At 31.0% G+C, this 127553-nt stretch overlaps 16 protein-coding genes, 1 long non-coding RNA gene and 1 pseudogene across 18 annotated transcripts; 10 read left to right on the forward strand and 8 right to left on the reverse strand.

Moving 5' to 3' along the window:
* Window positions 1–236: 236 nt before the first annotated feature.
* LOC114420669 lies at window positions 237–1531 on the reverse strand (annotated as a pseudogene).
* An 8534-nt stretch (window positions 1532–10065) lies between these two features.
* Window positions 10066–11468, reverse strand: LOC114419567. The gene has a single exon (XM_028385280.1). The coding sequence runs from the start codon at window positions 11185–11187 to the stop codon at window positions 10348–10350; it is 840 nt and encodes a 279-aa protein (XP_028241081.1). The 5' UTR covers window positions 11188–11468; the 3' UTR covers window positions 10066–10347.
* Window positions 11469–17155: 5687 nt separating this feature from the next.
* LOC114419568 (receptor-like protein 4) lies at window positions 17156–22989 on the forward strand. Its single transcript, XM_028385281.1, has 9 exons — window positions 17156–17403; window positions 18364–19419; window positions 19956–20103; window positions 21065–21136; window positions 21519–21590; window positions 21738–21809; window positions 21888–21965; window positions 22106–22287; window positions 22475–22989. Exons 1-9 carry the CDS (start codon window positions 17334–17336, stop codon window positions 22597–22599), a joined length of 1875 nt encoding a protein of 624 aa, XP_028241082.1. The 5' UTR covers window positions 17156–17333; the 3' UTR covers window positions 22600–22989.
* A 655-nt stretch (window positions 22990–23644) lies between these two features.
* LOC114419569 (protein yippee-like At5g53940) lies at window positions 23645–27831 on the reverse strand. Its single transcript, XM_028385282.1, has 5 exons — window positions 27549–27831; window positions 25353–25396; window positions 24900–25008; window positions 24086–24141; window positions 23645–23994 (listed from the first exon to the last, which is right to left on the reverse strand). The coding sequence occupies exons 1-5, from the start codon at window positions 27642–27644 to the stop codon at window positions 23892–23894; spliced, it is 408 nt and encodes a 135-aa protein (XP_028241083.1). The 5' UTR covers window positions 27645–27831; the 3' UTR covers window positions 23645–23891.
* A 14457-nt stretch (window positions 27832–42288) lies between these two features.
* Window positions 42289–43002, reverse strand: LOC114420670 (ethylene-responsive transcription factor 11-like). Its single transcript, XM_028386506.1, has 2 exons — window positions 42765–43002; window positions 42289–42611 (listed from the first exon to the last, which is right to left on the reverse strand). Exons 1-2 carry the CDS (start codon window positions 43000–43002, stop codon window positions 42289–42291), a joined length of 561 nt encoding a protein of 186 aa, XP_028242307.1.
* A 9306-nt stretch (window positions 43003–52308) lies between these two features.
* Window positions 52309–58276, forward strand: LOC114419570 (MACPF domain-containing protein NSL1-like). Its single transcript, XM_028385283.1, has 7 exons — window positions 52309–52895; window positions 53822–54060; window positions 54930–55134; window positions 55836–55916; window positions 56040–56223; window positions 56766–56938; window positions 57356–58276. Exons 1-7 carry the CDS (start codon window positions 52632–52634, stop codon window positions 58043–58045), a joined length of 1836 nt encoding a protein of 611 aa, XP_028241084.1. The 5' UTR covers window positions 52309–52631; the 3' UTR covers window positions 58046–58276.
* A 3008-nt stretch (window positions 58277–61284) lies between these two features.
* Window positions 61285–64028, forward strand: LOC114419571 (polyubiquitin-like). Its single transcript, XM_028385284.1, has 2 exons — window positions 61285–61441; window positions 62167–64028. Exon 2 carries the CDS (start codon window positions 62167–62169, stop codon window positions 63766–63768), a length of 1602 nt encoding a protein of 533 aa, XP_028241085.1. The 5' UTR covers window positions 61285–61441; the 3' UTR covers window positions 63769–64028.
* Window positions 64029–65895: 1867 nt separating this feature from the next.
* On the reverse strand, window positions 65896–66707 carry LOC114419575 (17.5 kDa class I heat shock protein-like). Its single transcript, XM_028385288.1, has one exon. It carries the CDS (start codon window positions 66558–66560, stop codon window positions 66099–66101), a length of 462 nt encoding a protein of 153 aa, XP_028241089.1. The 5' UTR covers window positions 66561–66707; the 3' UTR covers window positions 65896–66098.
* A 9271-nt stretch (window positions 66708–75978) lies between these two features.
* LOC114419577 lies at window positions 75979–77330 on the forward strand. The gene is made up of 2 exons (XR_003668266.1): window positions 75979–76076; window positions 76443–77330. It is a non-coding gene; the product is annotated as an uncharacterized LOC114419577 (long non-coding RNA).
* Window positions 77331–79976: 2646 nt separating this feature from the next.
* Window positions 79977–80943, forward strand: LOC114419576 (ubiquitin-like). Its single transcript, XM_028385289.1, has one exon. It carries the CDS (start codon window positions 80238–80240, stop codon window positions 80622–80624), a length of 387 nt encoding a protein of 128 aa, XP_028241090.1. The 5' UTR covers window positions 79977–80237; the 3' UTR covers window positions 80625–80943.
* A 412-nt stretch (window positions 80944–81355) lies between these two features.
* Window positions 81356–82264, reverse strand: LOC114419573 (18.5 kDa class I heat shock protein). The gene has a single exon (XM_028385285.1). The coding sequence runs from the start codon at window positions 82090–82092 to the stop codon at window positions 81607–81609; it is 486 nt and encodes a 161-aa protein (XP_028241086.1). The 5' UTR covers window positions 82093–82264; the 3' UTR covers window positions 81356–81606.
* A 6968-nt stretch (window positions 82265–89232) lies between these two features.
* Window positions 89233–90218, reverse strand: LOC114419574 (17.5 kDa class I heat shock protein-like). The gene has a single exon (XM_028385286.1). It carries the CDS (start codon window positions 90028–90030, stop codon window positions 89569–89571), a length of 462 nt encoding a protein of 153 aa, XP_028241087.1. The 5' UTR covers window positions 90031–90218; the 3' UTR covers window positions 89233–89568.
* Window positions 90219–92903: 2685 nt separating this feature from the next.
* Window positions 92904–96399, forward strand: LOC114419578. The gene is made up of 5 exons (XM_028385290.1): window positions 92904–93167; window positions 93705–93845; window positions 94415–94499; window positions 94650–94730; window positions 95770–96399. Exons 2-5 carry the CDS (start codon window positions 93714–93716, stop codon window positions 96120–96122), a joined length of 651 nt encoding a protein of 216 aa, XP_028241091.1. The 5' UTR covers window positions 92904–93167; window positions 93705–93713; the 3' UTR covers window positions 96123–96399.
* Window positions 96400–97538: 1139 nt separating this feature from the next.
* Window positions 97539–98553, forward strand: LOC114419579 (17.5 kDa class I heat shock protein). Its single transcript, XM_028385291.1, has one exon. The coding sequence runs from the start codon at window positions 97704–97706 to the stop codon at window positions 98163–98165; it is 462 nt and encodes a 153-aa protein (XP_028241092.1). The 5' UTR covers window positions 97539–97703; the 3' UTR covers window positions 98166–98553.
* Window positions 98554–100823: 2270 nt separating this feature from the next.
* On the forward strand, window positions 100824–101700 carry LOC114417791 (18.1 kDa class I heat shock protein-like). Its single transcript, XM_028382847.1, has one exon. The coding sequence runs from the start codon at window positions 100826–100828 to the stop codon at window positions 101240–101242; it is 417 nt and encodes a 138-aa protein (XP_028238648.1). The 5' UTR covers window positions 100824–100825; the 3' UTR covers window positions 101243–101700.
* Window positions 101701–102696: 996 nt separating this feature from the next.
* Window positions 102697–103524, forward strand: LOC114419580 (17.5 kDa class I heat shock protein-like). The gene has a single exon (XM_028385292.1). The coding sequence runs from the start codon at window positions 102890–102892 to the stop codon at window positions 103349–103351; it is 462 nt and encodes a 153-aa protein (XP_028241093.1). The 5' UTR covers window positions 102697–102889; the 3' UTR covers window positions 103352–103524.
* A 7085-nt stretch (window positions 103525–110609) lies between these two features.
* On the reverse strand, window positions 110610–114106 carry LOC114419581 (protein DEHYDRATION-INDUCED 19-like). Of its 2 annotated transcripts, XM_028385293.1 has the most exons (5): window positions 113624–114105; window positions 113372–113511; window positions 112077–112154; window positions 111675–111964; window positions 110610–111181 (listed from the first exon to the last, which is right to left on the reverse strand). In XM_028385293.1, the coding sequence occupies exons 1-5, from the start codon at window positions 113706–113708 to the stop codon at window positions 111073–111075; spliced, it is 702 nt and encodes a 233-aa protein (XP_028241094.1). In that variant the 5' UTR covers window positions 113709–114105; the 3' UTR covers window positions 110610–111072. The 2 variants fall into 2 exon arrangements, with proteins under 2 accessions (XP_028241094.1, XP_028241096.1); XM_028385295.1 differs by lacking the exon at window positions 112077–112154 and having other exon boundaries at window positions 111675–111958; window positions 113624–114106.
* Window positions 114107–122318: 8212 nt separating this feature from the next.
* On the forward strand, window positions 122319–125293 carry LOC114419582 (uncharacterized protein At4g28440-like). The gene is made up of 2 exons (XM_028385296.1): window positions 122319–122799; window positions 124813–125293. Exons 1-2 carry the CDS (start codon window positions 122424–122426, stop codon window positions 125001–125003), a joined length of 567 nt encoding a protein of 188 aa, XP_028241097.1. The 5' UTR covers window positions 122319–122423; the 3' UTR covers window positions 125004–125293.
* Window positions 125294–127553: the final 2260 nt, after the last annotated feature.

Raw genomic sequence — 127553 nt, forward strand, 5'->3', positions numbered from 1 at the left:
ATGCATGTGAACTTCATATATCCAATGACAATATCATAAAGAAGTTACTGATCTGCAGGAACAAAAGTACACCGATACGTATGTCATGAAATAGATATATATAACACTGTAATATTGCAAATGAAATTCCAATAATTGATTGCAATTAATCTCCTTCGGCTACAATATGATTATTATAAGTTCTGGCAAAAATCAGATACATATGTAAATAAAGACGCTTGTAAGAGTTTCCATCTTCATTTTAACTTAACAAGATGACTGATATCTATCCATTGGGTGCGAGAGTTGGAATGGGAGCATTATACGCACTTCTTGCACTGAGCTGGTTGGTCATCTCAGTTGGATGAAATGCATCAAAAAATACGTGTAGGTTTTTGTTCTTGCATGGCTTCTCATTAGGGATACACTGCCCATTCGGCCCCACTTTGCAGCACACAGCAACTTCTGAAATTCCTACATGGGGCCACCAACGAAAGTTAATATATTTAATAAACAACATATCTATTACTTCAGTTTTTTAAAACCATATGATCATAATTGTATTAACATAATAGTAAAAATTGAAGTGATGCATGTGCATCCTTTTGCTCATAGTTTCAATTATACAAATTCAATTTAGCCAATCTTTTGTGGAAAGTACAAAGATACATTATATATGCATGTTACAAGCTTTCTGCTACGAGGAAATAACAAATACGTCAAAACCATTTTAGATGAATAAGAGTTTGAATATACAGGCACAGAAAATTGTACAAAATCCATACTTGCTGGTATATACATCAATTGAATCTTAGTACTACTATAATTTTGGCTATGAAAAGAAGAAGAAAAAATAATTGTTACCTAGTAACTTTGAGGTATTGAAATCTTGTGAGTCTCGTAATGAGACCACGGCACTGCTAATGAAGATAAATTTGGCATCAGGTAATTCTTTATTGAAACGACCAACTACTGGTTTATGCTTGTCATTAAAAATGAGTGCTGCTCTATTTTCCTCGTCAACACATATTGACCCATTTTTCCCATGAATAGAGATTTCATGTGGAACGCAGCCTATAAGTCCCAGGCCTATCAAGGCAAACCTCCTTGTCCCAAGTGCGTGCAAATCCTGCACATAGAAACAACAAAAGTAGATAACTAACCATTAATTTGGTGCATCATATATATTATAAATGTTATACTACCGCTGATCCTTTTTTTAAGAGACAAATTTTAGTGTATTTTATACTAAAACTTGTTTCTGATATTACCTTTTTCTAGAATTTGAAGAAAAATAATACCTTTAAATTCCTTGCATATTCTTGGACAAGGGCCACATCATACTGTTCAGGAGAATACGTTCGACTTGATGGGTGATGCTCCGGTAAGAAGTAGTTGTTTAAGTAGTCATTGCTGCCTATATTCACATAATATAAGCACTTATTTAGTAGTGTTGTGCTTGGTCAGGGCCTCCAAGTTTCTGAGTGATTTGGGAAACTATGACTTTATGATTTTGCAACTGCAATCCCAAGCTAATATCCTCACCCTTCAATTAAAAATTAAGTAAGGTTTTGGCTCCATTAGCATGAGAGGATGAATTAAGTAATATATCCATTATATATTGTGTATATACACCTAATATCAATAGCTGATTTTCTAATAAAAAAATTGAAATTACTTTACCTTTAAGGTGAGTTTTAGCTAGTGAACTTTATTAATTTATGAATGATGTGAAATGAAATACATTGATAATAAAAAAAATTAATTTGTTTGACTTGAACTTTGAGGACAGGGGAACTATTTTTCGAATGACCAATTAGCCCGCAGATTAAATACCGTTTTGATTGACCTCTTTCTCTCTCATCCATATTGATTCGTATTCTTGTAGATTTTGGTCAATCTTTTTTATTTTTCCTCATGGCTGGATTGACACGCAATTGTGGCCCTTCGTAAGGTGGTCAATAATCAAGATGATGCATGCCTGCTAATGGGACTTTGTATTCACGAATCACAGGTGGTTAGAAGATTGTTCTTCTTTCGACAACCAGACCATGCTAAATATTCTTAAAATTTAATTGAATATGAAATAATAAAATTGAAAAATGACTAAGACGTGTTAAAGGTGTTAGTAGAATCCAACTATTGGAAACGACTTTGTCTAATAGAAATTTTATTTATTTTGAACAAACCAGTAACCGAAATGGAAGAAGACATGTTTCCTGCACAACATCTTTCAGATTATCATTAGTTTTGTCATATTTGTGTTACAATTATATTTTTTAATATGTTTTATTATTCTTGTCTATCATCTTAGTCACCGTACTTTTTAATTTTATCTCTATTATATAAGAAAGATCAATTATTTATTCATTATGTTTTTTAATTTATTTTAATAATTCTAACTAATTTTCTCATTTTTTAATTAACATACATAACAAAAAAACTGTCAACGACACATAAATTTAACTTAAAACTACCTATATCATAACTAAAAAATTATACTATATTTTTCTCCAATTTTATTATTTTCCTTTATATATATATATATATATATATATATATTAAAAAAAATTAAAATAAAAAATGAAAAACCATTTTGAGGATTCGGGTTTCGGGGACCCGAATTCTCAACACCAAATTACAAGTTTTTTTAAAATCACATTGTAAATTTGGGTATAACCTGAATTTACACTATGAATAGTAAAGTTGTATATTGGAATAAATAATAGGGGAGTTGTATATTTTGATAATTTTTTTTTATATTATGAAAAAAAAAATTCAAAAAGCAAAATCGAAAAACTATTTTTTTTAGCATAAATAGTTATTGTGCCAAATATTAGTTATATTATATATTATGCAATAATATTTTAAAAAAACTAAGGAGCAAATTCTAAAAGTGATGCGATACCACGTTATAATAATAATGTAGTGTTTGGAGATGATGCAAAAATGAACGAGAATTGAGATTCAATATTTAACTTGCTTATCTTTCATACACCGAATGCGTATGGTTAGTGGTGGTCATTAAATTCAGGACTTTTCTTAGTGGTCACCATGCTATCACTTCTCAGATATAACTCTGACTCCAAAAGGAAAAAAGAGAAAAGGTGTGAAAAAAGTGTATATTCATATTTCTTGCTCTAACCCACACCATATATTCTATATGACAGAAGACTCATGAGAAAAAATGAAACATGTTGAAGTCCCACATCGAATAAAGATAATTACTTCATGGCTCCTCCGTCTTGTGGGATTCAACACACCCTTCTATCCCTCATTTTTATTTCATGACTCTTCTGTCATGTAGGACTTTCAACAGACCATGTCAGAAGGTGAGTTTTTTATGAGTTTAACTTAACCCTACAAAGACCGACTTGTAAGGTGAAGATTACTCTTTACTTATATAGTTTATCTTGGTATCATCTTTATTTGATGTGGCATGAATGATAATGATGTGGGAAAGGACTTGTCTTCTGGTGATGGGAAGGCAGAAACCAGACCAAAACACGATGGAAAATGAGAAACACAATTTTCACATGAATCTGACACTATTGTTTCATCCATGGTATTTCCTTGACTTATGTTTCTCTTTATTAATAATTGAATTTACTAATATACGTACAATATTAGTGTGAACTAATATTAAATTGTGATTATTGTTTAGGATACTGAGGGACGAAAGAAACGGTTTCCACCTATCAATAGGTCGAAACCCAAAAGTGATCCCATTATTAACTTGGTTGATGCGTCAAAGTCCTTAGTACTTAAGGACCAGACATTCCATGTGGATTGTGATGCAAGTGTCTTCGTCGTGAATAATTTTACATTGTACATTGCAGTCCAAGATATATATGAAATAGTACAACACCGTGCGATGCTTAATATTGCAGTTATACACTTGTGGATGTTGTAAGTACATGCTTATTCTAGGTTCATTAGCTATTTTTTTTAATCAGCGGTTCATTAGCTAATTTACTATCATTTATTTACAATATTTAATATTTATTTTTACATTATAGGTATATGGATAAAATACGTCAACAGTTGGGGCATGGTGACCTAGCTATATGGATTCCTTGAACCTCAAAACATACAAAAGACGGGGAATAAAAGAGTTGAGGCTCAGAACAACATTCATGGATGGATACAATCATCAAAAAAGCGGTTTTACCTAGCTCCTTACATACATGAGTAAGTACAAATTAACAACTACAGTTAAATTATGTATGCATTGTCACTAATTGTTCCCCAATATAATGCAGTTCTCATTGGCAGCTCCTGATTCTTTGTCCTACGAAAAATGTTGCCGTATGATTATGTTCTTTGCACAAGAAGCCTGACGCTGAATTGGAAGGCATAATACAAGGGTAAGCTTTAATTTGTAACACATGAATTTGCTTTCTACTTTTTTTATATTGTTAAGTTTTAATCTTGTAATTTATATTAATGTTTCTTTTAATCCGTGCTTTATCCATAAATAATGTGATGGGTGATAGGTCCACGACAAAATCAAGGAACCTTCATTGGATCCTACCCAAGGTAAGTAGTTTACAATCCTAGAATCCTCAGAAGAATATTTTATTAGTTTCTTTAACAAGCTTGTGATATAATTAAAAGTAATATAATTTTTTATTTTAACAAGTTACATTAATTATTTGTTTTTATTCTTTATGATCTAAAGTTATGTTATTTTATGTTGTAGATATTAGAGGATGCCACACAACCGCCCGATAGTCGCTTGGAAGAAATTCGAGTTCAGTGGGCTAATTTCTTTTTAGAGAAATTTAGAAATAAATCTTAAGTTCTTTTTGGTAGCTTAGAATTGTAAATACCCTAGAATAGTCTACCATGAGTTGTTTAATATTGTTTGGAGAATGTGCAAGAAATTAAATCATTAATGTGGAAAATGCGAGAATGAGAGTATTGTTGAGTAGAGATGCGTGTTAATTAATTTGGTAAAGTTTAATATTGAATAAATTAATATTTAATTTTAATCAGGAAAATAATATTAGTAGTTAATACAAAGTTAATTAGTTTAAAATTAACAACTAATTAAATTTATTAGTAGCTAAAATTCTTAGCAAATTAAATGTTAAAAATTCTTGTGGTGTATGGTAGAAGAATTTTTAGTATTACGTGGATTCTATCTCCCATACTTGATACAAATTAAGACATCCAACTGTAACTTTTGATATGATGTAGTATCTTTGTAACCTTCTGAAAGTGAGAAATACATATTCAACTTCTTCTAGTGCGTAGCGCAGAAGCATTCGACATGTGCCAGTGTTTTCGTTATTTTAGCAAGACATTTATATCTAAACATATAAGACATTTATGAATGTAAAGTATTATATAAATTAAATATAGATATCTTGATGTGCTTTATCTTAATTTGAGGCATGCATTAAAGATAAAGAAGATGGTAGCAAGCCAAAGTGTGTGTTTTTTTCCTTTGATTTCCAATTTTCAATGATTATTAAACATGAACTTATCTCTCACACAACATTAATGTTGGTTGTGATTCATCGACAAATCAAACACACCAAAAATAGTCAGCAATCTTTGATCGTGTTGTGTCTCAATATAAAAATACTTGACATTCATTACATTAAAATCGAACTCATAAAAACCGAGAACCTACAGTAACACTAACATCCAAAGAACAACATTAATGTCTTAATCTTTACTGCTTTGAAATGCAAAAACACCCCATGGCATTTTTTGCTTCATGTGAGCACGTATGTTGAGCTTTTCTCATTTCACACTTTGTCCTTTAATGACGCCTGGCTGAGTAGCTTGGCATTTCCTGCATGGTGAAAGAAAAGACCTAAACACTTTGTGGCCAAACCATGTTTTTGTGATCACACTCCTTTCCTTGCTTTTATGATTTCTTGCTTTGACACGTTGCTCATCATATTTCCTAGCTTGCACACTTGACATCTTGCTGTTGACATGATCAATTGCAAGTAATGATCTTAAGGAAATGGGGTGATCTGTGATGATAGGTCGATTTGGTTGAAATGGTTTGATTTTTCCATTGGAAATGAGCACATCAGCAGGTGCAATCTTGAATGGATTGGCACCAGAATTTAGGTCTTCTTGTATGGTGGAAAATTCAAAATCTAAGTCTCGGTTGCTTACCTTGTAGTAGTGTGTGGTGTGGTTAGGGATAGGGGGCTTTGGATTCTGGTCCTGAATAGAAACTAGGCATGCAAAAGAGAGTGATTCAGCTGAAATGCTATCTTCTGCGGTATGAGATTGAGCGGGAAGTTTGTTTCCTTGACGTGTACCCATTGATTTAAATTTATGTTGTGGTCAAATTGATTATCTAGGTCGAAAACGTATATATATAGGTGAAAGAATGTTTTTATGAGAAAAAATCTTAAATTATATAAATTAATGTGGATTAATTATTGTTAATATAATATTAAATTTAAATGGATGATGATGAGTGGTACAAAAAGTATCCATATATACGATTTTCAATTTTAGTTACTTGGTGCAATTTTAATTTATTGGAAAATAATTTTTATTTTATCTTATGTGCATGTGATTAGTTATGCAAAATTTAATTCAGAGAAAAATTCCTTCTGATGTTTGGTAGAAGAGTTATTTTAAGAATCTTGAGTGGGGAAGAATTTATGCTTGGTATAAATTCTCTTAACATATATTATAGTAAAATAATATTGTTCTAATCATGCATGTTTCTGAACAAATATTTTTATGAGAAGGATTAGGAATTCAATATTCTTATAGAGTGAAATTTTTTTAATCATATTTATGATAATATATTTTGAAGAATCTTTTAAACATATCAAATTAAACCAGTTGCGGCCACTATTTCTTTAAATGAATAGTTTTCGGCTGACTTGACATTTTATCTTGTCTTTTATGTAGGTAAGAATATATTTTAAGGAGAATTCTTCAGGAAGTAAAATCAAATTAATCTATATATTAAATTTGTAAAAGAAATATAAATAATGAAAGTATGTGATTTTTTTTTAAATGGCTTGAATATAAGCTGCCTATTAAGAGTTTGTGTTGTCTGAAGTTAATTTATCAATTATCATCATCCCTGTGGGATTTTCATAACCATTTGGCCCATTGATACACGCAGGAGTCTGCATACGTACTGGTGGATATTACTACAGTGGTGTGGATATTAACTTAGAGCTTAAATTCTTCATGTCATTTCCAAACCTCAATTAGTTTATATATGTGACATGAACGACAATATCTTATAATTTTGTGTTTGTTGTGACTATGTCCCTTATTAAAAATGGTTGCATGATGCATCCCAAACTATGTATATTCCCTCGAGGATGGTGTGTTTGCTTGATAATATAATTTGCTCTCTATTCCAGTTTACTTAATCTTCCTTTTTATGAAAGTTGAACACAAGGACTTGCCTCATTATTAATTTACTTGTGGGTCAGATCCAGGGCCTGCATTAATGTGATTAGTAAAAGGTGTTAGAACAATTTTCTTGTTGCAAGTTTTTACCTCCATGAAGAGCTACAGGCCCTACTATGTGATCTTTGGTGAGCTTTGAAAAATATCCAAATCAATTTCGTACGTATATGCTTATTTCGATCACTGTATTAAATTAATGTGCATATTTTCAAAAGGGTTGGAAATAGACGAAGCGGTCCAATGAGAACCAAGACACGTCACTATTGTTAAATACTGTTGCTCATGTACCAGGAAAAAGCAAAATCTATTAAGAAAAGGACCATCAAACCAAAAGTCATTAAAATATCAAAATCGTCAACTGATCATAATAAATATATTAAAATTTAATTAAGTCAAATTAATACTTTAGAACTGAAACAAGAGGCTATTCAAGTAATGGACTATGGTTTGTTTGCACCTAAAGGTTAAATTCGTATTTAGATATTTGATTAAAAGCCATTAAATCAGACATTTAACTAGTTTAGCCGACTAGTACAACTTGCCGATTTGGTTAACAAATTTTGAAGGAGGATCAAATGGACCGGGGTGTGGAGAACTGGAGATATAATTAATTTAGACTCTCTTACTCAACTGCAGAAATAGATCAGATTAGGTTACGTTTTTTCAAAAAAAAAAAACCTCACATATTTTTAAAAAATGTTTCGCATATTTATTTGACATAAATACTACTTTTTTACAGTGATATAATTATTACTTAAAAGGTTAAGTTTTTTTTTAAAAAAAAAAACTTATTTGACATGAAAGTATTTGAAAAATCATTTTATACAAGTATATATTTTTTTAAATATACCAGCAAGCTTCCTTTTGGATACGCACGCTAAAGGGCCTAAGCATTTATAATATGGATAAAAAAATTTAAATAAACTAATGAGTTTATAGTTTCAAAACATCTAATATTATTATATAAAATAAATTTTCTGCGCGTAAACATTACCTTAATATACTTTTTCCTTCCAAAAGTTAATTTATATTTTCAATATTTCAATATATATATTTAAAATAATCAAGACAAAAGTAATTGATGTTCTCTTGATCATGACCAAACAAAACAAGCACATAAAATTGATCAATTTGGTCTCAGTTTGATGCTAATAGTAAAAATAATAATCAAACATCATAAATGTTTCTTATGGAGCTATTTTTGTTGAGGCCTTATAGAGCTTTATAAACCTTTTTTTTTTTTATCAAAATGGGTTATTTCACAAAATTAATTATCAAAGTGGGTGTTCTATAAAACTATTTATCTATCCTATTTTTGCCACGTATGATGCATGAGACATCACCATAAATGACCTTATGTTTTTTGTTTGACATGCAACAAGAAACGTGTGCTATCTTGGTACACTCCATTCCTAGTATTTTGCATACCGGAGTGATGTCTCCTGTTAGTTACACATAGGGTGTTGTCTCTTACACTGACAAAACACCTGAAAAGAAGGTGTTAATTAAAATAGTATGTCTTCTACTACAAGACAAACAAACGAAAAACACAAGACTTCATTCAAAGCGACAACTCCTAAATTCTAGTTTGATAAAACTCACTCCTACATGTAAATAATTTTTTAAAATATCCATATTGTAGTAAATAGTTTTGCAAAATTACTCATTTTTATTATAAAAAAAAATCAGCTGCGTTTATGATTCCTTCAGTACTACAAGTATCAAAGTAGAAATGATTGATATCCTTCTAATCTTGATGTGGTCCCAGTAATTTAATGACAAGTAGATTATTTTTTTCTAACTCTTCTATTTTCTATTCTCTATTAAAGTAGTATGAAAACTTCAATATTTCATAAATATCCAACCAACGTTAGTTAACAACAGTTAATCTTTATATTAAAAAAACAGTTAAGAAGAAAAAAGAACCTGCTAATTAAGCCCCTGGTTCTTCCCGAGAGAGACAAAGCCAGGGGACAGATGAATACAAAGTTTCATCTTTCTAGTTGCTTTGCATTGCATTTTGCAGGGGGGAGAAAAGGCAAAAAATAGTGTTAAAATTATTAATCTAATTTTTTTATGTACATACATCCTTTATGGGACATAATCATGTTTGAAGTATGGTAGAACGTTAAATATGAATATATTTTTCAAAAGAATTTAAACCTTAGGTTAGTTACATTGTGAAAAATGAACCTTTTCCACTAGACTCGGTTTGGTTGCTTAGAATTTTATGTAATTGCTTAAATTTTCAAAAGAATTAATTCCTGACATGGTACCGAGCATTTTTTTTTTTGTCGAGTCGCAAAGAATTAATTCTTGCTTTCGCTATTTCTTCTCAAAAAAATTGAGGACGAGCTTGAGATTTTACCATAGTTGAATCTTAAAAAGTAGTGCACAAAATTAACTTACTACCTAAAAGCGTAGAACAGGAAATCCGTGTACGAATAAGCGGTAATGCTGTTCGGTTCTGCCATTAATTGTGTCATGCGCATGTGATGGCAATATCTATACCAAGAACACTAGGCATATTTTCTTTATGCACTAAGTTCCTTAGTTCAATACGATTCCATTTAATAATTAAGAAACGTTAAATACCAATGTCAATCAATGGTAATTCGTATCAAATACATATAATCTATCTTGGACATCAGACAAGATGACATAGCTAATCTCTTTCATGAACTGCGCCTCACATAAATAAATTTATGTTTTACATACATAGTCAGAAAGAACAAGCTAGGATGTTATTATTCCGTGTGTATGTACATACAGCAAGAGAAAGATTGAAGGGGTAAATTCAACAAAACAAACCAGACTTGTGTCATTATTAGCCTTACTAAGCATTGTACTTGGATTTGCATAACTAACAAATAGCATAAAAGAAAAACCTTAATTAGTAGATTAGAAAAGGTTTGTTTAGAGTAATTAGGTATTATTATATAATTATAGGCCTAATTAAGCATATGATCTCCTTCCAGGTCCCCCAGCCAGAGCCTCTAGAGCAACCGGTTTCATAACACAATTCCCATTTTTAGAGCAACAACCGTTATTCTTGTTGTGTCTTCTAATGTTATTATTATTATTATTAGTATGATAACCATAACTCTGATGTTGCATCTCCATTGTTAGTAGCTTTCTCTCCAAGTCATGCCTCTCAAATCTCCTCCTTATTAGATTCTGCCTTCTAACAACAGCACTTAACTTCTCTTTATTATTGTCACAGGATCTTCTGCTGCTACCTATGGGCACCGGCATGGCTTCTAAACCCATCAACTTCGCCACAACACCGGGTTTTCGCCACACCACACTCTCCCCAGCCAGTGTTGGAGGCAAACAACACACACCCTTATGATTATTATCTAAATCAAAACTTGTCTCACTACAAACTGATCTTCTTCTTATTCCCTCTATGTTCCCAAAAGAAGACCGGTACATGGCGTCCCTTCCATCGAGCGAAAACCGTGGATACTGATTCAATGCATTCCTTGCAGATCTCAGTATGTCAGAGTTGTTCACACATGACATCCTACCCCTCATTATTCCACTATACTCACTATTAAGTTTGGATTTTCTAGCCATTTCTTCCTCCAACTCTAGTTGTAGTATTAGATCCTCTAGGGTTGGTGAGTTTGATGAGCTTACCTTGCTTGTGAAATCACTGTAGTTGTTGTTGTTGTGGCTATTTTGTTGGTTGAGAGTGGAGGTTGAACCGTTGTTGTTGCAGAAGGTTTTGATGCCTTTCTTCATCTTGGCTCCTAAGGAGTTCTTGAGGAAAAAGAAGGGCATGTCCTTCATCAATGTGTGAGTAGTTCTGATAAGAAAAGGATGATGAGAAGAAGTGCTTATGTGTATGCTTCTGCATGATTTCTGAAAATGGGGTTTTGAGATTTCTTTAGTATAGAACGGAGAGAGCAACACAAACTCATTGAAACGTGAATGGAGTGAATGGGGAGCGGTGTGGTGTGGCACTGAATGGAGGCATATTTTTAGTCAAGTGAAATTAGATGAGACTATTAATAGCTCTCACGTGATGGGTGAGGAAGGGTTTCACTCACAAGTTTTTCATTTCTGTGCTGCAAAAGTTGTTTGGATTATTATGGAAGAGTACGTAAAAAGGCCTTTAAGTTAGCAATTTTCACTTTAAATTGGTTGAGGGAAATAAAGATCATTTATTGAAGTCGCGGTGGTAGTAGAATATGCATAAAAAATATTTTACCATCTTTAGGTCTTTGATATATTTAGTGCATTAGGTAGTACTTACTACTTACTAGTAGTAGTTTTTTTGGTAAATAGAAAGTTCTTGTAGGCTCTGCATATGTGCCAGTCAGCAAATCATAATTTTGCCAAACACGTTTTCTTGGCAGGTCTTAATAACTTTCTAATTGCTAAACAGTAACAATTAAAAAATAAATTGACCGAAGAACTAGATTGTAAGAATTAATACTTGAATTTAAACAAAAAAATTGAAGAATAAAATACTTCATGTCATATATAATTAATGAATAAAAGAAAATACATTTAAATATGTTTCATTAAGGTTTACATGTTTTTAGAGAATTCATTAAGAAAAGAATACATGTCCTTGTCACACCAGGTATGAGGTCCCACTTAGACTAACCACCATATTTACGTGTGTCCTTTAACTACCATACCATCGAAACAGCAAACTCATGCATGATCAACAACCATATTATTACATTCATCGATTACTTGTTTTCATATCCACATCATTTTTCAAACGCTTATCACTGCACTAAACATAACATAATAATGTACCACTATGTAGAGTTTGATTCAACGCTAACTTATCCACAGGAAGTTCTACCGAGAAGCACCTCAAAAACCATATCAATGTTCTTTAAGTCTTTTTTACCCAGTGTTAGTTATAAGAACTGGCTCAAGCCTGTTTGATCGAAATTTGGGCCTATAGCCAATTTGGTGTTAACACCGGCAAATCAGTGTTAAACCATAACTCGCTCCAAGCAGATCGAAGTAGTGCATTAGAAATCCTGATTGTTGATGACTCATCATTACTAAAAAATTGTATTCTACTACACCAAAAGGACGATGATTTTTAAAAACCCTCTTAAAATATAAGGCGATAGTAATTTTATAAATAGAAAGAGTTTAACGATGATGATTTTAAAATTAATCATCATAAAATTTTGTGTTCAATGACGGTTAATTATATAACTATCGTTGAATGTAACATTTCACGCCGTTGATATAAATATTGTATCGTGCGCGATAGAGGATTTTATATTGTATTGTGCACGATAGAAGATTTTATAAATTTACATAAAATATACAATCATATATAGTATATATTTGTACAATATAGATAAAAAAATATATACTTACTCACTCACTCACCCCCATGCCCTCCCTCCCTCACTCAACTTGTGCCCTCACTCACTGGCTGTCGAAAGTGTCTCTTGTGCCATGTTGTGTTGCCATCGTGTGTCATCATCGTCATAGAGGTAAGAACCCTCTATTTTGTTACTTTTCTTTCATAGACATTGGGGGAGTTGGGGACAGGCTTCAAGGACGTTCTACGACAGAACTTGATGAATGAGGATTCGTATGTGGTTAGGAAATTCAATGGACCTTGTTCCAAGGTTTTGAAGCGACCGAGGTTTCTCAACGACTTGCTCCCCGATGATTGTGATACCGTTGTCTTCTTCATTTTCATTCTCGCACTCGCAAGTAAAAATGTTTAGCTCAAATTTATTAGAAATCATAGTAATTATGCAGGTTTTTCACTCTTTATTATTTGACCTCGATGATGATTTTATAGTTTTTTTTAATAAATTTCATCTAATAATAGAATGAGTGTTACTTATTATTACTATTATTACTTTGGAGCAAGTTTTGCTATTGCTTACAAATTATCTTTTTCCTGATGGTATTGACTTTTTTTTTTAGTTTTTGTTTTAGCGATAAGTGTAGATTTTCACTTGTTGATCCAAACTCTTTTCTTTCATTGAGACTAGTAGGTAAAATATAAGTTAGAAATTTTAACTATAAGAAAATCTTATTGAGTACAATCTTTATGAGGAGCACAACTAGAGGTGCAGGTGCAACAATGTTGGCTCCTATGATTAATCCATATGACACACACATGATTAAGGAGGAGACAAAAAGAACTTAGGGGAAGTGGTTGCCAAGACCTTTCTCACTAGGAAAGAAGGTAAATGCGCCATAAGTCATAACTTGAACTATGTAACAAGTATAATTACTTTTAAAGTATGTTGCATTGTTCATCAATATGAACTGGCTTATCCGTATTGCAATAGTATGATTGGAGTGGGTTCGTGTCTGCTTATCCGTATTCATGCTAACATGTTAACTGGAAGCCCAATGTTTTACTTGTTGATGGATGGTTATAAATTGAACTGAATGAACCCTTTGGTATCTTTTTTGCTCTGTAGAGACCAAACTTGCAAAGAAAAGTAATGATGCAATGCTGAAGGATTGATCAAAGGGTCTTCATTTGCAACCTCAAGGTAAGTAACACTGATTGAACCTTTGACCACTCAATTCTAACACTAACAAAAAATTTCACTATTGTGAGGTCAATCTGACAACTACTTATATAATTATAATCACTTAATAATTTATTGATAATTATTTGAGCATAAATTATTACAATTTGTTTGGATCTGGTTTTTGAAATTGTAGGTTGAGTTTGTTGTAAAACAAAATAAACATTAAAAAGCAACATCGGTTTCTAAAAAATCGTTTTAGAAAGTATACATTCTAAGACGGTTTTTTAAAAAAAAAAGTCTTAGAATTTATACTTTCTAATACAATTTTTAGAAAAATTATCTTTAAATCCTCACATTTTTTAAACAAAAAAAATACATTCTAAAATAGTTTCTAAAAAAATCGATGTAAAAATTGAGATTTTAAAACGGTTTAAAAATCGTCGTGAAAATGTTCACTTTCCACGATGATGGATTCAAAGACGTTGAAAATCGTCGTGAAAAGTATTAAAAAAATTATATTTGAGACTTTTTTGTAGTAATGCATGAAGTATTGGCGACAACAATATATAGTGGAAAATGCATATAATTATTTGTGTAAAGTTCTATTTTTTTCCTCCATTCATATGACTATATGGGGTTAATTATGGAAATGGGTAATTTTTTAAAAAATTTATCATGATGAATATTTTTTTAAAAATTACTAAAAAAGGGTAAATCATACTTTGATATATGATTTCATAATGAAGAAATCGTATATCAAAGCATGATTTTACTTTCCATTTGTTTAAATTTTTTTTCTAAAAACTGAAATCATATTTTAAAATACAATTTTAGTTTTTTTTCTAATGAAATTGTATGTTAAAATACAATTTATAAAATAATTAAAAAAACATGTTGAAATCGTATGGTAAAATATAATTTCCAAAATATTAAAAAAATATTAAAATTGTATGTGTAGTATACGATTTCAAATTTTAATAAAAAAATTAAAAAATTAAAATTGTATGTGCATATAGTGTAATAATTTTTTTAAAAACAAAATCGTGCTTTGAAGTATTATTATGGTAATTTTTTTAAAAAAACAATATCTCATTATGGTGCAAGAGTAGACTATATTAGTATCAAGATGGTTAGTTTGGCAATAGAAACTCTCACATGATGAATTAATGCTTGAATATTTTTTTTTCTTATTTGAATCATTGTTAAAAGTTAAAAGAACTGTTTATGTTTAATTTTTTTATAATGTTTTGAACATAATTGCTCTAAGAAAGAATACATGTGGAAGTACTATATAGTTTTATTAAATTCTAAAGGAGTAGTCATATACTTGTGTTAAGATTGATAAAATATCCATATAGTAATATAAAGACATTAGCTCATAAAAACTCATTGTTGATTTTCGACACAAGATTTTGATCACCCAACCTCCCAGGGCGGGGATCTCAATGTGAACTTATATTCTGTACTATCGCCGGTTGCCAAAAAAACAAGAGAGGCTTTTGATATAACTCCCTTTTAGCTAAGTACACTATCATTTATCTTTTCTTATTCTAATTTTGATTATCTTATATACCCTTTACACTCATAACATTTATACATAACCATTAGATCAAAATGTTCAAGAATAATTTTCTGTTTTTAACATTTTAGAGTGTACTTTTTGAAACAGTTTGTAAACATTTTGAAAAGTATTTTATGAAATGTTAAAAAATAAAATGTATTCTAAAAAGTACTTCCTAGAACATTTTTTTTTTTACATTTTGAAAAACACTTTTTGGTATGTTATCTTGTGTTTTGAAAAGTACTTTCCAAAATTTTAAGAAAAAAAACCCATGTAAAGAAAAAAGCATGTACAGTAGTATAACAATTGAAATGGATAAAACATATAATTGATATCGATCATATGTTATTGCATATATAAAATAGGCATTAATGATGTTGTGTGAGGGAATAAAAATAAAACATGGAAGGAAAGTAGTTGATTGCACAAACATATTGCATTATTGGAGTTTGCAGGATGAATAAACCCTAACACGAAGCAAGAGACCAAACAAAGAAGGAACAAAGGGAGCTTGGGGGAAGAGATTAAAGGGGATAAATGGAGTGAAGGATGGGAAGCAATGTAAAGAGAGAGGGAATGTGTTGATACTATGAAAGAGGGAGTGTGTTATGCTGAAAAGGGGAGTGTGCAAGTGCGAGAAGAAGGTTTGAAAAGAAAAAGTTATTTAAGTAATTTAACTTTAAATAAAAAAGGACAAAAGAGTGTACTTAAATAATAAAGGAGTGGATATAGCAACAAAAAAAAAAAAGATGTTGCGGTGGTGAAATAAAAAAACAGAAAATTGAGAGAAAAAATGATAACTCTTGTCAAAATAACGGATATTTAGTCATATTAGTTTTAAAAAGTACAAGAATGCTTATTAAAAAAATAAAAATTACAGAGATTTAACTTAAATTTAATAACCTTAGTTAATTGTAATTTGATGTATTACTATTTTTGAAATACACAAGAGAGATGAAAAGAAAATCCGGTATGTCCTCCGGTGATTGCGCACTAATCCCTCCCCACCACCACCCAGTGTGGGTCAAAAGTCAAAAAGCTCATTGAACCCATCGATGACCATTCTGCACCGTCTGATCTAAAAGTAGTAGCATCATCAACTGCAATTAATTAATCTCTTAACCAAAAAATAAAGCCAGACACAATACTAATAAAAACAGAAGTAACTCTACTTTGAATTTATACGTCCCAATTTAATAAGAATTCTAAATTTTTTTTATACAGTAAAAAAAATCTTATATCATTTTTAATTTATTTATAGATATTTTTATCTATCATTAATATTATAAATAATATAAATAAAAAAATAATTACATTATATTAAAAAAATTAAAATAACAATTATTTTGAAACAAATTTTTTTCTCTTACAATGATTATAACGAGAATGAGCCAAAGTAAATAATATTTTATGAGAGCATTTATCTTCGTTCATAGAAATCTTTAAATTTTCATTGACTTTTTCATTAACTCAATGAATCCCATTAAGTAATTATTTCCACGTCACATTCATTTAGTACACCTAATTTACCTAAACATAAATAAATAAGACTATAATATAGATACGGGTGATGAGTTGGCACATAGGAAAGATCTGCACCGTCCGATTGAAGCTGCATCGGTTATGATGAGGCTCAGCAGCAGCGACACAACTGCGTGTTCCCATGCTTTCCTTGGCGCCAGTAAACTTGAACGAAGAAGATTTTCCAAGCGTGGTGTGCAAAAGTGCGCGCACCCAACCCCACACGCTCTCTCTCTCTCCTCTTTCTCTCTCTAGAAAAAAGCACTCAACAAAAATGGGGACACGGTGAATGAGAGAGAGAGAAAGAGACAAAGAAGAAGAAGAAGTTTTAGAGAGAGATAGAAAAAAGCGAGGAAGGTGAATGCACCGCAATGCTTCTTCGATTTCTTCAGCTATGGATTATGCTCCGCTTTGCTTGTGTTTCATGTGCAGCACGGCAAGGTGAGCTTCAACTCGCTCGTTTTTTTTCTATTTTCTCTATCAGTTATGCGCATTGAAGTGGAACTTAATATTTTTCTTCATCAAATTTGGATTGTTGAGTTTTCTCACTCGTTGAATGCTTTGATCTTGAGAACCTTAAGAGTTGTAAGCTTTTCCAAACGTTGAAACTTGAAACAAATTACGACCTCAATTCTATAATTTGATGCTTTAGCTTTTCCATTTTTTTTCAAAACTATGCTTTACGAATTTAAATTTTATATTCTTATTTAATAATTGCTACAATAGGAATTTATTACAAATGATAAAATAAGAGTATTTTAGTCTAATTATAATAATACAGTATTTTACATTCATGAAATGTTTGTTAATTTTTGTGTATTAATCTTTGAACAGATATGAAAAAGAGATAGGAATTTTAAGTTTTTAACACAATTTTCTCTGAAATATTTCCAGTTAGTGAAAGTTTGTTAAACAGTTAACACTATTATTCTGATGAGTAATAACTGTTACCATATTGGAATTTGTTGGGTATGGTTTGTCTGTTAAGCTTTAAATGAGCACACTTGTTGCAGAAACCATTGCATATAAGAATAGAGAAGAGAGAGAAGAGAAGTGTAGGTATGATAGGTGATATAATTTGATAGGAAGAGAAAAATAAAGAGAAAATAAAGGTGTCAACTAGGTGTATAAGATATATGAGTGTCAAAAAATCAGAACTCAAATATAATTGATCAACATTTAATAGAAGTGATCGAATTTCATTTTTGCAATTTATTTGCAATGAACCAAATTTATATTTGAGATTTACAACTGAAGAAGCAGTTTCTAGTGATTGTAGCTGTTTTCATGGTGAATCGGAGTTTCAAGCTTGCACATACTACAGAGGATTGTGATTTTCAAACGTTGTGTATGAATATTTTGTGTTTTTCCCTATTTTTGATTTGGTTCAAATCACTGCAGACCCATTTGCTATGCACATAAGCTGCGGGGCTCGTCAAAATGTTCAAACAAAACCAACCAACACCCTTTGGCGTGAAGATTTTGGGTTTACAGGAGGGATAGCTGCCAATGCAACTCGTCCAAGTTTCATTACCCCACCACTCAACACTCTTCGCTATTTCCCCTTGTCTGAAGGTCCACAAAATTGCTACAACATTAACAAAGTGCCAAAGGGTCACTACTCAATCAGGATCTTCTTTGGACTTGTTGGTCGGTCTAAAGATACCAGTGAGCCTCTATTTGACATTTCTATTGAAGGCACGCAAATATATTCTCTGAAACCGGGTTGGAACAAGCAGAATGATCAAGTATTTGTTGAGGCGCTAGTGTTTCTTACAAATGATTCAGTATCAATCTGTTTCCACAGCACTGGTCATGGGGATCCAGCAATCCTTTCTATTGAGATTCAGCAAATTGATGACAAGGCTTATTATTTTGGCCCCTGGTGGAGTCAAGGGATAATACTTAGAACAGTTAAAAGACTGAGTTGTGGTTTTGGGCAGTCAAAGTTTGATGTAGATTATGGAGGGGATTCCAGGGGAGGGGACCGATTTTGGCAACGGATTAAAACTTTTGGCGATGAATCTGATCAACCTAGATCAGTTGAAACAAGAATCAAACAAGCTTCACATCCACCAAACTTCTATCCAGAAACCCTTTATCAGTCCGCGCTTGTTAGTACTAATAATGAACCTGATTTAACTTACGCATTGGAGGTGGATCCCAACAGAAACTATTCGGTTTGGTTACATTTTGCAGAGATTGATAATTCAGTGACTGCTGCGGGGCAAAGAGTCTTCAATATTATAATAAATGATGATCATGCTTTCAAAGATGTTGACATTGTAGAATTAAGTGGGGATATCTATACTGCCCTTGTGCTTAATACCACTGTTACTGTTAATGGGAGGATTCTAACAATAACGTTGAAACCAAAGGAAGGTAATCTCGCCATAATCAATGCCATTGAGATATTTGAGGTTATAATGGTCGAGTCAAAAACTATATCAGAGGAAGGTACGTGTGCTGATTCCTACTACTGTTAACAGTTTTTTCAACAAGAATGTTCTTACTAATGATGTATGGTATTTATTGCATTATTAAAGATAACATACATTGAATTTGGTAGAGAACTTGAATGACTTTGAAATATCCACAATCAAGATTTGTGTTGGGTCATTGGATGCAAGTGATAATAACATTATGTGAATGTGCTTAGGAGCTGTATTAGTGATATTGTGTTATGTGATTTCTGGCTTCTTTTTTATTTCTAATCAATTTTTGGGTCTATTGCGTGTCAAAAGTAGACCATGGAATTTATGCCCAATCAAACATGTTAGATCCCTTTGTCTCCTTTTGTTTTTCCTTTATTGAATGCTTTTGGACTTCTTCCTTACCTGCATCAGAGATGATATTTATTGATCATTTGCTCTATAAGACTTGTTCCATTTATTTGTTCTCTGATTCATGAACTATCAATAGTAGCAAATGCTGCTTTTGGTAATTTGAATGCATGTTAACTTTTACAAATTTATGATTGTCTTTTACTCTAGTTAGTGCTTTACAAACATTGAAGAAGGCATTGGGGCTTCCACCCAGGTTTGGGTGGAATGGTGATCCTTGTGTTCCTCAACAACATCCATGGTTTGGAGTGGATTGCCAATTAAACAAAAGTAGTGGCAGCTGGATCATTGATGGACTGTAATTTCTTGTTATCCTTATGTAAAGCTTTTCTTTCTTTTTGTAAATTCGATTGTGTGGTAGACTGGTAGCCTCTAATGCTGTTTACGTCTTAATAATTCTTTTATTCTCTTTCATTTTATCTATCTGTTCTCTCTAGTTATACCAAAACCAAGAATATTTTTATTTCTTCAGCTTCAGATCTTCTAGAGGAAGGAATAGATAACCTTCTATTAGGGAGAAAAAGGGAAGATTTTTGTGTTTAGGCTGTATACATTTATGTCTGTATACATTTATGTCTGAACAATGACAACTTACATATATATTTTTCTAGACATGTTTCTTATTAACGCATTCAGGAAGTGTAAATTTTTACTTTGTTTTGTGATATATATTTACTATGTTTCTCATTTGAGGGAGTAACCCTTGAATTGACCCTCTCCATTCTTAAATTCCTTTGGGTCAGTTTCATTTTTTTAAAAGGTTAAAGTACAATTTTAGTTCATATATATGACACATTTTTAATTTAGACCCTACATGAAAATAATTCTCAATTTAATTTAATCCCTCTACATATAATAGTTTTTAAATTTGATTCTCGTCATTTGTTTGGAGTTACAACATAGTGAAGTATAAGGATTAAACTGAAAATAAGTGTAAGAAATAGAAGTGCTATATTTTTGGATCCTATACATGAGAATTATTTTTAATTTGGCTCCTAGACTCCTAGCTGTACTTCACAGTAATAATATAGATATCAAATTAAAAATGAGTATCACATATAGGGACAAAAAGTATGCTTTAACCCTAAAAAATTGTAGAACTACACCCAGCACTAAGATAAGAGATTGGTTCCACTATGGTACAAAGACCTAGTGGTTTGTGTTGAGAACTGTTGAATATTTAATCGTGTTGAATATTCCATATCAATATCTTGGTTTTTATAACTGGGATAATGAGTGCTTCATGTGTTGATGAACAGTGGTCTTGACAATCAAGGTCTGAAAGGTTTCTTGCCAGATGACATATCCAGACTACTTAATCTACAAATCCTGTGAGTTCCATAAAGATTTTTAAGTATTTTGGAAATGCATGTTGTATGCATAAATATTTATGTCAATGCATGGATGTATCATGTATGTATTATGCTTCATGTATTCGTGGTCATAAAACCTGCTTATGAAGGCCTTAATCAAATAACTAGTGACAAATAATTGAGAGTATGTCTGAACTTGATAGGCCAAGGTCTGAATTAGGCAGTTATAATTCTGTAGTGGAAAGTTATTGAGAAACTATTTTTATATTAATCTTGGGTTAGGTATTTGTATGCTATGATGTGATAGTTATAGTGATATATAGGTTGTATGACAGACTTGTAGAAAACAATTAAGGTGTCAGATTGTTATTCCTTTTGCTTATTAGCTTATGAATTGCAGAAACTTGAGTAAGAACAACATCCATGGAGCAATTCCATCCTTGCTTGGTACAATAACTAGCCTGCAAGTACTGTTAAGTAATCTCTTCCTCTTTTTCTTTTCCATGTGATATTGTTTCCATTGTTTTAAGATTATGAAAGGAGGGAAACGTGTCCCATGAATTGTCTTGGCTTTGGCTATCACGTTATTGTCATTTCTGAGTGCCATGTAATCATGCAGTGACCTATCCTACAACTTATTCAGTGGATCAATTCCAGAAAGCCTTGGACAGTTGACATCATTACAAAGACTGTAAGATTCTCCAGTGTTTAACTAACCCATAAAACACATATGAAGGCAACAAATGTGTATCACAATGTCTTCATGCAGGAATCTTAACAGCAACCTCCTATCTGGAAGGGTCCCATCAACTGTAGGAGGAAGACTACTCTACAGAGCTAGCTTCAAGTAAGTAATCAAACATTAAACTCTAGACAAACTATAGAATGCGTAATTGCAACGACAGGATATTCCACATGTACATGTTTGTTCACTTTGTTCTTGCTAAGTAACAATTATTTCTAAGTTTAACTTGTGGATGCTTGCAGTTTTACTGACAATGCAGGTCTGTGTGGTTTACCTGGATTACCTACATGTGGACCTCATCTTTCTGGCGGTGGTAAAATTGGCATTGGATTAGGGGCTTCTTTTACATTTCTCCTTCTTATTACCTGTTCATTTTGTTGGTGGAAAAGGCGCCAGAATATCCTCCGAGCTCAGCAAATGGCAGGTAAAGGATATTCATAATTTGTGGATTACAATTACGCTAACAAAACATTGTATGTTCCACTTTCACTTCCATCATAACAAAACATTGTATGATGCCTAATAATATAGTATATTCCACGGATGACCTTGTGAGGCAATAAGCATTAAGAAATCATAGAATGAGAATTTATGCTTGTTTTCTCTTGCAGCAAGAGCAGCCCCATATGCGAAGGCAAGGACCCATTTTTCACGTGACATTCAGATGGCAAGGCATCATAATAATTATGGCAAAACCTCAACGGCAGCTGAGAATGGGCCTATTTTACTTTCATGATGACATCTCATTATTCTGATACCTTACGAGCCTGTCTCAGTATTCCTCTGTTCCCTGCCATCAAGTGGTTTTTATTCTTTTAGATTGCAGAATTGCCCTACTAATATCGTAGATGAATGGCACTGTAATCTGATCGATCTTCTAATGGTGCTTGTCCTCCATAATATCGGGTTTACTACAACAAAATACTGAGAGTTTCCTGAGACATTTAACTTCTAAGCTGAGAAGTGAGAACTCCTGAAAATTGTAAATCAGAAAATTTTGTTCATTATCGTGGTACCCCCTCCTGGAGACTACATAGAAATTATGAAGGAAGAAAAAGTTTCTATATACACGTAAGTATGTATGTGCAGTCTCATTAAAGAAACTAGCCACTTATTCCGTTTTTTATACGGATATTTTTTTAATTTAAATATGTATAAATAAAAATAAACCAAGGTATGAAGATTTAAAATTTAGATTAAATTAAATTAAGAATAGATACTTGAAATAAAAAATATATATAAATAAAAAGTAGAATTAAATGTTTAATCTAGGGAAAATGCACATAATTTAAAAGTTTATCAAAAAATTTATCCAAATAGGAAATAAATATTTTATTTCGACCATTTGTGTCAATTTGTGAAAAGTAATCAATATAAAAAATAATTAAAATATTCTTATTTTTTTCTATTTTAAACATATATTATATCAATTTTTTTATATATGAATAAGATATCAAATAATTTTGATTAATAGTATCAAAATTTATAGATATGATATATACGAAGAACTTTTAATCCATATATGACTTTTAAGATAAAACTAATCAACTATGGAAAGTTCTTGACAATGTAATAATTGATATAAGTTATATTAATGTAATTCGATCATCTCCTTTTATATAGAAAGAGAATATACACCAAGTGAGATGGATTTTAATATAAGAGCGTTAGAAGTGAAACTTTACTGCGAAATTGTAATTGCAAACTTATTTCTTGAACAGTAATCTAACTCTCCACATACATCTGAATTATAGAGATCAAGCAAAGTAAAGACTTTCGACTCATAAAATATGATGAATTATATGCCCTCCATAAATATATTGCAAGATTCGGTACGCTATGACAAGATTTAAGATTTATAAATGCTGCAAATGAGCTAAACTTGAGTTGCTCTAAGGAGTTTCTATGTGAAATTGTATCTTGATCTACTAAAGGTATAATATATTTGCAACCTAAAATACTAAGGTACAATACTATAATATAATTGCTAGCTACAATACTTCAAATTCATGAAAAAGAAGCCACTTGCTAGGCGTTTTCTGTGTCACTTGAGCCAGATTGAGAGCCAGTTAGAGAGCCAGCTTGTGCATCAGAATTCAATTCCTCCTCTTCATTGTCAACTATCGTCCACCTGTTACAAGCATCAACAGCAATTAAATTTTACTTAGCTTGACATGAATATGATCAAATTCAAAACCACATTTTAACATTTAACACTATACCTCTCAAGCACAAACTTCCCTTCTTTGTATATTTCATTCTTTTCATGTGTCAGAACCTGAATGAATCCAAACTTGTTGTTATTACTTCAAACTGTTTTGAGCTCATAAAAACGTTATTCTGATATATATGTTGGTAAGAACAAATTCTTGATGCAGGAACAAAGAAAGACTTAATTAACAAGTGCTTGCATGTATGTGTATGATGTTACCATGGGTGCTTTAATAATTAAATAGATAATCCTTCTAAATAAATCCAGAAGCAACATCTTTCCTAATGGAATCAAATGTTTAAATACTTTGGGATTCTCTTTCCATGATATCTAATTTAATTCCAAACAGGAATACATTAAACAAAAACAAAGTTTAATGGGAAAGCATCTATTTCAACCACCTTCTCCTAGGATATAAAACAACACTTTATACAGTTAAAAAGATAAATCATCCCTCTAAATGAAGCTTACTTTTTTCATGGTAGATCATAAATGGATTATATACACAATAGATAGGTAAGATATAAATTTCTCATCTGATTGTTCATTTATTAGCAATAAAATCGTTGGAAGCTTGAAATAGGGTAAATTTAAGTGTTTAATATGTTTTATGGATAAGATTCATTATACATTTGTACTCATGGGGTTATAGACATATAAAAGTATTGGATTTTAAATTTCTAATGTGCTCACATATTTAATCAACTTCATTGCTAGTTTTAACTTTCAAGACTCACCCTACCACAAATTAATGATGTTGCAGAAAACCCTCCTGTATAAAGTATGACAAGAAACGAAACTACAGGTGCAAAGGTAAAACTCACATATTTCCATCCAAGAGGTTGTCCACAGCTGCAACAAAATATGTCTTCAACGGTGTGCAGTCCAGATATCATCATTCTGTCCACCTGAGGCCCAAGCGTTACGTTCACCCTATTAGAGGCCAAAAGTTAACAAACAAGGACGCAGGAAATAGTTAGTAACAAAGGTTCAATGTAAGGTGTTGATAGATGAAAGAAAGGTGCTAATTAAATAATTATGCGAGTCAGAAGAAAATCCTAATTCTTTTCACATCATTAATAAAACCATAGTGCTTCAATCCAATTCCCCAAACCAATAGAGGAATAACCTGAGGGTGGGGGAAGGACCCTGAAGGTGGGGAGGACCACCAAAATCATCCATAACAAAATACTGAAAAATATAGAAGATTGATGTGAAAGTACAATAATAACCTGAAAATTCAAGGAAGGAACAGAAAAACATTTCAAACAACTTACACTTTGCTGAAAAGGTATGCTCTCCCTTGACTGCAGTTGAAGTTCTGATCATCACAGAAAAACAAACTAGAGTCAAATTGCTAGGGAAGATGGAAAGACTCGTACACAAGGAAGTAGGTACATTTTCAACAGTGGAATAAGTAGCAGCAATACATGACAATTATATAGGACAAGACTAAATTTGATTGTAGAACTTATTTTATGAATTTGGATATTTACAACTTGTTCTATAGTATACCATTATAAATGTAGCAAGCAGAAAGTTAGCTTACAACACAAATGTGAAAGAATTAGCAGTAACTAGGATCCTCATTATGCAGTCAAATTATATTACAAGAATTTATGTGGAAGAAGACTAAATGTACCAAAAGTCTCAAGATATGAAATAATTCAATTTCCTTTACAAAGCAACAGCAATCACAGATATTGAACCATTGTCTACTATTTACATTTAAGTTCAGGATAAAAAGCACATTTACAATGCTATGCATCTTCAATTGCAAAACCTTAGCAAAAATTCAATCTATGAATCATGTATAGCCACAATAAAACATCAACAACAAAGTCTTATTCCACTAGGTGAGGTCAGCTACATAGATCACATGATGTCATTTGGCACAGTTAAAGACCAAAGTTTCAGAGATAATATTAAGCCTTAGATCTCCTTTGATGATTTCCACCAATGTCCTTTTTGGTCTCCTTCTTCTTTTCCCCAAACTAAAAATCATACAATCTACTCTTCTAATTGGCGCCTCTTGTGGCCTTCATTGTACATGTCCAAAGTACCTTAACCGATTTTCTATCATCTTTTCCTCAATGATTGTTACACCAATCTTTTCTTGTACATAGTCATTTCATATATTCTATCATTTCTTATATGACCGCACATTCATTTTAATATTCTCATTTCTAGTACCCTAAGGCCTAAACCCTAAGCCACAAGCAAATGCTAGCAAAATAAACTAATTCTAATCAACATTATCTCACTCATAAAAGCTATGTTGATATTAGGAGACCTTCATTTTAAATGAGAGCTCCCAATTTCACACACACTATGGAAGTGGAGTAGTAGAAGTGTGACAAAACAAAATGGCAAGTGACTCAAAAGCAGTCTTACATTTCACACTAGCAACTTTTCTTGTGGATTGAGTGTTTATTTAAAAAAAAAAAAAAAAATCTCCTAATCTAAGTCATTTCTTTGGTCTGTTGCATTGAAATAAGTGAAAAAAACCCTCCTGGTCTCCATGTACATCCTTCAACAGGCCACAGGTTCTAAAAGAAGGGACATTTGTCTTACAGAAAAGCATACAGAGTACACTTGTTCATTCAATCATTTCCAAATCCATGGATTCCCTCTGATCAGAAGAATTTACAGTGGAGCTGTGAGCTGAACATGTTCTACCTCGATATTTAACTTTTTTCCCCTAGAGTAAACTTCTATTGTTCTCTCAATAAAGTTATTCCAGTTTCAAAAATGCAGCACTTCATTAACCCCAATTAGTCCCTAAAAGATTTATGTATTTACCTATGAGAAAAGTTGTCTTTTTCATCATTACCTACGCAATCCAATGTTAGCTAGCATAAGGTTCTTTACAGATTAAAATTAACTCATAAGATTACTGTCCCTGGCTGAATTTTCACCCACAGCTAATCCCTTTGATGACAAAAACCGTTAATTGATTGTACTCATGAAATAAACATTTGCCCCAATTTCCAACCTAGAATCATCCCATATATCATTTAGCCCTTTTCAAACAGCAAATACCAGAACCATGAATACTATGCGCTTGCCTCAATTCATAGACTCAAAATCATCCTTCTCCAATTGTACACATCATCTTAATCTTAATGGAAACAAAGAAAATCAGCTAATTACTAACGCTCTAATTTATCAGAAAGTGGCACTGCACAATGGATTCTGTTTCCAGAAACTGATTGCAACCCAGTTACTTCCAATCAATAATCCACACACACAAAACAAAAAAAATACTAACTTTCCTCACTATCAATTAACGGGCTCCTCCAGGTTCCGATTGATAATTAAAAGTAGTAAAAATTCAATCTCTCACCAATCGAATTCTTCACTTCAGAAAGAGTTCATGCTCATAACAAACATCAATCATCAGAAGAAAAAAACTTTTTTTATAATATTTTTTCACAAGTATTCAAAATTGAATTTGAAGAGAAGAAGCATACCCGAGAGAGAATGTGATCAGCGAGGGCAAGAGGGGTGTTGCAGAATTTGCATCCGTAAGATCTGCCATCCAATTCAAGAACAAAAACCCTCCCCATGTGAAACTCACTCTCTTATAAACCCACACAACACAACACAACCAACGACGACAACCTTTGCACAACAACCTCAAACGCGCAATTCTACAGTGCCCTGTTACCTCCGTATATAAAGTCTCTCCTTCCTCAATCCTCCCTCTTTCGCTTCTTCTCTTTTTGGTTTTTTGTTAAGATTAAAATGGTTTTTAAATGGCATTTATTAAAGACCATATATTTAAAATAAGACTATATCAATTAAATATTTTAGCTGTCAAACAAATCAATTAAACATTTTAATTTAAAGGAGAGACTTGCCATGCATGCTAAAGTGCTAGACAGCTAGAGTGTTATAGACTATAGTATCTGATCATCTTGGAAGCTAGAGCCTATACTATAAGACAAGTACACCCAATCACAAATATCAATCCAATGTTATCTATATATATATATATATATATATATATATATATATGTATATAAATCCAATATTAGGCGAGTAATTGTTGAAATTAAAAAAATATATACCCTTTTTGTGTAAGAAAATTAACTTCACAATAGTAATCAATTAACTTTTCTTTAAGAGAAAATAGTCAATGTATTGGTTTTTTTTTCCCAAATTACACTTTCTCTCTCATCTTTTCTCAAATTACATATATTTTTGGAAAATTTCTGGATACACTCAATTTTCATGCTGTATTGGGAAATTGGGTTTGATCACCTCGACTTTCTTACCGGCTTTTCTTTAATTAATTTGTATGTTTAAATTTTTATTTTTATTTAAATTATTAAAATAATATAAATATTATATTATATAAATAGATTTTTAATTGATTTTAAAGATACTTTTTTATTAAAATAACCTTTTTAATAAGAAAATAATATTATTAAATATAATTACTTATCCTTTTATTGTTTAGGGGAACATTTTTTAAAATCTGAATTTTGTCTAATAATATATTTGTTTTAGTAAAAAAATTAAAACTTTTAATATTATTATGTTACTAAATATAATTTGTTTATTTATGTCATTAGATTTTTTAAAAAATGATAATACTTTTTGTTTAACAATTTATTTATAGAAGAACAATATATTACATTATAAATAAAATATTTAAATAATTACATTTGGGTAAGATAAAACTTAAGATAAAGGCATATTGAGACAATTATTTCTGTTATGATCATGTTGTTGGCAAATTTCATTTTTTTCTATTTTTTTTGTTAATTTTTAATAACAAAATATTATTTTAATAATATTAAATTATTTATTATTTTAATAATATTAAAAGTTTTAATCTTTTTAATAAAGTAAATATATTATTATACAAAATTTAGATTAAAAGAAATATTCACCTACAAAATGTCTTATATAAATTAAATAATACAAGATAAGTAATTATATTTAATAATATTATTTTCTTATTAAAAATTGTTTTTAAAATAAATTAAAAATATATTTATATAATATAATATTTATATTATTTTAATAATTTAAATTAAAATAAAAATTTAAACATACAAATAATTAAAAAAAAACCTGTGGTCGGTATTCCCAATGTAACATGAAAATAGTATATATTGAGAAATTTTCCAAAAATATATGTAATTTGGAAAAAGATAGAAAAAAGAAGGTGTAGTTTGAGAAAAAAAGAACCAATGTATTCATATTTTTAAATAGTTTTATATTATCAAATTATTAACTGAAAATTTGAATAATAATTAAAATTAAATAAATAAATAAAAACATGTAATTAATTAACAATTAAAATTAACTTCACAACAGTAAACAATTAACTTCACAATAATATAAAATTAAATTTTCATAATCTTGAATAAACGCCTAGTTAAATAATCTGGTCAAGCGTGACTATAAGATTTTGATAATAAATAAAATATGTGTATTAACTTTTTTTTATAACTAAAGAATGTAAGATATGTATGATTTATTTTAAATTTTAAATTAATATTAGTAAACAAATATTTAATGGTTATACATTTCCAGTTTACACGGCCAATCAATAATTTTCAGTTAACTTCACAACAGAAGTTTGTATTTTACACTATGATGTGCCACACACACCTCTCTTTCTTTTTACAACAAAATCAATTAATGATATATCTTTTTTTATAAGATTTTTTAATACAATTTTATAATAAAAATATTATAGGAAACATTTAATATTTTTTGTTGGGTTTGGGTAATAAATTTCTTTAATTAATATATGTGTTCTGATGTGAGAAGATTTTTTTTTTTACTGGAATTAAGAAGAAAAAAATATAATGAAAAAGGTAAACAAGAAAAAATAAGTACATCCTAATTTTTTTCATTAACATGTTAATAATTTTAGACAACAGTTAATGCTCTTATATGATTAGTTGAAATTTAACGATAATTACCAATTTTGATGAGTGTTGTAAATTAATGGAAAAAATCGTTAAATGAGAATTGTCACTAACATTTCTTATAATCTAATTTATTAGTAAAAATATTAAATTATTTATAATGCTCATAAAATAATAAATATATATAGTGTGTGTTTATATATCTATATATATAGTATATTCTATTTTTTATTTATTAACTAGCATGATACACGTGTTTCTGCACGGACGACTCAATTGTTTTTGTACATCTTATAAGAAATAAATATAATAATATAATATATATCCAATTTAATTATATAAGGCCGTTCTTATTAAAAGAATCAATATTTATGTGATGAGTATATTATTTACAAAAATCTAAACTATAATTTTTGGGTCATTAAGAACAAAACAATAAGAGGAAAACCTTTGGATGCAAATATGCATACTAAAAAACATGTTCTTTTAGTCCATTGATCCATAACATTTTTCTTTTAATTTAAAAAACAAAATTAAAACCAAAAATATAAAATACTTAAAAGACTAAGTATTTTAATCTTATTAAAATTTATAATTTTTTTAAATCAAAAAATATATAAGTGAGCATTATGAATAAATATGGCAATAGAGTAAGCTGGCTGGGGAAAGGTATGTCGTTCTTGTCCCCATTCTCACTCAATAAAATAAAAAAATAAAAAATAAAATAGTTAAAAGAGTGAAAAGTGTTTTAAACACAGCAAAATCTATAATTATTTAACATAAAAAAAATATAAGTAATGATTGTAAATAAACATAACAAGAGGATAGGACAATGATGCATATGTTCCATCCCGTTCTCATCCCCATCTCATCTTTGATCTCGGTTGGAGATAAAATTTTGTATTCACCCTCATTCCCATTTATTAGGTATATTCATTATGTCTCCATCCTTATCTACTAAAAATTGTTATTACTTTATAACAATATATTTATAGATATTTTAAATTAGATTTAAAATAATTTTTAGTATAAAAGTCTGAACCTTATAATATAAATATTAATCAACAATTTTTTTTATGAAATTATTTTGATTTTTTTATACAATTTCTATTTAAAACACATTTTATAAATTTTTTAAGTAAAAATAGATTTAGCTAATTGATTTATAAAGTAAAAATATTATTGTTTAAGGTTGGATATATCCATTCCATCCTCATCCTTCCACTAAAAATGACTATTACTTTAAAATAATATATTTTTAATCTAAGTATAAACATGAAAGAGGAAAAAAGATAAAAAAAAATAAAAAGAGAAAAAAGTTTTGGAACAAAAAATTAGAAGAGAGTTACATGTACCTTATGTATTTTAAGAAAAAAAATTATATATATATATATATATATATATATATATATATATATATATAATAGATCAATAAAAATATTGATTCATATTATTTAAAAATAAAAAATTATAATATAATATTACAAAAAAATATTTAATATAGTACATAAATAATAGTATGTAATATCATAATAATGCTATAAATTATAAATATATTTTTACATATGTAATAATAATAAGAGATAGGGAAAAAAGTGAAAAGGAGTTGGTAGGAGTTGTGCTTTTTTAGAAAATAGAAGAAAAAAATCTAAAAAAAGAAAAGCAAATGAAAAAAAGTTAGAGAGGAAATAAAAGAAAATTGAGCAGTAAATGTTTTATTAAATTGTGACATGTGTTTTATAAAAGACCATTTTTTTCTATTTGTTTGATATAATAATATATAATAGATAAAAAAAATATTTTTTTCTTTTTTTTTTTACATTTGTTAACTATATAATATTTTTAATGTAATATAAACTATCTTTTAAATATCAACATGATAGCTATTCATCAGAAAAAAATATGAACATATATGTTAAATATAATATTACACAAAACGAAATATTTAATAAAGTACATAAATGATATATAATAATAATAATAATAATAATAATAATAATAATAATAATAGAGATTTTTTGTTAATAGAATGGTAATGATTTTTGTTTTATAATTAAAATTATATATGAAAGAGGAAAAAGATAAACAATATATAAAAAAGAGAAAGAAAGAGAAGTTTTAAAGGAAATTTTTTTAATAAGGTGTCATATGTGTCTCAAGAAAATTTTGTTTTATTAATAAATATATATATATAGATATATAAACATGTATCATATATATATATATATATATATATATATATATATATATATATATATATTTTTTTTTTTTTTGAAGAGATGGAGTAATCATTTGGGATATCCAATATTATAATGTAATATAGTCATACTTTTTTACTTCTATACAGTCAAACTTACTCTTTCATCATTTAATAACCGTGAATAGTTTTATTCCGAAATTAACCACTGTATTAAAAGCTCTTATTTTAAAAAAAAAACAAGTAAAAATTGATTATCTCATTAATATATCTATTTTTTCTTGTATACAACAATAGTGACAGTAATATTTAAACTTAACATCTTATACAAATTAGTCAAATTACCAACAATCTTTGTTAGTCTTTAATATGCACATTAACACAATTTTTTTTGAAATATATATAAATAAAATGTTTAATATAAATAATTAAAATAATATATAAATGACTGAATCAATAAAAATTAAATTTATAGAAAGAGCTTATTTTGTATACATTGCCAATGTAAATTATTTTACATTTTCAATTAATAAAAAGTCGTATCAGATATATTTTTTAATGTAATTATTATAAAAATTAATAAATTTTTCTTAAAAGATGATTTATGATTAAATAGTAAATTTTCTATAAAAAACATGAAAATGTTGATTTTTTTATAAGACAAATGTTATCGTACTGATCATCTGTACAATGGAATGCTTAACCCAAATACAACTTTACAATGCATCCCAAAGAAACAGTAGGCACACCATCTTAAACAGTGCTATAGGATGAGAAAATAGAGAAGAAGAAGAAATCACCATTACAACACATTAGATATTTCACATCAATTTAAAAACTGACGTAATATATCAATTATTGAGGCGTTACACATTCAGGTGATGCAGAAAGTGGAGACTTAATTTTTACATTGGTTATTGAATCAATTTAAACAAGGTTTTTTTTACACTAGTTACTAATAGAACTAAGGCAATACATCAATTTTATTTTACATCGATTACTAGCTGGACCGATGCTAAAAAGTTTTAGCCTTATAGGTATTTAAACCCTCGTTAAATGCATTATCCTCGATCTACCATTGTTTTAAAACTCCCATTAATTTACTTGGGGTTCAAAATCTTCTATCTTTGAAGCCCAACCACGGTTATGTATTAAACCATTGTAATTAAGAGGCAAGACAAATTTAAGTCAATCAAAGAAGACTAACTTGTTTCCACCCATAAATGCTAATACCATATTAAAGCTTTTTAGATAGATATATTATGTATTTAAGTATTTAGTTTGTCTTAATATAATATTTAAATATTTTTTTTTGTCTAACAAATATGTCATTATTTTATTTTTAATCTTTTGATTTTTTTTTTATACTTTCAGTCCTGCAGATTTGACATGGCACTTGCTCGCATCATCATTTGTTAAAATGACACTTGCCAATACCAACAACCATTAGCTACATCAACAATCATAATTTTTTTTACTGGCGAGGGTTAACAGAAAAAAAATTGAACTCCACGTATAAGTTAAAAAAATTATAAGAATTAAAACTACAAACCCTAGCGACTAAAAATATATTTAAATAATTTTATCAGCACAAGTTAAACAATACAATAACATTTATTATTTTTATTCATTATTAAACAATTACACGATTTATGATGTTTTTTTAAGCAAAATAATAAAGTAACATACATGCTAGCACAATATGTTTTATCATCCCATTTCAACAAACTATAGTACCAAATGGATAAAATTACTCCCAAACAAAATGAACACACTATATATGTCTTTCCAATAAATGCACTATTGGAAGATATGAGCAAAGATCTTCAACTCTTTAAGCACTTCACAACTTTTTGGGTGGTGATCTTGCTTCAAAGAGTTATTTCCCCTGTTAGTTTTGGAGGACAGTTATCAATCTCCCAGAATAATGTTTCTATTAAATGCTGAATGTCTGGGTCCATTTCTGCATCCTCACAAACAGCTTTTCCTTTTTTCTCCAAAGCACAGAATACTGGTTCTGCTTGATTAACTATCTTAGTTGTGCATTTTCTTTTTTTGCATACTTTTTCAGCGCATGGTTTGGACACATGATCGCTTCCATGTGACCCTTTTGATTGTTTTGCCTTAATCCCTCTATTCATTGGAGAACTATTCACCCTTATATTAGATGTTTTCTTGAATGAGAAGAATGTCTTCCATGGCTTTTTAACCCTCAGAAGGAGCATTTCCATCAGTTTGATTTATATATATGAATAAGTTCTTTGAAGTTTGAACAAATCAACATCGTTGTAGTTGTCAATGATTTAACATGTTTAATGTAATAAATATATTTTTATTTATTAAAGAGTTCCTTTCTTTATGAAGTTTGACTTTAGAGTCGTTAAGGAAATAAAAAAAACTGGTTTTGTTAACAAATTTATAATTTAAAAACTTCAAAATATTAAAATAGTAAAAATTACATAAAAATAACAATTTGAAAGCTTGAAAATATTTAATACACTTTTAAGTGGTCGTTGTGAATAATAAATGCTAATTTTATTTTGTTATATATTCTATTTAAATTAAAAATTATTAAATGAGAAAATAAATAAAATTAATTAACATATTCAGTAAAAAAATGTTTAATATTATTATTTATTAATAAACATAATTATTAAAAAAGTTAAGTGAATTTGGAATTCTTGAATCTTATTAAATAACACCTGTTCAAAAAATTAAAAGATTTGTTAGTAATTAGCCTTATACAGTAAACTTGTTAGGAAAATTAAAATACAAAGTATTAAATAAAAACAAAATTTTAGAAACATAAAAATTCAATATTCTTGCTAATTAAAATTTAAAAATATTAAATATTCTTTAATCAGTATTTTAACATTTATAAGCATGACTATAAAATTAATTATATTAAAAAAATAAAAATAAACTACTTATTATATATTTGAAAAATCTAAACCATTTAAAAACAACAATTTAAGAAAAAAATCATAAAAAGTTACCATTTTAAAAAAGTTATGTAGATTTATTTTTTAATTTTGACCATTCAAATATGATCAAATGGTTTATATTTATAATTATAATTTCTCACAATATTCAATTATTCTTGGTTAGTTAAATCAAATTTATATTTATGTATAAAAATTAAAATTTATATTTAATAGAAAAGATAATACAATGAAATAAAATGTATAGATATATTATGGAAAAATGTACAATAAAGAAATAAATTATAAAAGAATATTCAATAAGTGTTCATTAAATACAAATTTTTATAGACTTATTAATTATTTATTCTTTTAGAATTAAATATTTAATATTAAGAATAGAATGCATTAATTACAAATTAAATAATTCTTAAGAATAAAATAAAATAATTATAAAAATAAAGACTTTTCAAAGACTCGTTAATTTTAAAATTACTTGAGTCTTATTTTGATATTATTCATCAAGTTTATTTATTTTTTTCTAAAAATTTGAACTACAAATTAATTTATTGATTAAATTTTTATAATAAAACAATTTCAACATTTCATTTTATGCTAATTTATTTAATTGCTATCTTGTAACATAATTGATCTTAAACTTAAATTTTTATAATAAAACAATTTCAACATTTCATTTTAGAAATTTTGTTAAAAATATTCCACAATCACATGAATTTACTATAGAAAAAATGTTAAGGCAACTAAGTTCATATTATAGCTTACTAAAACTTAAATTTGTTTCAAGAGTAATAAATTTTTTTTCTTTTCAATTCATTCTCTTTTAAAAAATTAACTATTGAGTTTCAAATAAAGAAAAAGTCAAAAGAGATTTCATATTTTAAATTTTTTTCAAATAAGTTATGAATAAAATATAAGATATGATGTGTTTTTTTGTTTAGATCACATGTATTCTCAATTAAAGATAATTTTATTTGAATAGAATAAATTTATTATTGATGACAAAACTATCTTTTATGATATTTAATGTAACTACATGTTAAAAATTCCAACCCGAGAACAAGAACCCAAGATATGACTATATAGAAAATATTCAAAACAAAACAAAAAAATCTTTTTTCACAAGAACCAAAAGAATTCATTTTCAATTCAATGTCTAATCTCATCATCACTTATATTACAAAGATCGATCTAATAAACTATGTTAAATGTTTCATCTAATATTTTTATTAAAAGGGCTAATAAAAGAATAACATTAGTCAAATAAATATTGATAAGGGTGAGGCACATATATAGAAAATAATAACACTACATCCTTTTGAATATCTTAATAACACTTTATCTTGTTGACTGTGTGCTAGCCTAGCATGCCATCATCTCTCTTTATAACAAGTTTTCCCTCTCATGTCTTTGTTACATTCATTTTCTCATCTTTTTTCACTACAAAGAGAATTTTTATTGTCTCATTAGTGTTATATCATTATGGTACCGATTACAAGTGAAACAAAGAACGAGAGTGGCAACGAGGTACATTATCGAGGAGTGAGGAAAAGGCGATGGGGAAAAGATGTGGCTGAGATCAGAAACCCTAACAAGAAGACACGTACGTGGCTTGGTACCTTTGACTCTGCCATAGAAGCCGCCAAAGCTTGGGATGTCGCGGCCATCAAGTTTCGTGGCCCTGACAAGGCCATAACTAATTAACTTTCCTATCCCCAAAAACCAAAACAACAATGTAGTGATTCAAACCCTCTCCATACCACCAATTCCTCAACAACAACAACAAACTCTCCCTCACCCATGTCATTTTCCAATCATGTCACATGCTCGACTAGTAATAACAAAGGTCGTCACTCTAGTTCTAGTTCATCTGCATTCATTGTAGAGGCTTAAAAAAAGTTTGATGTGGATCTTAACCACCCTCGATCCTCCCAAAGAAATTCCTTGAATTGGAAACAATGTTAATAATGTGCCTTGCTTGCAATATTTTTATGTTTATTTCATGTTCCCAATTTAAGTGTTTGAGTGTTTTGTTACTCATAGGGTTGCTTTGTGGCTAATGATTATATTGGCTGAAAAATGTACGATGTTTTGGTCTATAACAGTTCAACAGGGTGGGATTGTAGTCTAGAAGACCAAGTAGATTGATCATTTTTATTCTAGTAACTAGTATGGTACCCTGTGTTTGCACGGGTTCTTATATATATTTTTGTATATTATTTAGTTATTAATTTATATGAATATTTTTCTTTATATAATGATCTGGCAATTTTTTTACTAAGTGATAGTAATTAGCATGCGAATCATACATTATCTCAAAATGTAAAAAATAAAGTGTAAAAAAATCCTTATAGGATTTGCAATTGTATTGAAACATAAATATTTAATATTTTTCCTCGTGAATAGAATAATTTGACTAATGAATAAATCATAAAAAATCATAATAATAGTGTAAATAATTGGACTAATTTTTATTATCATATTAAGAAGTAAGAACTCCAACTCTTGCTTGCTTTGGATTATAGAATTGGACCATGACTAAACACTGATTTAGATACATATAATTCATCACTGGCTAATAATTGACACTCAACTTTATTAATAGTTAAAAATAAATTAACTACTTAATTAAAGTTTTGTGTTGAATCATTACGTAGGATACTATTTTAAAAATTCTCAACCAATATTAGCAATTAATATGAGTTTTAGCTCCTATTAAAAATATAGTAGTCTTTTTTATTTTTCACAAAATCAAATAGATTATTAGTGACAAATAATGCTTAGAAGGATAAAGTTGTACGTTGAACTCACTTTTTTCCTTGTAAAATGTGTCTGTGAGAGAGAAAGGTGACTTAATCCGCCACTGACCATTTTTTTTTAACTTGTATTAATGGTAACCACAAAACCCCTAAAAGTCATAACTTTGCACATAAAATAAAAACAAATTTTAAAAACAACTTTTTAGATCGTTTTTTTTTTATTGTAAGTAATCTAAAAAAAAATTTAAATCTTTTTTTTATACCTAATCTAAAATGTTAGTTTTTATATCGGTTGTTTTTTATAATCGATCCAAAAAGTTAACTTTTTTTAATATGCAAATACAACTTCAAGTCTTTATTGACCTCTTTTATTATTACTATTATTATTATTATTATTATTATTATTATTATTATTATTATTATTATTATTATTATTATTATTATTATTATTGACGGTAAAGCCTTTGCTCACCTTTAATTATTGATGATAGTAAAGACCCATTTTATTGGCACCAAAATTTAACAAGTTTATGAGAATCAACAGCAGATGAATCAATTAAAAAAATGCACTAAATTAATTTCCCGAAATTCAGATGTTCTTTTTGTCCAAAGTCATCTCAAACAAAATAAAATGATACAATAGAACAAAACAATTTGTCTATCTTACTTTCCAAGTAAAATTTGAAGACGAAATGACAAACCAATGCCAGAAAAAATTGCACTATATATGTTAATACATAGTTATGCTAATACATTAAACAAACCAAGGCTAGACACTCCATATATCGGATGGTGAGAATAATCTGAAAAAATTTGATCATATACTTTCTATCTAAATCTTCCCTCATTTCTCCTCCTTGCCTCTCATCATCCTCTCTAAGGGAGGTCTTGCCCCTCTCTAAGGCCATGGAGACCATAAGACCAATGAGGTCTTTGTCTTAGGCTCCCAAGGGTTTTATTTTTTTATTACATTTTTAATATTTTTTGTCAATTTAAATTATTAAGTGGTAAATTTTGTTAAAATATGATTTATTGTTTGTAATTATTTTTTATTAATAAGACTACATCTGAAGTTATGAATGTAATAATTATGGTAAATCATTTAAGTAAAATTTTAATTTTATTTCAAAGAGTTAAAAGAAAATTATTTTATATCTATTTTAGATTCAACATCTCCTTTACCTAAAAAAATCTATCAAAATTATTGCAAAATTTATATTTAATGAGTGAGTCTATGATTGATATATATATATAAAAAAGATATTTTGGTAAAAAAATATTGATTATAAAATTACACATTTAACTAAAATTTCATTTCATGTTGATATTTTGTCTACATAGATTAATTTAAATATTTAATTGAAAGTCAATTTGAAATTTAAATAATATTTAAAATATGAAATCACAATAATTTTTTTTAAAAAAAAATTAACAAAGTATATTAAATTAAAATTTGAAGTAAATTTGGTCTTAAGTCTCATAATCTCTAAACACAACCCTACCCTCCTTACAAGTGAGTTGCTCCTCCTCACCTCCGTAGGCTTTGAAGACCATCATCGTGGTTAAGTTTACTTCTTTTTTCTATTTCATCTTCCTCTTCCATGAGTTGGCTAAAGAGAGACTTTGGACTCAAGAATCTAAGTTGGGATTTTGTTTTGGTTGTTTTGTACTCTATAGTTTGAGTCGTTAGTGCGTTAAGGCAAAACTCACTCCTTTGGCTCAAAAGGGTTCCTTTCTTCTCTTCCTTCTCAAAATTTCAAAGGCTTGAAACCCAACAAGGTAATGGGAGCTCACTTGGTCTTTTGTATTTCTATAGAATTAATGATGAACTGTGATGATCTTGTAAATGCTTTTGAATCATGAAATGGTGTTCTTGATGAGTTTTGAGGTTTTGAGCTTGAATGTGCAATCTTAGATGTATGGTGCTTGATGAAGTATAGCTATGATTTTTTTGAATGAATTTGATGTTTTGAATGTATCTTTGATGTTGGAAACTGTTTAGATACATTAAATGAATACATTGTGATTTCAAAAATTAGAAAAAGATACTTGAGAAACAAAATGTTTTTTATGGACAAATATTAATAGTTAATTATTAGTATTTGTTATTAAGAAACTCTGATAGGAAGAAGCAGCAGTAGGCCCAAGAGGACCACTACTCATCTTATCTAGATGATTTCATGTAGTGGTATGCAAGAAGCACTAGCAATAGTATGTCTTAGGAAAATGCCAAATGTTGTTATAAGTTGTTAGTAGGGAATATAAAAGTTGTTATAGTGGAAAATCAATTCAATTACGATACAACTCATTATCCTTGTAAATACACAAATATACGAATAAAACAGCAGAATGAATTTGATCAAAGTGTTTTAGTGTAGTAAGGAGTCCTTGAAACAAGGCTCACCATTATCCTGTGCTCATGTCAAACTCACATCTTTCCTTCCCTCCTTTCTCCTCTTATCATTGTAACTTGGGAAAACAAAAGGCTGTTTCTACATAATTTGTTGGGTGAAGTTTGAATTCAGTTATGTGGTTTTGGCCCAAACTAAATATATTTGCATATAGCTTTTGGCTAGCAGTCACAATCTTTTTGAAAATCATTAGCCTAAAAGTTCAATTTGCGTTAAAGGAACAATGTTAATAATTTCCAGGAGACAAATTATGGATTTTGTCAAACACCTAGAGATCTTCTTTTCACTTGGTTTTATTAATTTACTGGCTTATTAGGTTTGGACGAATATGTATGTTTGGATTGACTTTTCAATCACTTTTCACTCAAATTGTAAAGAATCTTGTAACATTATGATTTTTTCATAATGTATGTTAAGTGTTTGATTAATACTGCAAGAAGAATTAAATTTAGATGTACGCTAGTCAATGAGTTAATCAATAAAATAGGATGAATCTTTATATACTTTAGTGTTGTTAGTGGGCCTATATGAATGTTGGGCCTTGAGGGTGGACTTTTAGTGGGTAGAAGAGGTGCGGTTAGTAGAAATCATGGCAGGCTAGGAGAAGCCTAAACACACCTTAGACAAAACCTCCTCTCCTCTCTTCATTTTCCTTCACTTCTCTTTTCTTCTCCAAGCATCCTCTCCTCTCTTGAGCTGGGGGCTTAACCTTCTACATCGTAGAAAGCTTATTTTCCCCTTTCCTAGAGCTTTTTTTTTATTTAACTTGGAGTGGGTAAGCTGTCTTTCTTCCTCTTTTAATTTATTTGTTCCTTTCATTTCTCCTTTTTTTTTTCCTTGGGTTGAATCATGAGGGTTTTGATGCAAAACTCTCACTGGTATGGTTTTGTTTGTGTTTCCATGCAGGGATGAAACTAGAAAAAATGACAAAAATTTGACCCAGTAATTGATAAGCTAGCAAAATGATTAATAACTACTTTTTGCTGTTACATAAATATTTAAATGTACACATTAATCACTCAACCTCCCAATGATACATTTTTTTAAAATTATTTAAAATTTCCTAAATTTCAAGGATCCATGTTACATTTTTTAAGGACTAAAAATGAGATTTGCCCCAAAATTAATAGTGAATTCGTGACAGTTAATAGTCTCTTACTAACACTTTAGTTAAGAAAGGAGTTTTTTTCTTGGATTTTAAATTTAATAAAATTTTAATTTAATTTTTAAGAATATATATAAAACATTATTTTGTTAATTTTACAAAATCCTCTTTTAAATATTTAAGTCCGGAAAAACTTATTTAGTCTTTTTCAACTTCAATTTATATTGGTATTTTACAATAAAAAGATTAAAGTAAATTATCTCTTATAAAGTTGAGAATCAAAGTGAAAAATTAAAAAACTAAGGATTAAGGTAATGTATTCTTATAATATATAATTAAGAATTAGAACGCTCTTTCTTATGCTATTTCAATATTACAATATTATTGGAATACAAGTGTGATATGAAGTCTCTCGTGTAGAAATAAGAAAGTTAAATACCATATAAGTGTAGGCAAGATCCATAAATATGAACTTTAAGATTTTGGGTTAAAGTGTAGTGTCAAGTTTATTTATGTGGTTACTCATGACTCATTTGTATAAATCTTCTTGGTTTACCCCCCTCGATGCATAACAATTAATATCAGAGTCGATGATTCGACTTGGTGACCGGTTCAAATGAGTAAGATGACAGCGGTGGATCTTAGGTTTGAGGATCTATTGTGTGGCTCAAGGGGGAGGTTATCATATGAAAGAGACTCACTTCAGAGGAAATTGTTATAATACAAATATGATGTGAAATTTCACATCCTGTAAGAATGAAAAGATTAAACACTATATAAGTATAAGATTCATTAAACACCATACACTTTTCACTCGATATAATCACTAGCCATAAAACAACCCTATGAGCAACAAAACACTCAAACACGAAACATGAAATAAACATAAAAAAGACAAGGAAGGCACATTATTAACATTGTTCTCGATTCAAGGGATTTCTTGGGGGAGGAGGGTAGTTAAGATCCACATCAAGCTTTTTTCCAGCCTCGACAACAATGAATGTTGAGGAGGAACTACATCCAGAGTGACCTTGGTTATGACTAGTCGAGCAATTGACATGGATGGGCAATGACATGGATGAGGAAGGGTTTGTTGTGGTTGTTGAGGAATTGATGGTGGTTGGGGTTTGAATCACCATATTGTTTTTGTGAATTTTGGGGATAGGAAAGTTGGTTCTGGCCTTGTCAGGGTCACAAAACTTGATGGCGGCAGCGTCATAGGCTTTAGCAGCTTCTATGGCGAAGTCAAAGGTACCAAGCCACACGCATGTCTTCTTGTTAGGCTTTTTTTTTAATCTCAACAACGTATTTTTCCTATGGCCTTCTCCTCACTCGTCGATAATGCACAGTAGGTGCGAAGGAGGCTAGGAACTAGAACCAAATTGACCTTGGTTATGACTTGTGAAGTTTGTTGTTAAGGAATCCATGGTGGTGGGGGTTTGAATCACCACATTGTTGTTGTGGTTTTGGGGGATCGAAAAGTTGGTTTTGGCCTTGTCAAAGCCACAAAACTTGATGGCGGCGGCATCATAGGCTTTGGCCACTTCTATGGCAGAGTCAAAGCTACCAAGCCACACGAGTATCTTCTTTCCAGGGTGTCGGATATAGACACCATATTTTCCCATCTCTTTCTCATGACTTCTTGATAAGGTACCTCATTGCTACTCTTGTTCTTCCTCTTGTAGTCGGTGCCATTATGATATAATACTAATGACACAATAACAATTATCTTTGTAGTGAAAAAAAGATGAGCAAATGAATGTGATAAAGACATGGGAAGGAGGACTTTTATAGAGAGATGATGACATGCTAAGCTAGCACATAGTCAACAAGATTTAGTGTTATTATGGTGGTAAGATATTCAAAGGATCTAGTGATATTATTTTCCATATATGTATGTCACATTTATAATTTTTTATTTGACTAATGTCATTCTTTTATTAGACTTTTAATAAAAACATTTGATCAAACATTTAATATAGTTTAATATTAGATGTCCGTAATAAATATTTTTATGTTGTCTTGGGATGTAAGAAGAAAAGGTGCAAAAATAGAGGTTTGAGAAAATTAAAACAGAAAAAAGGATAAATTTTTAAATTGTTTAGATTGATAAAAAAAAAGAAAGATAAAGGAGTAGAAGAACAATAAAGTTTGAGTTCTCTGTCGATAGTTAGATAGAGGTGAGTAAAATATTAAAGGGTGATATGATAATATGGTAAGAAAAAAAATATAAATTTGGTGATACTTTATTATATATAACTTAATTATGAGAGACTACATAATAGGAAAGAGAGATTATATTGTTAATGTAAATATTTTAGTATATGATTTATTATTGTAAAAATTAATACATTATACACATCGATGAAAAGATTTTACACTCCCAACTTATTAGGAATTGTCTTACATATAATTTTTAATATCATTAATTATTGTAAAAATTAACATTCATATCAAATTTAATAATTTATAATTAAAATATAGTATTAAAATTCTTATATATAAATGGCTAAGATTATAAATTAGTTTATGATCACATGTGTTGTGTATGTCTATGTATTACATGTCCCAATGGCGAAGCTTGATAAGAAAGTTTGGAGGGACCAAATTAAATGGAAAACTTATGTTTTTTGTCTTTATAAAATTAATTAGTTTTGATTTTAATTATTATAAAAAAATCTTTGGTTTTCATCCCCAAAAAATTAAGATCTTATTTTTGGATTCTACTATTATGTGATACTCGTTAACTGTTTATGTGTATAGTGTAACACCCTGGTCGAATCACACTCGAATAAGAGAGATCCAAGGTTGTGCAGTTATGAGATTGTACAGTTAATGATGACTTAAATGAATTAATTAGTACTGTCTATACTAACAAGATGCATCTATTTTTTAGTAACTCATCACTTAAAAACTCTACAATTAAGCGTGTTTGGCTTATAGCAATTATGAGATGAGTAACCTTTTGAGAAGTTTCTAGGAAAACATGTGAGTGAGAACAAGTATGCTGAAAACTCTCGTGTTGGTTTGTGAGGACATTCATTGATCTTGGAAGTAGTCGAAGTGGATTGCCGATGTCTTGAAAAGGGTTACCTATATACGATTTTGTTCGATGAAGGGTTCTAACCATCAAGGATTTTAATTGAAGTGTCACCGTGTGAAGTTTCATGGAGTGTAAGTTGTCAAGACGTCATTAATCAAGGGTGTTTCAAATGGTATCAGAGCAGATCTATCTCCTAGTATAGTGTGGTTCGAGGTCGAACTAGATGGAAGTTGATTGGCATGTAACACCCTAATTGAATCACACCCGAATGAGAGGGATCTAAGGTTGTGCAGGTATGAGATTGTACAGTTAAGGATGACTTAAAGGAATTAATTACCTATTATAACAAAATGGATATCATTTTTAGTAGCTAATCACTTCAGAACTCTACAGTTAAACATGCTTGGATTGGAGCAATTATGAGATGAGTAACCTTCTGGGTAGTTTACCGGAAAGTATGTGAGTAAGGACAAAGCATGTTAAAAAGTCACGTGTTGGTTTGTGGGGACATTCATTGATCTTGGAAGTAGCCAAAGCAGATTGCCTAGTAACCATGGTCCAAAGTCTCACCTTTATTCGCACCTGCCAAAGTTACCATATTGATTGCTTGCGACTTCAATATTTCCTAAATAGAAGTGAGTTTCAGGATAGTCATGTAGCATTCTCGAGCTTCTTTTTTATCTACATACATAGTGATGATTGACCCCTTGTCAAATGGGAACTTCATTGCAAGAAGTGGGGTGGATATAATGACTCTAATGGCATTAATCGATGGCCGACCAAGCAATATGTTATAAGAGGTGTTAGCATGAAAGACAACATACTAGACTACAATATCCCTATACCCAATCTTCTTGGTGTCGAATCTTGTTAACAACTCTATAGATCCTTTCATTCCTACCCTCTCATTGGCAAATCCAAAAAGCAGATCACCATAGGGTTGTAGTGTTGATTCAGGTATATCCAATTGCTTAAAGGTGTTCCAAAACAAGATGTTGGTCATGCTACCCTGGTTTATAAGCGTTTCATTGGTAATGACCATGGGGTCATCTTGTTCAGGACCCATACCTTTGAAGTCTGCACTTGTGAATGTTATGCCAGGCATTTCAAACCTATTTCATATGGCCACCATGTTTACGATCAAACATTGCATAAATGTTTCTTCCTTGTTGAGGAGATCTATCCCCTGCCTGCAAAACTAGTGGTGATGGTGTTTATAACTCTTCTAGGTTGATCCATTTTTTTCCCTTTCCCTTAAGCAATTTCATGGTCGTTCTTCTCTTCTTTGCCTATCTTGTCCTATGGCACGACTTTTTCTTGGTCCCAGTACGTGGAACCCTAATGTTGAGGGGACGATTTGTAAACAAAGTCTTTTAAGCATTCTTTTTTTATGAGATCCTCAATTTTATCTTTAAGGGTTATGCATTTTCCCGTTGAGTGACTTGGATTTCTATGGTATCGACAATACTTTAAGGGATTATCCCTTGGTGGAGTGTTGGCACGTTTCAACATTGTTAATACCTTAGTAGCAAGGGCTTACTCCAAGATCCTTGATCTACTAGCATTAAGTGGAATGCAGTAGTTGTAACGAGATCTGCAAATTTCGCATGAATGGTTTTTTCCTTTTTGAATATCTTTATCCACCTCTATCTTTGGACTGGGTGCTTCATTCCTTAGTTGTCAATTATATTCAATGAGCTCCTCCAATTGCATGTACTTAGCTACCCGACAGTGAAGATCATCAAGGTCTGTTGCTGGCTTTTTTGCAAAGATTATTGACAAAAGGATTAGGTCGTAATTTTGTAACCAAGTGATGCATAACAACTGTTGGATCAAGGTTTTATATATCTAAAGCAATTTACCGAACCTCTCTATGAAGGACCAAAATTTTTCCTTCATTTCATGCCGCAAATTGACCAATGTTGTCGATATCAAGTGTTGTGTTTGACTAGTTGCAAATTGGTTCCAAATCTAGCCATCGAAGTCTCAAAACAATCTGTGGAGTTTGCTTGGAGTCGGGTGAACCAACTCAGTGTCTGTCCTTTAAGAGAAGTGGGGAATACTTTGCATAAGATAACATCATCCATTGTGTAGAGTCCTACCTATACACATATGTCAATATGTTTGTCTGGAATGATGATACCAACATACTTATGTAGTATCATGCCTTTCCAAGTGGGGGGGGGGGGGGGGAAGGGGGGGAGAGGGGTAAGGGTGTATCTATGATACCAACCACAAAGGGATTCCTAGGACCGAAAACAAGTGAAGTAGTGTTAGTGTGTGTTATATGAGCAGTTCCTCCCATGTGACTGACTTGCAATGCACTGGACACTCCTACTTGAAACGATGGTAAAACTTTTAATTGAGATGGATGTGAGCATTGATTATTTATTCTTAATTCAACATTTTCTCGTTGTAGTGTCGTCATGTCTACGCTACATGTTGGTTATCTCTTCTTGAAGTACTCAGATAGCCTCCCCATGATCTTCGCTAAGATGTGGGGAAGGGGTTATGACCTATAGAGTTTGTTTGACTATTGGTTGTTGAACTTCTTGTTGTGCCTCCACCATTGATCTAGTAGCAACCATGCTCTTCTTGGGGCGCATGAGAGTTTTACTTAGGACCCATAGTGAACGCCAAAATATACCTACACGGGGGTAAACAAGTAACTTTCTTTCTTCCTTGTGTCTTCTTATATGGCTTCTTCCTTTACAATATAGTATTTGACACTCTGGAGGGTGGGGTACCTACAAAAGGAACTCTAATGCCTAAGTAAGGTATTGGTCGAGAGCAATAAATGAGAATCAATAATAACCTTACCTCGATATTCACATAGCTATTTATACATAACTGAATGGCCTTGGACCTATTGGCCCTTTCCCAATTTTATTTTTTTAGGTAATGTATCTCTAATTATCATTAGGGAGTTTGAATTTTTACCCTAATGGTTATCTATTAGTTAATTTAGATAATCTTACTTTTAAATAAGTAGTCATGGGTGGGGTAAAGGTATTTGGCATTCAGCCATGCTGAATACCCAAACATTGTTTTGTAGGTTTCTGACTTGGCTGAGTAGCTGGTAGTGATATGAATGGTTACCAAGTCTTTAAGGATTTGATAACAATGCTTTGGTATTCGGCATAGCTAAATACTTGATACTAGTATAAGAGGAAAGTAAGTATTAAAGGATAAGGTAGCAATACCCAGGAATTTAGAATAGCCAAATACCTGGTACTAGCATAAGAGGATAATACGTATTAAAGGATAGGATAGTAGTACCCGGGTATTTGGCATAGCCAAATACTTGGTACTAGCATAAGAGGATAATACATATTAAAGAATAGGATAGTAGTACTATGGTATTTGGCATAACCAAATACATGGTACTAGCATAAGAGGATAATATGTATTAAAGGATAGAATAGTAGTACTTGAGTATTTGGCATAGCCAAATACATGGTGCTAGCATAAGAGGATAATACGTATTAAAGGATAGGATAATAGTACTTGGGTATTCGACATAGTTGAATTCTTGGTACTAGCATAAGAGGATAATAAGTACTAAAGGATAGCATAACAGTGTCAGGTATTTGGTAGGGTCGAATATCTGATACCATGATCAACCTTTGAAGGACAAGGTAACGATGGCGCTCAGGTATTTGACATGGCCAAATGTCTGACACTTCAAGAGGATATGCTTTAGTGTCTTAAAGGTTTTACCAGAGACATTTTTGAGTACCTTGCCTAGCTGGATACCGTATAATATAGTAGGTCTCATAAAATTTAGTTGTCTTCTCTCTTTTTCTACACTGCATAGTTGGGATAAAAGGGTTTTTCTTTTTTGCCTACGGATATGCATGCTCCAATCATACTAAAAAAACTAGTAGGGATACAATCTATAGGATATATCATTATAATTAGGTGGGTTAGATGATTAAAGAAGAAGGAAAGAAGTGAGGGAAAAGATCGCAGGTTTGATCCCTTATATTAACAAAACTAACATTTGTTGATAAATGGAAAAATGATCTTTTTTTTTTCTTCATTTGATCAAGCCTTATCTTTGTTCAATCGAAGCAAATGACATGATTCCTTTAATGTCATATGAAAGGTTTAAATCCAAATTCAAATTATCTATGATTGATTGATTACTTTTATCATATTTGGTGCATGTGTTTTAGATTTGGATATTTTGTTGAAACTGTGAATTCATCGTACTTCAATGGCAAAAAGATACTTTTTGAGTTATGAGAGAAACTTGAAAAATATTGATAATGCTTTCTTGCATGGTGACGACAAAACATGCTATTGAGACCATTGGAAGAGGGAAAGATCCTTCTTTGGTAACAATAATTAATGGCCCCAAGTAGTGGTAAGATGTAATATGTAATAATATGTGTAATCATAAATATATGTAATTTTTTTGAATGAATATTTAATATAATAAGTCTAAAAATTATAAAATGTATATACTTTGAGACCATTTGAGACCATTAATTAGAAAGTTAGTTAAGCTAAAAGTTAAATCTTTTGATATCCATGATGGAGAATAGACTCTTTTAATAAGATGATATTGTATTTTTTTTCATTACTTGGAAGACAAAGTCAAAGTCAATCCAAAAAACTTGATGATAAATTGAAGTCTAAGATCAAGTTATGTAGGTCAATAGAATTGATGAGGGTGGAGATATAACTGCAAAATGAATTATTAAATGTTAGACACGGCAAAATAAAGTGTAGACTATGATATTTTCATAAACAAATTTTAATTTATTTATTCAAATCTAAATATAAAATAAATGTTTTTTTCCTTTTGAAATTAATATAAAAGAGTTGTTAAACTAATGATTTCTGATTTCTGATATACAATTATATTAAAGTATAATTCTTTTTACCACAATAAAAATAATTATGAAACTTTCTAAAACAATTACTTCACAACACTACTAGTTAATCTGAACAAAATTCAAGTATGTAACAAAAAAATATAAAATAGTTGAGAAAATTTCACAATAAACTATTTCCCTTTTTTCTAATGACATATATTTTATTTGAAATAAAATATAAAATATAAGTACACTAAGCAATATAACTTTGAAAGCATCGAAAGGATATTTGTTGTCAAATTAATAGGAGTATCCATCCAATGTCGATCATTTTTTGTAATTTGCCTTTCTACATCAAATTACAGATTGAGTCCCGAAGGCAAAGCAGGGTGCACTACTGAGAAAACGTGGTGTCTCCGTGTCGGTGTAATAATAATAATAATAATAATAATAATAATAATAATAATAATAATAATAAGATGATGATGATGAAGACCCACAAATAAACGAAGTGTCAAAAGGATCAAATGATTGAATCGTCTTGAACGGAATTGAAAACGTTGATAGAACGAAAAGAAGTTGTTAGAAGTTAAGACGCGTATGCAGTATAGTCTCAAATCTTCATACACCCTTGGTCAATGGATAAACAATAAGAATCTCTTTTTGATAAATTGATATACTGCACTGAAGACAATTTTCTTGTTAGCTTCCGGGAAATTTTCTTCTGCGTGCGTATAACGATGTAAAGCACTTTCACTTTTATTCCTAGTTATTTAATGAAAAGTGGAAACTTTTGGCCATTAAAAGACTTCACTTCACTTGACAAATGGACATTCACATCATCTAGAAGACACGCCACATAACATCGCGAAATAAGAAAATTCTAAGTAATTTCATTCATATCCTTTCTCTCAAAAAAAAAAAATCATATAACAGGCTATTGTTTATATCATTTTTTAATATTATTCACAAACTTATTGCATAATTTTTGTAACCTTCTTGCATCATTCACAATTTTTTAAAAATAATATCACCCTTTGTTATTTATCCGTAGACTTTTATCTGAATTTAATCTACCACTTTTATGTAATGAAATTCATTATTTTTTTCTTACAAAAATCACTCTTAAATATTTTTAAGATACTCTCTAAATTTCAAGTAAAATTATTAAATAAAAATATTCTTTTACATAAATATTCTATTTTTTTAATAAATATTGCTTATTTATTGGTCAATCTTTTTATTTTGACCTTATTACTTTTTCAATCTCATATGTCTGTATGATTTGTCACTATTATTTCATTTTTTGTGTCGAGTTCTTATCGTTTCTAATTATTTAAGTTAAGTCTTTGACCACAAATGCTCAGCAATAATTAACAGAACGTAACGAAAGTGGGATCCATATTAATTAGAATAGATTATCAAAGGAAAAATATAAAAAAATAAAAGAAAATAAGATGTATTAAACATAACGAAGAATTTTTTTTGCTTTTCATAATTTTTATTTAAATATTTTGTATATTTTTTCATTGATAATTTATACAAACCGATGTTACATCACATTTTCATTACGCTCCTATTGATTATTAGATAGAATTTAAGATAAGCAACTTAATTTTAACAATTAGAACATTATGAAGATTAATTATGAACAATTTAAACAAAAATTCAAAATTACATATAAACTAAAAAAAATGCTTCTACTTATTTTTAAAGGAGAAAATAGGCTATGCACTAATATTATTTTATAATTTTTCATTTTATCTAAATTAAGTCTACCACTTTGATGTGATGAAATCCATTGTTTTTATAAAAAAAAATCACTCTAAGATATTTTCAATATATTCTTTGAGTTTCAAGTAAGAGTATTAAGTAAAACATCATTTTACATTAAATGTTGTATTTTTATTCAATATTAATTTTTTATTCATCAATTCTATTTATTTTGACCTAATTACTTTTTCAATCCTATAAGTCTGTGCTTATAAAACAAAATCCCATAAGTCTACGTATGATTTGTCTCTTTTATCTTAGTTTTTATCGTTTCCTAATTATTTAAATTAAGTCTTTGACTACAAATTGTCAAATTCTCAGCAATAATTAACATATGTAAGGAAAGTCTGATCGATATTAGAGTAACAGAGTGAAAAATACAAAAAAAAAAAATATTTAGATGAAAATAACATGTATAAAATATAACGGTTTTTCTTAATTTTTATTTAAACATTTTGTATATATATTTCCTTTGCTAATTTATATAAACCGCGGTTACATCATACTCCCGTTAATTAATTATTACTAGATAAAATTTAAAATAAACGACTTAACTTTAACAATTAAAAAATTAAGAAGATGAAACAAGAACAAATTAAACAGGAAAAACAAATTTGAAAATTACATACAAACCAAAATACAACAACAAAGTTACAAAGGCTCTCTCTACCTACTACTAGTATTTTTAAAGTGATACAAAATTAAATTTGAACTATTTTAATCTCAATCAAACTCCCATGACGACAAAACGAATTAAATTTCTAGGAATTGCCCAAAAAAGTTAGTGATTGAATTCTTTTGATTTGTTAAATCTGATTTAACAAAATCATGATTTAGTTAGTTAAGGCACGGACCCATAAAGTAAAAAAAAAATCGTCGAGTCAACACATATACCTTATGCTACGACCGGTTCCACTGACAAAATCTCAACGTGGCTCTCATCGTTATTTACCATGCTGGAGTGCCACGTGGAGGACGCAGAGACACGCTCTAGTATTAATTAATGTAGCTGCCTTTTTATGCTTTTTCTCCTTCCTCGTTCTCACATGCTTGTCTCAATGTTTGGTTTTTTTTTTAACATAATTTTTTATTGATAAATATTTATTAGTTTTTGTTAAAAATAGAAATTTGAACTCACATTTTTATTTTTTTAATAATATAATATTTATGTGAAATATTTATTAGCTTTTTTTATATATAATTTCTCTTTCAAGAATTTGACCTGATTATTTGTAACGAATTTTTTTACTTCCTACAACAAAGTTCAACCCAAGATGTTTCTTGAAAAAAACCGAACAAAAAACTCAAGCGTGTATCACTCGAACAAAGTATTTTGTGTATATCCCCATTTCCAATGGTCCAACCTTTGAACACGAACCTATCCCTTCTGAAAAGAGGTGTTGTGCCCGCGTAAAACAAGACCCTTCTGAAAAGTTTCGTAGTAGAAGAACAAGAAGAACAGCGTAGTTAGTCAAGTCAACAATCACTTAAAAGACTCGTTCTCCTTAATTGGTTTTTCATCACTTCTTCACTTCTTCTTATTGTGAGCAAAGAGTGAGAGAGACATAGTTGGATCATTGGTTCATCACTCTTTGTGAGGAAGGAAGAATAATTAATGGGGATGATGAATGTGAGCATTGCGGGGTTGGATTCCCAGATGGCTGCAGAGAGAGCTGTGGATGTGATTGGTCAAGGGTATGACCTTTGCAGCGATATAAGGTTCTCGGCTTGTAAAAACAGGTTGATCGAGATTGAGAAAACACAAAGTAGAGACCTTGTTTTTCCCGGTGGGGTTGTTGTCAAGAATGTTCCCAACTCCATCAAGTGTGACAAGGGTGAACGAACCAGGTTTCACTCTGATGTGCTCCCTTTTAATCAGGTACCTCATCATCAACAACATCAACGTATGGAACAGTGTTAACAGTGTCTACATATAATACTGTGCTTAGTTTTTGGCCTGTTGTAGTTGTGTCACTTTTCTGTCTCTCTGGTTGAGTTTCCATTTTTCATGATGAAGCTCTTTCTCTTTTCTTTTTTTTTTTTTGGTGTTTTAATTATGGTCTTGCCAGAATTGAATTTTGATCAAGGTTTCTAAAAATGGTTCACGGCCGCAATTTTGATTGTAACGCAAGGTTTTGGGGTGTCTGTGACTGCAATTGTGGTCACATCGATCACATGTTTCAGTAATTCTCCGTGACTGTGATCATGACCATAATTTAAAACCTTGATCAAAATTACCGGTTGCTGCTGATAATTGTTTGCTATTCTTGCCTTATACGGGTTGGATATGGACGTGTATATTTGAAATTCGGTTACTGAGATTCCCTTTTTTTTTTACCATGCACTGAATTTGATTTATCAGTGTTGTTTTGACTTTTGAGGACTAAACATGTGTTACTGTCCGTGTTTTGGATTATTTACAAACACGATTTTCATCAGTTTGATTTAAAAAGATGCTTTTGGTTAAATTGGAGTTGAAGACAACTGATTTACATTTAGAAACTTTTATCTCAAAAGCAAGTTTGTTTGGACCTTTTTACCTGACGCAAAAGCTTTTTTTTCCACTTCTACAACTCAATTCTAAGAGCAAAGTTGACTTTAGTTAGTTTAGTTACGACCAAACTTGTTAATGTTTGTTGAGTTTCCCCCACTTCCCTTATGTTTATTTTTCTATTTCATTCCCATTTATTGTAGATGGTTTTCTAATATAAAATTAAAATTAAGGAGTGAATCTTTGGTTCATTCACAAGATAAGATAGTACAAAATGAGAAAGTCTGAATTTCAATGAATTTGGTTCCTTGCAGATGTCTGAGCATTTCAACAAACAGATATCCTTGTCCGGAAAGATTCCATCTGGCCAATTCAATATCATGTTCAACATGAAAAAATGTTGGCCTACAGACGCAGCTTCTACTAAAAACCTTGCCTATGATGGATGGTTCATAACATTATATAATGTTGAATTAGATAGAACCAACATAACCCTTTCTGAAAGTGTGAAAAAAGAAGTGCCTTGTTCATGGAACCCCGCAGCTCTTGCTGAGTAAGTACTATCATTATTGTTGTTCTTCATTTTCTTCTTGTTAATAGTATTAAAATATTAAATAGCTTTGATTTTTTATTTTTTTAAGGGGGGTATGAACATGTAATTTGTTTTCATCACTATGAACAATAATGAAAGTTTGTCTATGTATGTATCACTTTGATTACCTACCACTTGCTCCATAATTACTAAAACCATAATAGCATTAATATGGTTCTAAAGAGTACTCTAGATTTCCTCCCAGAGCTGATATGATTAACTACAAAAATTTTAGAGTAAGTTAGAACAGTCCTGAAAATGAGAAGTCTATACGCTTAAACATGAACATATTTTCAATTTCACCAATATATAAGATCAACCATAGGTTACATGACATATATATTGACAGATTTTTTGAGGAATGATAAACTTGGTTATGTCCATATACTAACTGAGATTTTTGTTATACCCAAATTTTGACTTTATTGAAACGATTTAAACATTTTATGTTAATGAGTTATTGGACAAAGGAAGGAGACTCTTGTGTGTTAGATCATGATGTATCTTAATTTTATGCATGCGTTTTGGGTCCATGTGTAGAATTCCTAATCTTGTCTGGAAGAGTCTCCTAACGTAAAAACAAAATTTATCCTTAAAGGAAGTTAAGAAACTTTATAGTGATAATGTTTTACACTTGCACTTGTTTTCCTACTCTATTAGGATAAATTAATAGTAACTAACGTGGTGTACAATTTAACATTCTACTTGAAGCTCTTAGTGTATTTTTGCCTGTTTGAGTAACCTTATTTAATTTTTTCTTTCATGAAAATAAACTCCTTCTTTATGTTGCTTGACCAGAATAGTGCTCTAAACGAAAAGTGATTCTTCAGGTTCATTGAAAAATATGGTACCCATATAATAGTTGGGGTTCAGATGGGAGGGAAGGATGTGGTTCATATCAAGCAGACAAAAAATTCAGATTTACAGCAGACTGAAGTGCAGAAATTGCTAAAGCAATTAGCTGATGAGAGGTTTTCTGAGGCTTCAAATCATAGTTCCAATGTCAATCTTGCTGATAAATCAAGAAAAGTAAAGGTAAAGATTAAGCAGTATATTTTCTGATATAGGACAGCATTCCTTCCATTCCATTAATTGCTTTTAAAAATGAAAGGCTCAAGAAAGTACAGAATATGATTTTAGGGAGTTTTTAAGTTGGCTGAAAAAGAAATTTGTTTAAGAGAAAGTAGGAAACTACATGGAAGGAAGAGATATTCTTCAAAATATGGAAACTATCTACATCTGGCAACATAAAATTATTACGTATATTCATAACTAGCGTGTACCTTAGAAACATGGGCAGAAAGAACTCCAAAGAGAAAGACAAATCCATATCCATGACAAATTTACAGAATGAAAAAACACCCTTGAAGAAGGTAGCATTCTGCTTCAACCAGGTACAAGAAAGGGTTGCTCACAGTGCACTCCTAAAATTTTAGCTTCTCTGTCTTTACAAAGCCTTATATAATGAACTGTCATAAGACTAACTCTCCCAAAAGTTTAAGTTACTAGATAGAAGCCAATAATGGTTTTATATCTCTAAGTGAATTAACATTAATGTTCTAACACAATAATGCTCCCTAGGTGACTAGGAATCCAATAAAGATGGTTCTGAAGAAAAATGGCTGACTTAGCATGCTTAAAAAAATATGCATGTCCTCATAAAACATGAAAATAAAATGGAAATGGAAATCTAAAATGTTTTAGTTGTCTAAATATATCTGTAATCATGTCTACAGGATAATTGTGCTAAGATGTGGGGGTTCAAACCGGTTCCTGCTCCTGGCAGGCCAGTTGTAACAAGTCACTCCAAGAATGATGTTAGTATTTATTTTCCTTTTCTGTTACAAGAATGTTTCTATTTTTCATTATTTCAGTTATAGCACCTTGTAACCATCCTGCATCTTACAAAGTTGGACTTCATTATATAAATTTCTTTGCAGGATATTGTGAGCATTTCTGTTCGAAGAGGGGGTATTGATAATGGTCAATCTTACAGCCAGTGGCTTTCAACCATATCACAGTCTCCTAGTGTCATATCAATGTCTTTTGTGCCTATCACTTCCCTGCTGAATTCGGTTCCAGGCAATGGATTTCTAAGTCACGCAGTGAATTTGTATCTTAGATGTAAGTGACACCTGCAACTTTGGTTTCTTTCCAGCCTGATATTGTCTTGAATTTTTTTTTCTTTTTGATATTTTTTTTTGTTAGACTTTTGGTTGACACTTGCCACTTTTGAGGAAAGTTTTTTTTAAATCAATATTTTTATATGCTATAATTTAAAGTCAGTTTATATTAGTTGTAAGATTATTTAAAAAAAAGTCTAAAAATTTCGTGATAAAGATATCTCCTGGGAGTAAAACTCTATCATATATCCTGCAACACCAAAACAGGTGTGGCCTATGACATGAAGATAGGAAGACACGAAACAGTGATTGGAGGGTTATTTGAATGGCTATAGGATTTATAACACAATTGGATTGCTCAGATGTTGATAATTGATAAATCCCACCCTCAAATATGAAGTATCACTAGATACTACTAACCAATGTGTGTATATATTCATACACAGAAAGTAATTAATATTAAATGATCATAAAATGTTTATTTTTATAATGCACCTTATCTGATACATGTGTTTAACATTTTCATTTTCCTGTTTCAAACAGATAAACCTGCAATAGAAGAGCTTCATCAATTTCTAGAATTTCAATTGCCCCGGCAATGGGCCCCAATGTATGATGATCTGCCTCTCGGATTCGGCCATAAGTATAAGAAGAGCATGTCCCCATCACTTCAGTTCACTCTCATGGGACCCAAGCTTTATGTTAACACCGTGAAGGTAATTTGATTCTTTCAATATTTTTATATAAACCTGTGCTCTAATTGCTTGTAGCCATTTAAAATAAATTAATTTAGACACACTCTTAATGTAAAAGTTTTTACACTGTGAACTAATTAGAAACCATCCTCAGTATAGTTTTTAAGGTATTTATTATCACAATCAATAGTCTTACTATACACAACATTTTTTGATTGAATTACAATGTAAAAACTGCCAATACATTCTAATTAAATGGTTTAAGAATTGCTTAATTTATTTAGATGGAATGTTTTTGTAGGAAGAACACATAATGTGAATAAGTTAACTACAAATATGAACTTGTTTCTTCTACAGGTTCAGTAATAGTACTTCTATAACCATATTTTCATGTAATTGAGAGGCAAAAAACACAACTGATGTATTTTTAATAACCAGGTTGACTCTGGAAACCGACCTGTGACTGGAATTCGCTTATACTTGGAAGGCAAGAAAAGTGACCACTTGGCAATCCATCTGCAGCATCTTTCAGAAGTTCCTGGAGCCCTTGAAATTTCAGAAGATCATGGTTATGATCCCGTTGATGAACCAGAAGAACGAGGCTACTATGAGCCTGTGAAATGGAGCATGTTTTCCCATGTCTACACAGCACCTGTGCAGTACAGTAGCTCCAGAATGGACGAGTCCACGGCCATTGTGACAAAAGCCTGGTTTGAGGTGAAGCTAGTTGGCATGAAGAAAGTCCTTTTCTTGAGACTTGGATTCTCCACAGTAGCATCCGCCACAATTCGCAGATCAGAATGGGATGGACCTTCAACCACGTCACGAAAGTCGGGATTCTTCTCAGCTTTGATGAGTACTAGGCTCAGCAAGGAATTGCAGTCACCAGATCAGAAGCCAAATAAGGTGGATATAAACTCGGCAATTTATAATGTTGGACCACCTGTGCCAACAAGAGTTCCAAAAATGCTTAGTTTTGTGGACACAAAGGAAATGGTTAGGGGTCCTGAGGACCTACCAGGGTATTGGGTGGTGACTGGGGCAAAGCTGTGTGTAGAGGGTGGTAGAATCTCAATCAAGGCAAAGTATTCATTGTTGACTATATTGTCAGAAGGATGTTTGCTGTAGTGAGAAGTTGTAGGAAGTTAGTTAATACTGCTATTATTTTGCTGTAAATATCTTGTACCAATATACCATTTATTTATTGAAGAAAAAAAAAAGATATAGGGGGAAGTGTCATCTTGTGCTAAGTGGCTTGAGTATGGCAATTTCATTTGGTTGTTGGTAGATTATGGTTGTCTGATTTTGTTTTGGCACAATTGCCTTCAATGATGAATAATAGTATTTGGAATTTGGAAAGTGTTTTTTTTTTTGTTTTTATTTTTTTTTATTTTGGGAATTCTGGCCGAGGCGAGGACTACCATAACAGAAATTGGCATAAATCATCGAGGATTTTTTTTTTTTTGTGTGTGCCAAGAATCGAATTTTTGTTGACATACTCTCAGCTATTTACCAACTGACTTGAGTTTATCCTTGGTTTTAAGTATTAGCTTCATTTGTATTTTGTAGTATCTTCATATGGTAGCATGCTGATGAATTTCCTAGATATCATCATTCTATATTTCTACAGAAGGGAATGATGGTATAAATAATTGTATTTTTCTTAAAAAAACATAAATTAGTTTTATAATTTGGGACATAAAGTAGAAGGTAACTTGGGACCGTGCAATTGAAGAAATATCTGGTGCAAACTCAGCAAGAAAACAAAGGCAATCCTTTTCGTGGCTATTAACTGTCAATCGGATTTCTTCTTACTAAAATTACCCGTCAATGGTTGAAATGTCAAAGCTGTTAATATTATTGCTTGAAAATATGTTATGGGGTATTTGAAAAGCAGTATTTAGTTGTAGAAAAAGTGCAAGATATGGGAATTTTTTTCTTTCCCAACTAGGTCATTTTCCAAGAAATGAGAAATTTCTAGGAATTGGAAGCAATCATTCATTCAAAATAAACTGAGTCATGTAGACTAATGTAATAGTCATGTGATATAATATGGTTGGTTCAAAATTTTTGAACATTTTTGAGACAATACTAAATATTTGACATATAAACCTGACTTAGAATCGTTAAAAATATCTTGAACTACTAATATTTTGTAATATGATTGTTATATCATCTTAGTAGTTCACATGACAAGTCAAGTGGTTACTACATTATCGCTTAATGGTAATATTTGATGATAAAGACTAAAAACAATAATAAATAAAAGTTAAGAAACTAAGATTGGTCAAAAAAATTATTGAAGCATCATGTTCCAACTCTCGATAGTCTTCATCCAAAAAGATGAATGAGTCCCGTTCAACGGAAGGGCTCTTTGTGCCTTGGATGGACTAAAATTGTTGAATGACTAAAATCAGTCAAAAAATCGTTAAGGGACTATTAGTGAATTTCATAAAAAGATGTAGAAAAACACAATTAATCCATAAATTTGTCAGGTGATTGCCATGTCAAATTAGTAGGCGATGTGACATCCCAAAATGGCTATCATGTCATCATTTAATAATAACAAAGACTTAAAATGTAAACAAAGAAAAGTATGAACACCGATAAAAAAGTTGTTCTTGCATAAGGTTCTCATAATAGTAATGAGGCAAATGGTTTTCCCCCACTAAAACCAATCAGAAAATTGTTAAGGAACTATTAGTGAATTTGGTTAAAAGATATAAAAAAACACAATTAATCCAAAAATTTTGCATGTGGTTGCCAAGTTAAATTAGTAGGCAATGTGGCATGTCAATGTGACTATTGTGTCATCATTTAATAATGATACATAGTAGGGACTTAAAACATAAATGGAGAAAAGTATAAGGACTAACACGGGTAAGAAAAAATGGTTCTTGCATGAGGTTCTCATATAACAACAGGCAAAGGATTTTCCGACACTTAAAACCTCATATTAGCAATGAGGCAAGGTTTTTCCTAACTCCATAAGGTTCTCATCTTTCTTCTTGCACTCCATAAATTTCTCACATCACCTCATTTACATTTCAAAAAAAATTCAAAATGTAGTTTACATTTTGAATTAATCTTTTTGGAACATTCTGAAAGGCTAATGTGAAAAATGTAAAATTGCATTTCAGATTAACCTTTATGTAAAGGAGGTATTGCAAGAAATTTGTGGGATATAGAAAGAAACACCCTCTGGTTAATGTGTGTTTGGGGTTCAACTGTTGGACCATGGATACTAGGCAAACACATAGGCTTACTTTACCAAATTAGGCCCAAATTTTATATATAAAAGTGTCACGAATAAATACATTATAAGAAGATAAAAAGAAAATATAAAAAATGTAATAAATAATATATTAAATAAATAATAAAAATAAAAACACAGCACAAACATACATATATCTTTATTATTTTCAGTTTCTTCCATTGTAGTAAAAAAGAAAGAAAAAAAAGATAGACCCAGGCACACGCAAGGCATCCACCTCTTCATATACAAATCCAAAATAATGCAAAAGTTTAGTATGAAGGGAGACCGACTCGAAGAAACAAACAAGATAGCGGATCAGAAGAGAGTATAATGTAAATAAATTATTTAATTAAAAATTCATTTAATTTTTTAAGATATATATATATATATATATATTGTTAAAATAAATTAAAATGTATAATTTAAAGAGAATTAAATTCAGCAAAAAAAATTATCAACCTCTTCATTCTCTCAACTAATCATTTTCACATTTTTTTCTCTCTCTTGTTTATTTTTTTATTTATAAAAATAAAAAAACAAATACCAAATTTTATAACAACTCAAATATCTTTCTTTAATTTTTTTTCTCTCTCTCTCTCTTATTTAGAAGTGTATTTCATACACTACTTTCTTTCTGAATTAGTAAAAAAAATCTTTCAACCACGTTAACTACCCTTTTTATCTTTAGATACTCGATCTTATTAATCTTTTATCCTTTTTAATTTATTCTTCTTATTTTTATATCTTTAATTTATATTTTTAAAAAATTACCAATAAAAAATTACAAAAGAGGTAGATTTTTTTTTTCAATGCAGCATCACACAATAAATTCAGAAAAAATAGTTGTATAAAGAATAAATTGTGATATAATTGATATAAAAAAATTTTCATTGATTAAATAAATAAATGGATAATTTTTTAAAATAAATTTAATTTAATATCATCCTAAAAAAAGATAACAGTTTTGTTTTATATCGGGAGGCGGTGACCGCCAACAGATTCCAAAAGTGGTTGCAACGTTTTATCAATTTCATCCGTTGCCGAAAAAGAAGCATATGATATACCAAACGTTGTCGTGTCAACAGGGTTCACGGTCCTAATTCATCCACGCGTCACAATGTGATTGGAAGAGGTGCCGTTGCCGTGACGAAGCAACGCTACGTTTTTTTGTTATAAAATCGAAGTAATACGCAACCATTCTTCGTACCAAAGCTGAATAGCCATTCGTATTGTTGCAGAGAAAGAAAACCCTAGCTCACCGTTTCAAGGTATCCTTCGCTCCTCTTCTCCTTCTGATTAAGATTCGATTATTAGGGTTTGTGTTAGTTTTTCACCGATCGTCGTATCTGTGAGTGTGAAGCCTTTGATTTTGATTTGGGGATTTTCGTGTCTGCTAATTTTTTGTTGAATCTACTCGTCGTACATCATTGATTTTACCCTCTTGATAATCATACATGCTGAGATATTTTTGAAACTTTTTCTTGTATAATTGGCTAGATTGTTTCTATTTAATTATGTTGATTGAAAGCAATCTCGAGATCTGTTGTAAATATGATTAATTTGTCAAACCGTTGGGCACGTATTGTTGTGTATTGTATAATTTGTAAAATCTTTTGTTATATAAATTAGTCAGAGGCTGTTTTTCTCGTCTTATTTTGATATCGATGTGATTTATTTAATCATTGGAATTGTGTTATCAAGGTTGTCTATTTTCTTTTGTTTTGTTTGCTTTTTTGTATGGGCTTTGATTTCTATACAACTATACATGTAATTTTTGTATGTGACTGTTTCCTAATTATGTTGATTGTTTGAGAAGACTAAGACTTTGATGAACACGTTTTTTAATTTGTGTTGCTGTGAATAGAATTGATTTTATGTGCTAGTATTGCTTTTAGTCCTTTGTTTTGTGACGTCTTTCCTTTCTCTATATTCATTCACTTTAGTTTTCATAATGAAGAATTGGTGATTAATTTTATCGTATCTTGTTTTATAGATGCAAATCTTCGTTAAGACCCTCACTGGTAAGACCATCACTCTCGAAGTCGAGAGTTCAGATACCATAGACAATGTAAAGGCCAAAATTCAAGACAAGGAAGGGATCCCACCAGATCAGCAACGTCTCATTTTTGCTGGCAAGCAGCTTGAGGATGGACGTACCCTTGCTGATTATAACATCCAAAAGGAGTCCACTCTCCACTTGGTTCTTCGTCTCCGTGGTGGGATGCAAATCTTTGTTAAGACCTTGACGGGAAAGACAATCACCCTTGAGGTCGAGAGCTCCGACACCATTGACAACGTTAAGGCTAAGATTCAGGACAAAGAGGGTATCCCTCCAGATCAACAGAGGCTGATCTTTGCTGGAAAGCAGCTTGAGGATGGCCGTACCCTTGCTGATTACAACATCCAGAAGGAGTCCACTCTTCATTTGGTACTCCGTCTACGTGGTGGAATGCAAATCTTTGTTAAGACTCTGACCGGAAAGACAATCACCCTTGAGGTGGAGAGCTCTGACACCATTGACAATGTTAAGGCCAAGATTCAGGACAAAGAGGGTATCCCACCAGATCAACAGAGGCTCATCTTTGCTGGAAAGCAGCTTGAGGATGGCCGTACCCTTGCTGATTACAACATCCAGAAGGAGTCCACTCTTCACTTGGTACTCCGTCTACGTGGTGGAATGCAAATCTTTGTTAAGACTCTGACCGGAAAGACAATCACCCTTGAGGTGGAGAGCTCTGACACCATTGACAATGTTAAGGCTAAGATTCAGGACAAAGAGGGTATCCCACCAGACCAACAGAGGCTCATCTTTGCTGGAAAGCAGCTAGAAGATGGCCGAACCTTGGCTGATTACAACATCCAAAAAGAATCTACCCTCCACTTGGTTCTCCGCCTTCGTGGTGGGATGCAAATCTTTGTCAAGACTCTCACTGGAAAGACCATCACCCTTGAGGTGGAGAGCTCTGACACTATTGACAATGTCAAAGCCAAGATTCAGGACAAAGAAGGTATCCCACCAGACCAACAGAGGCTCATTTTTGCTGGCAAACAGCTTGAAGATGGCCGAACCTTGGCTGATTACAACATCCAAAAAGAATCTACCCTCCACTTGGTGCTCCGTCTGCGCGGTGGTATGCAAATCTTTGTGAAGACCCTTACTGGGAAGACCATTACTTTGGAGGTAGAGAGCTCAGACACAATTGACAATGTGAAGGCAAAGATCCAAGACAAGGAGGGTATTCCTCCAGACCAGCAAAGGTTGATTTTTGCTGGAAAGCAGCTTGAAGATGGACGTACACTGGCAGACTACAACATCCAAAAGGAGTCCACCCTTCACCTTGTCCTTCGTCTCAGGGGAGGTATGCAGATCTTTGTGAAGACTTTGACAGGCAAGACTATTACCTTGGAAGTTGAAAGCTCAGACACAATCGATAATGTCAAAGCAAAAATCCAGGACAAGGAGGGTATCCCACCAGACCAGCAGAGGTTGATATTTGCTGGGAAGCAATTGGAGGATGGAAGGACTCTTGCTGACTACAACATTCAGAAAGAGTCTACTCTTCACCTTGTGTTGCGTCTTCGTGGTGGGTTTTAAAAGTCTGAGAATGTTCTGTAGGTGTCTTGAAGTCTAAGCATGTGGAAGTTCCGAAGATCTTTGGGTTTTTTTTTTTTAATGTTCCTGAAAGGTTTACTCTTGTTAAAGTGTTTCCATGGTCAATAGTGGCCTTTGAAAAACTGTTGTTTGTTCTGGTCTTTTTATAAATTCTGTTTGGTTCGTGAATTTGTGAAGCTACCTTTTATGAAATTTAGTTCTTTGCTATGAATAAGTACAATCTGTTGTCATGTTTGATGAAATTTATGTTCAATATCTTCCGATTTAGCAGCACAAATCTTTTAATAATATCTATATAAGCAGATAGAATACTGTAATTCGTTTTCATTACTTGTGCCTGAAATTGAGTTCGAATAAGCTTTGTCTGGCTGCTTGAGGAAGTAAGTTTAAGTTTACAAATTGCTACCATTTGATGAAATTTATTACTTCGCTAGAATATGGACAAGACAAATCAGTTATCATCTTTGATGAAATAATTTAGTATGTTAATATCTTAGGATTCAGCAGCGGATCTTTTATTAAACAGTGAATAGAATACTGCAATTCGTTTTCATTGCTTGTGCCTCTGAAATTGATACGGATAAGCTTTGGACTGCTTGATGAATTTAACTTTTAAGTTTTCGTTGGCAGGAAACATCAAATGATAAAATTATATTTTATTTTAAATATCTGGGGAAATTAAGTGGCCGAGTGATTCTAAGTTTCCATCAAAATTAACCTTACCCATAAAACTGGCCTTTTGATATTTATATTTTACATTGGACATTTAGGCATGAAAATTCCATGTTACCAGCCAACCCTTTTTTATTTTATGAAATGAAGGACTTTAACATGTTATCAAACTCGGGAATTTAAGTAAATTTGTGAGAGTTTTATATACTCGCATAGTAGTGGTATAATATTTCTCATTGAGAATAAGGGTATGATATTATTAGAGGTGAGAATTTTTCAATTTAAAAACAACACACTAAATAAAGGTATGTTAAACATTAAACAGATACACACGAGTCAACTCAGAGAGAGTAAATGGACTCATAAACTTATAAGAATTAACGAATTAATTTGAAAGTTTGATAACATGGACTTGAGATTGTCCCTGTTGAATGATACCAAAGCTTTTCGTTCTGGTAAATCATATGTCCTGATACAGTGTTTTAGAGATATCTCTACGGTATCCCCAGGATTTCTGTTTGAAGAATGAGTGTATTGGAGGTGAATCTTTCAAAAGTTTTATCTGAATGTGGATATGTTCTCTGTAACCTGTTTACATTATGCAGTGTCACAAGCAACATCATCAAGATTTTTTTATTGGCTCCAATAAGAGGGATTGAAATTAAAAACTTCTCCAGAAAACAGAATGAATTTAAAACCCCGTAGTTGCAAAATTCTGAGAGGAATACATGAACTCTGGAGTCTTAACAATTATTGAAACCGGCTGGGGTCACTAACTAATAAGCTGAATTCTGAACATTTCCTGCTTACAAATCCCAGATTGAAAGAGTTTTCCTTTAGCTTCCCAGTAAGATCTTATTTGAAAATATGGAACATAAAAGTACAGCGAGTGCACAAGTGTTACAAGTACCGGTTAGTTATATCAAAATGATTTCTGTTGCAGGCATTAGGTTTGTGTCATGTGTTGAACTTGCAACCTTGATGTGAGTCATTGATGTCAATTTCTTCAAATATTTAAACTTCTTATACCTCTAATTAGCCCACACTAAAAGGAATATTAAACTGCTCCATGAGTTATCCTTGAACATTATAAGGTATGAGGGGCAAGCCTGCCATTTAGACCCTGAGTTGGTTGAACTATGTATTATTTATTTGAAATACACGCCCATTGTTATCACTTTTAGGATACTGAAACATGGAAGCAAATGGTAAGGGTAACCAATCCAGCTGTCTCAGCTGTAGATACTCGCCTACTCATGATACAATGGAACTTGAATTAATTCTCAGCATATTCAATAATCACGAGGTATTTATTGGAGCTGGATAACACCATATTCTGTAACAAAACAAAATACTATGTGACCAAAAAAACAAGAAAGATAGCAAAATATTATATAAAAACTCAGCTATTATTTTTTTCGATTGCATTAACCTCAGTAAGCAGAAAAAAACATTTCACTTCTCCATTGCAAAATCAACAAAATGAAAAGAACACGTTTGTGTCCCAAATCTCATGCATTACATTAGAGTTCACAGAATATCTCACCAATGACAACTATTTTACTTGTTTATAGAATCACAACTCCCACGCACATCACATTAAAACTAAAACGAAAAAGACCAACAACATTTTATTCTGCTTAAGCAGAGATTTCTATGGCTTTAACATCAGGCTTCTTAACCTCTTTCTTGGGAACAGTAACAGTGAGAACACCATTTTCCATAGAAGCCTTCACTTGCTCCACTTTAACATTCTCCGGCAACCTGAACCTCCTCATGAACTTGCCGCTGCTACGCTCCACGCGATGCCACGTGTCGTTCTTGTCTTCCTTCTCAAGGTTCCTCTCTCCGCTTATCTGAAGAACCCTATCATCTTCAATCTGCACCTTCACTTCCTCCTTCTTCAGCCCTGGAATATCTGCCTTCAACACGTGCGCTTCTGGAGTCTCCTTCCAATCCACACGAGTGCTTACAAATGCTAAATTTTCAGCAGAAACAGAAGAGGGAAAATGAAAATCCTTGAAGGGATCCCACACTTCAAGGGAGAAAGGATCAAACACATTGCTCCTACGGCCACCGAAAAAGTTTGGAATCAGAGACATTTTCTCTTAGCTGAAGTTGGGAACTTTTCTTATCGAAATTTTGTTAACTGCTGGGAATTTTGGTGTGAAGAGGTTGAATACGGAGCGAGGTATTTAAATGGAGTGGAGGGATATGTTCCTGTGTTTTCCAGACATTTCAATTTACGTTCCGACTTTTCCAGAATTTTCTTTTCCTTTCTCGACATAATAATGTTATTGTTTTTCTTCTAAATCCACATGTTTGGTGTTTGGTGATATTTTTACATTCTATATTTCAGGTTTGGGAGATGAAAAAAAAATAGACAAGATGTGATTTTTTTCTTTTTGAGGAAAGTATTGTTCATTTATTCATATGCCAAAAAAACATTTCTGTACATCATTCACTGCAACCAGGAAAAGATGTGAAATTAATAAGCAAAATTTTGAGTTTGAGAGACTTAAACTTTCTGTCTGAAGGTTTTTACACCATTATGTAATTTTAAATCATTTTTATTATATGTTTCAAGATAATTAATATACCATAGTTTGTGATTAAATAATAACTATTGACGTCAAATAACTGGAGATTTTTTATGTTTTTTAAAATAAAAAGTAATATTACAAATATTATAAATAGAATACAAAATTCTAACTATTATTTACAAAATATTTATTTTATTGCTAATATAGTTCTTTAATGTATTTATTAATATTACATTATTAATTATATTATTTTATCAGTATTAGTAAGAATAACAATGTTCCGTTGAAATGTTGTGTTTGTTAGAGTTTTGTGATCTTAGTTCCTTTGTCTCATATCGTTTAGTTTGTAAAACTTGAATCTCATTAGTGTTATATATAAAGTTTTGTTGTGTATGATTATGCATCCTTTATTTATAATGAGTAAATAGGATCAATATTAATTATATAGGATTAATCTTATAATAAGTAAAGATGATTAAATTATTAATTATTATCTAATCATAATAATATAATAATATGTAATTTCAACAATCTCCCTCAAGCTTGAGCATATACATCATATGAATCGAGCTTGTCGGTTCGAGTCCTGTGATTGCGCCAAATAAACATGGCTTGATAGTAGCCAATGAAGGCCTACAGTGATGATGGAGACCAATGTGGTGCTCATCAAAGATGTGTCACGTGTTGTGTGCGTGCACTTCAGGTGCTAGGGTCTTGCGTGGGGCTGGTTGTGCATGTGGATAACATAACGATTTTTGGCAATGGTGACGAGTATTGTTCACCATAGAAAAAGCAAAAAGATCCATTAGGGATGCCTTGAGGCAAAGGGAGCAAGATGAGGGCAACGTTGATCGAAGATGCATCACGCGTCGTGTGCGTAAACTTCACGCCCCAAAGCATACATGGGGTTGCGTGTGATGGTGTTTTGAGTTGGTTGTGTTGGAAGTGCACATTACGTTCACGTTGCACGTTCTTTCTACATTTTATTATTTTGGAAAATTTAATTATTTCTGAATCTGGTCCATTTTCCATCCACATTCAACCCATATCTTTGCAAATATATTTGCAACCACCTTCAGTAACAAATCACGTACCCATCCTTATTTCACGTACTGATAACTTCTTATCTCATGTACTGATAACTTCCTATCTCACGTTCTGATAACAAGTTGAGAGCTCTGTGATGGACAGACTCTATAAATAGGATGGGGTGCTCTCAATTTTGTATCACCAAACCCACTTCTCTATTCAGAAAAAATACACCATCTATTCAGAGTGAGTAAGGGTCTGGAAGAACAAAACCGTCTTTCCGGTTCGTGTGTGCACCGCTTCCCGTTCAATTTGCAATGGCTGGAGGTACGCTCGTAATAAATTTAATTTCCGCTGTTTGATCTAAATATGTCATTTAAATTGATTTGTATGTTTAGATCAGTATATGTATATTTTTACATTTGGTATCAGAGCCTATTTGTACCTCTGTCTTGCTTATTGGGTTGTTCCTATTATGCGGAGTTTATTTTCTGAGTATATGGGGTTATGTTTTAAGCCTCCTTAATTCAAAATAACATCAAAATTAGGAATGATATGAGTTTTCTAATTTTGCTATGATTTAAAACGTATTTTTGGGTGTCTAAAATGCATATAATGATGTGGGTTTTTCGAAATTGAGGTAATAATTTATTATTATTATTTTTATTTTTTTTACCCACTGCTGGAGGTTGAAGACGAAGTTTTGCGGGTTTTGTTTACTGTGTATTTATAACTTCTGAAGGATAAATCATTTATGCACAAACGGTTTAAAATTGTGTGTCTCTAAGTTATGCTGAACATGCAATATTATGTTAAATATTGGTATGCATTGGATTTGATCCTTTAAAGTTTATTACATGTTGAATGGATATACGTACAATGTTATTTTGAATTGGTATACATGTAATTTTTATGATTCAATATTGAGCGCATTTGCATTATTAAGTATGTTTATGCAAAGATTATTTTTGAATGTTAAGTGATTAATATAATTTTATTAAATTAGAGAATAACCACAACATCTTTAATTGAGTAAAATTATATGCTAAATTTATAATCACATTAGAAATATTAATTGTGATTAATCATATGTAATGTGATGAAATCTACCCACAAGAATTTTGTTATATTTGTATGATTAATTAGGATAAAATATTAAATTATATTTCTTAATTTACCCACAGGAATTAAGGAAAAGAACATGATTTAATAGTTTTATCATAAAATTGCATGATGAATCTAATTGAGTAGGACTTTAGCCCACAAGCAAGTTTTGTGTCACTAGATTCATATATTGAGACATGATTTGCATTGGCAAAACATGACATTTGTTTAGTCTCAAATTTTTTTAATGAGCATTTGTGTTTGTTTGCAGTTTCACAATCTATGAATATTTCTTGTGACATTCCCATTTTGAAAGGTGATAATTATAAGGTTTGGAAGGAAATAGTTCTCCTTCATTTGGACTGGATGGATATTGACTATGCTATAAGGAAGGATGAGCCACCGGCTATTACTGAAACTAGCGAACCTGATGCTGTTGATCTTTATGAAAAGTGGGAGAGATCTAATCGTCTCTCCGTTATGTTCATAAAAACCAACATATCAGCTAGTATCTGGGGTTCAGTTGACCAGCATGATAAGGTCAGAGATCTGTTGAAAGCCATTGATGAACAGTTTACGACCTCTGAGAAGTCGCTTGCTAGCACACTCATTATGCAATTCTCTTCCATTAAGCTTACTGGAACGAGAGGTGTGCGTGAACATATCATGCGCTTAAGGGACATAGTGGCTCAGTTGAGAACCCTGAAAGTTACCATGTCTAAATCCTTCCTGGTACATTTCATTTTGTGCACCCTACCTCAACAGTATACACACACTTCAAAATCTCCTACAACACACATAAGGATAAATGGTCTATTAATGAATTGATGACCATGTGTGTTCAAAAAGAGGAGAGATTGATAATGGAAGAGGGTGAGAAGGTAAATTTGACTACTTCTACTTCTGGAAAGGATAGGAAGAAGTCTGTAGGCACCAATAAAGGAAGGATTCCGACTCAACCAACAATTAAAAAGGAGTCAAAGTGTTTCTTCTGTAAAAAGAAAGGACACATGAAGAAGGACTGCCTCAAATTTAAAAGTTGGTTTGAGAAGAAAGGTACACCATTTACCTTCGTTTGTTATGAATCTAATATGATTAATGTGAATCATAATACATGGTGGATTGACTCTGGTTCTACAATCCATGTTTCTAATACCTTGCAGGGTATCGAAAGCCTAAGGAAGCTAGTGGGAAGTGAGCAGTGCATCTACTCAGGAAGTAGGATGAGCTCGCATGTAGAGGCCATTGGAATGTGCGTCTTAGTTTTAAGTAGTGGCTTTAAATTACATTTGGAGAAAGTTTTTTATGTTCCTAGTTTCTGTAAAAACTTAATTTATGCTTCTAAACTTGCACCTTTAGGATTTTATTTTAATTTTACAGACTTTGGTTTTAATTTACTAAATAAATATGAAATTATTGGTTGTGGTCAATTGGTTGATGGTCTTTATTCGATTGAATTGAAAAACGACGCTACTTCTATGCACGTTTCTGTTGGGTTAAAACGATGTATTGTGAATGAAGAATCCTCTATGTTGTGGCACCGGAGATTAGGACATATCTCTATTGAGAGAATCAAGTGATTAGTAAATGAAGGAGTACTTAGTACTTTGGATTTCGCTGATTTTGAGACTTGTGTAGATTGCATTAAGGGTAAGTAAACTAACAAGTCTAAAAAGGGTGCAAAGAGGAGTTCTAATTTATTAGAAATCATACATACAGACATATGTTGTCCAGACATGGATGCAAATAGTCTGAAATACTTCATAACCTTTATAGATGATTATTCACGATATATGTATCTCTACTTACTTCATTCTAAGAATGAAGCTTTAGATGCCTTTAAAGTTTTTAAGGCTGAAGTTGAGAAACAATGTAGAAAACAAATTAAGATCGTGAGATCAGATAGAGGTGGGGAGTATTATGGTAGATACATAGAGGATGGACAAGCACCAGGTTCATTTGCGAAATTTCTTCAAGAACATGGGATTGTTGCCCAATACACTATGCCTGGTTCTCCGAATCAGAATGGTGTGGCAGAACGAAGAAATCAAACCTTATTAGACATGGTGAGAAGCATGAGGAGTAATGTAAAGCTTCCTCAATTTTTGTGGATTGATGCTCTTAAGACGACTGCATATATATTAAATCGAGTTCCAACCAAGACTATCTCAAAGACACCTTTTGAGTTATTCAAGGGTTGGAAACCAAGTTTGTGACATATACGCGTTTGGGGATGCCCGTCTGAAGTAAGAATTTATAATCCACAAGAGAAGAAACTAGATTCTAAGACTATTACTGGGTATTTCATTGGATATGCTGAAAGGTCTAAAGGGTATAGGTTCTATTGTCCATCCCACAACACTAGGATTGTGGAATCAAGGAATGCAAAGTTTCTTGAAAATGACTTAATCAGTGGGAGTGATCAATTTCAGAACATTTCTTCTGAAAGGGATCACTATGAAGCTGAACCTTCTGGGACAAGTAATAGGTTGGTAGTCATTCCCACCCCTCAAGTTAAAATGGGTGTTAGACAAACAGTGATTGAAGTTCCACAAGCTGTTGAAAGTGATCATGTAGATCAAGTTGTTTGTGAGGAACAACATGATGATATTGAACAAACTGGTGAAGAACCAATTGAACAAGTTCCTCAGCAAGATGACCAAACAACATTAAGAAGATCTACTAGAATAAAAAGGACAGCAATTCCTAGTGATTATGTAGTGTACCTACAAGAATCAGACTACAACATTGGAGCCGAAAATGATCCTGAGACGTTTTCACAAGCCATGAGTTCTAAGGAATCAAATTTGTGGTATAATGCTATGAGGGATGAGATGGATTCTATGGCATCTAATCAAGTTTGGGATCTCGTTGAGTTGCCTGTTGGTGTAAAAGCCATCGGATGTAGATGGGTCTTCAAAACAAAGAAAGACTCAGAAGACAACATTGAGAGACATAAGGCAAGACTTGTTGCTAAAGGATTCACTCAAAGAGAAGGAATCGATTACAGAGAGACCTTTTCCCCTGTATCTAAGAAAGACTCTCTTCGAGTAATTTTGGCATTAGTAGCTCATTTTGATCTTGAGCTGCATCAAATGGATGTGAAAACGCCATTCCTGAATGGTGATCTAGAAGAAGAGGTTTACATGAAACAACCTGAGGGATTCTTATCTAGTGTTGGTGAGCACTTAGTCTGCAAGCTTAATAAGTCCATCTATGGATTGAAACAAGCCTCCCGCCAATGGTATTTAAAATTTCATGAGGTCATTTCTTCATTTAGCTTTGAAGAGAATGTCATGGATCACTGTATATACCAGAAGGTTAGTGGGAGTAAGATTTGTTTCCTTGTATTATACGTAGATGACATTCTGCTTGCGACTAATGATAAGGGTCTGCTATATGAGGTGAAACAATTTCTCTCAAAGAACTTTGATATGAAGGATATGGGAAAGGCATCTTATGTCATAGGCATAAAGATCCATAGAGAAAGATCTCGAGGCATTTTAGGCTTGTCTCAAGAAACCTATATCAACAAAGTTTTAGAGAGATTTAATATGAAAGATTGTTCACCAAGTGTAGCTCCCATTGTGAAGGGTGACAAACTTTGTTTGAGTCAATGCCCCAAAAATGATTTTGAGCGGGAACACATGAAAAATATTCCATATGCTTCAGCAGTTGGAAGCCTTATGTATGCTCAGGTTTGCACTAGACCTGATATTGCATTCGTTGTTGGAGTCTTGGGAAGATATCAAAGTAATCCAGGTATTGACCACTGGAAAGCTGCAAAGAAAGTGATGAGATATCTTCAAGGAACAAAGGATTACATGCTCATGTACAAACAAACTGATTGTCTGGAAGTGATTGGCTACTCCGACTCAGACTTTGCTGGTTGCGTTGATTCACGAAGATCAACATCTGGTTATATTTTTAAGTTAGCCAGTGAAGCTGTATCTTGGAGAAGTGCCAAACAAACCTTGACTGCTACTTCCACTATGGAGGCTGAGTTCGTTTCTTGTTTTGAGGCTACCTCGCATGGTGTATGGTTGAAGAGTTTCATATCTAGCCTTAAAGTTGTGGACTCTATTTCTAGGCCATTAAAGTTGTATTGTGACAACTTTGCTGCAGTGTTTATGACTAAAAACAACAAAAGTGGAAGTCGAAGTAAGCACATCAACATCAAGTACTTAGCCATAAGAGAACGTGTTAAAGAAAAGAAAGTGGTCATTGAACACGTCAACACTGAGTTAATGATTGCTGATCCTTTAACTAAAGGCATGCCACCAAAGAATTTTAAGGATCATGTAGTACGAATGAGACTTAGTTCCATGATGTAATTTCATTGTACGTACATTTGTTATTTTCAATGAAACTCTTATTCAGTTAGATATTTTCTCATATGGTTTTGTGCACATATTTATTTATTTCGAGAAAAATCATTCGGTTTAGATATAGAATAAACATATGGTTTATTCATTAAGTTGAGAGCTAGTGTTGAGAGACTTGATATATTGTGGTACATGGAAGATACTACTCATCATCAGAGGATCTATCGCCATGACTCATATATTATGTTTCTTGTTATGGTTGATGTTGGGTTAAATGGACCAAGTGGGAGAATGTTGGAAGTGCACGTTACGTTCACGTTGCACGTTCTTTCTACATTTTATTATTTTGGAAAATTTAATTATTTCTGAATCTGGTCCATTTTCCATCCACATTCAACCCATATCTTTGCAAATATATTTGCAACCACCTTCAGTAACAAATCGTGGGTTCACCAATCAAAACAGAGGTCGGACGGTAGCGAACGATGGCGATGATCGAAAAAGTTGCCAAAAATTCAAAAAAGATCATCAAAGAAGGAGAGAAGGGACCTCATAACACTAGAATGAAAAAATCAAATCGCTTAAAGATGAGGGAAGCAGAGAGGTCCACCGGGGACTATCCTCGGTGGAAAAAGATTTTTGTTATTCCTATACCAAGAATAACCTAAGCTCTAGATATCATATAATAGTGTTAAATTATTGTAATGTTATGTGATGTGTATGATCACCCAACCTTTATTTTATAATGAGTAAATAAAATAATATTAATTATATAGAATCAATCCAATAATAAATAATAATGACACAATCACTAATTACTATCTAATCATAATGGCAGAATAATCTGTAGTCTTAACAATAAGTAAGAAATAAAAAAAGTGAATCATATCAAATGTTTGAGCATATTTCATTAATTATTTTTCCAATCATTTCGCTTCTTACGCATCTATTTCAAAAGAAGAGTAGAAGACCAATATTTTCAAACAACCATGCACAATGAAGCAAGGATTCAACACAATTACAACATACATGTAGAAAGATGGAGTAAAACACAACTTACAATCACCAGAGCGATAAAGAAAAACATTAGAGAAATGTGTGATGTCTTATTCTTGTATGTGAAAAAAAATAATGAAAGAAATGAACAAATGTTGTGTGACCAGGGTTTCGTTTAACTTCGCTCTCATTTATAAATGTTTTATTTATAATTACAAAATTTTAATTACTTGATAAATCAAAGAATTGAGAATAAGAAGTTCGGTAATAAATGTCAAGAAGCAATTATCAAGAGTATCTAGATTAATTCATATGTTAATCTCATGTGGCTAACCCATGCCCACTTATTTTGAAAGGATAAGATGTCATTTTAAGGTTTGTCAATTTTCAATTGAAAAAATGTATAATTACTATTATATAATAATTGGAAAGAAAATAGGATAAAACAAAACTTGAGTCATGATGACATTAGTGTAGAGAATCTATTAGTTTTACTCATCAATATTTTTTATGAGAGACATGACTGATTGTCTTTTATGGGATCTCTCTTTTAAGATTTTTTTTTTTCATTTACAAGAGTCTATTCCAAGATATTATAAGAGACCCAATCTAATACCACTTAAATAAATGACTTGTTAACAATAAGATAAAAGTTATGATACAACATGTACAACAATAAGAAAAAAAATGAAAAATTTTGATTTTCTTAATACATTGTTAAACAATAAAAAGATTTTCTAAAATATGACTTTTAAAGTAATAATATAAAAGTGAATAAACTTATTATACATAATAATAAGAATTGAATGATAATGAAATATTGTCAATATATTTATAAATTAAGCTTAAAAAGATGGAAAAAAATTTAAACATTACACCAATAAACAAATATTTTATTATTTTTGATTTATTTTCTTGTAATAAAAACTTTAAAAACCTTAGCTCACACAAGACACCGTCCCATCTCTACATCTCTACATATGCAAATGCAAAACAATGAAAATGTGAATGTCAAGGGAGATCCTTGGTAAGAAACAAACAAAATGGTGGATTAAAAGAGAAAATAATGAAATGAATTATATAGTCAAGATTTATTGTCTGATAGTTTATTCCCTCTGATATATTCCTATAAAAATTTATTTCGTCTAATATGATATATAAAATTTTAAAATAAAAATTAATTAAATTTTGGTAATCGTATTATTTTGTTTAGTTGAGGCTGCAAATGTTGTATGTGGTTTGCCATGAGGTCAAGTTGAATCAATCAGTGTGGTATATTTTAACTTATTAATCTGAATTAAATAAAAAAAATTAAGTGTAATTTAATTTGGTTTAAATTAATTATAAAATTTGAATTAAATTAAATTAATCTTTTATAATTTAATTTGATTTAATTGTTGATACTCAAGTTGAATCAATCAGTGTTGATACTCATAAGCCAGTTGGCATGTCAACAGGGTTCACTGTCCCAATTCGTTCATGTGTCAAAACCTGATTGGAAGAAGTGTTGTTAGCAGTCGTTTCCATATAAAGCGAAGCCCACACCACAACCATCCTCATTACAAACATTCATTATCATAGCAAAGAAAGAAAACCCTAGCGTGCCGTTTCAACTTTCAAGGTACCTTCTGCTCCTCTTCTCTTTTCAATTAAGATTCCGATTTGTAGGGTTTTAAGCTATTTTTTAATCGATCATCAAATCTGTCTTTCTATTTGATTTTGATTTGGAATTTTTTTATGTGTCTTTGATTTTACCGTCTAAATAATCACGAAACCTGAGATCTGTTTTAAAGCTTTTGTTGATTATTTGGCTTTGTTTCAAATTAATTATTGATTGAAAGGGATCATGGTGTATGTTATGAAGTTTATATAATTTGTCAGATAATTGGGGCAAGTATTGTGTACTTTATAATCGTAAAGTCTCTTGTGTTTTAGACTAGTCAAGATTTATTGTCTAATAGTTTATTCCCTCTGACGGTCCCTGCAGGATGAATTTTTCACTGTTTCATTAAGGTAATACAATTTGTGATTGTGGTTCAGATATTATATGATAATATAAAGTGATCAAGTTGCTATTTATGATAGGCCAAAAGAGAACGTGTTGATGATGTAAGGTTTAATGGTAAGATAAGTATAAATGAAATAAAATTTGAAGTTGGGTGATGAAAATGCGATATTGACTCTCTCATCAATTTATAGTATAAACTGCTTTGAGATTTCAAAGCATGTTTACACTTTTTCTCATTGCAAGGTCTTGGGCATGTGATTAATTTTATATATAAAAACATCATATTACTATAGACTTTCCATAGTTGCATCAAATCACATTGAGAGCAAATAAAATGAATTCAGAGTCAATTTGTGCGTACATTTATATCAACGGTGAGGTCATCTCCGATTCAAGTGCAAGTGCAATTTTCAAAGGTGACAAGACAAAATCAATACTGTTGAATCCAACAATGAAGTTGCGAGACATAATCACCGCAATACAATCATCAATTAGAGATGATGATGTTACATCTATTATTACTGCACTTTGGTATCGTTGTCCTGTATACATATTCAATGGTTGTGTTCAGTATAGGGCAGTTCCAATCATTGATGAAGAAGGTGTTTGGTGCATGTTTCATACATTTACAAATATGACAAGTGTAATATGTATGGAACTTAAAGTTGATGTTCATAATTCATCATCATCTTCTCAAGTTAATGACCTAAACTGGCCAGAGATGGAGCAAAAGCTGGAGAATTCCTTGAAATTAGAATGAATAATGTAACATATTTTGTTGTAGTATTTTTTAATTATTTGTTAGTCTTTATTATGTATTTGGCATTGTTTCATGTTTTTTCGTTGTTATTTAATTTACTTTAATAATATGATCTTTTACTAAACCACAACTGCATTAAGGTGGATGTCAATAATCCATGTGGGCTCGGTAAGGGATGTAGAACAATGCGGTCAAGAGTTATGATGCAAAGAATAAACTTTTGTCTATAATGTGTAGATGCACACTATTCACTCACACACATGCATCGACAACTGCATTAGTGTGAATGTCAATAATTCATGTGGATTCGACGAGCGATGTGGAACAATGTACTCAAGAGTCATGATGCAATGAATAGACTTTTGTATGTGATGTGTGAAGGTGTACACTATTTGATAATTTATCCTAAATCCTAAACTCATAACCCTTCTACCTAATTTATCATAAACTTTAAATTCTCACACTTAACCCTTCTATTTAACCCTTCCCACCTAACTCTGTTACCTAAACCTTCCACAAAATCATCTAGTTAAATTCTCCTACCAAACTTTCTTACCCTAAGTATAATCTCACTATTACACAACACATCACACATTACAACATCCTCACAAAAGTAACCTCTATCTCTGACTCTCATAGTCTTTCCACTCACATTGTTTCACGTAAAGAAATATCAATTGTCGTTCACCACCATGGTTAGATTATAGACGACCTGATTCACGGATTGACGTATTCATGTGTAAATCCTATATTTCTATACATGAGTAGGTCAATTAAGTTAACACAATTGATTCGAAAAATTAACCAACTCAGGAAATTGGAACAGTTGTTCAGTTGTTATATCATGGCTAAACACATTTTATTTCAGCACAATTACATGACAATGACGATCTCGGTGTTCTGGAAATAATTGTCCAAAATCTAGAATTGAATTTCGTCAAATGGTACATTGTTAACGAGCTTATTCCTCAACCATAATCATCGTCTTCACAACCATAAATGTCTCTACAACCATTACCCATTATCGTACAACAACCTTGACTTCAATGATTCAGTGTCTTCATACAACAACCTTGAAACACAGTACACCTTTGAGATTTATACTGCATGCACACAACTATTATCCTAAAATGATTTTTTTTATGCCTAACACACCTCCTTTCACCAACAAAACCATCATCCATCACAATATTTTACAACATCATCCAATCACAACAACCACAAACACAAACATCAAACCCAAACGAAGATCCCATCACTAATGAAGATTTCATCATACGATTTCACAAAGAAGACATGGATGATTTTGGTGAGCATGGGGATCAAAATTTGTTTCATCACAACAATGACCAAAGTGATGTAGAGGGTGTTGCCGTACCAATTTCACCCATGTTGCAATATCACCAACCTAGGCGTCCAATGGAGTTGAACCTCGACCACCTACCACAATACATTGATCACCACCATTTCGTTTAGCAACAAGACCCTGTGCAACTACCATTTGGTGCACTCAAGGTTGGCATGACTTGCGACAAAAAAAGCATAATGTATTTGAGTAATCAAAGAATACAACATCAAAAATCATTTTTATTGTAAAACAATATATTATGACCAGAAAAAATTAAACTTCGTGTGTAAATCACATGAAAATGATTGTACATGGAGTTTAGGTGCATGCAATTCAAAGATGTATAAGAAATAAATTATCAAAGTATCATAGGTCAGCAGATTTGTCTCATGCCAATGCTGAATGGCTTGATCAGTTATCTAAAAAATATTGGGTACAATACTTCGATGAGGGGGGAATGTTGGGAACATAGTTGGTCAATTCCATGTTCAAAGACACAAGATATTTGTTGGTGTAAACGTTGGTTGAGGAGATATGAAGACCGTGAAACTTGTTGCTATTAGAGGCTGATAAACTCAGACAATGATTAACTCTGGCTCGCCATTAAAATGGACAAAGAAATTGAATGAGATACTAAAAAAAAGGTGAAATCTGCGAACAAGGACATAATAGAAAAAATTGTCCCAACATATTTTCATCTACAACTTTTCCTTAAATATTATTATTCATGTAGTATTTTACTTATGATGTATTCTGGTATAAATAAATTATTAAACCAAAAATGCTACTATTTTTTAAATTAAATAATATAAATAAAAAATTAATTTAATTTAATAAAATAATATTTAAAAAAAAACCAATACAGAAGTCGGTTGGCTCAACCCGACTTCTTAACTAAAAAAAAGTAACAAAGGTGAAAAGTCGAATCTTGAAAACAAGATTTCTCAAAAGATAATCTAATTCGAAAATTAAATTGAAAACTAGTGTTGATTGGTACTTATTTGGAGAAAAGTATTATAGACAGAAAAAAAATTCCTATTTTCCTATTCTGTTTTGGATATCCATGTGATTGATTTATTTATGGGAATCGAGTTGCCAAGGCCTCGTATTATCATTTTTTTTGTCCCGGCTTTAGTTCTGTTTTTGTAACTTGGTTTGTTTCGTTGGTATATTGTTTTGGAGGGTTTGATAAACTAGTTTCCAATTTTTTAAGCTGTAAATATAATTGACAATGTTGGATAATTTTGCTTTCAGTCCTCTGATTTGTGTTGTCTTTCCATTCTCTGTCCTTGGACATTTTAATTGTTATGATTAAGAATTGGTGACTGATTCATTTATTTTGTTGACTGTAATGTACGATGTGGATGCAGCTTGAGGAAGGACGTACCCTTGCTGATTACAACATCCAAAAGGAGTCCACTCTCCACTTGGTTCTCCGTCTCCGTGGTGGGATGCAAATCTTTGTCAAGACCTTGACTGGAAAGACAATCACCCTTGAGGTGGAAAGCTTAACGTCAAAGCTAAAGTTCAGGACAAAGAGGGTATCCCACCAGACCAGCAGAGGCTCATTTTTGCTGGAAAACAGCTTCAAGATGGTCGAACATTGGCAGATTACAACATCCAGAAATAGTCAACACTCCACCTTGTCTTGCCACTCCGTGGTGGCATGCAGATTTTTGTGAAGACCCTTACCGGAAAGACAATTACTCTGGAGGTAGAGAGCTCAGACACAATTGACAATGTAAAGGCAAAGATCCAAGACAAGGAGGGTATTCCTCCAGACCAGCAAAGGTTGATTTTTGCTGGGAAGCAGCTTGAAGATGGTCTAATACAATATTCAGAGTCTACCCTTCACCTTGTCCTTCGTCTGAGAGGAGGAATGCAGATCTTTGTGAAGACTTTGATAGGTAAATCTGTCACCTTGGAGGTTGAAAGTTCAGACACAATTGATAATGTCAAAGCAAAATTCCAGGACAAGGAGGGAATCCTACCAGACCAGCGGAGGGTTGATCTTTGCTGGGAAGCAATTGGAGGATGGAAGGACACTTGCTGACTAAAACATTCTGAAAGAGTCTACTCTTCACCTTGTGCTGCGTCTTCGTGGTGGGTTTTAAGTTTGAGCAATGGTCTGCAGGTCCTTATTTAGTGGGAACTGAAGTATTTGAAAGTCTATAATCTGGTCTTTTTTTTTTTTTTTTTTATGTTCCTGAACTTTGTGTGTGTGCATCTCGGGTACATTAGCTGACCTTGAAAAGCTATGAATATGGACAATTTGCTATCATGTTTGATGAATTTAGTACTTCCAATATCTTTGTTTTAGCAACAAATTTGTCTAGTTATGTTTTAGCAGTGGATCTATTTTTCTTAACATCTTTTTCATTACTTGTGCCGGAAATAAGCTGACAGCTTTGGAAGTAGGATTAAGTTTCACATAAATTTCATCCTTTTTAAACCCAAGGGACTTCTGCATTTGTGCCATTCCATGCATCATTTGATCAGCTTGGACACTGAGAAATTGAAGTGGTTAGTTAAACGGCTTAAAAGCTACCAAACTTTTTAATTCTTGTTTTAAATTGAGATGAAACTTTAAGCTTCATGTTGTCCTTGGTGGAAGGATAACCGTGCCGAGCAGAGCAGCGAGTGTGTAACGTAGATTAGAAGTTCATTGGGAAGAGAATGTGTGTACAAACCCGTGCAAATTATCACAAGCAACTTCATCAAGAAGTTTTTATTGAGTCGAACTAGATATATCCTCAAAAAATTAATTGTTAATTGCCACTCATATTACCATAATACATTCTGCAGCTTAAAATTTGTTCTCAGCAAGCAGAAAAAAAACATTTAGCTTCTCCATTGCAAAGTTTCATGCGCTACATTAAAATTCACACATAACATCTCACCAACGCACGACAACGACTTATTTCTTTATACAATCACAACTCCCACTACATTTTTCCCACGCATATCACTCACATTAGAACAAAGAAAAACACAAAATTTAAAACATAAAAGACCAAACATCAATTTGCTTTTGCTTAACCAGAGATTTCTATGGCCTTAACATCAGGCTTCTTAACCTCTTCCTTGGGAACAGTGACAGTAAGAACCCCATTTTCCATAGAAGCCTTCACTTGCTCCACTTTAGCGTTCTCCGGCAATCTGAACCTTCTCATGAACTTGCCACTGCTACGCTCCACTCGATGCCACGTGTCGTTCTTATCTTCCTTCTCAACGTTCCTCTCTCCGCTTATCTGAAGAACCTTATCGTCTTCAATCTGCACCTTCACTTCCTCCTTCTTCAGTCCTGGAATATCTGCCTTGAACACGTGCGCCTCTGGGGTCTCCTTCCAGTCCACACGGGTGCTCACAAATGCTGAATTTTCCCGAGAAAATTCAGGGAAGGAAGCTGAAGAAAGCGTATTTGGGAAAGGAAAATCCTTGAAGGGATCCCACACGTCCAGTGAGAAAGGATCGAACACATTGTTTCTCCGGCCACCGAAGAAGTTTGGGATTAGAGACATTTTATCTCTTGGGGGGAATTTGGGAACTCTGAGCAATGAAATTGGTGTCTTTGAGAATTTAGCTGTAACACAATGCGAGAAAACACGAGCAGTAGGATACTTATATGAAGTGGAGGAAGAATCCTGTGTTTTCCAGAAAATTCTGTTTCCTCAATTACCCCTGTCTCTGAAAATCCCAAGTTCTAGAGCTTTCTACAGAAAACCAGGGGCCCTAACTTTTTTTTTTTTTTAAATAATGTTAATTACATTTTATTTTTTTTATTAATTAAGTTTTTAACTTCTTAATTTTTTTATATTATAATTTTTAGTCCTTTAATTTTTAATAATTTTTAATTCTCCATTAAGTTTCAAATAATATTTTTAGTCTTTTTATTTTTTATTTATTTTTAGTCTCTTATTTCTCAAAACTAGTCTTAAATATAAAATAAAACTAAAAATTAATAAAATAAAAATTAATTTTGAACAATACAAATATACAAGGGACTAAATATATATTTTTTTAAAAAGACAAAAATTATTGACTAAAAATTAATGTAAAACTAAAAATTAAAGAATTAAAAATTAACCATTATTTCTTCCAATGATATGTTTTGGTTGGAGGAAAGAAAATAGAGATAAAAGAAGGGCAAAACTTACATAGAGTTAAGTGGTACTGTTTTTACTATTGCCCAGTTATTGTTTGACAACTAGATTATTTTTTTTCCATGTTACATAGTGCAGCTCAATAGATAAACGTGCTCCGTTACGACCTTACCTCTTCTAACTCTCCGACAATCTCTCCCAAATTTTTTGCCGAAAAACAGTGTTGATTTAGTTACTCGATTTTCCGCTAAAATTTGTTTCACTTTTCTTTTTCATGTTTTAGTGAAAAAAGTGTTGATTCAATTTTAATCTCTTGCTGAATTTTGCTTCTCCTTTCTCTTCTATCTGCTCATGTAACTTAGAGAGAATATTTAATCTCAAACACCTATTACATACACACTTAGATATATATATAAAAAAGGGTGATTAATGACCCTGAATTTGGATTCTAATGGTAGGTATAGAAAATTCGTTTAATAAATTCTTCTGTTTTTTCTTCTTACAAATTCCTCCCTTATAATGTGTCTTTTTTTAAAATTGAATATTGCTTGTCTAATCGTGTAAGCAATTTTTATATAAATATTTTTTGTTATATTACTTTAATGATATGTTTATGGAATCATGAGTTGCATTGCACTTCATGAATTAAAAGTGTAGCATTCAAAACTTCTTATGGTTGAAACCGAGAAAGTGTGTTATTTGGTGCAACGCTATTATACGATGAAACCGATGAATCATTTTAGGTGGTTGTTTAAAACTTAACTCAAGGCTATGTGTGGAAAAAGGCCAAACACAACTTTCACAGATCAAGATCCTACAATGGCAAAAGCAATTACAAAAGGTTTTTCTTGAATCCTATCGTCGTTTATGCTCATGCATTTATTTCAAAATGCACTTAAGAATGTTAATCATGTCTTAAAGAGATCGGATTCCTTTTGTAGAGAATTCCAAAATTGCATTTATGGCTTTGAGTATGAGAATGACTATCTAAATGATTGGAATTCACTACTTAAAAAATATGAGTTTCATCAAAATAAATGGATGCAAGATTTCTTTAAGAAAGAAAGATAGACTTCATTACATTACAGTAACAATCCATTACAACATGACACATTTTTTTAAGCTGTGTTGTTGTTGTAACGCCCTTCATTCCACAGTAACAATCCATAATAAAAATTTACTTTTAAAAAAACATTCATAAAATAAGAATTTAGAAATTTCAATGATTTGAAATATTTTAAATATTATAAATAAATAAGTTCTTATATAAATAAATAATTTTATTTTTAAATATGGACATCTATAAAGTTTAACTAATAAGGAATTAAATCTTTAATTTTCTCCTATTTTAAAAGCTTCTTCCTCAAACTCTGAGAACAATACTTTTAATGAAATAAGAATCTCAAAGAATAAAACAAGTTTTAAAAGAGTTCATAAATAATATTGTTCTCAGTCAATGAGATAATCGAAAAAATTTAACTATAATATCCACAAAATTAAATTAAAAATAATATATATATATATATATATATATATATATATATATATATATATATATATATATATATATATATATATAGACACACACACTTATAAACAACCACAAATTATTCACATAACATAATAACACTTCAATAAATGAACACAAATACTTTATTGCATTCAATTCTTGAACAAATAAACAAATATCACAGTATAACTCAGTGATCCCTAGAATCACTAAATTTGACTTTTTGGTTCTCAAAACTAGTGTGAATCTTAGATTTTTCATAGGATCTATATGAGTTCATATTTATACAATGACATCTTATTGTCTTCCCCATCATAAATGAATTTATCCAGAATCTCTTCTCCATCCAAATGAAGGAATCTATTATCTCATTCCCATCTCAAATGGAGGTAACTGATGCATATTTAATTCTCAAAATAAAATATATATTGCCACTACTTCCTAGAAGATGACGATCAATTCACACATAATTACAAAACATCATTACAAATAACTACCAACTAAAAATTCTAATTTCATACACACTAATAACTCACAAAGACATGCCCAAAAATATAATATCATATAACTCAATTAATAATTAACTATGAAATAAAACACACCCACATATCAAATTATACTTTAGTTGATATATATGATAGCTTAACACAAAACTCAAGATGCCGATTTATGAATTTTCAAATAAATTCCAAGATTCAATAGGTTCCAAGATTCAATAGGCAACCAATGAAGATTTATACATTGCAAGACCCTTTTTTTTTTGTAAAATTAAATTAAAACCCATACATAGTAAAAATTATATGTTTGTGTGATTATATCATACACTTAAATAATTTCATACAATAATACCATGAGACCTAAATTTTACAATCATCACAAGGATTAATTCATGCAAGGATCAATGTATCAATTTATTGATTTATGACTAGTAAACTCAAGAAGATGCATTTCCAAAAAACTATATCATAGAAGTTTAGAAAAATGTTATTTTAATCGCCTCTTGAAGCACATAGTAATTCACACCTTCTTTGCTTATTATTCATCTTTTCCATTTAGTGGATCAATAAGATTCTCTTTGTTTCTTCTTTCTTCTCAATCTTATATGATCTACTAATTTTCTATTTATTGAGAGAGTCTGATTATGAAATTTTAGGAGAAGGGAATTATTTATCCTCATATAATACAAGAGTCTATAATTTAAGATTGGATCACATGAGGTATATTCTAAATAGATTTGGCTAATCAATTTTTTCTTTATCTTTTCTACTTTATTATTTAGATTTATCTAATTATTAACATTATCTAATATTTTATTTTCTTTTAAGATATATTAATATAAAACATGATAAGATTTAAACCGTTCTTAATTATCACAAATTTAAATATAACAAATATTTTATCCAAACTAGATATACAATGTTATAATAATAATTTTTTAATCTTTTTTAATAGAATATGAAGATGTCACACTTTTTTTTATAATTATTAAATAACCTCAACAATTCTTATATCAACCACCTAATTTTTATTATTGATAAAATAATTATTTAATTTAATAAATTTTAAATATTATCCAAAATAATCATATATTTTTTAATTCTATTATATCATAATACAAGCATATATATATATATATATATATTATCATAGTTATTTTAGTTCAAACAAATTTTTATTCTAATAATTTTTAAACTAAAACTAATAACAATTGTTCTATTAAAATGGTAGGATATTACAGTTACAACAACACAATTAAGTGAGAGTTTCAATGATCGTTTAAGGCTTTACATGAAACCGACATATAATGTGTTGAAATTTTTCAGAAACTTTGATAGGTTACTAGATGATATGCGATACGAGGAGATAGAGTCTAACTATGAGATGAGCCAGAAAATGCCATCGAGTATGAATATCATGTTACTGGAAATTGCAAGAGATGTGTACACTCCTGCAATTTTTTCTCTAGTTCCTGGAGAATATGAAAAATCTTACAATCTTGTTTTAAATAGTTGCACTCAAAACTTGCAAGTCTATGAATATGAGGTGTGTTTGTTTGGGGATGTGAGACAACATAAAGTTATTTTCAACTCTGAAGATCAAAGTGTTGAATGTAGCGTCAACTTTTCCATTTGTGGGTATCCTTTGTTGTCATGCTCTTCGAGTACTCAAACATTTGAATATAATTGTTATTCATTCAAAATATATTCTTAAGAGGTGGACTAAGCATGCTCAAAGTGGATGTGTTTTAGACAATAAGGGACAAATTATCAAAGAAGATCCAAAGTTAGTTGTCTCAAATCACTTGAAGGATTTGTGTCATGCTAGTGAAAATATCAAGTAAGGCTGCTGAATGTGAAGAGGCTACAATATTTCTTGCAAGAAAACTGGTGGAACTTGACATTGAAGTTAACAATATCTTAAATAAGAGATCTTCCACGTCAACTTCAGCTCTTGGTGACGCAAATTGTCAAAATAATGAAGTCAGTGCATATGACACAACCATTGGTGTTTCCCGAGTCAAGGGTATAAAAAAGAAGGAAGGTGTGTCTTGGGTAAAAGGTAGACCAAAAAGTTGTGTGAAGAAAACATGTAAAAAAGGCAAAGACACTCACAAGTATAGTCCCATGAGGCAACAAATTTCTCTGACCATGTCAATTCCAATTACACAGGTACATGAGAATGAGAACTCATCTTGATGATATTACAGTTATATGATTTTGTTTAGTCTTTCATGTATTCTATTTGATATTTATTGATGTATGTGCAGAAAATGCCACTTCTACATGGATTTCAAGATCCAGAGACAATTGGTATTAATATGACACATGTTAGATGAATCACTTTATGTAAAAAAGGCAAAGACACTTACTTTTGATATTGTTTGCTGCTGAGATTAAATCTTACTTTCATTTTTTTGTCCGTGTTTTTTCACCAAATGTAGTTAATGAGTAAAAATCAGGAAAATGGAGAGCACATGGAAGAACTTTGTCTTTCTATGTATACTCATCAAGGACAAGTGCATTTGAAGGAAAATATTGAAAAATGTCCAAGTCCTGTTCTTCAAACAACAAATGTTCCTGGGAGGAACACAGTTGGGTTCAAGTAGTAGATTTGACATTACTAAGCCACAAATTTCTCATTTTGGTTTTGTTTCAATTTCTCTTTATTTTGTTTTCATGATGAAGCTTTCAGTCAAATAGCAGTGGAATTGATGCTTAAACATTAATGTTAAATTTAATAGTTTCAAAATATTTTTCAGCTTAGATTGTCACTCTTGTGAATGTTGATTTCCCTTTCTATATATATTAGAATACTTTTTAAATAAGTTATTGTTAAATTTTTTGTTTGCTGATTATATTTCTACTGTATAGAAGTCCCCTGCACGCATACAAGTTTAGTTTCAGAGTGTCATTGTGTACAATTTCGCTGCACGTATATAATTCATATATGATATCTGATTCAAATAAAAAAAAAACAATTAGCCAGGTGGAAAGTTAATTGGATTTAGTGAGTGAGATGAGTGCATGAGTTGACTTTTGAAATTATAGGGAACTTAACGGGTATAACTGAGGACTGTGTGGTTTTACACTTTAATGTTTTTAAGGGTTGGAGATCTGCGGGGTATGGCCGGTTCTATATAAGGAGTTGTTATAATGGGATGGCTTGGTAAAATGCAACTCAGTGTACTTTGGTGTATCCCTACTGTTATCATATCATTACCTTTCAAGCTAATATTATGCAGAGGTTTGAGATTTGTGGCTGCACCAATAAAATCAATTGGTTTTCCTTTGGTAACTTGCTCTAGAAATAAGCTTACATAGCATTAGTGATTTTTGGTGATCAAGAAATTACATAAGCCCTAGAAATAAGCTTTACTAACTTGCTCTAGAAATAAGCTTACATAAGAATATTATTATTGGATAAAAGAATAGGATCCAAACTGAATGATACAAGGATATACAATAATGATGTGATATTTTATTGCAATCAAAATATTTGTTACATAATTCATTGAATGGTATAATATTAAACAAATAGTACATAAGTCCTATGCTAGATGTTCTTCACACTTGAGGTTTGCAACTTCAAACTTGCTTTTGAAACAATAACTTTGTGGTTACTTCAAGCTCAGATTGCCTAATTATGCCCAAGTCTTGTTTCTTCATTGCTTGTAATATGATCCATCTTTAGCTTGTTGCCCAATTTCTTCATTGCTCGCATTTGATATGATAGTATGGTTCACGGTCATACTCAAAGTCAGAATACGATTTAACTTTAACATCCATAACCAGATAATATGGATCACTGTCATATACATCTAAAATTATTTTCCAATCACCAAAGAATACGTCTAAATAAATATGTTCCACCCATTACATGGCATAAAAAACTAACCAAGAACTCATCACAGTTAAAGTTAATAATTTAATCTTTCTCTTCGTGAAGTTAATAATGATTTAATCTTAAAATAATTTAAATATCAAAATTTAATGTAATAAAATATTGTGCTTTTTATGTTATGATATAGAACAGCAAAATAAGAAAGCCATTCTAAGAAGTCATTATCCAAGTTATTGAAGGGTATTTATTTATTTTTACTGCTTATTGAAGGGTCTTTACAATTATATAATGCAACTCATCCCAAACGACCACCCTATCGCGCCTTTTTTTATTACAGACCATAACTATGCTCTACTCTATCTTGTTATGAACACCTTCAATGAATGCTAAATTTGTTACACTATTGTTTGTTAAAAATTAAGAGAAAGAGTTGGATTTAAAATCGAATTTGAATAAATTTCTTCGGACATATTTACATAAAAAGAAATTAAAAATAAATAAATTGCATTTATCTTATTTTTCTTGTATATTCTTTTCTATACATTTATCTCATTTTCTTATTCTTTTTCTATATTATAGATAATTTTATCTAATAAACTTTAAACTTATTTTCAATATACTGCTGCACTTTGATGAGTCCAAATATCAACCCTGTTGCCTTAACACATTAGTCTATTGACTTCTAGCATCTAGTATTAAGAAGATGAAACAATATAATCAAATTCAATTACTGGCCAGCTGCAGTTAATTCACATAGTGTGTCTCAGCTATAACAAAAGCAATTAGCCAATAATTACACGGTCTATTTCTTGGCTACATCACATTCACATATGTATCAGACACCTGACTCATGCAGCAAATTTTCTGAAAGCATGTGTTTATTCACACGAATTACACAACCACACAGTTACCACTTACTTAAGCAGGTACAATTCGCAATTCCATGATCTTTCTCAAAATCATCATTGGAACACAAGACCGAGAGAATTAATACACTACAACAAAGCAAATTTTAAAGCTCAGGATTTTCAGCGACAACAAGTTTAACCAGAGATTTCAATGGCCTTAACATCAGGCTTCTTAACCTCTTCCTTGGGAACAGTGACAGTAAGAACCCCATTTTCCATAGAAGCCTTCACTTGCTCCACTTTAGCATTCTCCGGCAACCTGAACCTCCTCATGAACTTGCCACTGCTACGCTCCAGGCGATGCCACGTGTCGTTCTTATCTTCCTTCTCAAGGTTCCTCTCTCCGCTTATCTGAAGAACCCTATCATCTTCAATTTCCACCTTCACTTCCTCCTTCTTCAGCCCTGGAATATCAGCCTTGAACACGTGTGCTTCTGGGGTTTCTTTCCAATCCACACGAGTGTTCACAGATGCAGAATTTTCAGCAGAAAGAGAAGTGGGAAAATGAAAATCCTTGAAAGGGTCCCACACGTCAAGGGAGAAAGGATCGAACACGTTGCTCCTTCGGCCACCAAAAATACTTGGAATCAGAGACATCTTTTGATGTTTATTAGCTGAGTCTTGAAAGTTACAAAATTTGTAAAGAGAAAGTCTTTTTGTTGTTTGATGATGCTCTAAGGGAGAGTCGTGAGGTATTTAAAGGAAGTGAATGGATAATCTTGCATGATCCAGAAAAATCTTGTTTACAATAATGTTGTTTGCTTTTTTAGCAGTTTCAGATGATTCAATAAACTTCAGGACTTCTCCATAGGAATACGTACTTGCTAGCTAGTCTTCTACAACCTTCTAATATCATTTAATGAAAATATCAATGATTGTTTTTCTGTTTTTATTTTTAAGTAAAATAAAAAAATAAGAATGAAATTATGTTTGTTTAAAATTTAGAAAATATTTTCAAAAATGAATAAAAACTGAAAAATAACCAAAAAAATTTTAAATTTTTTTTGGGGTTTAGGATTTAATTTATTTATTTTTGTTTCTTAAGCACATGTTTTATAAAAAAAAAAATTAAAGCATTGAAAATAACTAAAAAAATTAGGGTTCAAGAGTTCTAAGATTATCTTCAATCATATTTTTTAATTTTAAAAATTATAATTTTAAAATTTTTAAAAAATAATAATTAAGGATTAATTTTAAAAAATCAATTGATAAAGAAGATAACATGTAATTTAATTAGTTAAAAAAATTATCAGTATAAAAAATCTCAAAACTATTGGAAGCACCATAAAAACTCTGAATCTAAATAACAACATCAAAAAGTGTCCAGAAAAAAACTCAATTTCATAATTCTATATTCTATAATCTATAATGCCTAAGACTGAGGCAACACAACATATAAAGGCGTTTGTAAGAAAAAAAAATATTAGTAAAAAATATTATAATCCACCCGTGCTAAATAATGCTCACAATTTTTTTTATAAGTTAAAATTAACTTATATTATAAGTAAAATATATATATATTTTGGAAAAATTAACTTATTATGATTCTTAAAAATTAATTTTAATTCATGGAAAAACCTTTTTTATTTCTTCTTTTTTTTCTACGTAAGTGTTTCTAAAAAAATTTATTAAAATAATTTCACCCAACCACAACTACTTAAACAACCACTAGACATTGGAAAATTATAAAATGATTTTGAATCATCACTTGTCCATAGTCCCAATGATTCAATCACCACTTGTGATGGTTGAGTTGGACTATAAACATTTAAGTTCGAACTTATTTAGACTAATATCAAATTTGGTTGGTCAAAAGTAATCTAGCTAGATTGAAATGGGTTAAACTGATTCATGGGTCACTATTATTTTTTTCATTAAAATTATTATGATAATTTAATATTACATACATTATTAATGTCCATTTTAAGATTAATACATGCCTAGTGAATTTAATTTTAAATTTCTAGTTCTTTTGTATCGTTAACAATTTTTAATTTTTATATTTTTAAAATTGATTGGCCTATGAGTTAGCCCATTTGGCCTGTGACTCACTAAGGGTTGAGATGAATTAGAAAATTTTTAATCTAATGTCAATTTGGCCTTGCTCAAGAAAAATATTAATCCATTAACTACCATTGTATTTTTCATGTGTAAAGATGTATTGTTAGTAGAGCTCTCAAAATAGGCTAATGTCGCTCAATACACCTTAATCTATTTTATAAATAAGCTTATTCAATCCAACTCACCTCTTAGTGAATTCTAAAAAAGTTGGCCTAGACCGTGGTCGCTAGTTAAACGGATTGACCTACTTAGATTTTAAAAAATCATTTTTGTTTAAAAAATATCAACAAAAAATCAATTTATTTTAATGAAGAATAAATTCCAGCAAAATAAAATACATTAAATGGTTATATTTTGCTCATAACTTCTCATTGTTTTGGCAATTTCAATTTCAAAGAAATCAATTATTTAAAGTAAAATAGAGCCATTACAAGTTCAACAACTCAAATTATTCAATCACACAATAATTTTATGATCATACATGCAAACACAACCATTATAAGTCTAACCAGGCAGCAAATAATTCTATGAGAAAAATATTTCCAGATCACAATATAATAGCCTAGACATAATAGTCTACACAAAATAATAGTTATTTTTTTAGGTGAATTAAGTAGTTCACATATTGAACCAGTTTGACGTATCTAATTATTAACGATTAAATTAAAAATTATTTCAAAAGTTATATTAAAAAACTATTAATCTGAACTAAAAAAACAGTTTTATTTAATTCACGTTTAATATTATGGTTATGCTACAATTAAGTCAAATAGAGTCGCATATTATTTTTATAGTTCAGCATACTTTGGTTGCTAAATGCTTAATTCCTAAACAAATTTTTTACCATGAATTAAAAATACGATCAACTTGACATGTTAGACTAGTTTATATGAGACAATTTTCTAAAATATATATATACATAACACAATATTCTGTTGAACATTCAATCCTTAACAAGATCAATTTTACTTCAGACTAAATTTTTTCTAATTCAACTCGGCCCTTAGCGGGCCATAGGCCAAATGGGCCAACATGATTATTACGTTATTCATAAATGTTGTTATATAGAGACAAAAACACACAAAAAATATATTTAGAGATTAAAAATAAAAGTTCAAAAAATTTAGGGATAAAAAATATTATGAGCGTCATGAACTCTGTTTTATTTTTAAAATTTTGAGCATTTATGCGTGTATAGAATAAATTATTTAATCTGCACATAAAATTTCAGACTACTGACCTTCCTGCTATGTATGTTGTGTTTAATTTTTTAAAATAAAATAAATAATTTGATAATTTTTTTATGTATTTTGTTTAAATTATTTATACTTAAAATAAATAAATTTTTTTTCTATTTTTTAAAGTTTAAAAAAACTCACTAATCTAGAAACTAACATCACACACGTGGTACAATCGCACGATTCTACCAGTCTGTTAAGCCCTCTCCGTGTAGGTTTCGACCCAGCAGAATCACATCGTGGATCGCCGCACAAAAACGTGGGAGCCCTGAATCGTGCGTGTTTTGCGATTCTGACTTGTTTTTCATTTTTACTTTTTGGGCCTTTGAAAGCTTAAAAACCTAAACGCCCAAGACTCAAAACAAGGCAGAACCGCTCAACTGCGCCGTGAAACTCTTCTTCTCATTCACATTCAGTTGCGCGAAGCACCATCAGGTGTGTTCAGTTGCTCTGTTTTATGCAACTCTGTTTTTTTGGTTCCGCCTAGGTAGGTGTTCATGTCTTGTGTTTTGGACTTTCGGTACTAAGAGTAGGCACTAAGCATTACTGCAGTATTTTAAGTTGTTTTGTTTCCTTTTTTTGTCATTTATGAATTCTGAATGTGGTTTGTTTAGTCAATGACTTTGTTATGCACTTATGCTTATGAATTTAAGCTTAATTAAGTATATGATATGTGGTGTAAGTGTTTTTTTTTAATCATATTTTTACCATGCTAAATGGATGTATCAGAATTTAATAGCATATATTTTAATTTTATAAATCTTGTAGAATCTTACGTTTCAGAGTTACGGTTTCACAGTTTACGATTCTGTGACCCCTTTCGGGATAGAATTGTAGAATCTCGAGTTTGACTACCATGGTAGTTGGCCATGTTTATCTGCATTTGAACTGAATAGTTTACTATTTTCTAGTATTTGATTTTCTATTGTTTCTTTCTTTATCTGTCTCTCCATTTGGGGTTGGGGTTTTTAGGCTCTGCAAATGCCAATGGTGGATTTGGAGGGCACAGAAGGTTACATACCTTCCACAGAGTATGTGGAAGACAGCAACGAAACACTCATTAACTTGACTGACTCAACTGAGCTTTTGTTTCTTAAGTTGCCTTCTTCCAATGTAAGTTTGTCTTTATGCATATGGTTTGGTTATTTCTTTTGAACTGAATCCCAACTACATGAAAAAAAAAATACAAAGGATTGATTTCATTATCATCATCATCATCACAGAAGTGAAAAAAAATCAAGTGTGATATCAAGCAAAGTTAAAAATGAAAATTAGTTCTTGTTTGGGCATCCCTTTTCGTTGTTGACTTCAGTCACGGCATCACACAGTTAAACTTCTTTTTCATCTAGCCTCAACTACTAAGCATATTTTTTCTTGTGTTACATTCTGTTTGGGGGTTAAAAATTGCCATAAACATTTCATGTTAGTTTTTCTTGTGTTAGATATCATCAATGAGTGTGGATAACTACTTTCCTGCATAATGCCTCTTCCAATTTTCTTATGTTTATTCCCCTCTTACCATTATAGGATAATATAATTATTTTGAGGTTTCATTCTATTTAAATGAGCTGGTATCTGTATTGCAGGGTTTCCTTCCATATAGGATTTAGATGGTGGAAGAGCCTCTGCTTGATATTATGTTAATCATTGTCTTTATTGTCTTACTATATGATGTTGGCCAGGATTTTTTATCTGACATACATGGGCAGAAATTGTTTCTCACTCTTCATAATGATGGTAAACTAGCCAGCTTCGAGGATTCATCAGGTAGATAAAGTGAATCAGAGGTGGCATCATCAGTGCTATGATCTCTCCTACAATATATTTATCTTGATCTTCAAAATGGGATTTCTTTTTTGTCTGTGATATGAATATGATTGTTTTGCAAGTGCCTTAATTTTTATGTTATGTTGGCAGGTAAAGTATATGATTTTGTAAGCTATTCTGCTCAGGAGCCAGACGAAACAGTTTTTGTTCCCTCTACAGAACCAAAAATAGGTATGCATCTATAGGTATTATTTTTTGTTTAAATCTTCTCTATTACTATTATATTTATATAAAGAATATTAATTACAGTAAGGTAAATATGATGCCAACATAGTAGTCTTGAACAATCTTCGTTGTTTGTTCATTTCATGTTCAATTTAAGAATTGTATGAGAATTATTCTATTTATTGTTACTATTATTTGAGGTAGAATCTCAATTCATTAGGACATGTAAGATGGGGCAATGGCTGGTTTTGCAAACTTAGGTCTAAGGAATATTTTTATACGAATAGGTTTGCACCAAGAGTAGACTGAGTACAAAGCTTTTTACAATGGTGTTGGATGTACTTAATGCAACATCCAAGAGTTAGTGCCTCAATGTATTTTTTTTTAGCCTAATAGAGTCTGAGTTAATAAGTTGTGAACGAATTCATTTGCTTCAGTTTTTTCTTTCAAAAATCACTTAAAAAAATTAGTATTTGTTACTTTGTTTAACCTTCTAAAAACACTCAGAATCTGAAAAAGGCCATATTTCTCATTGTTTTTTAGAAGCTACTCAAAGTAGCTTCTGAAAAACTTCTAGAAGTTTGCCCTTATCTCTGCCAAATTGGCCAACCAGCCCATTTCTTCTGCTCAACATCTGCTTGTAATTTTCATGAATTTCAAGTCTGGTTTCTATCCTTGCGTGCACCATGAAACCTCTAATCTGAAGTTTGATTTTTTTGTTGTTCAATTCATTCTGTCAATGTTGTTTTTCTTAACAGAAGTATGTGAACATAAGTCCAATATTCATGTAATGTTGGAAGTTATATTGTAAGTAGAGTTGCAAATGATTTACTTGTGAACTTGACCAGTATATTTTTCTTTCTTTGTTGATGTTTTTCTGACTGTGTTTTGTATTCACATGGATCTCACTTCTATTTTTGTTTTTTCTCTCCCTTTAGAAGACTCTGGTTCATGGGAATGTTGTATTATTACTTCTAAATTTTAATGCTCACCGGTTTCTAATTTTATATCACCAAGAGAAATGGTTTCTTTTACTTAACTGCAGGAAAGATTTCGATGCGAGTTTCCACTGTCCATTACCCTGGTCCTAAAGAACTTGAAAAGCTCAATTCAACTAACGCAAAACATGCACATGGAAATTCTTCTGGAGTCACTGGGACAACTTCATCTCGATATTTTCCTATGCAAAGTGGTGGAGCAGCTTCATCAAAAGGTAGCAGACAGAGAAGCTCTCTAACTGAAGCTAGTGAGCCATCAAGTATTTCAAAAAGAAGACACGCGTCTAAATCTAAATCCAACTTGTCCGAGACTTCACATGAGCACAGCACTGGCATTTCGTCCATGTCCCCAAATCATTCTCATGAAGGAAAGGCAAAGAGAAGAAAACATAAGGAATAGTGTTTCCTATACTCGCCATTGGCCTATTTAATAGTGTAATATTTAGAGGTTACATTCTCCCAGGCCTTTAAATATGTCCGGAAAGACTAGTGCTAAACTTTTATGTTGCAAAATGATAAATTTAAATGTTTGCATTCTCTTTTTTGTCTTTTTTTTTGCAAATGTTCATTTGCTTCAGTTGGACAATGTTCACTGATGTAAGGAGTAAGACCCTTTCGTGCTCCTATGTATACTTAAGGGCGATATTAATTTTGTTGTGTTTCTCTTGTGGTTTGGTTTTTTTACTCCATATAATGTTTTTGAAACCATTCTGGCATCGCAGATCATGGCTCCACCCTTCTAATTTTATAGTCAAAATATCCTTTAAGATTGATGATTTTACTTGTTAACTATTTTAACTAATTCAAATTGTAATCAACCTTGTTTTTCAAGGGTGTATGATTTTATTCTTATAATACTAATCATTTAAACTTTATTTAAAAGATGAATTGATGATGAATTCATGGTCCTAAAAGACACCCAGAATCTGGATCTAGGCATAGTAGAATTCTACAATTGGGACTATATCGGATCCCTTAGCCTTTTTTTTGTATTTGTTTGGTTGTATTATACTGTGACCAAAATAATGTTTATGAGGCTATTGCTATATCCATTCCTCTTGTTGCTAAGTACACCCTTACCTTTTTTCTAAACAAATACTTAAATAACCTTTTCCCTTCAAACCTTCTCTCTTGCGCACTCCCTTTTCCCCCACAACAACAAACTTCTCTTTTTCATAGCAACAACACATTTTTTTCTCTTTCATCACATTCTCACCTCTCTTTTCATTCCCTTCAATCTCTTGCTCTGGTCTCCCTTCTCCCCTTGTTTAGTCTCTTGCTTTAGTGTTAGGATTTTTTCATCTTCAAACTTCAAGTTGTTGTAGTGGACCAAGTCAAATTGCTGAGATTGAAGGACTAATACAAAATATATGTTTTTTCCACTTCAGTTCCTCCACCATAGTCTTAGTATTCTGCTTGAATTTGTTTTAGATATTTTTCTTAACATTCCAAAAATTACTTTCTGAAAAGAAAAACAATATTCTAGAAAAATATTTTGAATAACACATTTTTTTTAATATTCTGAAAAATATTTTTCAGAACACAACAATATTTCAGAATTTATAGGTACAAAGATTTTATATATGATGATAAAATAATAGAAAAAATAAATAGATTTTATATATGATAATAAATAAATTTATAGGTACAAAGATTTTAATAAAAAAGGATGGTGAATATAGCAAAAGCCTATTTATGAACGATATCAACCAGAACTAGAACAAGAAAAATAAATGCACTAGAACCTTCGTACAAGGAGTGGAGAAGTCCAGAAGTTTTTATAGAATCATTTGAAACTGGTAAAACCAACCAAATTGCAAACACGATTTTTCTGGAACGTACACGATTATCCTTTCACTTACTTTAAATACATCACGATTAGTCAGAAAAACGAAACGAAGAAAAGAGTTACAAAGTTACCTGTATACGATCTCATTTTGATCTCCCAAGTTTCAAATCTCGCGAATAAATATATCAAAAGATGTCTCTGATTCCAAGTATTTTCGGTGGCAGAAGGAGCAACGTGTTCGATCCTTTCTCCCTCGACGTGTGGGATCCCTTCAAGGATTTTCATTTTCCCACTTCTCTTTCTGCTGAAAATTCTGCATTTGTGAACACTCGTGTGGATTGGAAAGAAACCCCAGAAGCACACGTGTTCGAGGCTGATATTCCAGGGCTGAAGAAGGAGGAAGTGAAGGTGCAGATTGAAGATGATAGGGTTCTTCAGATAAGCGGAGAGAGGAACCTTGAGAAGGAAGACAAGAACGATACGTGGCATCGCGTGGAGCGTAGCAGCGGCAACTTCATGAGGAGGTTCAGGTTGCCGGAGAATGCTAAAGTGGAGCAAGTGAAGGCTTCTATGGAAAATGGTGTTCTCACAGTTACCGTTCCCAAAGAAGAGGTTAAGAAGCCTGATGTTAAGGCCATTGAAATCTCTGGTTAAACTTGTTGTTGCTGAAAATCGTGAGCTTTGCTTTGTGTAATAACTAATAAGTATTCTCTGTCATGTGTTCCTGTGGTGAATTTTGAGAATTGAAAGATTTTACATTGTGAAATGTAACTGCTTAAGTGGTAATTGTGTGCTTGTGTAATTCATGTGAATAAAGTCCAGCCTTCAGAAAATACTATAATTTTGCTATATCACAAGTGTCTGATATGTGATGTAGACAAAAAAATAGATCGTGTAATGTGAATTGTAATTGGCCTATAGTGTGCATTTGTTATAGCCGAGAGACTTTCTCTCTATGTTCATAAACTCCACCTCCCAGTAAGTGTATAATATTCCATCTTAATAATGAAAATAAATAGACGATTTAGTGTGTTCCCATGCATAACTAAAGACTATAGAGGTTTGATATCTCTTCCAAGGGCAAGAGTAAATTGAAAATAAGACTAGAACCAACTTTTTTGTCTTGATTTTTAATAAACAAATGTACAACCGAGGATATATAGACTGTGGCCATCAACAGCATAAAATCACTTAGAAGTTGGAATAGCTAGCTTGCATTATTTAGGTTGTAAAGACCCTGCAATAACCTTGAAAATTTTGAGGCTTTGGATACTCATCTGTTTGATTAATTATCTAAATTTTAAGACTTATATTTATTTATACGCAAGTAAGGGTGGAAATGAGTCAAGTTAAGTCAAGTTTTACTAGGCTTGAGCTCGGCTTGAGTTGAATACGTAAGGCTTGAGCTTGACTCATTACCTGTCATAGACTTTTTTTAAAGGCTCAGCTCGACTTACATAAAAGTCTGGCTTGACCCACGAGCCTATTTAAAAGCTTGTTTAAAGACGTCTTTGATTAATTAATTATTTTAAAACCTAGTGAAATACTAACTAAAAAAAGAAACTTATAAATTTCATGTAAATAATGTACAAATCCAAAAATAATTGATAAACAAAATCATATTGAATTCAAGTCGTTAAAGTACAAAGTATAACAAAAGAAAATAAAAAGAGCATAATATTAAAAAATGTATGGATTAGGTCCTCAGCCCTAAAGCTTACAAATCTATTTTAAGTCCAAGCCCATAAACGAAAAAATAAAATTTGGACAAAATAAGATAAAATTGGATGAAATAAAATCTAGACGAAATAAAATCTAGATGGAATAAAATATGGATAAAATAAAATCTAGATGGAATAAAATCTGGATAAAATAAGATTTGATAAAATAAAGTTATTATTATTGCTAGTTAAACAGGTTGGCTTGTCAAGCTTAACAAGCATTTTTTATAGTTTGGGCTTGGCCTTTTTATCTAGAAAGATTTTTTAAAAAGTTTGAGCTTGGTCTTTATAATAAACAAGCCGAGCCGAGTCTTACATAGGCCGAGTCAAAGACCCTTGACGAGCTGCTCGACTCATTTCCACCCCTTTACGCAAGGTATATGGTGCACTGGGTTGATTGAAATAGGTTAAGAAACAATTCAATTTTTATGTATCTAGTTAAGGAAAGAAAATAAAAATAGAAGGTTCAACAACAAAAAAATGTTCAATGCCTAAAAATGAGCGAGAAAGAACTATTGGATTATAAATTAATTAGTTTTTTTACAAAGATATATATAAAAGAGTTTAAGGGGGTTTTACCCTTCATTTTTTTTTTATAAAACTATAAGGATTTAACGGTAATACATTAATAGTGTAAAATAATTTTACACTAATCGTACATTATTATTAATGTGATTATAAGATAATTTTATAAAAATTAACAAATTATAAATGATGATTTATAATTGAATAATAATATAAAATAATAAAACTACATAATTTTTTTTTTCTAATATAATGTAAGGACCTTTTTTCTAATATAATGTAAGGACCAACAAGCAATGTCACTCCCAAACAGGTACTACAAATGAGTACAACTAGGGAACAATAAAAAACAATGGGAGTTAAGGTTTGAACCAATCAAAACGTGGAAAAAGGAAAAAAAACCGAAAATGTAAGGAAAAGAAGAAAAATGAACCAAAACACAATGTGGCATAGGAGGCTCACGTGAGAAGCACCGTTGTGGAAGAAGGCAATGGCGGATGGGTGGCGGCAATGTGATGGCAAACAAGAGGCAGTGCAATGGCAAAGGCTATCACAACGTGTAAAGGGTTCGAGACAGTGATGTGCTAGAGTGGAATAGGGTTTTCGAGTGAGCTTGAGGAGTCACAGTAGTAGTTTGGGAATAGAAATATCAAAGTCACAACGTAAGTTTCTAAAAAAAATTGATGTTAAATTTATGCTAACATTATCATCGGTTATATTACTCTCCATGTTAATTATAATATTTTAATTATTTACAAAAATATCATTTTTTAAAATAGGTTTTGTTAAAACTGACATTAATTGAATGACATTGAAAGCATATTTTCTAATAATGCCTATATAATTCTTATTTTAAAATTCTAATTAAATGGTGCCTTCCAAAACTTTCCACCATTTGTAAGAATTTGGCAGAATTTCCATAAAGATCTCTCTGAGGTAAACCGATGTTCACATATAAATCCAAGGAAAAGAGAGTTTGTCTGCTAAGAATCCTCTCCACCTTCCGAAACATCCTTTTAATACAACAACACAACAACACTCTGAAAATATCAATCATTCTGAACAACAATGTCGATCATCCCAAACGCCAACCCCTTGGAGGACTCTCCCTTCACGACCCAGTCCATGTCAACCCTACCCCAAAGCGCAGCAACGTTGATGAGCAGTAGCAGCATCAGCCAGTTCGACTGGCACGAGACAACGGACTCGCACGTGCTGAAGGCCGAGGTGCCGGGGCTGAAGAAGGAGGAGATGAAGATCGAGGTGGACAGCGAGAGAACTCTTCAGGTGAGCGGGGAGAGGAACGTGGAGAAGAAAGATGAGAGTGGTGTGGAGCGTAGCAGCTGCATGTTCAAGAAGTGCTTCACGCTTCCGCCCAACGCAAAACTTGATCTCGTCAAGGCCTCCTACGAAAACGGTGTTCTTACTATCACTATTCCTAAGATGAATGAGGCCACTGCTAAGGCCATTGAGAATTCGTATTGATTAGAAGAAAGAATCACGCTTCTCTTATTTTTTTAATCAAGAAATGTTTATTAATTGTTGGGGAAAAAATTGAAGCAGTAATCTTTCCCTTACTTCCTTTTTCTTTTACTGTTAAGTTAATCTTATAACCCTTAGTTCTCTTGTAAAGTGAGAGTTGATAAGGAATTACTAATGTGTTTGTCTAGTAAATTTAATGTAATGTAAGTAGTTCTAGATGAACGATGCTTTTTGTTTGTTTTTTGTGAAATAAATGTTGCTGTTTGCTTTGTAAGAATGTTTTTTAGTTCTCAGCTTTTCATGCTAGCTACGTGGGGAAAGTTTAGTGCATGTTTACCTTGTCAACACTGTAAACATGAAGAAGAGAAGGAAACTAAAGAGGAAGAAGAGAGAAGAAAGAAAAGAGAAGTAAATTAAAGAGTTTTATTTTAGTAAAACGCGATCAAGAAGTGAATAAAATTGAAGATCCAGAAATTACAAATCAAATCAGGATTGATGCATGGAATTACTGAAAAAGTTTAAGAAATTACAAGTATGGTTTTTGTTGTTTGCAAATATGTAACTCATCTACACACGTGACGTCATAGAGAGTAATGGAAGTGACATCTCACCCTCCAAACGCACTTAATTGTCTTCAATTTTGTACATCTACCTTATTAATAATGAAGTTATCATAAATATATGGAGTAGATCTTAATAACTTTTCTTGTCAAGTATTTCTCATGTTATATCTACTTGGAAATTATTCAATCCCACGACTATTTATGATTGCTTTTTAGACATTATTACTTTACAGAATTTTAAATTTTGGTAGCCTTTTTTTTCTCAATTTCATAACTAAAATTTATGGTTAGAAAAAAAGTACCTTTTATATTTTCCAAATATATACTCGTTTATTATTAAAGTATCTCTTTTTACTTTTTAATTTTGTATATTATTAGATTATAAATTGCATCATTTTTTTAAAGAATTATTGTTGTGTTAATTATTATTTTTAAGGATAATTGGGTTAATCCCTCTCTCTATATAAAATTTAAAACAATTATTTTAAATGAGTGTGGTTTTAAGATTTTTTTCACTGAGATAGTTTTTTTTAATCTTCTATATCAGTCAGTCTATCATTTTCGATATTTTTAGTTTTAACATAAAATTTTAATATTTTTTTTTAAATATTAATAATTAAAATAATACTATATTATATTATAAATTTAAAATATAATTTATATGTTTAAATATATTTATTTATTGCAAATTTAATTATATAAAAAAATTATTTTACACAGTAGTTATTAATTATTAATACCGTTAATAGTTTGAAATTTATTTAATTTATTATATTGATGTTATTGACATTTCGTTCATAAAAAATATAGAGACCTTCTATTGAAGACTAGAACCTTCTCAGTCACGCACGCCGATAAGTCCAGAAGTTTTTCGAACTATCTGAAACTGTATAATGAACCAAACTGAAACCAGAATTTTCGGGAATATACAAGAATCAAGTTATCCTTTCACTTCTTTTAAATACCTCACGAGTCCCCTTCGACATCATCATCATCAAGCAAACAAAGAAAAGAGTTATTTGTTTACAATCTCATTAGTCATTACAATCTGCCAAGTCTCTAATCTAAGCTAACAAATATCAAAAAGATGTCTCTGATTCCAAGTTTCTTCAGTGGCCCAAGGAGCAACGTGTTTGATCCTTTCTCACTTGACGTGTGGGATCCCTTCAAGGATTTTCACTTTCCCACTTCTGTTTCTGCTGAAAATTCTGCATTTGTGAGCACTCGGGTGGATTGGAAGGAGACCCCAGAAGCACACGTGCTCAAGGCAGATATTCCAGGGCTGAAGAAAGAGGAAGTGAAGGTGCAGATTGAAGATGATAGGGTTCTTCAGATAAGCGGAGAGAGGAACCTTGAGAAGGAAGATAAGAACGACACGTGGCATCGAGTGGAGCGTAGCAGTGGCAAGTTCATGAGAAGGTTCAGATTGCCGGAGAATGCTAAAGTGGAGCAAGTGAAGGCTTCTATGGAAAATGGGGTTCTCACTGTTACTGTTCCCAAGGAAGAGATTAAGAAGCCTGATGTTAAAGCCATAGAAATCTCTGCTTAAGCTCTGTTCTCTTTTGCTGAGGATCTTGTGAGTGATTTTCTTTCTTTGTTTTTCTTTTTTTTGTGAGTGGTTTGTGTAAGAAAGATATCATGGACTGTGTACTGTAATTGCAAATACAAGTAATGGTTTACAGTGGTTTTTGAAATATAAAATAAAATCTTAGCTTGTAATGATATCTTCGAATATCGTTATTATTTTTTTTTTTAATAATATCCTAGAATATCTTAGAATATCGTTATATCCAAGTATGAGCGGATTCGGGTGCTGATGTCTAAAAAAATGCAAACTCAAAGTAAGGCCCTGCTTGAACCTTTTTTTCCTTCTAAAATTCCATTGGCAAATAACTTTAAAAGGCTGAAAGTGTATGATGGTTATTGTATTGGTTTCTGAAACTAAAAAAATATTAATTTTATTTGAAATTTTCTTAGTTTAATAGACTACATATAATAATGATATACGTACTGAAATTAAAATGATAGTTTATTCAAGAAAAGAAGACCAGAAAATGATATACGTACTGAAAATAAGACCAGATGATGGTGTAAAAAGAACTAAGTTTTGTTAGCAGCAAAGAATAACCAAAATCTTATACTGAAAATTTTGAGAATTTAAGCTCAAAATGTGATAGTAGCAACCTCCTGCACTAAATTATTATCGCATTAATTCAGATTAATGGAGCAATAGCAATTGAGTAGCCTTGAGGAAGAATTTTCTTAAATTTAAGAAGGATAACAGAACCAAAGATGAGTTTGAAAGAATAGTCTATGAAGAGAGGAGAAGTGTTGCAGAAGAAATCGCTTGCGCACGCGCAGATATGAATAAGAGGATAAATTTTAATGAAAACTTGTATATTTCACACATTCTCTTTTTTTTTTAGTGTCTTTTATCTCAAAATTAGTTACAACAGAAATAATAGAAACTAAAAAAAACTATCCTCTGACAATCTAACTAACGGCTAACACCATCCTACTTATATTTGGATTAAAACTCAACACTCCCTATTAATTCAAATCATTACAAGATATAACTCTTAACTCTCTTATGAGTTGTACAAATCTATCAGACTTAATTTCCTTAATTAGTGTGTCAACCTGTTGAGTTTCTGTTGAGAATTATGTCACTTCAAGTTTTTCATTATTCACTTGCACTATTAGGAAATGAAATTTGATTTCAATGTGCTTACTTCTTTCATATGAGATTGAATTTTTAGTTAAATTGATAGTTGATTTGTTATTAACTAACAATTTAATAGGTTTCTCTGCTTCAAATTTCAATTCTTCTAGCAATGAATCTAGCCAAATAACTTGTGATACAATCTTATCCTCAAGGGTATTAGATAGAAAGACTCCAAGAGAATTGGGCTAGAACTGCTAAAGAAGGTCCTAAGATTCTCATGAACCTTAGGATAGTTCCGAGTCCATAGATCAAGGTTGAGTCAACTCTTCTTTGTAAATGTTAGAATAGATTTTTTCTTCTTTTGGATATTGTATTTTGGTCATTCTAGTAGCATAGGGTTTTAGCCTTGTATTTCAGTATATTTTGAGTAGTCTTTGTAGTAGGAATTTTTTTTTTTGTATTTTTATATATTTTGGCATGGGGTGAGTTTAGCTATTATTGGGGGGTGTGTAGCTAAGTTTTATCTTAAAGAGGTGGACTTAGCTATTAGAGAGTGTGTAGCTAAGCTCTAACTTCTCTAGGAATCTTCTCAAGGAGGTGAACTTAATTATTAGAGGGGTGTGTGTAACTAAGTTTTAACTTTTCAAAGAAGCTTCTCAAGGAAGCTACTTAGGCTATAAATAGAAACATGTGTAACACTTGTTATAACTTTGATGAATGAGAGTCTTGTGAGACACACTTCAAAGTTCAAATTTTCTCCCTCTTTTTCTCCTTCAATTTCGTGTCCCCCCCCCCCCCCTCTCTTTTCCTCCATTGAAGCTTCCTTTCTAAGCTTCTTATCCAAGGCACTCTCTTGGTGGTGAAGCTCCTTCTTCCATGGCTTATTCCCTACTGGATAGCGCCTTCTCTCACCTCTTTTCATTTATCTCCCGCTGCATCTCCATGGTAAAAAATTACCATTGAAGGACTTATTGAAGCTCAAAGATTCAGCCTCCATAGAAGTTTCACAAGCAAGCTTTCATCAACTTGACAAGCAGCATATGAGTCTGCTATATATTCAGCCTCACAGGAAGACAAGGCCACCACCGATTGTTTCTTAGAGCTCCAAGAAATTAGAGCACCTAGAAACTTGAACAAGTACCCTGTAGTGCTTTTCCTATTTGTTTTATTCCCACACCAATCTGAATCAGAGTATCCCAACAAACTCATTGTTTTTTGGTCTGTCTTCCTAGGAAACAAAATACCATATTCCAATGTTCCCTTCACATACCTCAAAATTCTTTTTGGTAGCCACCAAATGAAACTTCTTTGGATTACTCATGAACCTACTGATTAAACCAACATCAAAAGAAAGGTCAGGTCTATTGTTACATAAGTAGCTCAAGGAGCCAACTAGTTGCTTATACATTGTTGGATCCACTGCCTTTTCTTTTTCTACTGTTTCCAATTTTATATTAACCTCTGTTGGAGTATTTGTAGGATTGCAATCTGCCATATGAAATCTTCTCAATATATCAGTATCATACTTTTGTTGGTGAAGCATAATTCCTTTGAGGTAGTTATAAGTTCAAACCAAGGAAGTAAGCTAGCCTACTAAGATCTGTCATGTCAAATTCTTGCATCATCTGTGCCTTAAAACATTCAATATCCTTTGAGTCACTACCTGTTATTAGTAGATCATCTACATACAAGCAGATTAGAATCACACTTGTCTCCTTCACGTATATACCATATTCAACTGAACATTTTCTGAATCCACTGTGAATCAGGAATGTGTTAATCCTTCTATTCCAAGCTCTGGGAGCTTGCTTGAGGCCGTACAGTGCCTTCTTAAGCTTGTACACTTTGTCTTCCATTCCTTCCTTCACAAAGCCTGGTGGTTGAGTCACAAAAACAATTTCCTCTAATGGACGATTCAGAAAGGCAGATTTCACATCCATGTGAAACAATGGCCAATTGTGGTTGCTAGTTATTGCTACTACCAGTCTAACAGTCTCGATCCTTGCTACTGGTGCATAGACCCCAGAATAGTCTATGCCAGGTCTTTGTAAGAAGCCTCTTGCTACAAGTCTTGCTTTATGCTTTGCAACAGTGCCGTTGGGGTTCAATTTCATCTTGAGCACTCACTTCACATCAATTACACTCTTCTTATTTGGTAAGTCAACTAGCTCCCAAATGTTATTCCTTTCAATAAAGATCAACTCTTCTAGCATTGCATTCTTCCAAATATGTTCCTGTAATGCTTCTTCATAACTAATTGGTTCTACACCTCCTAGTAATGCAAAGTGAACCAATTCTCCTTCTTTTGTTACCTCAATATCACTCATCATATCAAAATCAAAGTATTTGATTGTCATTCTTCTATCTCTTTGTGGCCTCTGATTTTTTAGGTGGTTCCGCCTCATATCAAAACCAATTCTCCTTCTTTTGTTCCGTCTCTCTATATAAAATTTTAAAAAATTATTTTAAATGAGTGTGGTTTTAAGATTTTGTTCACTGAGATAGTTTTTTTAATCTTTTATATTAGTCAGTCTATCATTTTTAATATTTTTACTTTTAACATAAAATTTTAATAGTTTTTTAAATATTAATAATTAAAATAATACTATATTATAAAGTCTCTCGTGACAATGAGAGATTAAATCTCTTTGTTAGGAACTTAGCAGCCAATTACTCTTTATGTAATTTCTCTTCCTATCTATTATGAATATTACTTTTGCATTATCCTTTCATGTGCTTAATTCTATTGTTTATGGTTTGATAATCCATTTACAGGGTAAGTTTTAGAAGTAACGTTGGAAAACGTTATTCTCTAATAGAACTAGGAAAGAGTATCTAAATAATTTTATCACTAGGGATAGGTTGATTATATTTAGTCTGTTATACATCTTTATTCTTAATGTCATTTAACTAGTTTATCTCTTAAAGGAGTTTGGAAGATAAGATAGATAAATTAGACTCTTTTAGACTCCACGGATCTTTGTTAGAGTATATGAGTAGATGGAGAAAAATCATTAACATTACATCAAGAGTAGTTCTGGTAGGTTAAGTTTCCCAATATTTTTATATTCTGAATTTAACTTCTGTAATAAGACTGAATTTTCTCATCTTTTTTGTTTTAATTAATTAAATTACTTTTATATTTGTTTCCTTCTTTTTTAATTTAAATTAATTTCATATCAATTTATTTTACTGTTTTCTTCACAACCTTTTAAACCAATTTATTCATTGCATGAAAATTACATACACTTACTTAAGAACAAACAAAGTTTCTATGAATTCGACACTCGAACTTTCGTTTTAACTTTATTACTTGCGACAATGCACTTATCAATAGTTCAACATTCATTTTTCTCCTCCTATCTTCAAAGTCATTTCTTCTCTTACAATAACAATTGACATACACTTGTAAAAAGACATAAAAATGACAATAATAGAATGCATATACAATAACCACTCTTGGCTAATAAAAAAAAATACAATAACCACTCTTTTTTCATTGAATCCACTCAACACTCAATCACAACCAACACATACATTGCACAAAGGCAATTCACACACACAACACTCACTTATTCTCCTTGTATCAATACACACAATCTCACTCATAGCCTTTTCTAAAAATCACTCATAGAACATAGCATAATTTTCTATCTTTTTACAATGATTCTTCATTCTTAGAACAAATTTTCTCTTAATCTCTAAATCTGATAACTATTTATGAGCTAGTCAACTCTTGTTTGAATACTATTTATATTCCCTCTCAAGTAAGTGTCTTCAAGTAGTTTCTTTTTTCCTTGTCCCAAAAGGAGCAAAGTTAATAAAGTAACTTGAGATAGAAATAACTTAATCTTGTATCAATAACAAAGGAATACCTTAATCACATACCGGTAACAATGTTTTAATAAAGAAAGTAATTAGATTGAAAAAAGACTCAACTGGCTTAAGGTTTGATTTCTTATATCAGACCATGTTACAATGAGAAAAAAATGACATTGGAAGCATAACATCAAAAAATGCAAAGAAAGACAGATAATTAAACAAACAAAAAATTACATAGGCACAAAACGCATCCATGAAAAGAAGAAAATGAAGCTCCAAGATGTGATTTTTATCCTTTGAACTTTATTTAAGGATAAAAAAAAACTCCTTCAATTCTTATTTTTTTCATACACCCCATCAAAAAAGAAAAAAAAATAGAAAGGAATCGAGAAGCTCAGGAGGATCCTTCTACAAATCCTTGAGCTCCTTCAAGATGTGTTTTGAAGTCATACCTAAGCTTCAAAGAAAAAAAAATTGAATGTTGATGATATAAATTTTCAACACTTAATTGAATGATGATATAAATTATCATCATATAGAATGAAGCCCAAAAATAAAAACTTTATTGCATGACTGTAATTTTTCTCATAAAAAGGCATATTTTGAATTAATTAATTGTTACAATAGAATCTAATAAAAAACTCATGTCCCAATCTAAAAAAAGAAATATAGATTTAAGATAATCTTAACACATTGCAATAAATATATAAATATATAATCACAAATAATAATTCTATTAACTAATATGTATTAATCTTAAAGACATAGAACCACAATATAAGAAAAATTAGCATGAATGATTTCAAATTTGAAACTAACACATTTAGGTTTTTTTTATACTAATAATAAATCACCGTACAAAAAGATAAATATTAGAAAATACTACCTGGTTTTGAACATGCAAGTCCTCGGATGGCTTCAAAATCTCTTATTTATCAAATGAAGGTGAAAGGTCATTAGGTTGAATAGGCTCTTTAATGCTTCCACCATTTTTATGGTTGATGGAAGAAGCAAGTATGCCAAGACGACAACTTCAACAAAGCACTTTCAATATGAAGGACAATTGCAAGAACCTTTTGGTCTTCCCATCTTAAACTAAGTAGCAGGAAAAAAGAAAGGGAAAGCGAAAAGAATCCTTTTGGTTAGAAAGACTTTATAGAATCTAAGAGTGGAACCTACAATTTTATTACAAATTTGTCCCTATTGTTGCCAAATATCAATAATATAAGATGTCCAATTTTGTAATTATGTTGGTGGTTTTCTTTTATATATAGATAATAGATTTTATGTTAATTTTTTTTATATTGTTGACAGTTTGAAATTTATAATTTTTTTCATTTAGTCTAAATAAGTTGAGGTATAAAAGGGTTAAATATTAAAACAACGCAAATTACTTATAAATATGAACACTAGAGTAATCATTAAACATTCATTACCATCTAGAAATTCTTATCAAAATAGTACTAATATAATGCGAATTCAACACGCAAATCATAAATTAATTTGCAACTTTTACTAATGCCGACATCCATGTGTTTCACATTTCACTGAAGTATGAATTCTCAATGTTCAACTATAGCCAAGCCAGTTTTGTCTTTTGGTCAACTGTTAAAACCTCTTTAGTTTGTGGAGACAAATCATTAAGTTTTGTTGGTGAATAAGACAAATTAATACTATTACAATTGAGTCAATGACAACCAATAAACAACTTTTCAAGCTTCTTGTTTCTTTTGTTTTAGCTAATGGTTCAAACACTAAAAATATCAAAAGAACAGATGCCACTGCATCCATGGTTTGATTACACGAATAATCCACAGTGGAGTTTCGTTGTTTCTTCTTGGCATGACGGGGAATATGGGTCTTATCAAGCTAAGAATTTACGCATTAGACGTTCTAAACGGATCAAGGTATCAGATGAGTTAGAGAATCAGCAGCAATCATGATGGATTTCATTGTCATTCCAATTGTATGCTTTAGCATCTACAAACAATTCAACATTTACATGTTAAACGAATACATATCTGGTCTTTTCTAGTGCTCTTCCTACCTGATTCTGATCACATGATTAATTTAACTTTTTACTTTAGAAAGTGAATATAACACAAAAAGTTCTACAAATAACAATAAATTGTTGATGAAATCATACTTAGAAGTATGTAAGCTCACTATGGCCATAATGTCGCACTTCCACAAAATTTCATATTCCCTCAGACATCACCAATTTGCCATTTAGTACATGTATGGAAAAATAAATTATAGGGAAAAATACTTTCTAAATAAAGTGATTTTAAGCAACGTATAAAAATGTTTTTTTTTAAAAAAATAAAATAATCTAAATACATATTTATTGTGCATAGAAAAGTAGTTTTCGATACATTAGTTGGTTTTTTTTTTCAATCTATCTAAAAGAGAAATTCCCAACTTCTTCATCAGATTCCACTTGAAAGGGAGCATAAGGTCCTAGTGTTCTGAGTCCAGGGAATCAACATACGCCAATATAGCAAAATAGGTCATTTCTTAAGCTAGAAAACTTCTTGTTTTTCAGAGAGTAGTACATCTCCAGTGAAGATGCTTACAACTTACAAGGGTGGGATAAAAGGATAACTATGATCAGATTCAGCACTATATGTCAAAGGTGCAGCTGTGACAATATACCAAAATTAGGCTATAACATGGATTGTCAAATAACCACTGAATCCCACTAGAGGTATAATCCTTCATTCAAGATCCTTAACCATGGATCTCATTTTGATTATTCTTCTGTAAGCACCTTACAGCTTCCATTATTCGCCTAACAAAGTTGAAAGAAACAGGTCCTGCACAAAACCAGATCTCCCAGCAGCTTGTCTCATCCTTTTCTCGCGCTCTTCAGTACTCAAGGAGGGATCAAAACTGCAAAAAAGAGACGGATCAAAGTTGTCATTCATAGGTCATTCTTTTATAATGATGAAGCATGCACACTATGCATGAATAACGGGTCCAGTTATCCACACAACTACAGTGAACTCTTATCTGTTCTAGATGAATGAAGAAAAAAAATTGTTAAGGTCACAAACAAATCATGCTTCTTCCCACCCCCTGACATTACATTCAGATCATTTGATGATGTAAAAAATACTTCTGATCTCTGATTGGAAAAAAAATGCAACACCAGTTCCGTAGCATGGCCAATATTTGAGACATGTTCAAGGTTTTGGATAAATAATGAGCAAGATGGAAATCATATGTATAAAGAGGATAATGACTCAACACAAGGGTTTGGACAGATATATGCATTTTGATTAGTATGTTTCATGATGACTTGTGGGAAAGAACATTTTAAACGAATTCCAAAATCTCATTTTATTGAATACTGATTAGGGAGCCAAAATTCCTGAAAAAGCACCTTGATTTCCAAATATGCACAGGTGTTGCATTTTTGGAAGAAGAATCGTCAGCACTTGTTACCACAGATTTTGAAATTTCTTCTGCTTCACAAGCAGGGAAATTCAAAATAAATGAGGATAGGAATGGATCAGTAGCAGCAGCATTAGACACTGCTGCACTGTTTGACCGATATCCACCACCACCACCAAGAAGCACCTGTAGATGAGCCTCACGAAGATCTCGACCCAAAAGTGACAATGTCTGACTGTTTGGAATAGCGACTCTTCTTAACCTGCGCCTTCTCTGTAAGTAATCCTCAGTTAAGGGAAGCAATTATAGCTTTTCAATTTTCACTTGAGAAACAACCCATTATCTGAGCAAGCTAACAATATTCAATGAAAAATAACAGTACAAAGGATATCTTAAATAAATGCCCATGTTGCAGCGTTATGTGATTTAACATGTCCCGTGCAACTTTAACGGAGCATATAGGACAAATCTGCATCCCAGAAAAACAAAGCATGAGACTACCATAACCAGATTAGAGATCATTCAATCATTGAGGCAGGGATTAAAGTAACAAACACAATAAAGACACTGACTGGTTAATCATTGATCTTCAGCCTTTTGATTTTCCTTTATGTAGCTTATTGGTACATATTCTTCAATCTAAGTACTTCAGCTTCTATGATTTTCTTTTATATAGTTCATTCAAACAGATTCTTCAAACTCAGCACAGAAATATATGCAAGCACACATATGCATGCACATGCAGACATACAATTAATGAACTGAAGCCTAATAGAGCAGCCTGCCCCTATGAGTGATCACAAGATTTTCAATAACAGGTAACGTTTACGATTTATGGTTCAGAAGATCATCAATCAACATGTTACTTTTTATTAAATGATATAAAACCATTTCCCATCACAAAAAGTGATTCTTAAGAACAAACCTTCCGAAATATATTGTATATATGACTTAAGCATAAGCATAGAGTACATAAGGACAACTAAAAAGAAATTGTCAGGTAACATTCAACAAGTAATGTTTGAACTTGTCAGTTGTGAGTATCTTGATTAACATATCAGCTGTATTTTCTGATGTAACCCATTGTTTATGAATAAGAATGAAAATAAAAAAACAGTCGCATGATCCCGAGGACAATCCGACGACATAGGCACACTTGCTGAACTCATTAAATCTCTTGTGTCATGTTGGTCGCAATGATTAGACGAGTTCAAATAGTCATGATTAAGCTCTAATAGTCACCGGTGAATATTCGTGGATTAAAAATGATTTTTACTCAAGGAAAAATTTGTTGGAGGACAAATAGCTGAAGTTTCACATCATATAAAAATTGAAAGGTTGAACAATATATAAGTGAGGATAAGATCTATAAATCTCCTTTTAAGATTTTTGAGTTAAAAGTGTGATGTGAAGTTTATTTTATGTGCTCATTGGTTTAAATTCTTCTGAGTTTTATGAGTTTGTTAACATGCTTCCAATCAAAAATTAATCTTCCGACAACTCTGCTATCAAGGCTATCAATTTCGTTAAGACAAGATCTAGCTTTAGATTTTTCTCTTTTTTAAAATTAAGAAAAAAACCACCGTATCTAACAAACTCATAAAAGAACATAACATAGATTTATATTGCAACATGCCAACATGGAAAGGAAACGAAAATCAGATATCAGAAAGAACAGGCTCCTACCGTGACTCTTGATTCACAAGAATGTTCATCTTCAAGATGAGAAGACAAAGACGCGATGTCAAAGTCTTCATAACAATACGGGCAAGGAAAATCAGGTCTCACCTCTTCTTCCACATCAAAATCATCGATTCCCAACCGATCTGAAACACCCCAGATGATCAAAACTCAAAAAAATCAGATTTTGATTGAACCCAGATAATTTTTTTCAGCAAAATTAAAAACATGAATTGCCATAACATAATCAACACGAACCTAAGTGAGAATTTGGATGGTGATGCTGAAGCGTGTATTGGCGTTTAGCGGCAGCAAGACGCGAGGTCCAGAAGTCAGAATCCATTGAAAGATCGGAGAGATGATAAATTGGTTATGTGAATAAATCAAATCAAGTCACCACTTTCAACAGATTCAACGAACACTTTCTTGTTTTTTCTCTCTAATGAATGAAAATATTTTCAGATGCAACGTGATCTATCTCAGGTCCTAAGTCTAGAGAAAAAAAAAAGTTTAATTATTGTTTTTTCCGGAATGATTTGACTTTTTCCAGAGTTGCCGACTGAAATGGAGCGAGTTGTGTTGTGTTTCTGTGGTTAGCATCAAAGTTTGCCGACTGAAATGGAGCGAGTTGTGTTGTGTTTTTGTGGTTAGCATCAAAGTTGAGATTATTAAACAAATGAGACGAGATTGATGTCAGACTTTGTCTTCAGATACACACACGTTTGATTAGATCGGTGATGTTTCCTTTTGCTTCATATTCATTGATTATTATGTGGTTATAACTATTTTTGCCGCCTCCTTTTTTTTTTTATTTCTTTATTTTTGCGACCCCAACTTTTTAAATTTAATTATTATGCTCTTCGACTTTTTCAATAAATAATTGTAATAGAAAAAAAATCCTAAAATAATTATTTTTTTTTAACCAGAGAAATTTGAATTTTTTTATTCCACACTCAACTAAATATTTTTCATTGGATCAACTTTTTTAGGATAAAGTGATATATCTGATTGTGAATCCATATCCAAGTTAAGGAACGAAGAATTGTCAAAATACTTGTAACCAACAATTTTTGATTTATTTTTATTTTTTAATATAATATTAATTTGTTTTCATATATATCTTATAATATTAATGACTAACAATAAAATGAATTAATAATAATATAAGAATGATTTTATAAAATTATTACTTATCAACTTTTATATATATATATATATATATATATATATATATATATATATATATTAAAGCACAAGAAGTGCAGAAAATACAATAAAAGCATAAAAGCAGTAACTAGAATCTTAACATATACATAAATGGAGCATATAGAAAGATTCAAGCCATAGCCAAACGACAAAAACTCCTCGTGCCTAAATACAAGAGTAGGCACACTCCATGTATAAAAGAAACTACTCCTACAATTGACTAGAATATTCCTTCACAAGACCAACACCATACAACCATCATCCCTACTTCCCCTTATGTTGAATAACTATGACCCATGCATTATACTATTCAGATATAACAACACAGGGACCCCAACACGAAAACGCATAGTGCAATCATGTGTAGCCTTAATCAACCCGTCAGTCGCATTCCTTCTGTAAGGTTCAAATTCCAATTGTAGAGGCCAACCTTAAACTCTTGAATCTTAGCTTTCAACCATTCCCATGAAACACACTTCACTTGATCACATATATCGTCCACCTTAGTTGTTTGTTGTTGAAGATTGTGTCTTTCCTTGCCCTCCAAATGGACCACATGGCTACCCAAATCCCCCACCAAGCACATCTTGATTTTCTACCCCTGGTCCTTGCACAACGTTGCCAGAAATTCGTGGCTGGGCATTGAGGTAGTACTATTTTAATACCTTCCCACTGATATAAATTCTAATCCATATTGCGTACGCAAATCTGCATGAAAAGAGTATATGTGTTGTTGTCTCTTCCTCCTGGTTACTTGCTAACAAGCCTCTTTTTCCAAAGATTGACCTTTAATTTGTTTGAATTCAGTCCAATAACATCTTTCAACAAAATGCCAATGTTTTAAATGGTGCAGGAAGAGTCCACAAGCATTTAACCACCTTAGTGTTTTCATTAGCAGCAGAGTTTGATGAGAGTTGTCGTAGGTGAGTGTATACATCACGAACCACATACAGTGGTGCTCCATTGCACATCTACTGCCATGCATCTTGAGTTCCCAATGTGATGGAAATTGATTCCAATAGTTGCACCTTAGCGTCCTTAAGCTCCTCTTCCCTTACAAACAAACGCCTTCTCCACTACAATTTTCACTCCCACAACCCATCATCTCAAGAGTAGCATTTTTATGTGAAGAGATGAAAAAAACCTAGTAACACTTAAGCATAAAGGCCCATTTCCCGCCCACCAATCCTCTCAACTTTATATCCTCACCATCCCCTATCTTCGTCTTCAAGTTTTTTTTGTGCAAAAAACAGGCCACCTAGTAACATGTAGCTTTTATCCTATGTTGTTACTCCTGGTTCTCTTTGCCTCCAATAGTTTCTCTCACCACCGTAAGTTCCCCCCTAGAAATTGTGTTATGACAGAGAATGATATGTATGTGCAAGTTTCATTTCTATGCATGGTTAATGTGAATTATTAATTTAAATCGTACTTGAAAAACTTATCCAAAACTTGATTAGACATCTTAATGGAGATTAGTCTTCCACTAATTAACGGAGTCGTGACCATAGGATAAACCCCTAGAATTTAATTTCCATAAATTAATTAAGTACGTCAGCGAGAAAAGTGCAATTTCAGATATAATATAATGAAACAAATTGCAAGATTATTCTCAGTTTGTTCGTTGGTCTTTATCAATATCTACAGGGAAATGTATTCTAGTTTGGTAGAGATTTGAATAAATTTAATTAATTTACATAATTTATTTCGAATTACTTTATTTTATACGTATTTTAAAACATTACATTATTATAGCACAAAAATGATCAAATCCATATTTTATTATGATTTTTTTCAAAGAAATTATTGATTAAAAGAATTTTTTTATTAGTTTGCTTTCATTATATTAAATGTGGCATGAAGTTCAAAAATTACCCATGGATACTAACCAAAATCCAAATGCTAAAAGGCCAATTATAAGATTTTTTTTATCAAGTGTGTAATTTTTAATTTAATAAAAATTTTACACTCGCAAATAGTATATAGAATATTTTACAAGAAAAAAACAAGAGTTTAATTTGAATGTATTTTCAATGTAATATTTTTTACACTTTTCATCAATTAGAAATCATCTTATGTGTATTTTTAAATAATTATTTCAAAATTCAATAATCTTATCCTACTTAACAATTAGTAATTAAATAGTATATTATTAATATATTATGATTAAACTAAAAAATATTACAAAAATTATTTCTTACCTCAACTTAATGTTTGTCATCTCGTAGGCTTAAATTTGTAATCCTTCTCCCTTCTTTATCTTAAAAATAAGAAAAATTATAAATGTATATTTAATTTTCCTTTTATCTTATTTGTACTATTTTTTTTCCATATTTCTCTTTCTTTTTTTATCACATTACTTATTAAGTTTATTCTTTCTCTCTCTACTTTTTTTTCTTCTTATTTTTTCTCTTCTTTTCACTCCAACCTCCCTTATTTTGGGGTTTTGTTTTCGTAAATATACCTTTTCTCTTTTACTTTTTTTCGATCTACACTACTTTGTAATTTAATTCATAATATACACTATTTAGGACTTTTTTTCTCCTTTTTGTTTTTTTTTAATTTAAAATATTATAAAATATAAATATTACATTATATAATTTTTTTAATTAGTTTTAAAATTACTTATTTATTAAATTCAATTTTTTAATTTTATTTTTTAATTTTTTAAATAAAATGATATTATTAAATATAATTATTTTTGTTTTATTATTTAATTTACTTAACATATTTTTTAGATGAATATTTTTATTTAAAATTTGAATTTTCTAATATAATTATTTTTAATATAATTATATTACTAAATATAACTAGTTTTTTATGTCATTAGATTTAATTAAAAATGAGAAGACTTTTTGTTTAACAACTTATTTATAGAAGAACATTGTATTGCATTATCAATAAAAATATTTAAACAATTACACTTGGCTAAGGAAAAACTTAAGATGAAGATATATTAGGATAATTGTTTTTGTTATAACCATGTTGCCGATAAATTTCATAATTTTCTATACTTTCCCGTTCATTTTCTTTTTCGTCTATCTCAATAAGAATGCGAGTTGAAACTGGACCCCATTGATCTCGTTCATATTATTGTCACATTGATTCGGGTGGCAGCAAAAAATAATTTCTAATTAAATATCTTTAAAAATATTTTTAAAATATTTTTATTATAAAAAATAACTAATATTTAGTAGTTATCAGTCTTTTGGATATTTTAATCTTTTTTTTCATATCTACTAGTCATAAATAATAAAAATATCAATGCTTATCACTTAAGCCAAAAATAACTGCTAAATAAATTTTTTTAAAGATATTTTTAATATATTTTTATTTAAAGATATTTTCAATAAATATTTTTAAAGATATTTTCAATATAGTAGTTACTACTCTTTGAAATTTTATGTCTATTGTAAAAGATAAATGTACCAATTATTTTTTTACTGTGTTTTTTAGTTTATTTTAATACTACTAACTAATTTTCTTATTTTTTTAATTAATGAACATAACAAAAAAAAATATCAACAACACATAAATTTAACAACAAAAGTACATACAAAGTAACTAAAAAATTATACTCTAAGTAATTTTAAAACCAATTAAAAAATTATATAATATAATATTTATATTTTAAATTAAAAAAAAACAAAAAGGAGAGAAAAAGTCCCAAGTAATGTATATTGAGAATTAAATTGTAAAGTAATATAGATTGAAAAAAAGTAGGAGAGAGAAGATATATTTACTGAAAAAAGCCTTATTTTGGGATAGACAAAGTCCCTTATATTTTTTCTCCCTTATTTTATCTCATTACTTATATTTTATAATATTTTAAATTAAAAAAAATAAAAAGGAGAGAGAAAGTCCCAAATAATGTATATTGGAAATTAAATTAAAAAGTAGTGTAGATTGAGAAAAAATAGGAGAGAGAAGGTGCATTTACAGAAAAAAAAACCTAGAAATTTGCCATCATTCTAAAAATATTTGGATATTTAATGGGTCTACAAAATATTTATAGAAAACATTTTGAAAAAAATAAGTCTTTGGAGGCATCTTAACATATGAGTTGGTTTTTATGCTATATGTAAACATAAATAATAGCTATGTGAAGAAGCAAAGGCTTTAAAAATTTAAGGACACAATGATTCAGAATTATTCTTATTGTGTGTGAGTGACGTATATCAAGTTTGGTCTATTATATGTTTCAAGAACAATTTTGAAATCATTCATAAGGAAACCGTCAACAATTAAAAAAAATTAAAAGTCATTAGTATGGTGTTTGTTACATTTTCTCTAATACACTATATTATTAGTTAAAATTTATTAAAAATTATAAATCAAAATCAAAACATTAACTTACTAAATGAAAAATAAAACCATTAAAATTTGTAATTTTTAATAAAAACCCACTAATAAGAGAGAATATATCCAAAATAGTTTACAATGAAAATGTTCATATTTTGAAAATGGCTACCAATTTTATGTTTTAAGAATAATTTTTAACTGTTGGTAAAAAAAATTGCTGTCTAAAATAAATAAAAATGTTATAGTGTATTATATAATATTTTAAGATTTAAAAGTAAATGTAATTTGAGACAATATAAATTACATTCTCTACAAAATGAAAACAGAAACAAAACGCATATACTAACGATTTTTCATTTTTTTTCAAGTATAGAGTTTGTCTAATAAATTAGTATAGACATCCTTGATATATGCTATTAATGTGATGTATCATACTAAACAAAACTCATACCAACGATTTTTCATTCTTTTCTCTAACTAAGTGTATAGTTTGCCAATAAGTTAGTATAAACATCCTTGATCGATGCTATTAATGTGATGTATCATAAATACTACTTTTAGTATAAGAAATCAATAGTATATATTATAATACATCATATTATCAATACAACACATTATATTATTGACAAAAACTCGTAATATCTATATTAATAAGTTGAACTTTCATTAAATAAAATTTGTACCAACAAAAGCAAATCTAACAACTAACCATCATTATAATATTTTTTTTGGGAGTTTCATTCTGACGTATCTGATCGAAATAATTAGCTAGTTTTGTAGACATTATAAACTATATACAATATAGATGTTTACGTAGAGATGATAAATTGAGCTTGACCCAATGGATCGTTTCAAAAAAGCTTTATCTTAAAATTAAATTTTTGTACTAAAACCCAAAAGAAAGGAGTAAATTTGAGTAAAGATAATTTATTTTACGTAAACTCATACTAGTATGGCCGTGTTGTGTGTAAATCTTGCTTTTAGCAATTCTTGCATTTGTTCCTTAATGATTTTATGCCTTTTGGAGCTCATTTTCTTCTCTTCTAAATAACAAGTGTTGGTTCTTGGAAAAGTTGGTGAGAATTAAAAATAAGATTTATCACTATCTTTTTAATCATTTTTTCAAAATTGATATTTCATTTTATCCCTTAAACATAACTAATTCAATCTACTTCCAAATGTCAATGGTCGATTATCTTGGCTCCAATTATTGTTTTAGAAATTTTATGACTTTGCATATTTTTAGGTTCAATAATGAGTTTGGGTGAGGATAAAAGAGAAATTAAACCCACCCTTATCGAACCTCGATTCTCACTTAAGGATAGATACTTATCATTGTCCCATTGATGGTTGAGTCTCCCTACTTCTAGTCATATGTGCAAGTCTTCAAACATCAAGAATGTCTAGTCCTAACATGTTAATTTAGAGCATAATAAAGATTGGTCCAATTTGGAAAGATAATAATTTATAACATTGAAATTTTACACAAAAACATGATACTAGAAAAGTATGTGTTGTTGGATGATAGAAATTCTATATTTGCATATGATAAATGACCAAGATGACGAAACCCTAACTTTTAGACAATTTAGTTTTATATTTATGTAGGTTATGTGTTTATTTATTTTTCTTAGATAAGACCTAAGTTTCACATGATAAACCTAAAAGAAGTTTGCAAGGGAATATAAAAAGTATTTAGAGATAAGAATGACAAAATAAGTTAAACTCGTCAAGTCAATCCTTTAAAAAACAGTAGGGTGGATTAGGTAACTTAACTCACTAACCTACTAACATTGGACAAGTTGAAGGTAGGGTGAGGTTGGTTGACCTACTAACATGCCTGTTATATTTTTGAAAACTAATGTGAGCTCAAGAGATGGTTTATAATGAAAAAACATTAAGTATATCATATATGACTCTTTGAATGAAATAAAATTATTTAGGTTGATGGGTACTAAGATGATTTTCTTTTTAATTTTTTTGGCTAATTTTGATGGGTCAACCAACCAATCCAACATTTTACCCTTTGACGGACAAACCCACCAATCCACCTCAAAGTGAAATGAGTTATGTTTTTCAACCTATTTCCTTTAGTTGATCAACCTCTGTTTGCCTCACTTATGGTGAGTTGAAAGTTGATTTGGTTTGGTCCACTTTTCCTCCCCTACTTTAAGAGAAACTTAAAATGAATTATATATGCAGAAAAAAAATATTTTTGGATTTTTAAAATTTTAAATAAAAAATTAAAATAATTATAAATATGCATTTCCAAATAATTACAATGGAACCATAACCAATTATGAAAACAGACTAAGGCGACATAGCATACAAGATATTAAGTTGTCCCAAAAAAAATGTCAAGTGACACATTCTTAAGGATGCAAAGGAACATTTAGACTATCCATTGATTAAAGTAAACATTTTGGAGATTCATAGCTAAGCACAAGATACCGTATCATATGTTAGCACTAATAGAGTTGTCAACATAAAATGATCAAACATGCATAAAAGGTTCACATTACACCCATTACTCATCTTCCAAATGAAACTTACATATAACATAATAAAATGAAAACAGAACAAAGTAGACTAATGTGAGCATTAGAACACTATACGTTCCTCAAGTGAGCATTAGCTTAAAGAGTTTAAGCGGTGATGTTTCTAGTCGTCATGCCTACATTCCTCAAGTGAGCATTAGCTTAAAGAATTAGAACACTATACATGCTTACATTGTGGTCGGTCAATTGTAAAAATTAATCATCAATATAATCGATACAAATATTTAATATTAATGTTAGCATGACTAAAAAAATATTAATGGATAAAATAATGTAAAAAAAAATCAAGTTTTATTGAATATTTATTTTAAAATGTATAAAAATTAATTTTTATTTTATTTTTATGTATAAATATTTATTTTTTAGTAATTGATATACGGATCAATCTGATTTGTTTATGGTTTAGTATGTAAAATTTATCTTTTAAACAAAGTGACTAAGTTTGATACATATAATAAATAAATTTTTTTTCAAGGTACATATCACTTTATGAATGAACAAATGGATATATGGATTCAAATAATAATTTGAAAAAATATTTTTTATAAAATAATATTTTAAAAAAGTGAAAATGTATAAACTTAAAAGAAAAATTATTGATTTTATTTTCTAAATTAAAATCTATCAAAATAAAATATGTCAACATTTTAAACATAATAAATTAACAATAATAAATTAAAAATTAAAATCTTCACGTAACATATTAATAGTATATATACATTATATTTAAGCAGAGTAATCCGTAAATTTATATAAAGTCCGTACGATATATAGATTTAATAAATCAGACTCAAAAAATTCATATAATTATATGGATTTTGAAAAAAAGAGAAAGAGATATATATATATATATTATCAGTAAGATTAAGCTGTCCCCTTGTAACTAATTTAGATTCGATGAGAATATCACGACTGACGTGAGAATTGGCCGATTGGGTTCCAAAACGACGTGTCGCATAATTTCCAACAGAAAAGTGACGCTGAAGTGCTTAATGCTCTTTCATTCTTTCCCATCTCTTCTAATTCCACACACACTACACAGAGCCAACCAAAGAAAGAATAAAAAGGGAAAGCGAATTCCGAAGAAACATCCATCCATTCATCAGAGAAACCGCAAAATGGCTTCAGCGACTAAGCAGCAACAAGAGGGAGAGAAACCGGCGAAGCGAAAACCGGTTTTCACGAAAGTGGATCAGCTGAAACCGGGAACCAACGGTCACACTCTGGTGGCAAAGGTGTTGTCCTCCAACACTGTGTTGCAGAAGGGACGACCCTCTTCTTCGCACAACATTCGTCCCACTCTCATCGCCGAGTGCCTCATCGGCGACGACACCGGCACCATCATCTTCACCGCGCGCAATGAACAAGGTAAGGTCCCACTACTCACCAAGACCACCACCACCACTACCAACAACAACAAAAACAGCAACCCCATCATCATTCGTCCTACTCTCATTTTTGCTTTCAGAAAAATCAAAACTTTTCACTTGGGCACCTTTTTTTATAAAAAAAAAAATTCCAATGGATCCGCAGTGTTCTGGTCTCGTGTGGTTGTGTTTTGAATAGTGGGTATTCTGGGAATGGGGATTAGAATTTTGATTATGAAGTGGCTGACTCTGTTGGATTAGAATGCGTTGGTTACAAATGTTTGGTGGTGCTACTTCAAATCTTGATAGTTATCGATTGGACTACTCATCTGAGTGAATTGCTTTTAGGTTTTGATGTTGTGACTTGTTCTGCTTTAGGATTTTTGTTTCATGATATTTGGCAGTGTTAAATGTCTGAGGAAGAATGGAGAGAGTGGGTTCCTTAGATGTATGGGGTGTGCTAAATTGTGCTTTTGCTTTGAATGGAAAGTTGTGTCTTTTGTGATGGAAAAATATGCTTTGAATGTTTCTCGAATAGATTGGGGCTTCTTGGTTCTTTTTTTAAAATCCAAACCGGTTAGTCTTTCTGCCTTGAAGGTTTTGAATCCGAATTTGTTATTTCATGTTTGTTTCATGATATTTGGCAGAGTTAAATGCTATGAGTATTGATCTCATTATGCAATTTATTCTATAGTAGGTTAGGAGTCACAAAGTAACTACTGGAGAGTGGTAGAACTTTTAGGCTTTGTCAGGGAACCGTGCGAGGAAGAAAAATGGGATCAGAATGATGAAAATGTGATGCCATAATATAGACAAGTCTTCGGTGTGACATTACTTATTTTGTATGATTATTCTGTTTAGAGCAAATTATACTCCCATCCTATGGATTTTTTCAAATAGCATTTGATATCTTTTTTATATTATTTTTACCTTCTTAACGACAACTTCGTTAGCTAGCGTCAATTAAAACATGTCAGCAGATAAAATTGTTCCAACATCTTTGTTATACTTTCATTTCTCATATTTTTTTTTTTCAAATTGCATTCGATACTCCTCTTTTTTTTCATTATTTTTATCCCCCTTCTGTTCTATTAACGTTGTTATCTAACGTCAATTGATATGTGAATAGACGAAATTGTCCTTACATCTTTGTTAAATACTCAATAATAAATTAACAATTGACCATGTGATCTTTCTTAAGACAATAATATCAAACACCTAGTCATAAAAAATAAATATTTTAAAGAAAGGAATTAAAAACACAAATGCAAGAATAAAATACTAAAGTTTGAAGCAAAATATCATATTCAATCAATAGGTATTACCGGAAACACGTCTAACAAAAACGCAACAACCAAACAACTCAATATGCACCAAAAAAATTAAAGTAAAAAGAAGAAGAAGAAGAAGTAAGTGTGTTAACACATGCGTACCAACAAGGTGGATTCACGTCCAACAAAAAATTGAATTTACTTTCAAATTAGAGAAAAAAAAAGAGAAGAAAGAGTGTTAAAATATTTTGATGTTGAAAATGATGTATGTCTTTTATGGAATTAATAGGAAGAAAATGAGGATATTTTAGATATAATTTTCATTCATGTGATCAGCATGTGTTTATTTTTTGTTAAGTTATTAAATGATGGTTAGAAAAGGAGAGGATCTGAGTGTAATGAAAACTAAACAATTAAAAAAAAGTTATAGGGTGAAAAAAAAAGAAAAAGAAATATCAGATGCAATTTAAGAAAAAACACACAAGAAACGAGTGTAATTTAGTCTCGTGTTTATGTAGTTTAGAGAGCTCATAACCTTATCTACACAAACATTTTTACATTCGGAAATATCGTGCGTCAATTATGATACGAGTTTCAGGTCATTTTAATATAAGTTACCTCTCACATGACTTTGTTGATTGGTAACACTTGATATTTGGTATGTGTAGGGTGTGTTAGATAAGACACCAGTTTATGTTCTATTATGTAAGATGTGACTTTTTTCCTTACCCCTTTACGTGCAGTTGACATGATGAAACCCGATAACACAGTTATTCTTCGTAATGCAAAGATTGACATGTTTAAGGGATCAATGAGGCTTGCTGTTGACAAATGGGGCCGCATTGAGGTTACTGATCCTGCAAAATTCGTAGTTAAAGAGGACAACAACCTATCTCTGGTCGAATATGAATTGGTGAACGTGGCTGAGGAATGATTCCACAGAAGAGTGCAAGTATGGCTTTATGATCTGTTTATGATACAATGGATACTGGTGATCATGAAGGTAAAACATAACTGTTGGTGGATGGGTTGGTATACATTCTTACTTCTGTTAGCTGGTATTTTCCTATAACATGTTTGACATCTTTTAGTGTTAAGTTGATGTCACTTGAACAATGTTGTGTCCGTGATCAAGTTTTGCTATCATCTATGTAAGCAACTGTATCCAATGAACTTGAGAAAAGTATAATATTTTGTTAATATAATTATTCACATGTTTATCCATTTTCGTGTATATCTACTTGCAACATGTATAGGACAAAATTCGAATCAAGCTCCACTTATCTTTGCTAGCAAGTTCTTCAATTTGAGAAAGACAATGTGATGTTCAAGTAAAGAATAAGTATAAATATCGTAATATGTTAAGTTGCAAATTACATCCCCATAATCGCAACCATTCAGTTTATGAGTATGGAGTATTGTTCTGACTAAATAAAAACCTATACATGTCTGAATTTATTGCTATTGTTGTGCGGATGCAGAAATTTGCTCTTCTTTCTTTTGTAGACGTCATTTGGAACTCTTGACCTTCTGGCAAGAGTTGTTTCTCTTTTATATATGGCTTGTGAAATGTAAAAGTGCCGAACTCTTGTAAGTGGGGATCACTATTGTGTATAGAGCCTAGAACTAGTGTCTCAAGTTTTTGCAGGATTTTCGGTCACCTGTTTTTTGAATTTTCACCTTTGGAAAAAATAAAGAATAATATTTGGACACTTCATAATTTTAAATACTCTTTTAACATTTTTTATTTCTCTTTATCTCTCTTTTATTATCAGATCATATTTATCATTCATACGCATATCTACCAAACATTATATCTCTTTTAAGAAGCATGTAATAATGACAGTAAGCAACTAAAATTTGAGCATATATTTGTATTAGGACTTCTTCGGATTTATCTCATTTAAAAATTGAGATATATGACTTCAGATTAAAAAAAAAAGGGAATTCATGACATTATAATTTTGTACGTTTTCTTCGTTGTGTACACATTTTCTCCTCTCGTTATAGGGAAACCAAATCATTATTGTCGGTTATGGAGTTAGTCACTATCAAATTGGCCATGAAAATGTATTGGACCATCCTTCGCACTAGAGACTTTGCTAGGCTGGCTTGAATGATGATAAAGCTAATCCATCCATTTGTTTTTGGAAAGGTGTAGGACCATGAGTTATGTGATGCGTTGATGGTAGACCCTCGTGGTAGATTACACAAGTAACAAGGTGGACAAAACTCAAACTGAAAAATACTAGGGTATATAGCTAAATTTGTTCGAAAAAATGTATGTAACAACAAAATCAACTTTAAAGATAAAAAAATTTAATTTAATTTTTAAATATACAAAAATTGTAACAAATTAGTTCTGTCATTAAATTTGTAAATTCATTTTATCATTAAGTTATATTCTTTGAAGATTAATTTGACACTAAGTTACAAAATTTAGGGATCAATTTGTTATTAAATTATCTTTAGGATTAATTTGTTGTAGTTTTGTACATTTAAAAACTAATTTGAATTTTTATCTTTTAGAAATTAATTTGTCAGCGTGTCACACTTTTAAAGATGAATTTGACTATTTATCCAAAATACAATTAACATGTTTTCTACTCACTAACATACTCTAATTGGTTGAGATTTATTAAAAATGAAAAAAAATTATGTCTCATATCTTATTTTATAATTTTTAATAAATTTTAGCATATTACATAAAAATGTGTTTAAAGGAATGAGTGAAGAGTTTGAACTCAAAAGTTAGTACTGTTAGTCTAATTACTCATTAGTTATTATAGTTGCACAAAGTTCCTATACTTAAAAAACGTCCACTTTAGTCCCTATGGTACTATTATTTCATCCATTTTAGTTCTTACACATCATTTTTCATTTTTTTTAGTTCTATCGTCTAAACTCACAAAGACTAAAAATTATTAAAAATAATATGTATAAAGACCAAAATAGATGAAATATAAATTTTCTACAACTATAAGGATCAAATAAGTAATTAAACTTTATTGTTATGGTCTTTCCTCTTCAAATTTAACAACTTAATTGTTATGGTCTTTCCTCTTAGTAGTAGTGGTGGTGGTGATGGTAGTAGTAGTAGTAATAATTTTAGTTTTTGAGTTTTTTGATTTTATGGGTGTGGTGCTTATTTATTATATTTCAATTTTTAAACCATGCTTAACAAAGTATGTTAGCCTATATGATGAAGATAATAATAATGTGATTCCTCCTTTGATCTTTTTTCCACTATTTGATTACACTAACATTATAAGTGTAATCATTTAATAAAAAAATATTAAAGTATGTTAACCTAGTATTCAGTATTTTCATTTAATATAAAAATTAGCCTATAAAAATATTGGATTTTAAAAATAATAGATAAATTAAAATGTTGACTCAATCCAATCCAAATCATTTATAAACGAATTCATTTGGATTGAGTTTTAATTTTTTTTCTCTTGGAAAATCAACTTAAATCAACCCA

This window comes from Glycine soja, chromosome 7 (assembly GCF_004193775.1).
Source record: "Glycine soja cultivar W05 chromosome 7, ASM419377v2, whole genome shotgun sequence".
Taxonomy (NCBI): domain Eukaryota; kingdom Viridiplantae; phylum Streptophyta; class Magnoliopsida; order Fabales; family Fabaceae; genus Glycine; species Glycine soja.

Excerpts from the sequence above, each read along its gene's own strand:
- LOC114419568 (XM_028385281.1), top strand. The coding sequence starts at position 17,334 with ATGCTTCTTCGATTTCTTCAGCTATGGATTATGCTCCGCTTTGCTTGT. Across the intron at positions 21,810-21,887 it reads TTGACATCATTACAAAGACT|GAATCTTAACAGCAACCTCC; the intron begins GTAAGATTCTCC and ends GTCTTCATGCAG. Across the intron at positions 21,966-22,105 it reads CTCTACAGAGCTAGCTTCAA|TTTTACTGACAATGCAGGTC; the intron begins GTAAGTAATCAA and ends GGATGCTTGCAG.
- LOC114419574 (XM_028385286.1), bottom strand. The coding sequence starts at position 90,030 with ATGTCTCTGATTCCAAGTATTTTTGGTGGCCGAAGGAGCAACGTGTTC.
- LOC114419567 (XM_028385280.1), bottom strand. The coding sequence starts at position 11,187 with ATGAAGGACATGCCCTTCTTTTTCCTCAAGAACTCCTTAGGAGCCAAG.
- LOC114419578 (XM_028385290.1), top strand. The coding sequence starts at position 93,714 with ATGCCAATGGTGGATTTGGAGGGCACAGAAGGTTACATACCTTCCACA. Across the intron at positions 93,846-94,414 it reads TTAAGTTGCCTTCTTCCAAT|GATTTTTTATCTGACATACA; the intron begins GTAAGTTTGTCT and ends GATGTTGGCCAG. Across the intron at positions 94,500-94,649 it reads CAGCTTCGAGGATTCATCAG|GTAAAGTATATGATTTTGTA; the intron begins GTAGATAAAGTG and ends TTATGTTGGCAG.
- LOC114419580 (XM_028385292.1), top strand. The coding sequence starts at position 102,890 with ATGTCTCTGATTCCAAGTTTCTTCAGTGGCCCAAGGAGCAACGTGTTT.
- LOC114419573 (XM_028385285.1), bottom strand. The coding sequence starts at position 82,092 with ATGTCTCTAATCCCAAACTTCTTCGGTGGCCGGAGAAACAATGTGTTC.
- LOC114419579 (XM_028385291.1), top strand. The coding sequence starts at position 97,704 with ATGTCTCTGATTCCAAGTATTTTCGGTGGCAGAAGGAGCAACGTGTTC.
- LOC114417791 (XM_028382847.1), top strand. The coding sequence starts at position 100,826 with ATGTCGATCATCCCAAACGCCAACCCCTTGGAGGACTCTCCCTTCACG.
- LOC114419570 (XM_028385283.1), top strand. The coding sequence starts at position 52,632 with ATGGGGATGATGAATGTGAGCATTGCGGGGTTGGATTCCCAGATGGCT. Across the intron at positions 54,061-54,929 it reads AACCCCGCAGCTCTTGCTGA|GTTCATTGAAAAATATGGTA; the intron begins GTAAGTACTATC and ends GTGATTCTTCAG. Across the intron at positions 56,939-57,355 it reads TTTATGTTAACACCGTGAAG|GTTGACTCTGGAAACCGACC; the intron begins GTAATTTGATTC and ends TTTAATAACCAG.
- LOC114419581 (XM_028385293.1), bottom strand. The coding sequence starts at position 113,708 with ATGGATTCTGACTTCTGGACCTCGCGTCTTGCTGCCGCTAAACGCCAA. Across the intron at positions 112,155-113,371 it reads CTTGTGAATCAAGAGTCACG|ATTTGTCCTATATGCTCCGT; the intron begins GTAGGAGCCTGT and ends TCTGGGATGCAG. Across the intron at positions 111,182-111,674 it reads GTGCATATTTGGAAATCAAG|TTTTGATCCCTCCTTGAGTA; the intron begins GTGCTTTTTCAG and ends TCTTTTTTGCAG.
- LOC114419571 (XM_028385284.1), top strand. The coding sequence starts at position 62,167 with ATGCAAATCTTCGTTAAGACCCTCACTGGTAAGACCATCACTCTCGAA.
- LOC114419576 (XM_028385289.1), top strand. The coding sequence starts at position 80,238 with ATGCAGATTTTTGTGAAGACCCTTACCGGAAAGACAATTACTCTGGAG.
- LOC114419582 (XM_028385296.1), top strand. The coding sequence starts at position 122,424 with ATGCTCTTTCATTCTTTCCCATCTCTTCTAATTCCACACACACTACAC. Across the intron at positions 122,800-124,812 it reads CACCGCGCGCAATGAACAAG|TTGACATGATGAAACCCGAT; the intron begins GTAAGGTCCCAC and ends CTTTACGTGCAG.
- LOC114419575 (XM_028385288.1), bottom strand. The coding sequence starts at position 66,560 with ATGTCTCTGATTCCAAACTTTTTCGGTGGCCGTAGGAGCAATGTGTTT.
- LOC114420670 (XM_028386506.1), bottom strand. The coding sequence starts at position 43,002 with ATGGGAAAATATGGTGTCTATATCCGACACCCTGGAAAGAAGATACTC. Across the intron at positions 42,612-42,764 it reads CTTCACAAGTCATAACCAAG|AAGCTGCTAAAGCCTATGAC; the intron begins GTCAATTTGGTT and ends ACTTCGCCATAG.
- LOC114419569 (XM_028385282.1), bottom strand. The coding sequence starts at position 27,644 with ATGGGGAGGGTTTTTGTTCTTGAATTGGATGGCAGATCTTACGGATGC. Across the intron at positions 25,009-25,352 it reads GCATACCTTTTCAGCAAAGT|GGTGAACGTAACGCTTGGGC; the intron begins GTAAGTTGTTTG and ends GGCCTCTAATAG. Across the intron at positions 24,142-24,899 it reads AACCTCTTGGATGGAAATAT|GTTCTGACACATGAAAAGAA; the intron begins GTGAGTTTTACC and ends GGATTCATTCAG.